Source organism: Erpetoichthys calabaricus, chromosome 1, assembly GCF_900747795.2.
Source record: "Erpetoichthys calabaricus chromosome 1, fErpCal1.3, whole genome shotgun sequence".
NCBI lineage: Eukaryota > Metazoa > Chordata > Cladistia > Polypteriformes > Polypteridae > Erpetoichthys > Erpetoichthys calabaricus.
Window position 1 is genome coordinate 63761772 of NC_041394.2, and position 143012 is coordinate 63904783.

The 143012-nt window shown below is 38.8% G+C and overlaps 2 protein-coding genes across 3 annotated transcripts; both read right to left on the bottom strand.

Moving 5' to 3' along the window:
* Positions 1-9629: 9629 nt before the first annotated feature.
* Positions 9630-52081, bottom strand: LOC114663141 (major histocompatibility complex class I-related gene protein-like). Its single transcript, XM_051918866.1, has 7 exons — positions 51972-52081; positions 49852-50109; positions 38401-38667; positions 27032-27292; positions 22924-23043; positions 9980-10003; positions 9630-9673 (listed from the first exon to the last, which is right to left on the bottom strand). Exons 1-7 carry the CDS (start codon positions 52033-52035, stop codon positions 9630-9632), a joined length of 1038 nt encoding a protein of 345 aa, XP_051774826.1. The 5' UTR covers positions 52036-52081.
* An 8835-nt stretch (positions 52082-60916) lies between these two features.
* Positions 60917-91631, bottom strand: si:ch73-95l15.5 (protein Daple). 2 transcript variants are annotated; one of them, XM_051919374.1, is made up of 11 exons: positions 91059-91631; positions 87740-88987; positions 87173-87289; positions 86947-87057; positions 84773-84889; positions 83892-84029; positions 71593-71772; positions 67072-67263; positions 66812-66991; positions 64526-64633; positions 60917-63668 (listed from the first exon to the last, which is right to left on the bottom strand). In XM_051919374.1, the coding sequence occupies exons 2-10, from the start codon at positions 88952-88954 to the stop codon at positions 64529-64531; spliced, it is 2355 nt and encodes a 784-aa protein (XP_051775334.1). In that variant the 5' UTR covers positions 88955-88987; positions 91059-91631; the 3' UTR covers positions 60917-63668; positions 64526-64528. The 2 variants fall into 2 exon arrangements, with proteins under 2 accessions (XP_051775334.1, XP_051775335.1); XM_051919375.1 differs by having other exon boundaries at positions 64517-64633.
* Between the last annotated feature and the right edge of the window lie 51381 nt (positions 91632-143012).

The following is a 143012-nucleotide window of genomic DNA, read 5'->3' on the forward strand; positions in this document are numbered from 1 at the left end:
TAGGGTAGAGCCAAGGATCAAATGGTGGAAGTTGAAAAAGGAAGACTGCAAGGTTGAGTTTAGGGAGGAGGTAAGACAGGTACTGGGTGGCAGTGAAGAGTTACCAGACAGCTGGGAAACTACAGCAGAAGTAGTAAGGGTGACAGCAAGAACTGTGCCTGGTGTGACATCTGGACAGAGGAAGGAGGAAAAGGAAATCTGGTGGTGGAATGGGGAAGTACAGGAGAATATACAGAGGAAGAGAATGGCGAAGAAGAAGTGGGATAGTCAGAGAGATGCAGAAAGTAGGCAAGAGTACAAGGAGATAAGGCGCAAGGTGAAGAGAGAAGTGGCGAAGACTAAAGAAAAGGTGTATGATGAGTTGCATGAGAGGTTGGACATCAAGGAGGGAGAAAAGGACCTTTACCGATTGGCTAGACAGAGGGACCGATTTGGGAAGGATTTGCAGCAGTTTAGGGTGATAAAGGATAAAGATGGAAACATACTCACAAGTGAGGAGGGTGTGGTGAGAAGATGGAAAGAGTACTTTGAGAGGCTGATGAATGAAGAGAATGAGGGGGAGAAAAGGTTGGATAATGTGGAGATGAAAGTGAATCAGTAAGTGCAATAGATTAGCAAGGAGGAAGTAAGGACAGCTATAAAGAGGATGAAGAATGGAAAGGCTGTTGGTCCAGATGACATACCTGTAGAAGCATGGAGATATTTAGGAGAGATGGCAGTGGAGTTTTTAACCAAATTGTTTAATGGAATCTTGGAAAGTGAGAGGATGCCTGAGGAGTGGAGAAGAAATGTACTGGTACTGATTTTTAAGAATAAGGAGGATGTGCAGGACTATAGTAACTACAGGGGAATAAAATTGATGAGCCACAGCATGAAGTTATGGGAAACAGTAGTGGAAGCTAGGTTAAGAAGGGAGGTAATGATTACCTAGCAGCAGTATGGTTTCATGCCAAGAAAGAGCACAACAGATGCAAAGTTTGCTCCGAGGGTGTTGATAGAGAAGTTTAGAGAAGGCCAGAAGGAGTTGCATTGCGTCTGTGAACCTGGAGAAAACATATGACAGGGTGCCTCGAGAGGGGCTGTGGTATTGTATGAGGAAGTCGGGAGTGGAAGAGAAGTATGTAAGAGTTGTACAGGGAAGTGTGACAGTGGTGAGGTCTGCAGTAGGAGTGATGGATGCATTCAACGTAGAGGTGGGATCACATCAGGGATCGGCTCTGAGCCCTTTCTTATTTGCAATGGTGATGGACATGTTGACAGATAAGATTAGACAGAGTACCCTTGGACTATGATGTTTGCTGATGACATCGTGATCTTTAGCTAGAGTAGGGAGTAGGTTGGAGACCCTGGAGAGGTGGAGATATGCTGTAGAGAGGAGGGGAATAAAGGTCAGTAGGAACAAGATAGAATAAATGTGTGTGAACAAAAGGAAGGTCAGTGGAATGGTAAGGATTCAGGGAGTAGAGTTGGCGAAGGTGGATGAGTTTAAATACTTCGGATCAACAGTACAGAGTAACAGGAGTTATGGAAGACAGGTGAAAAAGAGTGCAGGCAGGGTGGAATTGGTGGAGAAGAGTGTCAGGAGTAATTTGTGACAGACAGGTATCAGCAAGAGTGAAAGAGAAGATCTACAGGACAGTAGTGAGGTCAGCTTTGTTACATGGGCTGGAGACGATGGCACTGACCAGAAAGCAGGAGACAGAACTGGAGGTGGCAGAGCTAAAGATGTTAAGTTTGCATCGGGTGTGACAAGGATGGACAGGATTAGAAATGAGTACATTAGAGAGTCAGCTCAAGTTGGACGGTTGGGAGACAAAGTCAGAGAGGTGAGATTGCGTTGGTTTGGACATGTGCAGAGGAGAGATGCTGGGTATATTGAGAAAAGGATGTTAAAGATAGAACTGCCAGGCAAAAGGAAAACAGGAAGGTCTAAGAGAAGGTTTATGAATGTGGTGGGAGAGGACATGCAGGTGATAAGTGTGCCAGAGCAAGATGCAGAAGACAGAAAGATATGAAACAAGATGATCCGCTGTGGCAGCCCCTAACGGGTGCAGCCAAAAGAAGAAGAAGTAGAATTGTACTGTAAATGAAATGGCTGGGATATGATATAGAAAAGTGTGGAAAACAAGCCCTTGTTTTTTTAGTCTATTTACAAAATATCAGTATGTTTTTGGAAAGCAAGAAATTCTTGTTACATTTTTTTTCAATGTTTATTTGTGTTTATTCTAATATTATAGTATAATCATTCACACACACTGAATAAGTTGCTCTGAAATAAGAAATTAATTTATATGCTTCTTAAATGGTATTTTAAACTTTCTGAAGGCAACCATCGAACTTCATGGATCACAAGTTATATATAAATTTGGCAAAGCTTCCGAAGAAGGTGGGCATCATCTTCTATTGATTCTTCTATTGATGCCAAGTGCATAAACGTCTTCACAGGGCAGAGGATTCATGCTTTCCAAGAAGACAATATCTTTCAATTGTGGGGTGTGTAGTGTGTAACAAGTCAATCTGTATTATTTAAAGGAGATTAATATCGAATAAGGAGGAAAATGGGTGGCACGGTGGCACAGTGGGTAGTGCTGCTGCCTCGCAGTTGGGAGACCTGGGGACCTGGGTTCGCTTCCTGGGTCCTCCCTGCGTGGAGTTTGCATGTTCTCCCCGTGTCTGCGTGGGTTTCTTCCGGGCACTCCGGTTTCCTCCCACAGTCCAAAGACATGCAGGTTAGGTGGATTGGCGATTCTAAATTGGCCCTAGTGTGTGTTTGTGTGTGTCCTGCGGTGGGTTGGCACCCTGCCCTGGATTGGTTCTTGCCTTGTGCCCTATGTTGGCTGGGATTGGCTCCAGCAGACCCCCCATGACCCTGTTTTCAGATTCAGCAGGTTGGAAAATGGATGGATGGATAAGGAGGAAAATAACTGGATGGCACCGAGAGCCATCAAATCACATGTTCATCTGCAACAGAGGTCAATGTAATTTCCCCCATCCTAGCTTAGCTGAACACCTAAGACAAGTGGAAAACAGTTTGGGAGAATTTGTAGAAGACTGGAGCCTCTACCAAAAGTTTTGATGACAAATTAATGAATTTCTCCAGAGTTCAAGGTTGGGCAGAAGGTGTATCTGGCTAGGCAAGACATCTGCCTGAAGGTACCATCCCATAAAAAATAGCCTTGATTATATAGGTTCATACACTATTATAAAGCATCATATAAGTTAGCTTTATTGTATCATTTTAACATACATTCCACATTTCTTTTTTCTTGATTGAAGCCTATATATTCTAGATCAGTGGTTCCCAAAGTTGACTGGGCTCCGACCCACCTAACAAAAACTGCCAAATTCGGGACCCACCTCTTAGCCGTCTTAAAAAGGGGGCATAAAATATTGGTAATGCTCAGATTCCCTAGTAGCGAGTTGCGGAACTACTTAATGGTGTCTTATTTGTTCGGGCTGTTTATTTTGTTTAAAGTATTTTTTTCATTTGACATTAATTTGTTATCATCACAGACAACATATATTGTACTTTAGCTCACAAACAGTCACTATGGAAATTTAAGCGTCATCAATATGAATGAAGGACTTTTCAAATAAGAAAAAAAACAACTTTAAGTTACAATTTTTTATTACTTAAATACCTACAAGGACTGTTATTTCAATGAGAAGGGTGTATTTGTTTCCTATTTTTTGTCATTACAGCTTTAGCATCAACTTCAATTTTAGTTACTTTTAATCGCAGTGAGTTTGATACGTCCAATTTATTTCGGTATTTAGTTTTAATGCTGATCATAGCCGAAAATCCGGCCTCACATAGATATGAGGTACTGAAGGGGAGGAGGACTTTTATAGCTTCATTAAACAGGCAAGGATAGTTCCCAGAAACTGAGAGCCAGAATTTCGTTAACTGCTTGCGATTGAAACTATTTTTCAGTGACGTATCTTCTGATAAATCAATGAGTTCTTCACTTGCTTTTGTTGACATACTACTTGGTAGGCGGTCTTGAAATGGGTTACAAATCCAATCCAACGAGTCGAGCTTTTTCATCTCTTCCCCGAAATAGGCATCAAAGTTATTTTTTAACAATGATAAATGAATGGAAATTGCAGACAGTACGTTCGTCTTTGGCTGCACTTGGTTTTCTATAATAAAAGTTTCAAGAGTTTCAAAACAATCATACTTGCCATCCTCAATACAACTTTTCCACAACATAAGCTTTTTCATAAACGCTCGAATTCTATCGTGAACTGCAAAAATGTCTGATTCGTTTGAACCTTGCAAATACAAATTGAGTTTGTTTAATTTCGAAAAAATATCCGCCAAGTATGTGAGCTTGAGAATGAATTCCTTGTCCAGTAGAGATTCAATATATTCAGTTTTTCCTTCCAAGTAAATTGTAACTTCATTGCGTAATTCCACTAATCGTGTCAGTACTTTCCCCCTGGATAACCAACGTACCTCCGTATGCAGAAGAAGAGATGTATGAAGACTACCCATTTCTTCACACAGCTTTTGAAATAAACGTGCTTGTAAGGGTTTTGTTTTAATATAATTTACAATTTTCACAGCTGTATTTAGTACTGTTTTGAAATCATTAGGTAATGCTTTTGAAACCAGTGCTTCTCTGTGAAGGCTACAGTGTGTCCACAAAGCACAGGGGCTTTGTTTAAGAACTCTTGTAACGACACTGTTATTTTTCCCCGCACATAGCCCGTGCACCGTCAGTGCATATACCGAAACAGTTTTTCCACTGTAAACCTCTCTCTTTTATATAGGAATCAATTGCATTGAAAATTTCCTCAGCCGTTCCACGACTAATTGGCTTGCAGAACAAGATATCTTCATGCGCGTCGTTTTGCCATATATAACGCACAAAAACAAGTAGTTGAGATAGGCCTTGCACGTCAGTAGACTCATCTAGTTGTAGCGTATAATATTTACTACAAACTACCCTCCGGATTAATTCGTCCTCTGCCCATTCAGCCATTTCGTCGATTCGTCGTGCAACAGTATTATTGGATAGTGGTATGCGCTCGATTTCCTTTACTTCTTTTTCTCCAAACATCGCTCCAACAGCATCTTTAATCGATGGTAACACTAAATCTTCGCCAATGGTATGAGGCTTTCCTGCTCTGGCGATTCTTAAGCTAATGAGGTACGAGGCATATACAGCATTTTCATTAATATTAATGAAATGTGAAACATTTTTTGAAGATTTCATATCCAACAATTTTCTTTGAAAAAAATCTACTGGCTTATTCGTAAAATGGGAATGCTTCGTTTCTATATGACGCGTCAACTTACTTGGGCGCATACTTTTGTTCGCTAATATTTCGTAGCAAATCACGCATTGAGGACGCGGATCTATCGTATCATGATTCCAAGTGAATCCTAGTTTTAGATATTCAGGGTCATATTTCCTTACAACTTTCTGTTGTTTCGATTCACGCGGACTCGTTGAGGGAGCTTGGAAGTCAGCCTCAGTGCCACTTTTGTCATTTATAAGAACATCTTCTGTCTTTTCATCACAATCAACCGGCGGCGGCGACGTAGTTTTTGCTAACCACTTTTCCATTATTATATTCAAACGTTAATAATTGTTTTTAAAAAGATTATAAGGGCGTACGCTAACGAACACAACACAACGCGATAAAGAATGTCACAAAAACAAAAGACGTCTGGCTGTTAGCCCGATCGGTCGGAATATCGTCTCATGTTTCAGGGCCCACTCAATATTCGCTCGCGACCCACCAGTGGGTCGCGACCCATAGTTTGGGAAATGCTGTTCTAGATTATTAGCACATTGAAATATTACTCCTCCTCATTTAGAATCCATAGGGTATTGTAATATGAAACTGAAGAAAGTTTGAATTCCAGAAAGCATTGTTATCTGGTTCATTACTTGGTTTATTGGCATTGTTAGGGTTATAAGAGCAAAATGACCTTTGCATCAATTATGTTGTCACCATCCTAATAAGCCCAATGGGAGTGCTCAGAGCTCACACATAAGGAGGTCTCCGTTATGATCTGGAATGTTTCTAAGCATTATTTGTTTATTCTTAATATTTTGTAAGTTTATATTATTATTTGTTGTTTTGCTGTAATAGCGTTTTGTTTTGCTGTTTCATTGTTGTGGCCAATTTTTTTATCTACAACTATGCACATGGCCAGGTTTGCATGTGGGCAACTTCATCAGAAATATAAGATGGCAGTGCCCATAGTTCCATATCATAGCTTTTAGATTAATAATAAAACCCTTGAAGATTTGTGTGGATCAGTTAGTTATGGAAAGAAATTTTAGTTTTGGTTAGGACTCATTTATTCTCTTTCTAACTGTGACTTTGCTATGTACTGGTATTGTTGATTGGTTCTTTTTGACTTTCTTGTACGATCCCAACCTGTTTTTTTTCTATTCTACTTTTTGGTTAGCTATTTAAAAGTCCATCATCTCCTGGTCCCAAGCCATTGTTGTCCCTTTTAGGACAAAAAGATTTTTCACTTACAGTCACAATATCTGTGCTGGGCACAACAGAGCACTACATAAAAATAAGGTTTGTCAGGCTGCTAAAATGTATTTTGCTCTGATACATGTCATGCAATTTGATTTGTTTTGCATGGAAATGTGGAAGTTAATAATGCAGCATTCTTTCACTAGATGGTAGTAATGTCTATTTCTTATTGTCTGTATATTCAAGCAGTTTGTATTGCATAGAAGAAATGCCTGTCTTATATACTATTTTAAATATTTAGGGATATTAATTCTGTTTACAAACTAATCACCATCAACAGAGGAAATACTTTACATTTATGTATATTCAAAAAATGCAAACTATAGCATTAACAGGGTCCTGACAGCAGGGAATTGTGACAGTGTGACACTCAATAATGCTATTCTTGTCATTGCTTTGGCACACTCCTCTGTGCCTTTTTGATTTGACAGTCACTTTGCATCAGGAAGTGTAATTTGATGGAACAATAGAGATAATAATTTATAAAGGAAAAAACACACAATAAATTAAATTTAAATTTAGAAATACAAGTTTCCCACTGCTGGGCCTTCATCAAGTGTGATTTGAAGTAATACAAAATGACAAAAAAAGAGACAAAAAAAATCAGTGTGACGTATAAAAGCTGCTGACATTTAAATATCACAGGAAAAAATAAATAATTTTTCATTTCACCAGGGCAAAGAAATCAAGACTCTTGAGCAACTAAAAGGGCACTTAGCATTCACAGTGAATGGTTTCTGATTGAATTTAAATGTTTCAGAAAAAAACACTAAAATAACAGTTGTGTTAAAGTCTTAAATCACATTTGAGGTGGACTGCTGGGTTTAAAAAAGAGAGCACACCATTACTTTATTCTGTTCTATAAATAGACGACATTCAATGCAACCTGCAGTGATGAAATGTATGTACGTATAGTATGAAATAATTGGAGATTTCATCAAATTTCTCATTTCAAAGTCAATAAAGTAAAGAAAAACAGATTATATAGGAAAACAGCTTTTGATTTATTTGAAAAATGTAAAAGGAAACATAACATCCATATTATAATAGTAACTCCTCTTAGCCTAGGCAGTACTAAGAAATGGCATGTAGTGCCAGGTAAGAATGTTGACATGAAAAAAATGTTGATAGGTTCTTAAGCTAATTTAGTCCATTTTGCTAAAATCACTACTACATTGTACCACATTAAGAAGAAACACAGGTGAGATCCACTGAGAGCCAGGAAATAATGAAGAAGTTAAGGGAATCTCTTTGATCACAACCTCTCCTGTCATAATCAGGTCTGTGGTTACACTACATTGTTGGACTTGGGGCTATGATGATTCATAAGACTGTCAGTCAGTCATTATCCAACCCGCCATATCCTAACACAGGGTCACGGGGGTCTGCTGGAGACAATCCCAGCCAGCACAGGGCGCAAGACAGGAAACAAACCCCAGGCAGGGTGCCAGCCCACCGCAGGGCACATACACATACACACACACCCACACACCAAGCACACACTAGGGATAATTTAGGATCGCCAATGCACCTAACCTGCATGTCTTTGGACTGTCGGAGGAAACCCACGCAGACACGGGGAGAACATGCAAACTCCACGCAGGGAGGACCCAGGAAGCGAACCCAGGTCTCTTTACAGTGCCACCCTTCATAAGACTGACAAAGAGTAAATACACAATGTATCTTGGGATTCTACTCAATAACCTATTATTATGCCACTTTTGGAAACAATGACTGTGTTGTGGCAAGAAAATACTGTGACAAGAAACAAAGATTGTTTAAGCAAACGTCTGTGCTATCTTGTACCAAAACCAATGGTTGAAACCAAAAATCAAAGTCAAAGAATAAAACAAGGATTCTATGAAACCAGAGAATCAAACATATAAGTGCACATCAACTAACAAAGGTTTAGTATCCAGTGTCAGATACCAGGAAGTTCATGGAGCTGCCTTTTATAGCCTTGACCCATGATATTTGATGTATGACGTTATTGCTGTGTCCCCATTTAAGTTGGCACCACAGTAACATTGTTATCCAAAGTATGCAGATAAATTTTAATACAAAACAAACTTCTAATTGTTATTTAGGGAATGGAGTATAAGCAAGCCGGGACTGTTGCTTGTTACTTTGACTTAAGTTTGCTTGAATGCCGATTTTGGTTAATAGTTTAATTTCATTTTCTCTCTCTGATTCTGACCACTGTGTCTACTGACTTCTTTCCTGCATGTCTTTGTCTTTCATTCTAGCTCACAAAACATTCAAATGAGACCGCTGAAAAAGTAAATAAATATGACTTTATATATCTTTTGTGTTCATAAGACATGTACTTACACTATGCATGCAATTTCTCAAGTTGTTCTTGAGAAATGGCTGATAACACAAGTGTGGGTTCCCTGTTGGGGCAAGAGGAAGAAACACTAATAAAGCAGAGGTGACAGACCAGGAAGACAGGACTTCCATTACTGGCCTGAGTTTAGGAAGGTAGTCAATAGGTCACACCAACGTGATATTGGACAAGTTGTGGAAGAGTGCTCCACTAAAACTGGTCTATTTGGAGGAGCACCAGGAGGAGATGTGTTCATTCATTGTAAATGTAAGACAAATGGTGTGGTTCCCTAGGAGAAAACCTGTGGAATTACCATACAATATTAGAATATAGCAGTAATTTTACTCTTTACCCAGCTGACGAGATCCTGAAAATTATTCTCTGAGAAAGACGTAATCGATGGCTTGCTGGATGGAGGCCTGCGGAAATCCTCAAGGCTGGAGTATGACCATTTATAGGCTAATGAGGACTTAAAAGCACATGAACATCAGACTCTAGCCAAATACACCTTTAAGGAAAGAGAATATCCTCTTCAAAGCTGCCTTTGAGAGGAAATAAATGAAGTTGGTTAAATGAAGTTCCCTGATAAGAGAAATGTAGAAAGAGTGGAAAGATTGAATGTTACATAGTAGTATTTGAGCATCTATCTTGACTGGCCTCAGTCCTATGTGGTTTGGGGGACTGGCATTTTTTTATTCAATATCAGGTGGCAGTAGGTGCGATCCATACCATAATATATATTTTAAAATATCCTGTTTCAAATATAATTAATGATTCATTTTAAAACAATAACTTATTTCTTACCATTGGGGTCACTTTGCCCAGCATGACTGGTTTCTGTGAAAACAGTAAAAATTGAATCAGTTAACACTGTCATGTTTTGGTCTCTGATATTAGTTTTGTGCAGGATAGGAAAGCCACAAAAACCACCTGAAGCTCTCAAGCATAACTGGAGCTTGACTTTGTTGCGTAGCCACTGGTCTATTTTTTAGAGCTGCCAACCTGTTAGTTTACTTTTCAGAAACCAATCACATATCACAGCATTATGTTGACCTTGCAGCTGAAGCTTATTGTATAGCTGCTGGCTATTAATAGTCAAACTTTGCAGTTCCCAAGCAAGTTTTCAAAACAAACATTACTTACCAAAAGGATTCTTTGGGCCACTCCCTGTAAAGACACAAAAATATATGTCAAGATCTGAGTGAAGACAGCCTGGGGTGGACAGTAGCTTAAATGGGACATAGATGCATGGTAAGTTCTAACTCAAGCCAACAAATCTACACGTTTCCACATTAGAGTATCACTTGGCTTTCCTAACTGGGCTTACTTAGACTCTAATTAAAGGAGCAGGGCAACTTAAATAATATGAAGAATCATGGGCTGAACATCATTTACATTCTACAGTACTTTCTCTTTTCTACCCTCACTTCTGGGCTTTAATCCAATATGACCCATCTTTGGAACTGCTTGTAGCACCCTGTTTGAACATGCTGTTCAGTCAGCTGTCCCCTTCTTGGTTTAGGAAATCCATTCTGGATTTGATGAACAAGCTATTGGACTTTCTAGTTATGAAACACTATACTTGGCTTATGCCATAAATAAGTTTAGGCAACCGTAAATTGACCTGGTGTGAAGACATTTTAAAGAGTTTGTCCTCTGATGGACTAACAACCAACTCGTCTGGTGATAGTCCACACTTTGTTCTTGATGCTACTTGAATAGTCTGCAGCCACCAAAGCCCTGAAGTGTATGTATTGAAATGAGCTCAATTTAGTGCATTGTGCTTAATGTCATATTGTATAACGAATTGCATTTGTTGCTAATCCCACTGGTACAGAAACATTGAAAATTCAGTAGCAATACAGTAGGTTGTTCAAGAATGCATTATACATAAACTACTAAACAATTGAAATAAATATCAATAAAAGTACAACAGCATCAACTTATAATGTAAATATCAAGCACACAAATATTGTTATGGCTACCCAAGGTCTCTTACTTGCATTACATGTGCTATTTGTAATAGATTATATGAAGTACTGTAATGGTGTTAGCACTAGTCACCACCACCACCATCACCTTTTTCTTTTCTCTGTGGTGGCATTCTGCTGGTCAAAGTAGCTGGTCAAAGTATTCTGCAGGTGCCTTTGATTTAGGGGAGGATGTGGATGATCCAAACCAGTGAAAAGACATGCTACATTAAATCATTCTGGACAGTAAGTCACCGCAATAATCATAAACTGTATAACATTCATGTATTGCAAAATGCCTGTTTGCTGTGAAGTCTTTTGGCCTTAGAACCCCTAGAGGTTTATTTCATTTCCTTCCTAGCCAAATGGCCATAACATCAGACTTTAGCCATTTTAACTAGTAGAGACTTAAGACATGCATGTTGTTAATGCTTGATTCTATTAAGGATTCTCCCATTTTTAGTTTATTTTTGTATTGTTTGTTTATTCGTATTATCTATGTTTATTTATTTATAATTATAACTCTTCTACTTCTTGTAAAGTTCTTTGATCTACATACAGTGATCCCTCGCTATATCGCGCTTCGCCTTTCGCGGCTTCACTCCATCGCGGATTTTATATGTAAGCATATTTATATATATATATAGCGGATTTTTCGCTGCTTCGCGGGTTTCTGCGGACAATGGGTCTTTTAATTTCTGGTACATGCTTCCTCAGTTGGTTTGCCCAGTTGATTTCATACAAGGGACGCTATTGGCAGATGGCTGAGAAGCTACCCAACTTACTTTCTCTCTCTCTCTCTCTCTCTCTCTCTCTCTCTCTCTCTCTCTCTTGCGCTGACGTAGGGGGGTGTGAGCAGGGGGGCTGTGTGCAGCTGCTTCCTGAAGGATATGCTGCACGGTGCTTCGCATACTTAAAAGCTCAAAGGGCACGTATTGATTTTTGACTTTGTTTTTCTGTGGCTCTCTCTCTTTCTCTTCCTGCTCCTGACGGAGGGGGTGTGAGCTGCCGCCTTCAACAGCTTTGTACCGGCGGTGCTTCGCATACTTAAAAGCCAAAAAGCCCTATTGATTTTTTTTTGACTGCTTGCTTTGCACTCCTTTGAAAAGGAAGATATGTTTGCATTCTTTTAATTGTGAGACAGAACTGTCATCTCTGTCTTGTCATGGAGCACAGTTTAAACTTTTGAAAAAGAGACAAATGTTTGTTTGCAGTGTTTGAATAACGTTCCTGTCTCTCTACAACCTCCTGTGTTTCTGCGCAAATCTGTGACCCAAGCATGGCATTCTAAAAATAACCATATAAACATATGGTTTCTACTTCGCGGATTTTCCTATTTCGCGGGTGGCTCTGGAACGCAACCCCCGCGATGGAGGAGGGATTACTGTATTTATAAAAATGTGTTCAAAAATGTTGTAATCCAACCACCAAGTTGAGGAATTCATTTTATTCCAATGACAATTCCAAATTTTATAGAATTTTTACAGAGTAGTCATTGGAATAATATAGTGACCATTTCAGGAGGACTTGAACTAGAAGAATGTGACATATACAAAGGGTTCCAGACAATCTAAGTACTTGAGCAGCACAATGGTCAGTAACATCAAATCAGTAGTTCAAATGGATGAAGTGCAGACACAAATGGAAGGATTGTGAACATTAGTATTGTCTAAATACTGTATATTCAAACCCAGCCACAGGGGATGCATAAACCAGTGTGTTTTTTCATGCCGGTCCCAAGCCCAGATAAATGGGGAGGGTTACGTCAGGAAGGGCATCCGGTGTAAAATTTTGCCAAATCAATATGCAGACAACAATACAAATTTCCATACCAGATCGTTCAAGCCCCGGGTTAACAACGACTGCCACCAGTACTGTTAGCCAACAGGATGCTGGCGGAAATTGGGGAACTGTTGGCCGAAGAAGGAGAATAAGAGGGGGAAGAAGTATCCGGAGGCAGGAGGAGAGGAGGAAAGTAAAGAGAGTGGAACTGAGGGTAGGAACTTTGAATGTTGGCAGTATGACTGGTAAGGGGAGAGAGTTAGCAGATATGATGGAGAGAAGGAAGGTTGATATATTGTGCTTGCAAGAGACTAAATGGAAGGGTTAGTAAGGCCAGGTGGATTGGAGGTAGATTCAAATTGCTCTATCATGGTGTGGATGGGAGGAGAAATGGGGTAGGAGTTATCCTGAAGGAACAGTATGTCAAGAGTGTTTTGGAGGTGAAAAGAGTGTCAGACAGAGTAATGAATATGAAGCTGGAAATTGGAGGCGTGATGATGAATGCTTTTAGTGCATATGCACAGCAAGTTGGGTGTACAATGGGTGAGAAAGAAGATTTTTGGACAGAGTTGGATGAAGTGATGAACAGTGTACCCAAGGGACAGAAAGTGGTGATTGGAGCGGATTTCAATGGGCATGTTGGTGAAGGGAACAGTGGAGACGAGGAGGTGATGGGTAGGTGTGGTGTCAAGGAGAGGAATGAAGAAGGTCAGAGGATAGTGGATTTTGCCAAAAGGATGGGCATGGCTGTGGTGAATACATATTTTAAGAAGAGGGAGGAACATAGGGTTATGTACAAGAGTGGAGGAAGATGCACACAGGTAGATGACATCCTATGCAGAAGAGCTGATCTGAAGTAGATTGAAGACTGCAAATGTGGTGGCAGGGGAAAGTGTAGTTAAGCAGCATAGGATGGTGGTCTGTAGGATGACGTTGGAGATCAAGAAGAGGGAGAGAGTGAGGGCAGAGCCAAGAGAGAAGAGGTTGGATGATGTGGAGATAATGAATCAGGAAGTGCAACGGATTAGCAAGGAGGAAGTAAGGACAGCTATGAAGAGGATGAAAAATGGAAAGGCCGTTGGTCCAGATGACATACCTATGGAAGCATGGAGGTGTTTAGGAGAGATGGCAGTGGAGTTTTTAACCAGATTGTTTAATGGAATCTTGGAAAGTGAGAGGATGGCTGAGGAGTGGAGAAGAAGTGTACTGGTGCCGATATTTAAGAATAAGAGATGTGCAGGACTGCAGTAACTACAGGGGAATAAAATTGATGAGCCACAGCATGAAGTTATGGGAAAGAGTAGTGGAAGCTAGGTTAAGAATTGAGGTGATGATTAGTGAGCAGCAGTATGGTTTCATGCCAAGAAAGAGGACCACAGATGCAATGTTTGCTCTGAGGATGATGATGGAGAAGTTTAGAGAAGGCCAGAAGGAGTTGCATTACGTCTTTGTGGACCTGGAGACAGCATATGACAGGGTGCCTCGAGAGGAGCTGTGGTATTGTATGAGGAAGTCGGGAGTGGCAGAGAAGTACGTAAGAATTGTACAGGATATGTACGAGGGAAGTGTGACACTAGTGAGGTCTGTGGTAGGAGTGACGGAAGCATTCAAGTTGGAGGTGGAATTACATTAGGGATTAGCTCTGAGCCCTTTCTTATTTGCAATGGTGATGGACAGATTGACAGACGAGATTAGACAGGAGTCCCCGTGGACTATGATGTTTGCTGATGACATCGTGATCTGTAGCAATAGTAGGGAGCAGGCTGAGGAGAACCTGGAGAGATGGAGATATGCTCTAGAGAGGAGAGGAATGAAGGTCAGTAGGAACAAGACAGAATACATGTGTGTAAATGAGAGGGAGGTCAGTGGAATGGTGAGGATGCAGGGAGTAGAGTTGGTGAAGGTGGATGAGTTTAAATACTTGGGATCAACAGTACAGAGTAATGGGGATTGTGGAAGAGAGGTGAAAAAGAGTGCAGGCAGGGTGGAATGGGTGAAGAAGAGTGTCAGGAGTAATTTGTGACAGACGGGTATCAGCAAGAGTGAAAGGGAAGGTCTACAGGACGGTAGTGAGACCAGCTATGTTATATGGGTTAGAGATGGTGGCACTGACCAGAAAACAGGAGACAGAGCTGGAGGTGGCAGAGTTAAAGATGCTAAGATTTGCACTGGGTGTGATGAGGATGGATAGGATTAGAAATTAGTACATTGGAGGATCAGCTCAAGTTGGGCGGTTGGGAGACAAAGTCAGAGAGGCGAGATTGCGTTGGTTTGGACATGTGCAGAGGAGAGATGCTGGGTATATTGGGAGAAGGATGCTAAGGATAGAGCTGCCAGGGAAAAGGAAAAGAGGAAGGCCTAAGCGAAGGTTTATGGATGTGGTGAGAGAGGACATGCAGGTGATGGGTGTAACAGAACAAGATGCAGAGGATGGAAAGATATGGAAGAAGATGATCCACTGTGGCAACCCCTAACAGGAGCAGCCAAAAGAAGAAGAAGAAGAAGAAGATACTGTATATTCAATCTTTTAACAACTGGAGCACAAGTAGCATACAACGTGATTTGTGCTAGATATGAAATGGAAATAAAAGATATGTTGCTGCGTCTACATTTAAATAATATGTATGTAGTTGATACTGTACTGCTTTTACCACATTCATCATGGTGTGCTACCTTCAGATATCTGAGCAAAAGTCAAATTGCTTAGTGAATGTTACAGTCTATTATTGTTTGACTTGGCTGTTGTAGATGTGACAGTTAATGTACATTCAAATGTAGCTCTGACAATGAACATTTTTGTATATAGTGGCCACTGGTCTAGTTAGACTATTAAAATGTCATTGTGGAAAAAAAGATGGTACTTATTTGTCTTCTGTTGTGGATGTACGGAAGTGTTCAGTGAAGTGGAAAAGCTGCAAATGGAAAAGAAAAGTTCTGACTGGCATGTTCTCTGTAATGTATCCTTATCTCTGTTTATCCTGAATGCTGTAAATATACAGCTCAGTAGCGACATGTTGGTAGTGTGTTGTGTCTTTTTAAGCAGCTGATGTCAAAGACAATCATCTCAAGCTTGAGATACCTCCACTGAAAATGCTGCAGAAACCAAATAAACACCACTTAAGAATTGCATTCACAAAAGTTTTTAGATTGCTCCTGAGTAGTGAAAAATAATTTTTCACATTTAAAAAGTATGAAATATTTGGGGACTTTTCTGGATTTTGCTGTTCTTAAATAAAATGAGTAATAAGCAGTTAAATTATGGAAATTCTATTTTAATTACATTTACTCATTTTGCAATATTTGCAATATTCTAGATAAAAATTGGAATTAGACTATAAACAAATGACACAATCTTACCTTTAATTTCTTGTAAAGCCTTTCCTGCAAAAAGAGAAAATTTAATGTTTTCACTGAAAAAATGGTTTTCAGCAAATATTGTTGCTTCTCTTTATTGAATTGATAAATACATATATTTCAGGATGCAGGGGGCACAGGTCAAACATGGGCCACATTCACTGACATAATCATACTCAGTTGCACCGGGCCAACTTAGAATCACCAATCAATGTCTTTAGTTTTATTTAACTATTTTATTGAACTTTTTCCATTACCTTTGGGGGTCAGGGTGCAGGGTCAGCACCCCAGAGCAATTTTCAGGTTAATGGCCTTGCTCAAGGGCCCAATGGAGTAGGATCCCTTCTGGGAGTAACTTCCAGATACCAGCACAGATCCTTAGCCACAGAACCACTGCTCTGCCCTAAGAGCATAGAATGAAGACAAGGTCCTCCAGGATGCGAACCCGGGGCTCTCTAACACCAGGTGGCAGTGATAGTTTGGAAAGTAAATCACAGTGCTAAGGAATAAAGTTTTTATCTCCAAATGGAAGCAGTAATGACACATATATTCAACCATGGGGAAACCTATTTATTCTTGTAAGCAGAAGAAATGATTGCATATTTGACTATAAGTTATCACTGAGATATCCTTTAGTTGAGCAAAACTGATTTAATGATAGCAGAATTGCAAACTTACAATTTAACCAAATTACATTGTAAAGTATAAGGGAGCTTGTAATCTGGTCATTAACAATACTGTTCCAAAGTAATAGATAAAATAGAAGCAAGCCTCTCCTAATAAAGACATTTAAACTGCCATATAAAGCACCGATTTTATTATTTTTAAACAATAAGCATACATTTTCAAAGTGCATCTCTCAATGTGTTTGTTGCCTTAATAATTTGAACTTAATAATACAAAAGGAACTTTGAACAATAATTACTAAAATAAATGTAGCCATCTGTCTTTTAGACCCAGTCCTAAAAAAGAAAGTCAAACACTTTGTATCTGTTACAGACACTATTATGTTTAATAAATAAATATTTTCAGGCATTAATTTGAAATAATTAAAATTCCTGTTTCTGACAAAAAAGAAAAATAAAAAATGTATGACTTGGTATCTCATAATCGAAGTTTCCTGTTATAATCTTCATATTTCAGTATTTCCTTGTTTGCAATATGTGACACAGGGTCACGGGGGTCTGCTGGAGCCAATCCCAGCCAACACAGGGCACAAGGCAGGAAACAATCCTGGGCAGGGTGCCAACCCACCGCAGGACACACACAAACACACCCACACACCAAGCACACACTAGGGTCAATTTAGAATTGCCAATCCACCTAACCTGCATGTCTTTGGACTGTGGGAGGAAACCGGAGCGCCTGGAGGAAACCCACGCAGACATGGGGAGAACATGCAAACTCCACGCAGGGAGGACCCGGGAAGCGAACCCGGGTCCCCAGGTCTCCCAACTGCGAGGCAGCAGCGCTACCCACTGCGCCACCGTGCCGCCCACTGTTACTATCTTTTTGAATTTATTAATTTTAAATGATTGGTTTTGGATATCATTGCTGTGCCATTTTGTGTATTTTTTAGCAGTTGTTTTATGTTACTTTTTTGTGGTCAAGGCCAAGATGTTTTGGCAACTGGTATTATTCTTTCCCCCCCCCCCCCCAACACCTCTTTAATGACCACTCTTTTGTCTTTACCTTTTTTTGCTTCAACTTCCTTATCCTTCTTCAAAACCCTTTGAGATTTTTTTGTCCAGCATTTTTCATCATAATAATTATCACATAACTATGATTTATTGTATGCTTGATTTGCTTTGGAGGAAAGAACAGATTTGAAAAGGTCCCTGGCAATAATAATAATAATAATAAATACTCCTAAGAATAACCTGGGTTTGCTCCCTGGGTCCTCCCTGTGTGGAGTTTGCATGTTCTCCCCGTGTCTGCGTGAGTTTCCTCCGGGTGCTCCGGTTTCCTTCCACAGTCCAAAGACAGGCAGGTTAGGTGCATTGGCGATTCTAAATTGTCCCTAGTGTGTGTGTGTGTGTGTGTACCCTGCGGTGGGCTGGCGCCCTGTCCAGGGATTTGTTCCTGCCTTGCGCCCTGTGTTGGCTGGGATTGGCTCCAGCAGACCCCCGTGACCTTGTAGTTAGGATATAGCGGGTTGGAAAATGACTGACTGACAGACTCCTAAGAATATCTGATCAATTCTGTGTCTCTGACCACCATGTCATAAACCCAACACTTACCCTAATATTCACTAGAAATTGGAAGTAAGAGATCTTTATGAGAAATCATGCTCTACATTTTGATTTATTCTGCAGAAACAGGCTTCCGTACATCTTTATGGTGAATTCAGATTTAAACCTGTGCATAAAGTACTGCAGTGATGCAAAAGGCAGTGCACTGAATTGTTGGGAACAGGTGGGAGCAAGAGATACAAAAGCAAAAAGTGTTGTAATTAAACAGGCAGAGGTCAAAGCCAGAAAACGCAAAAATAACTGAACACTGAAGCCAAAGCATTAGCTAAAAATTAAAGTTGAAAAGGCCTGTCTAAGAAAGGAAGTTAGATATTGCCATGAAAGAGTTTCTTGTACTGATTAAAGTCTCGAATACAAGCAGTAGCACACTGACATCTTAAATTCCATCTGGGTGATCATTTAGCTATACCTTACCAAAATTCCAGCAAATTAGTAAATTAACTTGACAATAAGAATGTATATATCCTGAAAATGACCAATAGAGTGCTAAAAAGGCATACAAAATTTTAAAAGCAGTAACAAAACACAGAATTATTATTACACATAATAGTAATTACTGCGGTGGGTTGGCACCCTGCCTGGGATTGGTTCCCTGCCTTGTGCCCTGTGTTGGCTGGGATTGGCTCCAGCAGACCCCCATGACCCTGTGTTCGGATTCAGCGGGTTGGATAATGGATGGATAATAGTAATTAGAATATCTTCCAACTAAACCATTGGTTAAAGGTGGAGAAAATGCTAATATGTGCAGCAATACTAAAAATAAAAACTGTGAAGGAAGATTAGCTACCTTCCTCCTTCCCCTGGTACAAGACACAGGCTTTCCAAAAGCCAGTATAAGAGAGAGTTCACCTAGATGGCGTAATGAACAAACACAGGTGTGACTGACAAGATGTTTGCTCTCCTGAAGAATATTCTCATTTGCATCAGAATTAGTCACATATTAAAGGCAAACTTTACCAAAACAGAATTCTTAACAAACATGTCAATAAAATTAGTTTAATGCCTAGAACACAAATAAATGCATCTATTAAACACATTCCCTCTACTTCAGGGGGATTTGGTGGAATGGCAGAGCTTGTTCTAGCAACAATATCTGCCTTGAGAACACCTAATTAGACCTGCATTTTCCTTAGAGTAGGGCAATACAATTTCAAAAATCAGTAAAATCTTATGTCTTCATACATTTGGGAAGGGGGTGTTGAGGTTGCTGCAGCAACACCCTACAGGACGATACCTTAGACTTTTATTTTCAGTAATGTTGTTAAGGTCCTGGGTCCTCCCTGCATGGAATTTGCATGTTCTTCCTGTGTTCATGTGGGTGTCCTTCAGTCTAAAGCAGTTTCTCCCAAACTCGGTCCTGGGGAACGTCTGTGGCTGCAGGTTTTTGTTCCAACCGGATTCCTAATCAGTGACAACACCTGATAGCACTGATCTCATTTAATTAGCTTTTTTTTTTCTTTTATTCGACATTCAGAAAAGCATAGCAGCATGAATTTTACATTTATAAGACATTTAAAAATATTTCTGCTTTTGCTATAGATTTAAATGCTTAATTCTCTTTTGTTGATTTCATTATACTTTGCCCTTTCTCTGTGCAGTTTTTCCCCCTTCGTTGTATCTTAATAATGACAATTTAAAACGAGCAGAGCAGACACCCAGGCAAACAACACTAAATAATGAAAGGCTGCAAGTACTTTAGAGTCAGACCACACTAATGAGTAAATAATGGATTAATTAAACAATTAGAACACCTAGAAAAGTAGAATGAAAATCAAGATGAAAATATTGTTAATAAGAATAAAAAAATACATTATTCCTATATAACTGCTTGGTACATTTTAATATATATATATATATTTTTTTAGCAAACTTAGTTTTCTAATTTCTGTATTATTCCCTAAACACAGAATTTGGGAAATATCAGTTCACTTAATTAGCCCAGGGGTTCAATTAAAAACAGAAGCTGGTTGGAACAAAAACCTGCAGCCACAGGGGTTCCCCAGGACCGAGTTTGGGAAACACTGGTCTAAAGACATGCAGATTTGGTGGATTGTAGACACTAAATTGACCCTAGTGTGTGTGTGTGTGTGTGTGTGTGTGTGTGTGTGTGTGTGTGTGTGTGTGTGTGTGTGTGTGTGTGGTGTGTGTGTGTGTGTGTGTGTGTGTTTGTGAAGTGTGTGTGTGCTCATCCTGCAGTGGACTGGTACCCTGTCCAGGGGTTTGTTCCTGCCTATATGTGCTGGGTTTAGCCTCCAGCCCCCCTCAACCCTGATCAGGATGCAGCAGGTTTAGACAAAGTCATGGCATTAGTATTGTATGGTATGCTATGCTGTGGTATAGTATGGAATGGTAAGAATCTATTTTAAAATTGTTCAAATGTAAAATAGAACTCATGCCAATATACAGTGGGCTCAGAAAGTATTCAGATCTCTTCACATTCTGCACACTTTATGATGTTGAAGATTTCATTGTAAATGGATTTACCCTCAGTAATCCATAATGACAAAGTAAAACCATGTTTTCAAAAAGGTTTGCAAATTTCTTAAAAATCAAAATCATAAATCGCTCATTTATGTAAGTATCCAGAACATTAATTCAGTGCTCCGTAAAAGCCCCTTAGGCAGGGACAGAAGTCTTTCTGAATTCACTGTGTATTTGTTAAAACAGTGGCAGGAAAACTTGGCAGTTATTGCTTTAGATAATTTATTGAGAGAACTGCTAGGTTTGGAAAATAGCTGAATACATTAATTGAATTTCTCTTCTTCATGAAAAAAGTCTTCATGTTGTGGTTGTAATTTGCTGACATTCATTATTTAGAAATGTTATTACTACTTAATATTTCTGCAACTCTTGTTTTTCAGACATATTCCTTCAGTTTCAGCTTCTTGCTATTCCCTTAGCTCTAACAAGGGTGTGTAGTGAAGGTACAGTCATATGAAAAAGTTTGGGAACCCCTCTTAATTCTTTGGATTTTTGTTTATCATTGGCTGAGCTTTCAAAGTAGCAACTTCCTTTTAATATATGACATGCCTTATGGAAACAGTAGTATTTCAGCAGTGGCATTAAGTGTATTGGATTAACAGAAAATATGCATCATAACAAAATCAGACAGGTGCATAAATTTGTGCACCCCAACAGAGATATTACATCAATACTTAGTTGAGCCTCCTTTTGCAAATATAACAGCCTCTAGACGCCTCCTATAGCCTTTGATGAGTGTCTGAATTCTGGATGGAGGTATTGTTGACCATTCTTCCATACAAAATCTCACCAGTTGAGTAAAATTTGATGGCTGCCGAGCATGGACAGACTGCTTCAAATCATCACATAGATTTTCGATGATATTCAAGACAGGGGACTGTGACGGCCATTCCAGAACATTGTACTTCTCCCTCTGCATGAATGCCTTTGTAGATTTCGAACTGTGTTTTGGGTCATTGTCTTGTTGGAATATCCAACCCCTGCGTAACTTCAACTTTGTGACTGATGATTGAACATTATCCTGAAGAATTTGTTGATATTGGGTTGAATTCATCTGACTCTCAACTTTAACAAGGGCCCCAGTCCCTGAACTAGCCACACAGCCCCACTGCATGATGGTACCTCCACAAAATTTGACAGAAGGTAGCAGGTGTTTTTCTTGGAATGCAGTGTTCTTCTTCTGCCATGCAAAGCGCTTTTTGTTATGACCAAATAACTTAATTTTTGTCTCATCAGTCCAAAGCACTTTGTTCCAAAATGAATCTGGCTTGCCTAAATGAGCATTTGCATACAACAAGTTACTCTGTTTGTGGTGTGAGTTAAGAAAGGTCTTCTTTCTCATCACCCTGCGATACAGATGTTCTTTGTGCAAATTGCACTGAATTGTACAACGATGTACAGATACACCATCTGCAGCAAGATGTTCTTGCAGGTCTTTGGAGGTGATCTGTGGGTTGTCTGTAACCATTCTCACAATCATGCGCATATGCCGCTCCTGTATTTTTCTTGGTCTGCCAGACCTGGGTTTAACAGCAACTGTGCCTGTGGCCTTCCATTTCCTAATTACAGTTTAAACCTCAGATAGCTTTTTGTAGCCTTTCCCTAAACCATGATACTCAACAATCTTTGTTTTCAGATCTTTTGAGAGTTGCTTTGAGGATCCCATGCTGTCACTTTCAGAGAAGAGTCAAAGGGAAGCACAGCTTGCAATTGACCACCTTAAATACCTTTTCTCATGATTGGACACACCTGTCTATGAAGTTCAAGGCTTAATGAGCTAATCCATCCAATTTGGTGTTGCAAGTAATCAGTATTGAGCAGTTACATGCAATCAAATCAGCAAAGTTACAAGGGGACCCAAATTTTTGCACAGCCAGTTTTTCACATTTGATTTAATTTCATACAACTAAATACTGCTTCACTAAAAATCTTTGTTTGGAAAACACCCCAGTACTCAGATGTTCCTAGGAAATGAAAGACATACCACTGTTATCTTTTTTGTTGAAAGTAGAGTCAATTATTATGCAGGCTGAGAGGGGTTCCCAAACTTTTGCATATGCCTGTATTAGTCCTTATTGTATCAGTCCTGGATCTGAGATTTCTTTGTTACACACTGAATTTAATTGATCTTATTCTTATCATATTTTCACTCTCACACACTTCTCATCAACATGGAAATGACCAAGCTAAAATAATAACAGATACAAATTGTGTAAATTCATGTTTCCCCTCTCTCCCAGTGTCTTACCCTTCATCCTTTGCCTTAGATGTAATACAATTGCAACTCCTACTCCCAGCACCACCATCCCCACAACTGCTGCAGTCACCGCATCTGATTGGACGCTTTTTTCAGAGGAGATTCTTCGCTCTGTAATACAAGCATGCTGTAGTCAGAAACCTCATCTGTGCCATATCTTGTGTTCATTTAATAAAGCCAAAAACCTGTGCTACCTCAGATAAGACATGTGAGGAAAAAACATTTACCTTTTCTTAACCCCCTTCACACCTTTCAGAACTACAAATGACTGTTTTCTTAATTACAAGCTGCAAATCTGAATCACAAGTAGATGAGTAGTACTGGGATTTTGAAGTGGAGCAGAGGATTGGGCTTCAGTGCTATTTATTCCTTGATTACAAAAGATTGGATACATTAATAAAAAAAGGAAAGACATGAGAAAAACAAAAAAAAATTCACTAAAATATAATTTTTGCTTAAGGTGTTGCGCTGAGTTTTCTTTGCAGTTTTCACTATAATCCAGGATAAGTAGAGTTTAAAACAAACTGAAGACCACTACATAAAGAATGCTTGATGAAATGGAAACTGCAATAAAGTGAAACATAACTGACACCAGTAGTACCTCCTTTTAAATAAAAAAAACAAGAACTTTACCCGTAGATTCTCAGATCATGTATGGAGGTCTATTATATATATACAGTATATACAGGTATATAAAGAACACAGAGGTATTTTTGACCTCCTGGAAGTAATAGCAAAGGAGCGGATGAAAACAGAATCCACTAAACCTGATGGTGGATTTTAGGAGGACCAAGCCCCTCATGGACCCCGTGATCATCAGAGGTGACTGTATGCAGAGGGTGCAGACATATAAATACCTGGGAGTGCAGCTGGATGATAACTTGGACTGGACTGCCAATACTGGTGCTCTGTGCAAGAAAGGACAGAGCCGACTATACTTCCTTAGAAGGCTGGTGTCTTTCAAAATCTGCAATAAGATGCTGCAGATGTTCTATCAGACGGTTGTGGCGAGCACCCTCTTCTACGTGGTGGTGTGCTGGGGAGGCAGCATAAAGAAGAGGGACGCCTCACGCCTGGACAAACTGGTGAGGACGGCAGGCTCTATTGTAAGCACAGAGCTGGACAGTTTGACATCTGTGGCAGAGCGACGGGCACTGAGCAGGCTCCTGTCAATCATGGAGAATTCACTGCATCCACTGAACAGTATCATCTCCAGACAGAGGAGCAGCTTCAGCGGCAGACTGCTGTCAATGTCCTGCTCCACTGACAGACTGAGGAGATCGTTCATACCCACACTATGCAACTCTTCAATTCCACCCTGGGGGGTAAACGTTAACATTATACAAAGTTATTGTCTGTTATACCTGCATTTTTATCATTCTTTAATTTAATATTGTTTTTTATCAATATGCCGCTGCTGGAGTATGTGAATTTCATCCATCCATCCATTATCCAACCTGCTATATCCTAACTGCAGGGTCATGGGGGGTCTGCTGGAGCCAATCCCAGCTAACACAGGGCGCAAGGCAGGAAACAAACCCCGGGAGATTAATAAAGTATCTATCTATCTATCTATCTATCTATCTATCTATCTATCTATCTATCTATCTATCTATCTATCTATCTATCTATCTATCTATCTATCTATCTATCAAGGAAACTGGCCACCTCAGTTCAACATTGCACATGACATAAATCTTGTACAGCTTACACTGTCAAAATTGTTACCTCGATTAGACCCTACTTGCATCTTCAAGTGTGTGCATGCTTTGTCCATATGTTTTTGCGGTGCCAAAGCTTATTCTGTACTGGACTCATATTTTTGCCTACTTATTGAGTCCTGCTCTACAGCTTCTATTCCACTGTGTTATGTAATACTAGACAGAGCACCATTCATCTTTGAGCACTCAGGTGCAATGGCCTTCACTAACCTACAATAGTATTGTCTCATTGTGCTCAGTAGGTAGAATCCTATCATGTCTACTACATGAGAATGGGAAAGAGGTGAATTGCATTGCATACTTGTGAATGTGTTGTCATTTACTACACTGCTTGTTTTAAATCGAACAAAAACATTAGCAGGTAGACTTATCTTGCTTAACTGGAAGATCCCAACCCACCTTTTACAAGTTAGTGGGTAACTGATGTTCTGCAGTATACTTTTTGCAATTGGAAAAAATCAAATTCTCACTTAGAGGAGAAAGGGACATTTTCCCTTCTTTTTCATTTTTCCTAACTATTTTTGCCCATGATCCTCTCTTTCTCTTGAGTGGAGGTTGAATTCTGTTTTATTGCTTTCCTTTGTTTTTCTTTTAATTTTCTGTTCTCCTAGTTTTATAAAAATCATTTGTTGTATAAGTTTGACTAGATTGTATGCAATGTTGTTCTCTTCAAATAAATAATAATAATAATAATTAAACCTAATAAAAATATTAAAAGAAAAAATATTTGTATTTTCTCAATCAGCATAGCATAGAATAAAGGAAACTTTAGTATCCTTCTGTCTTGCCTAAGTGTTATCCATCAATGAAAAGGCAAATAAGCTTTTAGGAATCTGCGGAACAAGCAAGACAAATTAATATAACATGCAAATAATCTGTTTTTCCAAAGTTGTCAGGCTCTAAGTTCAGTTCAGTTCAGCTGAATTGAGTTCAATTTATTCTTGAATAGGGCACTTCATTCACAAGCCCATGATATTGTCTGTTTTTGGAACAATGATACAGTAGCATCATTTGGCCCTTCTCTTGCAACCAAAGCTTCTGGATCAGTTTGTATCTTTCCTTAATTTCTGAATTGGATTAAATGATTTACAGAAAGTTAAATTAAAACAAGCCACAAAATAGTAGGTACGAAAGTACTAAAAGACTTTATCATATATACATAAAAATATAGAAAGAGATAACTATTTACTGTTTAAAAACTAACATTCATTTCATAATATATATACAAATTAATAATGAATGAAAACTGAACATTGATCTATGACCAGCTGCCAAAGCATAACATCCATCTATTAACTTTCAAACATACCCAGTCCAGCTTAGGGTCTCCTGAGCCTACCTACCCTGGCAGCATCATCTACAAGGAAGAGAATGGCTCTAGACTGGATGCCAGTCTGCCATGGACAATGACAGAGAGAAAAACAAGTTTGTAATTCTGTAGCGATGCCATATGCCCTTAGCAAGCTGCTCATTCCCATCCTCCCATGATCCTCCTCACATTGTTTCATTCCATTTGAACTAGTGTGGTGCTGAGGTGTCACTCGTCACATGGCTGCACTTGGGTCCTAATCTGGGATCTTGAGGTGGTCTGTCATGTGGTGGGTGTGGAAACGTACTGTATCAGCGCATACTCCTAACCTCTCTCTCTCTCTCTTCCATGATCCTCTAATAATGTACTATTGCATAAGCACATTATGCCAAGTCAAATGGAAAATTCGGCACAGGGTTCAAACAAGTTTATAACACCACCTTCCTTACTATTGTGTTCCAGCTAATGTTTCTGACTGATTTACTTTTTAATATGAGCTATGGTGAAATACCATCACTCATCTTGGAGAAAATATTCTGTGGAGGGTTAAACCTGAATTTGAGAAGCAGCCTTACAGATGAAGCAAAGGAAACAAAGATGATTTGACTAACTATAGATTTACATAGGGTAAAGCCATGCAAATGGATCCCTCAGGAGACAAGAAACCACATGTTATATTTTCCCAAGGCTGAGGTAGCCACATGATATATTCATATGGAGCTCACTTAAACAGGCTACAGACTCAGTTTAATGTACTCTCAGACTAGACATACAGCTAATGGGCTTAGTTTTCCTATTGTAAATCAGCTCAGTGATGGTGGGCTCTTGTGATCATTTGACATATATCGTGTGTACAACAGGGAGGCCCTGACTATCTCTTCTAACACTCAGGACTACTAAACTAAACTAATAATCTATTAAGACAAATTAAGAATTAAGCATTAGTAATCAAATTATTGTATTGACTACAGTTATACTTCAAAGGGTCTATTTCTGGGGTATAATAAGAGTGGGGAAAAAAAAAATGGCCACCCTTTAACGAAAATAAGCTTCAATTTGAATTTCTTACCAAATTCCACAGTTGAGCGTTCAACTTCACAAGAGTAATTATTGTTATCCGCATGGTCAATCTCTAGAGTATCCCGAATTTGAAAGGTTCCATCACCATTTGGCAGGATTTTTGCAGACTGAGATTTATTCCATAGTAGTGCTCCATTCCTATACCAGCTGCTCTTTATGTTTTGGTGGTTAAAGCCAGTTGCTAGACAAGTCAGACGTACTCTCTGTCCATCTTCTGTTTTCCGTGAAAATACTTTAATTTCCGGGGTAACTTTTCAGAGAAGGAGGAAGAAAGAAGAACATTTTTAATATTCAATTGTTTTCATATTTATTTGTTTAGTGCTTCTTTGAGCTGTTATTATTCTCAAAACATATTAAATCGAAGGTGAGTCGTGTGGGGCAAACAAGATTTGAAATGTTATTATGCTGACAGTTTGAGTAGAAAGGTGGAACCAAAGGTAATAAATATATTAATTGTAAAATGCAATAAATATATGAAGAGTTTCAATTAAACATATGTATCTTTGATTTCTTATTTGCAAAATCACCATCTTTGGTTGTGTGTTTTTGTCAAGGTTAAAAAAGTTAGAAGACTCCCTTTAAAGACAACTCAGGTTCCAGCCCTGTATAAATAGACCCCATGATGTCCTATTCTAGCCTTGACTTTCATTTCCCTAATTATCACACAGAGATTAGTTTATCATTTTTTTCTTTCTTACTCTCACTAAAGGCTGTTCGTGGATAATCATTGTGGTGCTGACTGGGGATGTCTGGATTCCCATCTTGAATTGCTTTATTCACTGCATGACACTACTAGCACTTCTGCATATGCACATTGACATCACATGTGAATGTCAGGCACAGTGATATTTCACATTACAAGAAATGTGTTGACAGCATATAACTGGAGCAACACGAACGTCTTAGCCATTTTCTTACACTGAACTATGCACATATAATTGAGACACGTGACGTTATTTTTCATTCGAGTGCGAGATTTACAAAGGGAAGTACTAATTACAATAGCATGGATTTCACAATTGTCAAGGATTGCTTTGTAATTTCAATATGTGGAGGGCCGCAGTGCGTGCAGGTTTTCATTCCAGGTAATTTCTCCATTCACACTTATTAAGAGAGAGAGAGGAGACGTTAGGAGCACACGCTGATACTGCGCATTGCTGCATCCACCACAAGACAAACCAACTCAGGATCCCATATTAGGACCCAAGTGCAGCCATGCAATGGGTCAGAACCATACTAGTTCAGATGAAGTGAAACAGTGTGAGGTCTTTGCAGGTTGGAGGGCCTACATGCAGGGTTGGATGCAGATTAACATCATACCCACGATGGAGCAATTGTAGGTTAAGGGCCTTGCAAAGTAGAGTCACTTTTGGCATTTACGGGATTCGAACCAGCAACCTTCCGATTGCCAGTGCAAATCCTTAGCCTCAGAGCCACCACTCCGCCATCACACTTACTAAATTGACATTAATTGCTTAATTAATAGTTTATTCTTTTTCTTTAACAAGCAGCCAAACAGTAATGAAATGTAAAGCAAAGCCAACAGATGACCAGGCTAACTTAGATCCCATTTGCATCTGTGTTTCATGCAATATTTGTCTCAAAAAATATCTGAACAGATAATAGTAAATGTCTAAGAAAAATTGATCTACTCTGGTGTACTAAACATTTAGATGGTGAGCTGAGAAAAAAGAAGATGACTGGTGTGGCAGAATGAGCACACAAACAAACGGGTTTCATTAACTGGTAGACCTGGGTTTGCTTCCCGGGTCCTGCATGGAGTTTGCATGTTCTTCCCGTGTCTGTGTGGGTTTCCTCTGGGTGCTCTGGTTTCCTCCCACAGTCCAAGGACATGCAGGTTAGGTGCATTGGCAATCCTAAAAATTGTCCCTATTGTGTGCTTGGTGTGTTGGTGTGTGTGAGTGTACCCTGTGGTGGGCTGGCGCCCTGCCCAGGGATTTGTTCCTGCATTGCGCCCTGTGTAGGCTGGGATTGGCTCCAGCAGACCCCCGTGACCCTGTGTTAGGATATAGCAGGTTGGAGAATGACTGACATGACTGACTAAATAGGAGATTGGTTAGAGAGGAAATTGTGGTGCTCAAGTACTGTTTGAGACCCCTGAGTTAATAGGTCATCTGTTGGCTTTTCATTCATTTTTACATTATCTAGCTGCTGGTTATAGAAAAAAAATAAGCAAGTTATTAAAGCAAAAGAAGTATATTAAATAAGCATCAACAACTGGTGCAAAATATGAAAGGGATCTCTGTTTCACCTTCCAGCTGAGATACCAGAACGTTGAAGAGAACTTTACACTTAATTAACAAGGTTCATAAGATGGAGAAAGCTTACATTAAATAACTGCCACATTCACTTTCTCTGTTGTGTTGATAGACTTTTTATTCAACAAATAATCCAAACCTGCTTGTTCAATAAACCAAAATAATACAATTTATTCCTAACATAAGGATAATAGAAGATGAATATATGCAAGCATATTCAGGAGTTTCACATCCTTGTTCTAGGACTTTCAACATATCAACCAGAAAATGAAATTTTAAACGATAACCTGGTATACACAGTATCATACACAGCAAGGGTTATTAATTGCATAATGAAAAGTCATTTATTTTTTTAATCTACTGATTTTATATAACCACATTTAATATGGCGTAGTAAGGAGGCCAGTAATCTGAAAGTGGGCAGACTTTGATAAAACAGGGTGGGCCACACCATCCTTCCATGCACTGTGCTTAAGAAAATAAACTGTTTGTACTACATTGCTGAAAAATATTCATTCATTTTGATACAAGGAATTTTATTCAGTGTGGGTTATGTAGGCTGCTTTTCCTGTTATAAAAAATTGATGTGTGTGCTACCACTTTTTTCACCAAAAGTAGTGGGGCATCTCAAGTTGAGTGTGTGTGTTCATGCTGATTTTTTGATTGCTGCTTCTTTTGCTTTGATGTAGTGGAGAACTTGGATTCTTATGAAGTCCAATCTTTGATTATTAAAGGAGCTAGTTAAAAAATATCTTCTTGTCCACAATAATAATCTGCATAATCTAGGAGTAGACCTGTTCAGCTTGCCAGTGTTATATGAATAGAAGAGAAAACAATCCTGGGAAGAGGAAAGGATGTGTCTAGAAAACATAGCTGTACATGTAGTCTAACCAATCATATCAGAGAATATCTAAGTAAATTCAATGAGAGTACATTTCTGAAAGGCACAAAAAACAACAACAATAACATTTGATTTCTATATATGATTAATATGTACATGTGGATACTTTAGCTCAAAGATGTAGCTCAAAGTGTTTTACAAGATGTCACAGAAGTAGTTAAATTTTAGAAAAACAAATTAAAATTTGATAAAAAATAATGCATAAATAACATAGAAAAATACATAATGCACAGATATATAATTATGAGAAGCTGAATAGTTAAATATAGAATTGGTATAGAATCACATGAATATGATTTATTTTTAATTTTCATGCAACAACACTCAGTTTTATTTATTTCTCTTTCCTGTTTATGCTTTGACCAAAAACTTTCCTTAGTTCTGAGTGGGAAGGCCACCCTGTCACATATATGGTCTTGTGTCTGGTATTAATTATTCATTGTTACTACACTGTTTATTGAAACTGAAAGTGAAAGTAAAGTTTGACTTAACAGTAGCAATATCTGCTGATTGCACAATAAAGTTAGATAAGCTCACTGCCTGGCTATGTGCCATACACACATCAACATCTACTAACTCGAGAGACCTGAATACAAGCAAATCAGAACCGTAGCTTATAGGATCTCCATCTGAAATCAAAAACCTTGATTTCTTCTTTTCTTTTCTTCTATTTGATTATTATATACTAGCCAACCCGCGGCGTAGCATACGGCGCATAATTATGTATTGATGGGTGAACACATCCTGAAAGACACAGTTGTCCAAATGGGGTGGGTTTGAGGATATGACTGTAATTGAATGAAAAGATGGAACTCTGGAGAGAGCAACATACAATTGTCCGTGACTGAAAACTGTTTTTGGCAGATACAGGCATATCTTTTTGAAAGTTTGTCCCTGCGCCTTATTAATTGGCATTGCAAAGGCCAATCTAACAGGAAATTGTCTGTGTGTAAAAGTAAAAGGCAAATTTGAATCTGATGGGGTCAGGGAAATCCGGGGAATATGGACAGTTTGTGAGGTAGCAGCTGCGATTGTTTTACACTCCAGTACATTGCGGTGAATGCTGAGAACAGTCAGTCTAGTGCCTTTACAGAGATGTCTTGCTGGCATGAGGTTTCTGAGAAGCATGACGACTGAACCAATTTTAAGTTTGACTTTATGCGGAGGCATGCCAGTGGGAGTAATGGCTGCCCTGTGGGTCATGGGAATAACGCCGCCGGATCGCCAGTAAGCATCGTTTATGGTCGGAACTACGACGGTATGTGATTTTCTTAGAACCTCCGACTTTCGTTCTTGATTAATGAAAACATTCTTGGCAAATGCTTTCACTCTCACGCGAATTGTTGGCTCTGTAGTGCGTGTGCCATGGTCGGCTGCTTAGTGAATTGTTGGTGGGCGGGGCTCGGTCTTGCATGCGTCTTGCTTGCCATGGACTTAGTGAATTATATATATAGATTGATAGATAGCACACATGGAACAACACCTCCCAGAACAAGGGGTGGCTCATTATGGAGTGAGATGACTGAGAGTAGAAACACTCCTTGGAACACTAAAGTGCTTCTCTGTTTAGCCCAAAACAAGGGGTGAGAGTCATTGTCCAGGACAGTCAGCAGCTTCTGGAGTGTTATCTGTTCTACCACTTCCTCCAGTGAGTCCAGCCTTAACCCCAAGATTGAATTACCCTTTTTGATCAGTTTAGTCTGTTTGCATCATCTGCAGCAATGCCATTTCCACAGCAAATTACAACATAGAAAAATACAGTGGCCTCTACAGACTGGTAGAAAACATGTAAGAATGGCTTGCATACACCAAACAACCTCAGCCTCCTCAGGAAATTGAGTCAACTGTGACCCTTCCTGAAAACAGCCTTTATTTTGGTACTCTGCTCAAGTCTGTTATTCAGATGCATGCAGAGTTATTTGTATGTCCTCATCACTTCCACATCTTCACTATCAATAAGAACAAGGGCCATAGTGGGTTTGACCCATGGGAAGTCTTTGCAAATTACTCTTGTCTTACTGATGTTGAGCTGCTGGTGCTGAAGTTTGCATCATTCAACAAAGTCCTCCACAAATGACCTGTAAAACCTCAAAAAAGACTTTGTTGGACAGTTATCTTATCAAAAGATATTGACTATACATTGTTCTTCTCTCCTGTTAAGTGAATCTTGGGCTGGAGGGCTCTATTAATTTTTTACATTTAGGATGGCCTACTTAAAGGTTTTCCAATGCTGTATCTGTCCTGATGTCTGTATAAACACAGGGAATTCCAGTTTCTGTATTACATCTTGCCTGAAGAAGAGGCCTGACCTGTCTTGAAAGCTTGTGTATTGTAATTGTTTTAGCTAGCCAATAAAAGGTGTCCATTTGCTTAACTTCTCATTGCACAAATGACCCATATTGCAAAGTCTTTAACTGATGCTCTTTGTTTGCATCACTTAATTATTCTATAGCATTTGTTGATTTAATTCTTGCCTAATAAATGTGCTATTTGAATTTTAAATGGCAGCCTGTTTAAAAATTGTGCCAGAGACTAGCTATGTATTGCATATTTCTTCTCAAATGTATGTAATTTTTTGTGTATTTTTTTTGTTAATGTAGTCAGCTGTCATCATTATTATTTATGATCAACAACACCTTTCAGATGTGAATTTAAGTATTCAGATTTTAATTTTTATCCCATTAAATATGGAGCTGCTGCCATCAGTTATGTTGTATAATAAAATGTGAAAGCCTCCAAAAGGAGTGAAAACTTTTTATAAGCCCTGAATCTGCAGCAAACACAACTGGCATGACTAAACTAAAGAATAACTGGACAAAACAACTGAAGTTGGTGCAACACATTTCAGTTATTTTTAAGTAGGTTCAAAAATGCCTCCACTTCTTTAATGTCTGAAGAAAATATTTTTTTCCTATTTGCTGTGAGTAAATTCTACAGGTGCATAGTAGAGTCCATCCTAACTGGCATAACGCTGGTGCACGAATGTTGCTGCCACTCCTCCCTGTTAACAGTACTTTTTTGTTAAACTTTGTGTTAAATTTGTACTTCTAGCATTTCTTTCGCCTTTCTAATTGTATATATATTTCATGGATGCATCTGATTTGAACTGCACTGACTTGAGTTTATTTTCATAGACTTTATGGACTATTCCTTGACTGGGTTCTCAGCCTGTGGGACAACTGAACTTTTCTGTGGTTCATGGGACGAATCTTCTGAACACTTCTTTACACCGTAGCGATCTAGGAGCCGGGGGATGGTCTGTCTTCTTGATTATAATGGATATACTGGATTGCTCTCGATTGTTTCTATACATGGCTAATAACTGAGAAATTATCTGATTTTACAGCCATCTGGCTTGCGGCTCTGGGGTGATCATGCCTGTAATACCCAACATTATTTGTAAGTGGCTGTACAGTGGAACCTCTGAATTCTGAAATTTCCATGTGCATCTTGTAATATCTCCTACTGTGCTTCTTCTCTTGCTTACCATTGTTGCTCATCTGCACCTCCCAAAACGCCCGTCTCACCTCCTCCGTGTGTTGTGTTACTTCTCTGCTACTATCAGATAAGTATTGGTATTGTTCAGTACAATGCTAAAATACTCTCTTGCCAAACTCCTTTATATTAAACAGTTTGTCCAGAGCAAATGGTCAGACTGGAATGTCCTAAAAGACACAGGCATTGTGCAGCACCCAGAATATTTACATCGCGAGTCAGGTTGCCGCCACCGCCAGGCTGGGAATAAACAGTTCAATGGTGGCATTTGTTCAGGAATACGCTGTCCTATTCATGGCTTTGGAAATATTATTGTCAGTGTGAATTAAAATAAATTCTGATCATGGATGAGTCTACAATGAACCCTCATCAGCTAATACTGCTTCGTTTAACTAAAGATCTCTTAATGGCAAAGTGGTGGTGCTGTCAGAATTCATTACAGACTTCAAGTTTGACATGCATTGCCTAACAGAAACCTGGCAAAACAAAAATGACTTTACATCTCTCACAGAAGCAACACCATCCGTATTCGTTGACTTTGCAACTCAAGACAAGAAGGAGGAGTTGCAGTAATAGTTAGAACTGAACTAATCATCAAAAGAATCCCAATTGACAGCCCATTGTCTTTTGAGTGTTTGACTCTTAAGATAATAACTAAATCAGGTCCTGTCTTACTCACAGTTCTCTATTGGCCCCAAAAATACAGTGTGTCTTTTTTATATGATCTGACTGAATGATTAACCCACTTAAGTTCCTATTCGCGGAGAGTCATTCTTCTTGGCGATTTCAACATCTGTATTGACATTATACAATGTAAACTGAAAAATTAATTTCTATTCTTACTGGACAGTTTTGACTTGATGCAACATGTTAATTTTCCTAATCACTCTGGTGGTCATATACTGGGCTTGACCTGTACATCTAGCTGATTTGTCCACAACACTTAATTGCAGTGATTTGGGACTATGCTGATCATAAAGCAGTACTTTCACTGTCTCATTACCTCTCCCTCCTCTTACCTGTAAACGTCAAATTTCTTTCAGAAACTTAAAAAAGTCTGTCCTTCTATCCTTGCAAGTTCCATTTCTGATCTTTTTCTGTCTTCACCTATCTCATCAACACTAGATAGTCTTGATGATCATTATAATACAGCCATTCTTTCAGCACTAGATAAAACAGTTCCTGAGGTTTCCTTTAAGCACTTAGCTCACTGGTATAATTCAGAGTTATGGTCTATGAAAGCAGCTGGTCAGTACCTTGAGAGAATGTTAGATAAAACTGGCCTCACCGTGCACATCCAGGCTTTCTCTGACCATCAAAGGGCTTACAGGGAAGCACTAACTGCAACCAAAAACACACATTATGCCAGAATAATAGAAAGTGGCTATGATAACCCAAGGGTGTTGTTCTCTGTAGTTAATAAACTACCTCGACCTGCATCTAGCCCAATTACCTTCTCTACTGAAGTCTATGAAAAATTCCTCCACTTTCCTCGCAATAAAATTAAAGATCTGGACTCCATCCCCACCACACTTCTTAAATTCTGCCTTCATGCAATAATCCCGACTGTTATAACAATAATAAATACATCCCTTGACACCGTCTTTGTGCTGCTCACTTTTAAAATCACTTCTGTAACCCCACTTTTAAAAAAGTCTGGTCTTGATGCTGACAATCTTAACAATTTTCAGTCTATTTCTCACTTACCGTTTCTGTCAAATGTTCTTGAGCATGTTATATCCTCCCAGCTCACCAACTACTTAACTTTTAATAATTTGACGGAACCCTTTCAGTCTCATTTCAGGGCACAGCACAGCTGTGAAACTGCTCTGCTACGGGTAACCAATGATTTGCTTGTGGCAGCAGACTCTGGACAAACCAGCATATTAATTATGTTAGATCTTAGAACAGTAATCTATTTGTTGTTCCCCGAAGAAGGTCCATTTGTAATACAGTAATCCCTCACCTATTGCGGGGGTTACGTTCCAGAGCCCCCCGCGATAGGTGAAAATCCGTGAAGTAGCGACCTATATTTATTTTATTATTTATACATATTTTAAGGCTTTATAAACCCTTCCCACACTCTTATAAACCTTTCTCACTCTCTTGTTAACCTTTCCCATGCTCTTATAAACACTTCCTATGCTCTTAAACACTTTCTGCATTCTTAAACACTGCAGACCAACACTACACACTGCACGCAGCGATCAGACGTCAATGTGTCTGCACTCGCTTTGTGAAGGGGGGCAGATGAACTCTGAGCAGAGCAGAAATGGACTTTGTGCTGCTTCTGCCAAAATGCCTGCTTGTCGCTCTGCGCATTCAGAAGGAGGAGGAGGAGTGTGTGTGTGTGGGGGTGTGAGGGCTGAATGCACCTTCGCTCAAACCCCCTCCCCGGAGGCGCAGTAGCTCTTGCCACTTCGCATTGTCAAGGGGGTGGGGAGCTGAATGAACGCTAAGGAGAAGTGGACTTTGTGCTGGCTTTGTGCTGCTTGTCGCTCTGCGTGTCAATAATTTAAAAGCCTGAACATCACCAATTTTCCTGTCTCACTGTCTTGTCTTGCGTGAAGTTAAAATGTTTTATAATAGTGAGATGTTACTCATATCCTTAGCCCGACATCCACATATCATATGTGTTAACAAAGTGTGTTTTATAAGTTTACATGTGTTTAAAGCATGTGGGATGGGTATTTTAAGGCTTAAACTATAAAAATGTTTATTTATATGGTCTTTCCATATCGCGGATTTTCTCCTGTTGCTGATGGGTCTGGAACATAACTTCCGTGACAGGCGGGCAATCACTTGTATTTAAAAACCCGCAAAGTCGTGAATCTGCGAAAAGTGAACCACGAAGTAGCGAGGGATTACTGTATTCTGATATTTCCTTTTTTCTGTTTTTACTAACCTATTAAATTTAAACCCCTGGCAGTTTACTGCTTACCTTTTCACCATTTTCATTTCAAGTAAATGTGAATGGTTTAAATGTGAAAAAAAACTGGAAAAACTGAGGCATTTTAAAACCTCTGACTGGTAGTGTATCTATATCTACGATATTATATAACACTACCGTGTGTGTGTGATGTATCCAGTGCCTCAGAGCAATCTATTTGGTCAGTTTGGCTTTGGTGATGCAATCGAAAGAGGAAGTGCAAGAGACTGTATATGAAGGACATTGAGAGAGTCACCTTCTAAGGTGGGAAGTATGAAACCAGACAGGCAACAAGGAAGACCCTTGAGAGAGGGAGCACTGGTGAAGAGAGGAAAGTCACTGAAGGTACACTTAGGGCAAGAGATAGCAAATTTAAAAATATTAACTCTAACCATAACCCTAACCCTAATTATTTTATTATCTATCTTTGACTGGTGGCAAGGCATATATATATATATATATATATATATATATATATATATATATATATATATATATATATATTGTAGCAGATGTAGCGTTTGTATACCTCTCGAACCCTCAGGTACCACTCTTGAGACCAGGTGAAAGTATAACTACTATTTATTTTATAATTATACTGTGCACCAAGCACTACACACACCACACTCATATACTTAATAAACTCTACGATAACCAATACAATCCTCCACTCCCAGACACTTCGCCCTCCTACCTTCCAGCTCAGCGCAGTGTTCTGGGCTTTCCTTAGTCCTTTTATAGCTCCTGACCCGGAAGTGGTTCTAAGCACAACCCACAAGTCCATTTCCTTCCGGGTCAGGGCAAACAGTCCTCTTCTTCATCCCGGGAGCACGTCGCTTCCTCCAGTCACGTGACTGACACGCACTCCCGGGTTATAGGGCATGCAAGAGCCCACTAGCCCCCTTACAGCGACTCCTGGCGGCCCCCAAGGTATCCAGCAGGGCTGTGTCACAACACTACAAAATCCATGAGGCCCTGCTGGAACTCGGGGCACGAATATGCTGTCCGGAGGGCTCCTCCTAGCGGCCTGGGGGTGGCGACCGGAGTCCATAGCCGGTCGTCCATCACAATATATATATATATATATATATATATATATATATATATATATATATATATATATATATATATATATATATATATACTGTATATACAAGGGGCAAAGTATGTTTCATATATGTACAGTGTATATAGAATATGTTTCAAATGTTTTGTGTATGTGTATGTTTCTTTTTATTGTATTTTGTCAATTGTTCTGAGAAGACATACAAAACATCCATCCATCCATGTTCCAACACAATGAGTCTGAACACAGTGTCACTGGGGTCTGCTGGAGCCAATCCCAGCCAACACAGGGCACAAGGCAGGAACCAATCCCAGGCAGGGTGCCAGCCCACCGCGGGACACACACAAACCCACCCACACACCAGGGCCAATTTAGAATCGCCAATCCACCTAACTTGCATGTCTTTGGACTGTGGGAGGAAACCGGAGCACCCGGAGGAAACCCATGCAGACACGGGGAGAACATGCCACCGTGCCGCCCCATACAAAACAAGCTGTGGCTAAAAACTTAAACTTATTTTTTTCGGAAAGGGGTAATAATTTTGGCCTTCTTAATTGAATAACATGGTTACCCTTTTGACAATTTGTTCATTTGCACTTTGCTTTTTTACTATTTACCCACCACCCCTCTCATCCCTAAGCTTTTCCATATCAATCCATCTTCATCTATTATATTTTCTTCAACTCACCTTCCTGGATTTTCTTATTTTCCACATGTTTTTTTAGTATCTCCACACATTTAGAATCCAAGAAATCTTTGTAATCTTTATTACTCATTCTGTCTTTGTCCCATTCACTTTTTAGGAAGTACGCCTCTGGGATTGCTGGAAACCACTGTAGACGATCCTTACTAAAGCCTATGAGGTCTTCCCCATTGTAGCCATAAAGCAAAAACCCTTGCTTCAGTACACCATTCTCCACATCACAGCCAAGTGACCTCTGGAGTACATGTATGCCTGTGAATGGAAAAAGAAACAACTTCAACTTCACACTTCACAAGAATGGGCTCAATCAGTATGTTACAACTGTTTTCCGACCTTACAAATCTGAAAAAGATTTGCAAAGACTGCAACATTATGCATGTCAAATATATGTGAAAAAACAGAGGCAGCATGGTGGTGCAGTGGTTAGTGCAGCTGCCTCTGGATTTAAATTCTTGCTTAGTCATGGTCTATGTGGCTTTAATACATTCTCCTTGTATCTGCACGTTTTTCTCCTGGTATTTCAGCTTTCTCCCACACCCAAAGACATGTGGGTTAAGGAGACTTGAAACTCTTAATGCCAGTCATTGCGGCCTGTAATCTTGGTCACTTCTTTCTTGTTCCTATTATTTCTAAAAATCAGCTATTGACCTTGAATTTGAATACGTGGATTCAAAATATGATTGCATGTAAAACAGCAGTTCATTCAGGGTCTTTTTAGTTAGGCATTTCCAACTTTGTCCTCTGGCATGTGTTTACATTAGCACTAAAGTCTTTAACTTCATTCAGTTGAATTCTGGCTTTGTGTTGAATACAGTTTACTTCTAATTTGACCAGGGGCCATAATGACCTCATCTTCTGAAAGTTAACATTTTAACATGTGGTTCTCACCTAAGGACCATTTCTTGTCTACCTATGTTATTCATTGGAAGGCTGCAGCATCAGATGCATGGCAGGACCCCGCCATTGTCACATGGTGCACTTCCATCCATCCATCCATTATCCATTATTCACTATATCCTATATCCTAACTACAGGGTCACGGGGGTCTGCTGGAGCCAATCCCAGCGAACACCGCAGGGTGTGCACACACACACACACACACCAAGCACACACTAGGGACAATTTAGGATCGCCAATGCACCTAACCTGCATGTCTTTGGACTGTGGGAGGAAACCGGAGTACCCGGAGGAAACCCACGCAGACACAGGGAGAACATTCTAACTGCGAGGCAGCAGCGCTACCCACTGCACCACCGTGCTGCCCACATGGTGTACTTAGGAACAATTAATAATACTGGAAAAATTAAATATCATTAATTATTACAAGACTCGTATATTTGATGTTTGTAAGAAAACTGATTCAAGAAACCCCTTAGAGAAACAGGGAGAACATGCAAACTTCATAAGGAATAAGTGCAACAAATTGAACTCAGGTCCTTGAATGTAAATGAATTTGTCAACAGTGCCAGTAACTCCATTGCACATTTATTTTTAAGGTAAGCTGCTCCATCATATGGCAATGCAGTGTCTCACAATGCAGTGAGATAGCACTCAAGTTACCACTAGGAAATGTGTGTAGAAGGACACTAGGGTGTCAGTCTGTTATTCATTGCCAAGCAGTATTCATTCTTCAAGGATCATTAAACAAAGAAATGTATTTTATTGCAGTAAACCCAAGGTTAATTCCACAAGGCTGAACTTGGATATTATCTTTGGGCCTTTATGAATAGCAGCAGACAACTTTAGAACTGTCTGGAACTGTGCATGGTAACTGTAAAAGTGCTAGTACATATTAAAAAGCCAAAGTAAAGTAAAGTAAATAATGTATTAACATTGATTCCCTTAATGCGAGGAGTATGAAAAGTAAAATAAGAGAGCTTTATATGTAGCGGTAAATAGCTCTGATATAACAGGAATAACTAAAACCTGTCATAATAATCATTATTTAGGAATTATTAACCAAAGACATGCAAAATTGAAAAGGTGTGGAAGTTGCCGCGAATGTAAAACAGAAGTCTTCTTCAATTAGATGGTGAGCCACTGCTTAGCAAGCATGTTTGCATTTGACCAGAAAGCATTTGGGATGAAATGTATTATGGAATCCTAATTCAGACAATAGTGCCAGTTTACATATTCTTAATAATATTAGAAAGGTAAGTTTAGAGGGAGATACTACAGTTATGTTGTTCTTTAATTATCTAAATATTAACTGTTTTTCAATTAGCAAAGCACAGCAGAAGGCTTTCAGTGACTATTTTAACACATTTGTTAAGGCACCAATAAAGGGGGATGCCTGTCTAGATTTAGTATTGTGTAATAATCAGTTAGGATTCATGGAATAGATGTGATTAAACCTCTAGGGTTGAGTGACCAAAATATTGTACATTTCACAGTGGAAGAGTGCATATTCAAAAACTAAATTAGTTACATCTACTTTTAGTTGGGGAAATTTTGAGCAGATGAGATAAAACCTAAATAAGATAAACTGAGATAAGGTTTTAAGTGTGGAGACAGTTGAGGAGATGTGGGACAAATTTAAAATTGTTGTAAATATAATGCAGGACAAGTTTAACCCAAAGTGTTGAAGCAATGATAAATTAAAGAGTTAAAAAATAATTACATATGATAAAACAGTTGTATGAGACATACTGTATAAGACTAATAATACCAGTGCTAACCACTGGGTATATTGAGAGCATTAGAGCAACAGTTTAAAAAGATGTTAAGAAAGCTAAAAAAAAAAGCAGTTGTAGAGAAATATTGCATTAAACGTGAAATGTGACCCAAAGTTTTTGTAGTAATGACAAAGGAGTAAGTGAGGAGTACTAGAAATGGTAAAAGTGACCTAGACCAGACAGTCAAACAGAGTTAATAACCTCCCAAAATTAACCGGGACTACTAAGGAGGTACTTAGTGATTCAGAAATTGTAAAGGGGTAAATATTTCTTAGATTAAATAGGCTGAAATCTAACTAATCATTTGGAACAGGTAACAGGTAACATGTATCTTTGAATGCCTAAGGAAGTTAGCAAATACATATGTAAACCATTGACGCATATTTTTCAAAAATCTCTGCACACTAAGGAAATTTCAAAAGACTGGAGGCTAGCAAATGTTAGTCCATTATCTAAAAAAGGTGATTGGACCAATCCAAATAACTATAGGCTAGTAAACTTAACCTGCATCACTGAAAAATTAATGGAAGAAATTATTGAGCAATTCTTAATGAGCAGTACATATAGAAACAGCAGTACTAGGAAACAGACAACATGGCTCGAGATTGGGAAGTTCATGTTTCACTAATATGCTGGAATTCTACGAGAAGGCAACAACAGATTGCAATAATAAAGATATACACAATATTATTGGTTTTGAATTCCAGAAATCTTTTGACACTGTACTACATGAGAGCTTGATAATCAATCTAAAAGAAATGAGAATTCATGGTGTGGTATGTAGGTGGAGGCAAGACTGGCTCAAACACAGGAAGCAAAGGATTATGGTGAGGGGAATTTTTTTCAGAATTAGGTGATGTTACAGGTGGTTTCCCTCAGGGATCAGTGATGTTCTTTTTAATATATAATGTATATACTAGCTGTGTAAGGGGCGGCACGGTGGCGCAGTGGGTAGCGTTGCTGCCTCGCAGTTGGGTGACCTGGGGACCCGGGCTCGCTTCCCGGGTCCTCCCTGCGTGGAGTTTGCATGTTCTCCCCGTGTCTGCGTGGGTTTTCTTCGGGCGCTCCGGTTTCCTCCCACAGTCCAAAGACATACAGGTTAGGTGGATTGGCGTTTCTACATTGGCCCTAGTGTGTGCTTGGTGTGTGGGTGTGTTTGTGTGTGTCCTGTGGTGGGTTGGCACCCTGCCCAGGATTGTTTCCTGCCTTGTGCCCTGTGTTGGCTGGGATTGGCTCCAGCAGACCCCCGTGACCCTGTGTTCGGATTCAGCGGGTTGGAAAATGGATGGATGGATAGCTGTGTAAGCCCGTGCTGTAAAAAGCCCAGGCTCCTAGAAACTATTGAAATCATCAGAAACAAAATTGAAAGGCACAGTCGCCATGCTCGCCTCCCTTGTTTATCATCGGTTAAGCAAGTTTCTCTATCCTCGGAGGTTTCGTTTTGCCGATGTGCTCACCTCGTTTGTGTGTTAGCGGCTAAGTGAGTTTGCCTTTCGTTGCCAGTTTCGCTTTCTTTCAGATTCATGCCTTATACTTCTTTCTTCTTCCGACTCGTTAACTTGGGCCCGCCTTGTCGGCTCTTTGAGCTTCATGCTGTAGCCTCACACTTCTGGGCCACCTTGCTCTTCCGGACCAGACAAACAGCCACACAGTTCCATGCGTAGATGTTTATATATAAGATGATGTATACAAGAATATTAATTGGTTGCTTAAGTCTGAAAATGATACCAAATCAGGTGGAAGGGCAGATGTAGAATTGGCTAATGCAGAAAATGAATGTTCTCTTCATTCCTTTGTACTAATCCTTGTCTAAGGAGTTAAGCAGAAGTAAGCTTTAAAAACATGCTTTGCTGAGTAAACAGAAAAAATATTTGTCAGAAGGACTCAAGGTCTAAGCTTCCACACTGAGACTGCCTTATCACCTTTTCCCTTTGTTTACATCTGAACGCCATAACAATGAGCCAAGGAATCAAGTTGCACAAGGAGCATTGAAGGGGCTCAAGGATTGTGTATAATAAAGTGTTGACTGTTGCATTTTCATAATGAATATTAAATCACGCATTCTAGGGGTATAAAAACCTGCCCCACCCAATAAACAGGGTTCAGAAGAGCCGTGACGCTGTCATGTAATATTGATTGCCTGCTTTTCTGAAACCTGCTCACTGTGACGATGTTTAAAATAAAGCTGCTATATGACCACACCTGCTGTCTTGTCTAAGTGATCGTCCACACTAAACTGGTACAGAAGGGCCTGGACAGCATACAGGCTGAGATAGATTTGTGCGTGATGAAATTTAATGCAAGAAAATGTAAAGTAGAAATGTTAGATTTGAATACAGAGTAGGACTTCGGAAACTTGAAAGTACCCCTTATGAAAAGTACCCCATATTATAAAAAAGACATAGCAGCACTAGAGAAAGTCCAGAGAAGGGTCATTAGGCTGATTCTGGGATTGAGAGGTGTGAGCTAAGAGGGGAGATTAAAGGCATTGAACCTGTTTAGTTTAAGCAAATGAAAGTTAAGAGGTGACATGATCAGTGTTAAAATTATGAAAGGCATTAGTACAATGGATCCTAAGTTGTTACTTTAAAATAAATTATTCAACAAGAACATGGGGGAAAGGTTTTGAAACTTGTTAAGGACAAATTTTAACCCAAATGTCAGAATTTTTTTATTCACCCAAAGAACCATAGACACATGGAATAAATTACACAGTAATGTGGTTCTGAATAGAACTTTAGGGACTTTCAGATCTCAACTTGATGTTATTTTAGACAATCTAGGTGAATCGGTTAGAAAAGCTTGTTGGGCTAAATGTCCTGTTCTTGTTACAATTGTTCTAATCTTCTACAGAAGATATTATGATAAGTCTGGCCTGCACAACACATAAGGACAAAGACTATTTTCCCTTCAGCATGTGCCCCACCTCTAACAGGGGCTCTAAAAAACAGAAGTGAGCATTTTTATGGATTGATGATTTATTGACATGTAAACACAGTTAATTGAAGAAGATTCATATGACTAACACACTTTTACATTTGGCTAGCCCCTGATTTTCAGAGCCAACTTTTTCCCATGCTGCAGCTGATCTGTTATTCATACTGAAGCTAGTGCATTCCTATGTGGAGTACTAAGGAGTTACTAGGAGTATAGCCATCACTCACACATACTTATGTGGATAGGATATGTATGTGAGTGTACGTCTTTGTGTGTGTGTGAAGTTTAGGGTGTGAAAGTAGAGTAATCCAATAAAGGTGAATTCCACTCATTTCATGGTAATAGAAAGACACTATAAAATATGATATGAAAGACACTATATAATAAAAATATATGATAAGCAGGACAAGATAGATAGATAGATAGATAGATAGATAGATAGATAGATAGATAGATAGATAGATAGATAGATAGATAGGCACTGTATAATAGATAAAAAGTATGAAAGGCACTATGTCTAGATGGCATTTTATTGATTTATGATTGTAAACTCACTTGGTCCAGCAATACAGATCTTTAATGCATATTGCAAAACAGTAAAGAAAAAGGTGCAAACGAATACCTAACAGCAAGCAAAGAAATACACAATATAATAATAATAATAAAATAGTTTTGACAAATTTCATTTCTCTGCCAGGTATCTACTGTATTATAACTGTCAGTCAGGCATCTTCCATCCCGCTATCCTAACACAGGGTCACGGGGGTCTGCTGGAGCCAATCCCAGCCAACACAGGGTGCAAGGAAGGAACAAATTTCAGGCAGGGCGCCAGCCCACCGCAGGGCACACAAACACCCACACACCAAGCACACACTAGGGACAATTTAGGATCGCCAATGCACCTAACCTGCATGTCTTTGGGCTGTGGGAGGACACCGGAGTACCCGGAAAAAACCCACGCAGACACGAGGATAACATGCAAACTCCATGCAGGGAAGACCCAGGAAGTGAACCCAGGTCTACTTACTGCGAGGCAGCGGCACTACCACTACGCCACCATGCGGCCCGTATTATGATGTGTCTATGATAAAAATAGGCATTAAGGGAGAAGGTATTGTAGCTGCTGGTGAGTAAAGCAGGATCAAGCATGAGCCAAACACGTGCCAAAAGAAATCTCAGTCCAAAAAAGCTAATTTTTAAAAGGTTTAGTGAAAGTTCAAAGCAAACAGAATAGAGAAAGATTGTTACACATGAAGAATAAAAGGCAAAAAAAAAGAATAATGTTTCTTCTTATTAAGTTTCTACAATTAAGGTTGAGTTATTACTTTATGCTTTACTTCACATTCAGTACGTTCTAAATGTACGGCTCTGCACATACCACTGAGCACGTTAAGGCACATTTGAAACCGTGTGCCCTCCATGCCTTACTTATGGCAAGGATGGTCACTAACTAACGCTAATCTGCGATCATAGGAACAAGAAATAGTTAGAATATACTATGCACTAATTTATAGGCAAACATTTAACAAAAATAAGAAAATACTTCTGTCAATTTAACATGACCTAAATAACTGGCAAATGGCTCTTACAGGTATTATATGGCCTAAATGCTCTGGGCAAAGATGTAGCACCTCCTAACAAATCATGGTAGAATGAGGCATTTGGAGGCTCAGCTAATCTTTTCATCCAAACATCTCTGATTGCTCTCATCTTCCTTCTCATTTTGGCTGTTCTCATTTTCCATGGTTCAGACATTCATTAAGCTTTTTAGCCTCTATTGAGTGCTCAGTGTTAGGGATCAAGCATTAGCCCTAATGACCTCAAGCTGCCTGTCCTCGGACAGCTCAGTTATTTTGAAGCTGAGTGCCCCAAAGAGTCAAGCCAGGTAAAGTGGAGTTTTGTCTCTACTGTAATAAACCACCAACTGTTGTGGATTTACTATGGTTACCTGCTAGCTGATGGCAGTAACCTCGGTGAACAACTTCTCTTTTCACATTTTATTTGCATGGTACAAGTGCCAGAAGCATTTTGCTGTCAATCCATTATGCAGGTATCCCCTCAGGCAGAGACACTAACATAGCAAATCTCAAAAGCAAATAAAAATAATTTCAATATATACATATTTTTTATTTATGTTTGGCTAAGGACAGACATGAATAAGTTCTGCCTTTGAACTTTCTTGAAGTTTGTGAATAAGATAGGAGTAGGAGTTACTGAAATTAGCAGTTGTTACAAAACTCTTCAGTACATTTTTTTGAGTATAAATATCTTGAATGATTGACAATGAATGACCGAGCCAATCCTCCATAAACCACAGACAACATTCTCCTTCAATGGAAAGAAGGGTTGAGTTGCATCTTATATGAGATTTAAGGAATCCAATTGAAGGATCATCAGGGGGTGAAGATCGTATCCCAGCAGCATCAGGTTTAAAGCAGGAAACACCATGGAGAAGTCGGCACTGCATTGCTGGACACAATCACACAGACAACCTGGAGCAGTCATTCAACCAAACCTGCACATATTTGTTATGTTACTGGAAACTAAAGCACCTGGAGACAGGACACGCAGGGTTAGCTTACCAAATTACCTCATTACTAAAGCCTATCATGCAGTGTGATGGGGATTTCCACTATAAGAAGTATATGTGAGGGATTTTGGGTGTTCCGATGGCATCAGTGGCACACGCCCTGCCCTTTGCTGCTGTTTACTTTCAAGGCTGTTCTGTTAACTGTGTCTTAACGCCCTCAGGCTTGCCTTTCACCTTGTAAGCTCATTGGCTAAACTGCTTTACACTTGTGTACTTTGTATTTCATTATGTCGTTTCCCCACTACTTTACTCCAATGGATTTTACTCCATTTTAAATATGCAGTGCCAATGAATATCATAAATCAGTGTTATTATATTATAGTTGGGTATAATGATATTTATAAATGATACAGTATGCCATACTGCTGTCTCTGTGGGTGTAGGTGTTTCCAACCTAATGTCCTCTGAAAAGTCAATACATCTTGTTGAGTTGATTTAACAAGAAGGCAGAAACCTGGACAGTGTGTACTGATCAGAGTTGTCTTAATACATGATGTGCTCATCCCCTGTGGGCATCATCTCTTATGACTGTGAGTGTAGAATCTATAGATATGGAGATGGAATTTATGATGTGGTGGTGCAGTGCTTAGTAGCCTGCCTCATATATCCACCAGCCTGAGTTTGAATCCCAAAATGAGAACTGTTGAGAGTATTCTTTCCATGTCTGCCTGGGTTTTCCTTCCTTTCACAAACGAAAAATACCATTTGGATTAGAAACCTGTCCCACAGGGCATGGCCATAGGTAGGTGCATTGTCCACCTAATTCAAAAGCAGTAAAAATAAAGCTTTAGTTTACTTTGGAATATAACTGTCCTCCCTACTTATTCAGATAACACCTAGTAACACCACTGCCATGCAAACCAGTGTCAACAGGACAGGCTCCAGCACCATGACCTTGAACTGGAATAAGCAAATGGTTGAATGGATGGCATTGATGTTATAGATGACTAACTGACTAAAAGACAATGAACTTTCAAATCTACATATCTCTAAATCCTGCTTCTGTGTCACTTAGGTAGAAAATTGTCAATTAATTAGATAAACGGATCCACAGAAGACAAGACAGAAATGCATTCAAGATATTACAGTTCACCAGTGGACTCCGAGTCCGGAGACATTCATGTGCCCAAAGGGTTTCAAGCCTCTTGACTGCATTAGTTATTCACTTGATGGTTTAGTCCTGCTCTTGATTGCACTGTCACAATTTTGAACATGGAAGGAAGGATTAATCTGAGAAAATTTGGATGTGTGTAGTTGATAACGGATTAGTGCTGCTCATTTTTTTTCTTGTATCCTCCTTCTCTTTCTAAGGCCTACCGCACACTACCGGTCTTAACAAGACTTCCATTTGGAGAGATTTAACCACTGCTGTGGCTGAGTCTCGCTGACTCTGTGGGGTCAAATTAAACAACTAGGAACAACAGGGGAAGACAGATTATTGAACACACACTCAAGGAAAATGACCTCAAGTGTATTGTGGGATAACAGAGTAGAGAGGTAGAGAGAAGCAACGATGGGTTCACAATTATCAAAATAATCAAGAAAATTGATGTTCAAAATTGAAAACTTGTGTGCCTTAAAGAGAGTGACAGCAACAAGTTTTTTTCTTTCTTTAGAGGGAATGTGATTGCAGTATGGAAGCATGACACCACAGTAGTTATCACTGAGTGTTGGGATCGAATCCCGGCTCCAGGCACAGTTCATGTGCAATATGCATATTTCTCACACTTCTATGGAGGTTCTCCTCCTACATAATGGAGCCCTGCATGTTAGGATCATTGGTAGCCTGTGATAGTCTTCCACTAGGGTTGGTTCCTTCCTTGGTGTAGATGCTGTCAGTGTGTGATCCAGACTCCATGACCTCAAATGGGCTTTGAATGGATATTTCTATAAATGTGTACAGAACTCTTGTAAATATAAATGAGCTAGAAACAAATAAATTAAACTGAACCTAAACCAAAAGTTAGAAGAACCTGAGCAAACATTGTTTGGATGGATTAATATGGTCCATATGGTTGATCTGGTATTTTAGAGTTTCTGTTGTTCTTGAAATAACATTGAAGTTATTGTTCCAGGACTGTCATTAACCTTTGACTAATCAAATGTAAAATTAGCCTCTAATGCCATAAAAGAGGGACTTAGAGCTTGAAGACACAAGATTTCACATTTTTAATGAATAAAAAAATGAATTTCCTTAGGATTTTAATTGATGAGAAATTTTGTTTTTATCCAAGCTGAAAGGATTTTGCACTGCACTAATTTTTGTGAATGAAAATCAAGGACCCTATATATAACATATATATGTTGTAGATGGGGAGGCACGGTGGCGCAGTGGGTAGCGCTCCTGTCTCGCAGTTAGGAGACCCAGGTTTGCTTCCCGGGTCCTCCCTGCGTGGAGTTTGCATGTTCTCCCCGTGTCTGCATGGGTTTCCTCAGGGTGCTCCGCTTTACTCCCACAGTCCAAAGACATGCAGGTTAGGTGGATTGGCGATTCTAAATTGTCCCTGGTATGTGCTTGGTGTGTGTGTGTGTGTGCACGCCCTGCGGTGGGCTGGCACCCTGCCCGGGGTTTGTTTCCTGCCTTGCACCCTGTGTTGGCTGGGATTGGCTCCAGCAGACCCCCGTGATCCTGTAGTTAGGATCACACCACAGTTTTCAAGTTTTCAATCGGCCTGGAAGTACTTTGGGCTTTCCGTTGTCGTAGTCCATTAGTACTTCCTGGCTAGGTGAGAATTTATTTTCCCTCCAACTTCCCACAGCATCCCCTGGCGGTACCCACGGTACCCTGCAGGGCTGTGCTGCCAAACTCCAAGTCCCATAGTGCCCTGCGGGCATCTGGGCCACCGCTGAAGTCCAGGGAAGCTACCATCTATCGTCTTGGGGGAAGCAGTGTCGGCAAGTCACTGCCTTCCCCCATCCTTTTATTTCAGGGGCATCCCGGCCGGGTTGAGCTGCTGGCCGTCCATCACACTATATATATATATATATATATATATATATATATATATATATATATATATATATATATATATATATATATATATATATACATTGCAAACAGGTGATTTCAGTGTTTATTTTGTCACACACTTCCTGGATGTACAATGTCAGAAGCGGACTTTAAAGCTAATTGTTGAACCTGAAAGATTTTCCAGGAATACAGCTTTCATTTTTGTTCCTCCACAGTAAGCTTCAACTTCACAGTTTTCTTAATTAATAAAATTAATTCCTTACCTGATGAGCGGTTGCTCCTCATCACCAACGCTTGTAATTTGGATTTAAATAGATTCTCCACACTTAAGCAAACTCCCGAAGAGTGGGCATTAAACTGGTACATTTTCTGTTTCACCCTGGTCTGCTTATGGGATATCTGTCGGCTCTTACTATCATAATAACTGATCTGCTGGCCATCGAGAATCACAGCAGACATGAACTCGGGAAGATCTTCAGATGAAGAGATTGCGGTGAAGATGAACTCCAGAGTGTGGGAGTCTGTGACAACAACAAGAAAGAGTTCATAGTTTGATAGAGAAATACACCAGTGAGGATCTTGGACTACTTTAAGGTTACACTTACTGTATTCCATCATTAATTATTAGTTAAAATATTTGAAAGACACTAAATACCAAACAAATAATTACTATCTGCAGTATTTCAACTAAAGAAGCTGATTTATTATTACTCAAGAAAGCAGAAAAATGATTTTTTCTTCACTCATAACACATCATTCACTCCTCTTCTGATCCATGCATTCATTTCAATTCCAAAGCCGCTTCATTGTCTTCTGACACAAGTCACTCTCTTCCAAAAACCTGGTGTGGCGGTTCTCCTGAATTGTAATAAAAACATTCGGTCCTGCTAATTGACCCTCTCACTATTCAATGAAAATAGCCTGCTGTGTGTTTGATATCCTTGATATGTTTCAGGTTAATTAATTTTAGATAGATAGATAGATAGATAGATAGATAGATAGATAGATAGATAGATAGATAGATAGATAGATAGATAGATAGATAGATAGATAGATAGATAGATAGATAGATAGATAGATAGATAGATGCATTATACCAGAATCAGAATCAAAATCAGAATCACTTTGTTGCTAGCATGTGAAACATAAGAGAATTGACGTTGGTTAGATGCAAAAACACTGGATACAAGACATAACCATCTCAAGACAGTACAATTTCAACCCACCATTAACCTGACAGTGTGCAAACCACTGTACAAACACAATTTCTTTAGCCAAACAGTTAGAAACGTCAATAGTTAACTAAATAAACAGAAAAAATATACAATATAATATAGATATTTAACAGTACAAGTTGAGCAAGTATGAACGAATAGGCAAAGCACAATTCCCAGTTATACGTTGCAAAAACAGGAGTAACCATATGCAAGTTTATTTGGGATCTGAATACTTTGAGGAAAGAAGCTGCGGAGATGGAGTGTACTTCGGGTTGCAATAGACCTGCACCTCCTCTGTGATGGCAATTTAATGAGCAGATGGCCGCTGGCGTGGGTGGAGGCAGCTGCAATCTTTCCTACTTTCTTTTTCGCGTTGGCGATGAACAGATCTTTTAATGGTGGGAGATAATTGCCAATGCCTTTCACAGCCGAAGAAACCATCTGCAGCAATCGAGTCTTAGAAAGAGAGCCCCAGTACCGTTATTTGACACACTTCTGTTCAATAATTCGTTGGTTAAATGTCTTCAACGTTAGTGTGTCAGAGGGAGGATGTGCAGCATTGTTCATAATGGCACTCAATTCTGGTTTAATCCTCTCTTTTGCTACAACCTCCAGTGGCTCTAAGCATTAGATTTTGCCTCTACAGCATGTTTGCCCTGTTATTTGCATCATACAATCCGAGCGATGTTTACTGCACGCGAACAAACAGACGGCGGCGCGGTGGGTTTCATTGATCCAGCGTTCTGAGTCTGAATGATCTCCTTGAAGGGCACATCTGCTGTATATGGTAACAATCGAGTCGATTAGCGGTCACCTTTTTTGCAGCTCTCATTCACTGGGAAAAAACGGACTGGAGGCTGCACTGTACATACTGTACACGGTTCAAAGCGCATCGATGATTTCTGATAATGTCAAACCACAAGCTGAGAACACATTTCGCATTTCCCATATCAAACTGCATTGCAGTGCTTTCGAGTTAAACTTGTTGTATCATCCACGCTGTTCTAAACAATAATTTAAGACAACAAGAGAAGTTGAACACTTCAATAATTACCAATGATTTGAAACTCGAACACAAGTACTACTCATCCTTCCAAAAATCATGCAACCTTTTTTTTTTTTTTTTTTGTTTAATGTTTATGAACCTGCCAAGAAAACTTGCTTACCTGAGTCGGTCCGCTCAATCTCCGTGAAGCTCCAGAGGAGGACGAGCCAGTGTCCTGGCAGCATGCTGACGAGATGCAACCGGGCGCTCCGAGTGACGAGCTGGCGGCGCGTTGGCGCCCTTTTAACTGTATGCTCGATGACGCCTCTTCTCTCCCTTCTTATGCATACTTCAGATTTCTACTTATGCATTTTTCAGCTTCGTTTCATTTCATAACAGCACAGTAACGAACTCGATCTACTTTTGCAAAGCGCGGTCGCATTCTTCAGTTTTTAAATAAATGCAAAGAGCAATTAGCAATGCGCTGTGTAAGAGATACCAGTGCAATACCTTAAATTAACCTTATATTTTACAATGAATACAACTGGTGAGCAAAAAGGGTGTAAACTGATAGATACATGTATGTATAGGCCGACATTTAAAACAAGTTCAAAAGTTCATTCTCTGCTTTTTGCACCAAAGTATAGAATTCTACAGTCCAAAGATATGCAGATTAGGAGAACTGTAGATGCTAAATGTGTCTGCTTGTTCACCCTTTTATATAATGGCACATATTCAGGGATTGTTCTTGTTTTCTCCCTGATGCTTGCTGAGTTAAGCCCCATCTTCTCAGAAATCCTGCTCTGGATTAAGATGTTTGGAAGATGGATGGATGTGTGCACAATTCTGTGCTGAAGATATGGTACTGTAGTGCACAGAATTCATGAGGAGCTATAGGTCAGATGCTACCACATACAGTAAAAATGATATATCAAGGCTCTGTACTTTAGGATAATGTTATATTATGTAATATAAACATATCTTGGTGTGACATAGCATGTAACACAGACAGACACAGTGTCTGAAATCCACTATCTCAAAGCTTAACTATGCTGTAGGCAGAAAAAACTTTTTAAACACACACACACACACACATATACAGGTATATATATATATATATATATATATATATATATATATATATATATATATATATATATATATACTGCTCAAAAAATTAAAGGAACACTTTTTAATCAGAGTATTGCATCAAGTCATTGAAGGTTCTGGACTATTGATCTGGTCAGTTAAGTAGCAGAGGGGGTTGTTAATCAGTTTCAGCTGCTTTGGTGTTAATGAAATTAACAACAGGTGCACTAGAGGGGCAACAATGAGATGACCCCCAAAACAGGAATGGTTTAACAGGTGGAGGCCACTGACATTTTTCCCTCCTTATCTGTTTTTTCACTAGTTTTGCATTTGGCTAGGGTCAGTGTTACTACTGGTAGCATGAGGTCATACCTGGACGCTACAGAGGTTACACAGGTAGTCCAACTTCTCCAGGATGGCACATCAATAGGTGCCATTGCCAGAAGGTTTGCTGTGTCTCCCAGCACAGTCTCAAGAGCATGGAGGAGATTCCAGGAGACAGGCAGCTACTCTAGGAGAGCTGGATAAGGCCATAGAAGGTCCTTAACCCATCAGCAGGACTGGTACCTGCTCCTTTGGGCAAGGAGGAACAGGATGAGCACTGCCAGAGACGTACAAATTGACCTCTAGCAGGCCACTGCTTTGAATGTCTCTGATCAAACAATCAGAAACAGACTTCATGAGGGTGGCCTGAGGGCCCAACGTCCTCTAGTGGGCCCTGTGCTCACTGCCTGGCACCGTGGAGCTTGATTGGCATTTGCCATAGAATGCCAGAACAGGCAGGTCCACCTCTGGCGTCCTGTTCTTTTCACAGATGAGAGCAGGTTCACCTTGAGCACATGTGACAGATGTGAAAGGGTCTGGAGAAGCCATGGAGAACGTTATGCTGCCTGTAACATCGTTCAGCATGACCGGTTTGGTGGTGGGTCAGTGATGGTCTGGGGAGGCATATCCATGGAGGGACACACAGACCTCTACAGACTAGACAATGGCACCTTGACTGCCATTAGGTATTGGGATGAAATCTTTGGACCCATTGTCAGAGCCTATGGTGGTGCAGTGGGTCCTGGGTTCCCCCTGGTGCACAACAATGCCCAGCCTCATGTGGTGAGAGTATGCAGGCAATTCCTGGAAGATGAAGGATTTGATACCATTCACTGGCCCCCAACTCACCTGACCTAAATCCAATAGAACACATCTGGGACATTATGTTTTGGTCCATCTGACACCGCCAGGTTGCATCTGAGTCTGTCCAGGATCTCAGTGATGCACTGTTCCAGATCTGGGAAGATATCCCCCAGAAGACCATCCATCGTCTCATTAGGAGCATGCCTCCACATTGTCAAGCATGCATACAAGCACGTGGGGGCCATACAAACTACCGAGTACGATTTGGAGTTGCTGCAATGATATTTCGGCAAAATGGACTAGCCTGCCGCATCATTTTTTCACTTTGATTTTCAGTGTGTCTTTGAATTCAGCCCTCTGTAAATTGATAATTTTCATTTCCATCAAATGATGTGGCTTCCTTTCGTTACTAACACATTACCCAGTCCATATAAGTACTGATATCCAGCAGAATTTTTTCCCATTGGGATCTTATGTGTTTTCAAAGTGTTCCTTTAACTTTTTGAGCAGTTTGTATAAGTTGCAATTATGAGAAATATTTGCCCTAATCAAATCATAAATATGAAATTTACCGTATACTGATGAGCCAAAGCATTCCAACCATTCCCATATGAAGCAAATGATGTTGACTATCATGTAACAATAGTGCATATCAAGGTCTGAGATATCTTGGAAGTTAAGCTGATATCAGGGACTTGTAGTTGACATACTGGAAAATATGGGCAAGTGTGAAGACCTGACTTTGATAAGGGTAATATTGCTAAGGACAGAAAACTGGGTGAGAACATTTCTGAAATGGCAAGGCTCATGGGGTGCTCAGTCAGCTGTGGTGAATACCTACCATGATTAGCTGGTCAATCACACCATCACATCTACCCTTACTTATGAACAAGTGTCAGAGGTACTTAAACCCCTCTTCCTGAGTAAGAGAAGAAGCCATTTTTTTCTGGGAGAGGCCCATAACTCAGATTTAGAGATGCTCATCCAGAATAACATTACATTCAGCTTCTCTCATTTGTAGTATGAGGCGATGATTACAGTCTGATAATGTCAAGATGACAACACCATCTATAAAGAACACAGATGGAACCCTTAGGTTCTGGGTACTCTCACAGCCTCGGGTGTGCCTTGATATTCAGTGAAAATTAGGAACAGCAGAAGACACCAAACGGAGCCTTGGTAGAGTCCAATAGGCAATACTGAACAAACTTGGGGTATGCAAACACAGCTGTCACTCCACAGGAGGTGCATGATGACTGGGAACCGTGGCCCTAGAACGCCATACTCTTGAAGCTTCTTTCACTACATACAATGGGGTGACAGTCATATGCCTCTTGAAAGTCTTCAGAACACACGTAAACAGAATCAGTAAATTCCAAAGAACCCCAGATAACTGTGCAAGGACAAAAAATGAATCCAATGTTTCACTGCCAGGACAGAATCTGCACTTCTTCTCGTGAATGTGAGGTTTTACTGCTTGTCAATAGCACAGGATTTCCAAGGGCGGCAGAGGAGTACATTCCTCCAGTAACTTGAACAAACCCTTTTTAAAATAGGAGACCAGTCTGCCATGTCTGGTACATTGTTTGCTTTCTCCAAAGAACAATGTTGAGGTATGTTAACCAAAACACTAGCTCAGTGTCCAATATTTCTGGTTGGATCTGCCTCACTACTGCAGAGCTTTTTAATAAATGCAGCAAACTCAATCAACGCTCCTGAAACTGTCTTCTGTTTAAACAAAAGAGCTTCTTCCAGCTTTTAACAACATCCCAGCTTAGATCAATGTTTCACTACCGGTATTGAGAACAGCTGGGAAAGGTCCCACTAAATGTTTCTGACTCATCAAATGGACAGTCAGAACCTCTTGCAACCTGTAGAAAAGTAACTTTTCATGGCTTCTCCAAACTGTACCCATACACGAGCCTCCATTTGGGGCACTGTTATTGCTGCTGCCTTTTTGGCTTTCTGGTACCTCCAAGTAACATCTAGAGACTCATCCTGGAATTCCTTGGAAGGCCCCTTTCTACAACTTTCTAGCTTTCTCTTCTATTGGTGTCCACCTAGTACTAGTAGGCACCAAGTATTTTTTTTGGCAACATCTCCTTGCATCTACCTCCATCATTGAGATATTAAACAGAGATATCACCTACAGTCATGGCCGAAATTATCGGCACCCCTGGAATTTTCCCAGAAAATGCACCAATTCTCCCAGAAAATTGTTGCAATTACAAATGTTTTTGTATACACGTTTATTTCCTTTATGTGCATCGGAACAACACAAAGAAAAAGAGAAAAAAAGCCAAATCTGACATCATGTCACACCAAACTCAAAAACCGGGATGGACAAAATTATTGGCACCCTTTCAAAATTGTGGGTAATTTGTTTTATTTCAAGCATATGATGCTCGTTTGAACTCACCTGTGGCCAGAAACAGGTGCTGGCAATATAGCAATCACACCTGAAGCCACTTAAAATGGAGAAAAGTTGACTCAACCTTTCTGTTGTGTGTCTGAGTGTGCCACACTAAGCATGGAGAACAGAAAGAAGAGCAGAGAATTGTCTGAGGACTTGAGAACAAAAATTGTGGAAAAATATCAACAATCTCAAGGCTACAATTCCATGTCCAGAGATCTTCATGTTCCTTTGTCCACTGTGCGCAACATAATCAAGAAGTTCACAACACATGGCACAGTAGCTAATCTCCCTGGACGTGGACGGAAGAGAAAGATTGATAAAAGACTGCAACGAAGGATAGTCCAAATGGTGGATAAACAACCCCAATCAACTTCAAAACATATTCAAGTTGTTCTGCAGACTCAGGGTGCAACAGTGTCAGCTCGAACTTTCCGTCGACATCTGAATGAAATGAAATGCTATGGCAGGAGAGCCAGGAGGACCCCACTGCTGACACAGAAACATAAAAAAGCCAGACTAGAGTTTGCCAAAATGTACTTGAGGAAGCCAAAATCCTTCTGGGTCTTGTGGACAGATGAGACCAAGGTAGAGCTTTTTGGTAAAGCTCATCATTCAACTGTTTACAGAAAACGGAATGAGGCCTACGAAGAAAAGAACACAATACCTACAGTCAAACATGGTGGAGGTTCTAAGATGTTTTGGAGATGTTTTTCTGCCTCTGGCACTGGATGTCTTGACTGTGTGCAAGGCATCATGAAATCTGAAGACTACCAAAAGATATTGGGGCGCAATGTAAGGCCCAGTGTCAGAAAGCTGGGTCTGCGTCAGAGGTCATGGGTGTTCCAGCAGGACAATGACCCCAAACATACCTCTAAAAGCACCCAGAAATGGTTGAAGACAAAGCGCTGGAGAGTTCTAAAGTGGCCAGCAATGAGTCCGGATCTAAATCCGATTGAACACTTATGGAGAGATCTCAAAATTGCTGTTGGGAGAAGGTTCCCTTCAAATCTGAGAGACCTTGAGCAGTTTGCAAAGGAAGAGTGGTCGGAAATTCCAGTTGAGACGTGTAACAAGCTTGTTGATGGTTATAGGAAGCGCTTGATTTCAGTTATTTTTTCCAAAGGGCGTGCAACCAAATATTGAGGGTGCCGATAAATTTGTCCAGCCCGGTTTTTGAGTTGTGTGTGAAATGAAGTCAGATTTGGCTATTTTTCTGTGTTTTTATGTGTTGTTCCAATGCACATAAAGGAAATAAACGTGTATACCAAGACATTTGTAATTGCAACAATTTTCTGGGAGAAATGGTGCATCTTCTGGGAAAATTCCAAGAGTGCTGATAATTTCGGCCATGACTGTACGTGCTCCTAGTATACGTTCTCTGTCAGTTTGGATCTTCCTGGTTTTACCATTATACACTCCATCTGCCTAAGCCAGGTCACCACCAAGTACTGGTCAGTCAAATGCTGTGCCCATCTTTTTACCCAAGTGTGAAAACATATAGGCACAGATAAGATGACACGACTACAAATATTTTTCAACGTCTGTAACAAGTAAGCCCAGTTTAATTCAGCCTTGCTATTTCACATCATTTACTGTATATCAAACTAAGCTGTCAGTTTACAGATCCTAGAGAAACTAAATACAAAACTAATTTTCATCTTTGGCAGAAACCAGCTGGAAAATATTATTTTAGTCAGTTTTAGATACTAATTAAATTGACTACACTTTAAGGAATCAATGCCTAAAGTAATTTTTCCAATCTGAAAGAGATATAATAGAATGTGCAGAAATAGCCAGAAGTACAATGTAATATTTGAACTTAAACCTAAATTGTTTGAATGTAAAGCAGTTTCGACTTTACTGTGTCAAGAGTTGTGGAGGTCACTGCATACTGTATAAAAAGTTGTATGGCTTTGTACTTGGTGCAGGTGGCTTTGCATCTCTATGGCGCTCACTGTATTTGCAATGGTGTATGGCTTCCATACTTGGTGTGTGGGGCTTGTTCCATCTCTGAAGATCACTTGCAAAGCTATCAATGTGGAACACAGGGTTCAAAGCTTTTTGAATGCTGCTTTTCCTGCTTTTTATGTGAAACCTGCACTAAAATTGATAGCTTAGTTTGCCTGATGGCATTAACGGACCATTAATATTTTCTTTATAGTTCTTTCTTGTAATGGAGAAACACCTGAAATCAGGTCATCAACTTAATTGTGGTTCTTAGTGTCAGTGGAAAAGTTGAAAAAGTGTCTAGTGACCAAACTATACTATGAAAGTTGAGCAGCCAAATTGTGATCTAGTTAGCAAATCAAGCATTAGTCAGCTTTACAATGATTTATTAACAACATTAGAATCATTATTAGCTTTTTGTTTCCAAATTAACTCAACATTTCAACAGCACACAGTGTTATGTCCAATACCCACAGCCTTAAAATATTAAAACAAACACAGAAATCAATAAACAAAACTGAATAAGGAAACAACCGAGTTGTTCAGTGGGTTCCTCATTGACACCTCTTTGAATGCAAATCTTGATTTTCAGAAAGAATTTAATAAAGACACACATGACAGGTTGGACATCAAACTAAAAGAAAGTGGTTCAAGGTGTACAGTAGCGTGTAGGTGGGTGAAGAAATGGGTAAAGCAATGGAAGCAGAGACTGAAGGGGCATGGAATCTTATCTGAATTAGGTGATGTTAAGAGAGGTGTCCCTCAGGGTCAGTGCAAGGGCCGCTGCTGTTTTTATTATAATAAGTTGGGTAGCTGGTTATGTTTGCAGATAATACCAAGCTAGGTGGATAGGCATATAATCTGTTGCATCATTACATAGGGACTTTTGATGAACATAGCTGCCAATTTTTTTCAAACTTGCATATACTCCTACACGATTACCATAACGCTGAACAGAAGACGGCACACACAGTACATGCGACAACATATTCATGCTTGCGGTCTTCAAATGTATAATCGGAGTGTGCAGAAAGGATTTTCTCTTTCAACAGGTTGTTTATTATTAACATGCACAATGCGCTCTGTGCACATGCAACATCCATGATTAATGAGGGTCTTTTTAGGAGATTTTACGGCTGTACAGTTTCTTGCAACCACAAGTTTACTGTCTTTCAGACCAGGTTAACAAGAGCAACTTTGCTCCTTGCATTTAAAAAAAAAAAAATCACCACCCCATCTTTAAGTGCTGCCTGCATGAGGCATTGGATTGGTTTAGAACTGTGACACTCTGTGAGCCATCAAATTGTTCACACCGACTTTTAAGAATAATTCACCCTTGGCTGTCTCCAGATGTATACATGTCTGGCTTCAGTGAGATTGATGGTGTAGAGAAACAAAAGGATAGGAGACAGAACACAGGCCTGAAGGGACCCTGTGCTCAGTTTTAGGGGCCCTGACTGATATTTACCCATACTCACTGTCTGACGTCTGTCCCTTGGAAAGTCAGAGATCCAGAGAAACAAGTGGCAAAGGCTACAGTTGATAGATACTGAAAGTTTGCTATGGAGAAGCTCTGGTACAATTGTGTTAAATGCAGAACTGAAATCCTCAAATAAGACCCTGGCATAAGTAGATGAGGTGTCTAAATGCTGCAAAATGTAGTGAAGATCCATATTTACTGCATCCTCAACTGAGCTGTAGATACGATCAGCACACTGAAGTGAGCCGAGCAGAGATTTTGTAACATATTTCAGATGATGTTGGCACATCTAATTCTCCAAAAGCAATACCAGCGGCCGTCAACAACTTTTAATTTATTCAAAAGCACTTAAACCTGTCTTCATAAGATTCAATTTTTCATTGCTGTAGGTATAGTTTCCTCAATGCCTCATTAATACAAGGCATTATTTTCCAATATGTTGTATTATAATATATTATGGTACTGCACAGTTGGAAACTATAATTTTTATTCTACTAACTTATTTAAGGGTTACCATTCCTATGGCATTAAGGCTACATTACTTTACTTCTTTTACTTTTTAACTCCTCATTAATTTCAGACAAAAATCTTAAAAATCTCACCGCAAGTTAGGTAAAGAAAAATATATTTTTTGTTCTTTTTGAACAACACTTAAAACAAAAAAACGCCTCTTCCAAGTCATACTTCAATCACCTCGAATGCAATGGCATTTATTTCATTTCCTATCTCATCTCCAATTCTGCCGCATTGTCTCTAAGGCTGTTTCTCTGCACAGTTGTACATAGTACATTTATATTTTTTAAACTTAAAGTCACTTTAGCTTTTAATTACAGCATAGAATTCAAAGTTATTGCATTTACTATTAACTTTGAAATGTAGTCTTGCTTGCTTTGTAAAGCATTTCATGGTAGCGTATTGTATAAAATAAAGTAAAAAAGTTTGATTTGCCCCAAATGTCTGCCAAACTTATTTTCATTGATTTTAAGAAATGTATGCAAATAATTAAATCCTATACTAGCAACAGAAATAAATTACAAAAACTTTCATCTTAAATCACATACCATAACAACATTGGAAAAGGATGATTTATTTCAGTAAAAGCTACCACACACGCAAATTTATTTTACAAGAAACCAATCCAAAATGTTTTTAGGTAATAACTAATAGTGTCCTCAAATAACAGAATGCTACAACACTGTTAACCTTTTAGACATATCTTTCTTTGTTCTTTGGATGGGTTCAAGTATGGGTATGTGACTTATTTTGAATAAGATGTAGTATGGCATACATTAAGTTACATTTAATGTAATCGTGTTAGTGCATATACACACACACAATGCAGAATACATAATATTTTGAAAAATAGTAATTTGGCATAAACAGCATGTACTTATTTTTTGTACACATTGGGCTTCTTGACTCGAGCACAGTGTTAGTAATGCTCTGGCACTCAGATAAGTTTTGTTACATCTCAATCCAGTGCCTTAAGGATGAGACAGAATGGGAGGTTTATAGCATTAATGTCTGGCCAAAAGATTTTCAAGAATTGGAGTCAAAAGGACGGTCAACCTGGTAATAAGTAGAAGTAGCTAAAAAAGTGGCAACTTAGTTAACTCAAGTTATAAATAAATGAAAATATTTTGTAGCAGTACAATACACAGAGCGACATTTTATTAAATTAAAACATTTTACAAGCAGCTAATGATTTGTAAAATAAAATAAAAGTTATAAGTGGCTGGCATACAGGCACTGTAGTTATTGTGGACTAAAAACTAAAAGGCTGTGACTAAATACCAATATAATAGTGTCCATGTGGAGTTGGTATGTTCTCTGTGTTGGGTTTTGATTTTCTTCCTGCGTCTCAAAGACAGAAGGTTATCTGGTGCCTGTAAGGAATGCCTGTTTGAGTCAGTATGGTTGTGTTCCATGGTCCTGTGAAGAACTGCTTTCTAGCGGAGAATCAGGTCCTAACTTTTATCCAATCTTCCTGGGATAGAAACCACAAAAGCCTGAATTGGATTAAATATGTTTGATTGTTTTCCCAATGGACAGAAGACATTGTGATGTACACATTTGAATATCTGACAAAAGCCTTTTCAATGACAATTCCCTGTCCATGGGGATTAAAGATATAACTTATTACTTGTCAGTGGCAAGCAAAATGTGGTGAACCAGCATTTAATCAGTAACTATTAACATAACAGCATGTTTGTCAGCAATAAAAATGACTCTAAAAGTTAAACAACGCCAAAATATTTTTCATACCCAATATGCGGAAAAGGCCCTAAGAAAACTATAACTCTGTGCTGTATAATGCAAACCTAATGTTGGACAGTAAATTAATAAATGGCATAAAACCTATATGGTCAAAAGGAGATGACAATTTGGAATTAAAAACAAAATTGAGTAATGGATTAAATAAATTCAACAGTTTGAAACACCTGTTACACTAACTGTAAACAAGTTGCTAAAACACAGATTGCTTACAAATCTTCAAACAGAATATTTACTTAAATGTTAAAAATCAAAGATTTAAAATATATACAGTACATAAAAATAATCTTTACCAACACAATAAATCCATACTGATTTGTTATTCTACTTTTTGAGGTGAAGACTTGGAACTATATTTATAGACTAAATAAATAACATCTTTATATTTAAAATGATTTTCACTATAGAATCATTTTCCATCTTTCTTTTAGGAAGGAAGGCAAAACAATGTGAGGTAGAATTAAGATTAAAAAAGTACAAGCATCCATTGTGCAACAATTTATTCCCAAAGAACCCCATATAAGTCATTAAACAAAATCTTCTTTGATAACATGTACCTCAAATCGCTGTGTTTCTGGAGTAAAACCTTTTAAATGATATAAAAAAATTAAATCAAAACTATCTGGTCCTTAAAATCATCAGTACAGGAATAAGTTTCACTTGCCAGGTAACTGTATGAAAGCAAAGAAAATAAAAAGTATACTTGTGGGTTTGGTCCTTAAAGCATTAGGAATACAGAGTCTGAAAAAGATCAGACATTAGGATGTAAACTTTGTTTTGAAATGTCAACCAACCTACATTTCAGATTATTATTTTTTTACTACTATAAATGACTGTGACTGCACACATAAGATTTCAGCTACTGCATGCCCATCTGCTCTTTAAATTATTTCTGTGGACAGTGTACATGTACAATAGTACTATATAATTATCTTCCACAAAGTTTCCTGCACTTGAATGAGTTGTTGAGTCCCTTTACTATTCTATGGTGGGTATAACAAATTACTACCAGTAACCCATCATATATACAGAAGCAGCTTTGAAATACCTGCAGTGATTTTTGGGTGTAATTGGCTCATGAAAAGTTACATTTAAAAGGCCCCATATGTTATACATTTCTTGCTTGTTATTAACTTAATATAGTTAAGTTTACACTTCAGTATTTATTTGCACTGGTTTACAGATATGAGCTTTGAGGCACTAGTTAAATTAAATCAAAGACACCTTAAAGCAAAGCGTGTTTAAAAAAATAATTTGTGAATCACTGGCAGTGTAAACCACTACATTGATTAAAAAAAAGTTGCACATTAAAATTAAAATGGCAGTGCAATCTCTCCCAATAATATGTGAAAATCCCAAATATAAATTAAAACATATATCCAAAACCCTGAAAACAGTTCTTTTGACACTTCTGGGTCACAAAGCATATATGTTGCTGTTGCTCCACTTATGTAGTGAATCAAATACAGTCTGCAGCGTCCCTGAAGCCAATATGGTCCAAGAGCTTTTAAAGAGAATGATTTCCAATTTCTAAAGTTGAGTTGCTATAAAAGAAAAATATCATATTGTACATTTACACATTAATACATCCAAATAAGCAAGATAATCAATTCACAATACTATATAACTGAAATGTTACAAGTAGTACTGCACAAAATCAAGCTGAAGATTATTTTTCTAAATTCAAAACTATCCTTATTTTTAAAGTGTTTATTTTTATTTCAATTAACAATAGCAATTTATAAGCTTAAAAAATATACATCAACATTTTAAAAAATTATTTAAAGTATCTAAAATGACATTGTTAAAAGTATCGCCAACCTTTACTTGCTTAAGACTACCTATTCCAATAGCCGCATATGTCAAATGTGATTCTATATAATTAATTCAACTTTTGCTCCAATGTTAAGAGTATTAGCGCAAAAAAAGCATCTTTATGTGAAAAAACTGAAAAAGGAGGTTTGACTGTAGTTGGGTCAAGTAAACTCTGTGTACATTTTCTTTGTTATCTTTTACAAATTAAATAAACACTTATTATGATACAAATCGGTAAGATATCAGAGTTTGTACAATTATTCAAAACAATTTCAGATCTGGAAAAGAATGGGCAAGTGACACTATATATCCTGAATTAGTCAAATGTTGCTAATGCTCCAGAACTGTGTATTTGTTTTCTTCTCTCATACATTTCTTATTTACCTAATGTGATAATGTTAGAGCAATTGATTTGCTCACCTCCTACCCTAAGTAAATCACACAGATTTTAGAAAATGTAAATGCACAAGGAGGCAAACTGTTTCTAATCTATATAATACATTTCATGGAAACTTTTGTGAACAAGGAAAAATATTTCTGAATTACAGTTATGTTAATTTTTTGCCAGTTACTACACATATTTCACCTTTTATAAACTTTGTTTCACTCCTGTCTTGAAGTCACTGTGCTCTTTGATGTGCTCCTGCAGCATTAAAAGTAAATGGTCTTTTTCTTCCGAGTCAAGCAATATCTGCTGCTCAAATAAAAGATGCAAAAGGAAGAAATATTAGATATTTCATATCAAAAGTTTTCCATGATATGAAATGTGCACAGCAAATGTAACATTCACATAAGTAACTTCTAAACAGTAGAAAACAGTAAAGCAGGTACCGCTCTCATAAACAGACACACACACCAGCCAGACATATATTGAGTACTGTAAATTCAGATTTACACAGATGTTTAGACAAACTGTAAAGAAGCTGAAAGTATGAGGATTTAATAATACAGACTGATTGACAGATACTACTTTATTTCTCCCAAGGGGAGATTAACTTTTATAGAAGCACAGGATATACAGAAATATTATAAAAAAAAACAGTAGCATCCTGCCTCAAGCACCCACTAGGTGTATTGTCATAGGTATGAATGAGCCCCAGCAGCATTTCCTGATGCACTTCTATTACATAATTTGTTGACTAAAGTACTTAATGCTAGTGTGTCACAGAAAGCAAACGCAGCATTTTTTATAACGGCCATCAGTTTATCTTTATACGCATATAAATATATATTTGTTTTGCATTAATGCAACTATAAAAATAATTAGCATTAAGACAGCAATTTTTGAAATATGAATTTAATGCGTTAGTAATAGCAGTTCCTTTTTGCACCATGTCACACAACCAATTCAATTGTTTTTTGCCCTTACAGACTTGTAAATCTCTTTTCTGTGCTTGTAATATTTTATATAATTTTATTCCCTATATAAATCAGAACAGGAAAAAAAAAATCGAACAGATTAAAGGTTTAGTTAAGATCATGACTAGAAAAAGTAGATGAGACAGAGAAAAAAATATAAATAAGAAAAAAAAAATACTTCAGAACCTACACAATCCTCCAAAGAAAGGAAAAAAAAAATGATATATTGTATACAGTATATGGTGATAAGTCTTCTGATTGTCTGATCTGAAGGCTGAGTTACTGAATAAATTAAAGGAAAAGGGAATACAGAGAGGGAAGAGTACCTAATAAACCCCCAATGACATAACTGGAGATATTCCAAGCTGAAAAACTTCTTTAACAGGGTATGAAAAATATCACAGGCACAGACTTATTCTAAAGTGTACAGTAAGACATTAACTACTACCTTGTGTAAACAGCGTTTTTATAATTACATTTTTATAATTACTAACATATCATAGATAAAAATAAAAACAAGTTACTGAATAACTTTTTTTTCTTTCTTTTTTTGACTCTTCTTTAATATTTATAATCAATCCATCTAGCTTTAAAGCAATATAATGCAATATTCTCATCAATTCAAGATTTTCTTTTTAATTACAACGTACATGCAAGTATTTATGGAGGACTTGCAACACTTTTTCCAACCGCTTGTGGAAAAAAGTGAAGCAAGAGTAAACAGAAGTTGTGCACATGTAAAAATACAGAATGCAAAACAAGTGATTCCACATCGTGTCAGGCTTACAGTTTTACAAAAAATAACATTATCAAAAGAATGGTGAATTTGAGAAACAAATGAATCATCTCAGCTATTTCAAACTTAGATATCCAGCTGCAAGTTCTCTGACACAAGGCTGGAAAGTAATTTGAACAGATGTAGAACCTCTACTAACAAGCACTATTACATTTTTAAGGATCATGCATGCATGCTATACCTAGTTATTACTGTTGTTAACTGTTAAGGGTAACTGATGATGAATTATTGGATATCTAAAATGAATTATAAGAATTTGGTTCCAGAGTCAAAACTAGTTTTTTCTCTTCCCGTTATTGTCTGCTTTAGAGATGGGGATCCCTTCAGGTATTGTGAACAAATGTTAGGATGGTTTCAAGAAGCTATGGTGATTGCATTCTCCTATTTGTATTTAATTCTGCATTCTCTTATTTTTATTTAATTATTTTTGAAAAGTGAATTTTACAAATGAAAATATTTTACTAAATCAAGGGTTGTAATATACCAAGAAAGTTACATCCATGAATATCTAATTATACTTTGATTTCTCAGTCACCCTTTTGGTCTTAAAACCAGAGGGTAACTACAAAATCAAAACAGAAAATAGTGATAATAAAAAAGTGATATTAATTTTATTACATTAATGCTTACTTTTTTTAGTATATAAAGAAAAAAGGTCAAAGTCAACAGTGAAACACAAATATGACTTTCTTTATGTATTGCACAAGCTTGGCATACCTGAAAAATCTGGTATGTCTGCCTCAAAGCAAAGTTTAACTTCCTCTTTTCACTTTCCCACATATTAGTTTTCTTCTCATGTTTCTGTATTTCTTTTTCATACTTTCTCAGCTTCTTATGAGCTTCACGAAATTCCTGAGTAATACCAGAAAGTGCTTCAGCATGTCGTGCAGACTGATCCTGTACAAATGAGAAGAATTAAGAACTCAGCATGAAAACAGCAGGCTGATGCGATACATTAGGCGGAAACAAATGTGTACCTGTAATATTTTTTCTCTGTTTTCTAAAGCAGTTAGCAGCTGCTTAACTTGCTTCCAGTGAGCATCCTCTTGCTCCTTCTGCTCTTCTAGTATCTGATGCAGAATGGCTTCTTTTTCCTCAAGCTGACTAGCCAACAGGGCAGATGTTTCACTACCGCTAACTCTTTGGCTAATTACAGAGTCAGACAAGGCCTACGGAGCATGAAATCAAAAATAACCAATTAGAATTTATTATTAAATATGTAACATGCAAGTAAAGCAAATTTTGACAAAAGCATAAACATAACTAAAAATAAAAAAGTTTCCTTAAAGCATGTTTATTTAGTGAATCTTGCACCAATTAATTTTGTCTCGTATCTGGTTTGTCTGCCTGCTTGCACCAATTCTTTCAAGGCAACTGAACCCAATTAGTAGACTATAAAAAATCCTCTCTGTCAATTTTTGGCTTTGGCTCCTGTACTCATTAGACATTACCTGTTTATGAGGGTACTGAGACTATACACTACACTGACAAACACTGTAATTCCAAGTGTATAAAACATCGGGTGTACAGAGCCATTTGTATATTGATTCATCCACTTGCTTACCTAATTCACAGTGTCAAGAAGTCAGAACCTATTCCACTTGGCATGCATACATAAAGAACCCTCTTGGCTTCTTCTAATCTGCAGTGGCATTTGTCCTAAGATGCAATACATCTTCTACAACATACAAAATCAAATAAGAACTACATGATGTAAGTACAAGTATCTGTCCCAACACAATAATTACTGAGAGAACTCCAAAACACTGCACTTTTCATACAACAACTAAACATATCTGTGCTTACGTAATGGCACATACAATAGATAAAAAGGGAATGTTACAAATGCCATTTATCCACTAATCACAGGAACCAGAATGATGCTGATGGTCTAGCTTCAGATGATTTTTCCATTACAAGCAAGAACACCAAATGAGGGATAACCCACAGATGATTTGTATCTAAGTTAAATGATACCAAACCAACATAGACACAGAGAGAAAACTAATTATATATATTATATGCAGCTTTACAGACAAAAGTTTTCAAATCACATTCAGAATTTAATTATTTGCTTTATTGGACTGTTCAAAAAAAAACATACATTTTGGTTATTTGCTAGTTTTTGACTAACAGATAATTTAGGAAAACAGTCCTCTTTAAGCTGCAATAGTCAAAGTTGTGCAAACACAAAACGCTGCGCTCACAATTGGAAACCTTGATTGAAGGTTCTTTTTACAAATTAAGTACAGCATCTCTTTTCTTGTTCTTTCATACACAGAAACTGAATAATTCAACTCGTAAAATCATTTAAGTAAGTAAATTTCTATTTTCCTTTTCTTTCTTGTCCAAAAGAAAGTTTTTCTAATTCACATATTTAATGGCAGCTTTGTATATGAATCATAAATTTAGATTTAGGTTGAAGTTATCAAGAAAAACACTTAAAAGTTTTTTTTTTACAAATTTTAAAAGCTTGCCATCAGGTGCTCTGCTAAAATATCCTTACATTTTCATAATTTGATTGAACAAACGTGACCCAGTGAGAATGACGCATAAAATAACCCCCTGTTTATTCCTTTTCTTTAAATTAGATTTTATTGCTTAATTTTGGGACATAAATGTTTCCAAAAAGCTCTGTAACTGACAATGTATTATGATAATTATAGAAAGTTTTATTTTTCTGTATTCTGCAAAGAAAGGCTAGGAATCAATGCCAGTAACTGAAAGGTTGCCGGTTCAAATCCTGTAAACACCAGAAGTGACTCTACTCTGTTGGGCCCTTGAGCAAGGCTCTTAACCTGCAATTACTTCATCCTGGGATATGACATTAATCTGCTTCCAGCCCTGCAAGCAGGTCCTCCATCTTACAGGGAAAACATGTGGGATGTTAGCAGGATTGCCATTCCAGCCACCGTAAAAAAAAAAAATAAATAAATCCTCACACTGTTCCAGCATGGTGCTTAGGTGTCACCCGCTGCACTTGGGTTCCAATCCAGGTAGTTTGTTATGTGGTGGGTGCGGTAATGCACTATCTAGCGCATGCTTCCAACCTCTTGCAAAGATATGTAATCTTTGAGGAATGCTGAGTAATGCAATAGACTAATCATTAGCAAAGGTGAGACTTCATTTACAGCAACTGCAATTAACCATTTACCATCTTCAACTGTTCCTGGCCTGTTTTGGTAATCGGTTTAACCTTCGCTGGTATGAACTGGGATTAAAAAATGTTCAACAGTGTGCATCATATCTCCCTTGGGTCACCTCCTCATGATTTGCACAGGAAAATGATCTTGATACTAAAGGAATTGTTAAATAATCCACAAGATAAACCGTTATCATGGTGTCAGAAGGCTTTAGCACTCATAGTTAGTAGTCTCTGCTGTATATTTTGGGTAGTTTAACCTTATGAAATCAAAGCAGATCATCTCAGATTTTTCATCCTTAATAAGAAAATAACTTTTAATGTCTTAACTTATTTGTTGTGGAAACATCTCTTGTTATTGATTATATTGATAGACTCCATAAGCCTAGCACATGGAAGTTATGCAGTTTTTTTGGTACTAGTTCAGGTTCAATCAGAGTGGAAGGGGGTCTGCAATACCCATCCCTGTTTTTGACAATTCAAAATTTTCATTTTTTTTTTATTTATTTACATTTTTTTTTGTTTAAGCCATTCTTCTTTGGTTTTACACCACAATATTTAGATATTTGGAGGTCCATATTTTGCTTCTTGCCTGCTCACAGGCCCTGTGGGAAGCACACCCATAGCATGATGCTGTCACCACCATGTTTGACATTGGGTACTGTGTTTTTTGGACAGTGAGCTATTTTGGCTTGTGCAGCATAGTTAAGTCTGCACTGTAAAACCATGAAACCTTCACTGAAGTTCTATAAAAATAGTTAATTTAACTTAGACCATCCCAGAATTGGCAGGTGAAGGTAAATGACCTTTATACATGATTTGAAATTTGACTATCTACATATGCAGTTAAGGCCGGGTTTATACTTCACATGATGTGACACATGCTGCAGCGGACACTCCTGCTACTCAAGCGTTTTACTGTTTATACTTGCATGCGTACTTTACGTAAATCTGGAAGAATCCACCAGGTGGCAGTGCAAGATAGTATCACAGTGAGAACAGGTTCGGCTTCGCTGTGTTGTGAATTGCCTGGAACACCCATTAAATTTTGATGACACCTTACCGCAATATCTCTGAAAAGGATGTTTAATGATTGAATCCATCAATCCAGGGATGTGCCCATTCTAACTAGCATTGGGCACGAGGCAGAAACAATCCCTGGACAGGGCATCACCTCATCACAAGGTGAATACAAGCAATCACATACACTAGCGTCATTTTAGTGTCACCAAATCTGCATATCTTTGGAAGGAAACAGGAGCACACTGTGGAAACCCAGCAGGAAAACATGTAAACTCCATGGAGGGAATACCAGCGACGTGACTCCCTGCGAGACAGCAGTGCTACGGCTCCACCACTGTGTCACCCCCATGTGTGTAACTATTAACAGTATTCATTATTTAAATGAAATTAACGATTTATCAGTAAAATGTAACATTCATGATGAAATGCATTAAAGTATGTAAGTGATATCAAGTATAAATCTAAAGATTCTAAATTTGTAGAGAGTTGGAATATCATACATTTAATGTGTTTTGTGTGGTGATCTATTGTTGCTTGCCTCTGCTGTCAGGTCAGGAGGAAGTCCAAGAAGCTCGTAGAGATTAAAATCTGGGATGATGTTTACGATGGTCTGCTTTAATGATAAAGTAAACTACGAGGTTAAAGTGGACATTTTGAGATTAAAGCTGAAGTTTCCACTTTAATCACAATGTCCTTTTCACCATGTCCTTAATTTTTTTTCTCTGTGGCTCAAATACAGTGCTGTACATTATGTTGCTGATCTGAAGTTGAAAGAAAAAAAAAAAAAAAAAAAGACGGCACAAAAGATGGCATGTGAGACTTTTAAAATGTATCGTGCCATTACGATCGGGAATATGCAACACTTAAATATAAAAGCACCACAAATGCATCTGTATGTCGGCATTTTGCTTCAGCACATCGAACCATTCATCAAACATCGAAGCGCGTACATCAATCCCGTAGGATCAGCATAGAGGCTTTCTGTCACATGTAGACAGTAAACAGAGACTCTGACGTCACATTCCAACTTTTATCACACTGTGCGTAGCAGCCACGATGCGTGCGCGTTCTAGGCGTGAAGTATAAACAAGCCCTAAGACACTGATTTTCTTTATTTTTTGTTGCTTGTTTTTTTGTAAAAATTCCACACGTTTTTGGTTACAAGATCCAATCAATAGTGAAAAAATGTCTGAGCCTGAAACCTTTAAATATCTAATCAAGGTAACTAGGTATTAAAATTACGTTGCCTTTTAATTAACAGTAAATGGACAGATTTAATGATGATCTATCTTGATTATGGAGTTTTTTTTTTTTTCAATATTTCAGCTCTTACTTGCACATTCCTATAACTGCTTTCCAAAGCAAGCTGTTGCGAACAAAGCAACTGGTCTTTTTCTTTCAGTATGCCTGTGATCACACTATCTCTGTGCATCCAGCTCTCCCGTTCTCTTCGCAGAATGTTGAGCTGTTCATTCAGAGCATTATCCTTCAGCAACAAATCTGAGTGTAAGGCCTGGACAAGAGAGAAGAAAACATAACATTGACAATACACCAAGCATGAAGGAGAAGTTTCTGTTCTAATAAAATTTAAGACATTGAAATTAACTGTTTTCCTATTTTGAAACATGCTTTTTAATAAATGGAGCACACTTTATTCTAAAAGATATGTAATCGAGCTTAATGCTTTTTTAGTACACTGCAATAAAGCTGTAAACATTCAAGACTTCCTCTTTCAAGCAAGCTTGGCAAAAGTTTTGTCTGGACCTGTAAGGCACCCCTATTCGAATAGATGACGACCTACAGTAAATCAGCAGATTTTCACCACAAAAGACTATCAGTGATCGGTAAATTGGCCTATCACACAAAAACTACAGTATTTTTTCAGCATCTGCTTTCTAAGCTTTACAGAAACTTAGTTATAGTGTTCCTTAGAACAAGGTATTACAGTAGATGAGCTAGACAATATGAAATTGCTGCTTAGTAAACAATAGGCTTGTTAGTTTAACAGCTAAATTTGTCCATTTTACTTGTAAACTTCTTAAGCATGTTAGCTTTTTGTTTTCTTGATAAATACCTTATGCATATTCTTGAAATTTGGTAGATTAGTGTTTTTTTTTTTTTTTTTAAAGGTTTGCACTGTACAGTATTTATTATTTGTTTATTTTTCATTTCTTTGATTTAGTAAGAAACAATTACTGCATAATTAAAATCCATCCATCCATCCATCTATCCATTTTCCAACCCGCTGAATCCGAACACAGGGTCACGGGGGTCTGCTGGAGCCAATCCCAGCCAACACAGGGCACAAGGCAGGAACCAATCCTGGGCAGGGTGCCAATCCACCGCAGCATAATTAAAATGGTAATCCATATTTATAATTACAACTGGTATATTGTATAAAAAACCTGTATTAATACAGCAAATGTATATTTGAACTGGGGATGATACAATTCATGAAATGTGGTAATGTTTAAATACAATTCAGATCTTGGTTAAATTAGAGCAACTGAAAATGTTCAGGTTTAATTTTCAGCATACATTTGCATATTCTGCTGAACACTGAAAGGTCACGTGGACTGCACTGTGTAGATAGATAGATAACTTTATTAATCCCAAGGGGAAATTCACATACTCCAGCAGCAGCATACTGATGCAAAAAACAATATTAAAGAGTAATAAAAATGCAGGTAAAACCAGACAATAACTTTGAATGGCAGGGATGCTGTCTCACTCATTTCACATTTTTATGCATACAGACATTTCCCAAAGCAATGCTTATCAACATAGAGAAAGAACATATAGTAAACAAATGTGAGATTGGCTTATTTAATATGGGAACAAAAACATATCTCATTAAAAGTAATAAACAGCAGCAAAAATGCAAGCTACTCACTTAATAAATAACCCTAACCTACTCTATACGCACACCCAACCTCACAAAAAAAGCCAGAAGGCGTGATCCCTGTAGCTAATCCAGTAGGAACAATGAATATAAAATTACTTTGGTTTTACAGGCATTGTTTTAACAAGTCTCTATTCTTTTATGAATACAGTGGAACCTTGGTTCACGACCATAATTCCCCCCCCATAGGATTGTATGTAAATACAATTAATCCGTTCCAGACCATACAAACTGTATGTAAATATATATTTTTTTAAGTTTTTAAGCACAAATATAGTTAATTAAACCATAGAATGCACAGCGTAATAGTAAACTAAATGTAAAAACGTTGAATAACACTGAGAAAACCTTGAACAACAGAGAAAACTAACATTGCAAGAGTTCACGCTAATAGCCTTACAACTCGATCACTGTAAACACTCTTTTTAAATGAGTTTTAAGCACAGGGAAACAAAACGAACATTTGAAAAAAGAGAAAAGTAACATTGCAACAATTCACGCTACGAACCGAAAAATGAACATTTGAAAAATCCGAAATACAAAAACTAACCATAAACCACCAAGAAAACTAACTTTGCATGAGTCGAGTTCTGGCATGAAGTGAGGAGGAACTGGGTGGAGAACAATCCGGTCTCGTCGCAGTTGAAGACTTGTTGCGGGATGTAGCCTTCGTCCTCCACTAATTTTGTGAAATTTTTCAAGAATTCTTTCGCAGCTTCAACATCGGAACTAGCAGCCTCTCCATGCCTTACCACACTATGAATGCCACTTCTCTTGCGAAACTTTTCAAACCATCCTCTACTGGCTTTAAATTCCTCACTTTTGCCACTTGTAGAAGGATAGTTTTGCAGCAAATCGCCATGAATCTTCCTGGCTTTCTCACATAACATCGCCTCGCTTATGCTATCCCTTGCAAGTTGCTTCTCGTTCAGCCACACTAGCAACAGCTTTTCCACCTCTTCCAGCACTTCAGGGCCTCTGCCTGGTTAACGCTGTAACTCCATTTGCAACATCAGCTGCTTTAATAGATTCTTTCTGCTTTAAAATAGTTGAAATCGTAGATTTTGACTTCTTATACTCGGCGGCAAGATCAGTGACACGAATGCCACGCTCATACTTTTCAATAATTTCTTTCTTTACTTTGATTTCAATTTTCTGCAAAACTTTTTTCTCACCACTCTTCACTTGCTTAGAAGCCATGGTTAACTGCAAAAGCACATGAAATACTGTAGAGCACAAAGAGTTCACAGGTAAAGCACGCATGTCTGACTGAGAAAAATGAACAGGGAGATGCTGAACACGTGCTTAAATACAGTAATCGGCATGTACGAACCGGAAGGGAAATGAAATAGAGCACAAAGAGTTCACAGCGAAAGCACGCACACACGTGCAAGCACGCACGTCTGACCGAGAACAATGCAACACGTGCGGAAATCATCGGCGTGCACAAACCGAAAGGGAAACTGGCTTGTTCGTATACCGAGTGTGTAGTCGTGAACCAAGGCAAAAGTTTGGCAAACTTTTTGGTCGTAAACCGATTTGTACGTGTACCGAGACGTTCGTGAACTGAGGTTCCACTGTACTAGGGTGAACAATATACCGCTCTGTACACCACAGGTTTTTGGCAAAACCATAAAACAAACACACAAATACTGGCATTGACAACTGTTTCATGAGATAGTAAGCTTTGCTTATTGTATTGTGTCCTGAATCACAGAAAGGTTTGACACTTCTGTTCTTGGTTGCTTGCTCAAACTGCTCACTCCATAATCTTAATAAAGTACACTCTCTCTCTACTTTACTGACTGCCTGTGTTATAAATACAGAAAGTGTTCCCGCATTTGTAAGTTCTTATCATGCATATCATTGGAGCATGAGAAATGAGTACCAGTGTGGAAAAGGTCCGCAACCAATTTTACTTCAGTCTGTCAGAGCTCAAGTTGGGGAGCATGCACTGGTACAGTACGTTGCCGCACCCACTACACAACGAAACAACTCAGGATCTCAGTTTGCAACCCCCCAGGCAGACACGCAGTCCAGTCCCACCCTCTGGAAAAGACCCTATATCTGCCGCAGCCAGGTGTTATGTGGGTGACCCCTTGGTCTGGTGCAGCCACTCGGGTCCCCAACAATGAGTCTCTTACGAGCTGGATCACCCTCGGGGAAATGCGCCACATGGCCGTAGTGCCGTAACTGACGCTCCCTCACAATGCAGGTAAAGTATCTCATTCAGGACCCTATGAGCAACTGCTCATTCGACACAAAGTCAAACCAACAGTACCCAAGGATTTTCCGGAGAAAGAGAGTACCAAATGAGTCCAGTCTTCGTCTCAGGTTACTGGATAGTGTCTATGTCTAGCAACCATATAGCAAGACAAGGAAGCACCAGGACTCTAAAGACTTGGACCTTCGTCCTTTTGCATAGATATCGGGAGCGCCACACAGCCCTTTTCAGAGACCTAATTACCTCCCCATGCTCTCCCAATCCGTCTACTGACTTCATAAGAGGAGTCACCAGAGACATGAATGTCACTGCCAAGGAAAGTAAACCTCTCAATAAGGTCAACACTCTCTCCACAAAGACACACTGCTGATAGCTGTGCCCAAGAGGTCATTAAAGGCCTGGATCTTGGTTTTTATCCAAGATACTCGCAATCCCAGACACTCAGACTCCTCGCTCAGTCTCTCGAGTGCCCCGATCAGAGCCTCCATTGACTCTGCGAAGATCACAGCATAGTCAGCAAAGTCAAGATCCATGAACCTTTCTTCACCAACAGATGCCCCACAGTCGCTGGACCACATGACCTTGCCCAACACCCAGTCCATGCAAGCACTGAACAGAGTAGGAGCAAGAACACACCCCTGACGAACCCCAGAATCAACTGGGAAAAACACAGAGGTCCTGCATCCACTCTGCACAGCACTCACTGTACCAGTGTACAGGCCGGCCATGATATCCAGCAACCTCGAGGGGATCTCGCGAATCCTCAGGATGTCCCACAGGGCAGCTCGAACAACTGAGTCGAACGCTTTGCGAAAATCGACAAAGGCTGCAAAGAAACTCTGCCGATATTCACGTTTGCGCTTCATGAGAACCCTCAGTGCCAAGATGCGGTCGATGGTAGACTTCTTAGGCGTAAAACCAGGCTGTTCTGGTTGTTGGTAGGTGAGCAAGTGATCACAGATCCTATTGAGGACGACCCTAGCAAGGACTTTACCTGGCACCGACAGCAGTGTTATCCCCCTGTAGTTCCTGCAATCCAAGCAATCACCCTTCCCTTTCCAGATAGGGACGACAAGTCCCGTTTTCCAGTCAGTTGGGATGATGCCAGTCTCCCAAATGGAAGCAAAGATTGCTTGCAAAGCCAGGTGGACAGCCTTACCACCAGCCTGGAGAAGTTCACCCCAGATACCACAGATACCTGCAGCCTTCCTTCCCCCCCCCCCCCCCCCCCCCCCACCCCCACCCCCACCCCCCACCCCCTCAGCTGGTTCACCACCTGTGCAATCTCAGTGAGATTGGGTGGTTCACGGCTAATTGGAGGATCAGCCTCAAGAACCGTGAACCCAGAGATATCCAACGTCCTAGCCGGAGGATTAGCTTTGAACAACTGCTCAAAGTAGCCAGCCCAGCGGGTCAACAACTGCAGTGTCATCCGTAAGGACCATCAGCTGCCCTGACTGCGACTCTCTGAGGAACAGATTCAGATGTGCGTAATGCTTCGATTCCTCTGTAAGCAGGACGTGGGTCACTAGACCACAGATGGTGTGTCACTTGCTCACAGATTCCTCTAACAAACGCCTCTTTATCTGCCCTCAGAGCCCTCGCAGCCATCCCTCTCAGCTTCTGGTACAGACCAGAGTTGCCACTGAGCCGTGCGCTGCGACTCCTTTCAATGATATCCAGGGTGCCCTGCGAAATTAAACACCTCCTTCTGGGAACACCGGAAACACCAACACAACCCTCAGCAACCTTCAGGGTCTTGTCACGGAAGGTCTCCCACATCACATTATGATCGGCAGTCGTACCCAAATCTGCAAGTTCCTCACACAAACTGCGCCCAAACTCATTAGAAACAGCCTGGTCTTGGAGTCTGGCCAAGTCTAGGCTAATTTTCCTAGTAGGTGGTAACCTACTGGACCTAAGCTGGATCCTAAGAGTAGCAACAATATTGATTGTAGCCTTTTTCCTTGTTCTCCTGTTATCACTTAACACAGTACTATATTATCAAGAATGGAACCATAGTAAATGAAAACAAAATAAGAAAAAAAATCACATTAAAATGACATTTTTATGCACACAATTTGTCAGTCAACATTAAAAAGCACAGTGGTAGCGCTGCTGCCTCGCAGTAAGGAGACCTGGGTTTGCTTCCTGGGTCCTCCCTGCATGGAGTTTGCATGTTCTCACCATGTCTGCGTGGGTTCAATCCGGGTGCTCCGGTTTCCTCCCACAGTCCAAAGACATGCAGGTTAGGTGCATTGGTGATCCTATATTGTCCCTAGTGTGCGCTGGGTGTGTGTGCCCTGCCCGGGATTTGTTCCTGCCCTGCGCTCTGTGTTGGCTGGGATTGGCTCCAGCAGACCTCCCGTGATCCTGTATTAGGATATAGCGGGTTGGATGATGACTGACTGTAGACTTCATTCATAAATGGCTCACCTGGGCACATTTTTGTTCAAAAATACCAACAGATTGATGTGATCTGAAAGCAATACGGTTTACAACTTGCTCACCACCAGACCCACAGCAGAGAAGGCTCTCTTGGATAGTACTGATGTTGATGCCATGCAAAGTTATTTTCTACGCCAGTTTTGAGTGTTGGGTACTCATTCTTGTGTGTCTTTCACTATAGGAGGGGATATATATTTAACCATTTCAGAGGCAGCAGGAGTGTCATGCAACGAAGAAATGACTTTGTAATCTTTCACTAAATTAGTCTTTGGAGCAGTGGAGCAAGTCTTTTCAGCAAGTGTTACAGAATGTTTCTCTATACTGGATAGCATCATTTTTGTAAGACTCATGGCAGCACAACTAATGTCAATAGATAAAAAACACAATTACTCATGCCTAGGACCCAAGACTGCAGAAACAAAGGTGGGATGTGGTCTTGACTTCAGGCTGGAATCTCTCCTGAAGAGACATGCATACTACATTTACAAATATGTTTACTGTGGCACAGTATCTATCCATTGGTGGTAGGTGCAGATTTGTCAGCTCACAAACCACTGAGTATACTGTAGTTTCTGGTACCACCAAAATTCACACTGTCGATGAGATGGTGATTTAATTATTTTTTGGGTGGAGATTCCAGGGATGCACCCAGCCTTGGCCCGAACCGTACACACTCACAAGCAGAGACACAAAACCAATGAATGAATAAATAATATATTAAATGAAACCCAATACACAACAACAGCAATCAGACAAACCTCCTTTTTCCCCTATGGCAATACAGTTGTAACATAACAATGAACCAAACAATAAACACTCACAACAACGTCCTTATACAGTCCAATATAACAGAAGCGGATGAAATGGTGTGGTGTGAAGATGACAATTCTGAGAACAGCTTCTGTAGTAAATGAGTGAAACAGTCCTACCAGTAGTCCTGAGCACCAAGTGGTGAGATTTGCAGGAGTGCTCCATTTGAAGATGCATGACGAATAATCTACCACTATACACATGACAGGCAGGCACGAGACAGTCCACTCATCCTAACGGGAAACGATCCAGGGCACAATTGACTTTTCAGACGACACATTGGACAAGACATACAAAAACACCAATCTCCATTTGCTCCGCCAGGCCCCCCTTTTCAACCTTCCCGCTGGCCTCTTTCTTCCCCAGCAGCCCCTGCTTCCATTTCAGTCATTCTATGTGGGTAATCCCCCTCGGGCTGCTGGGAAATTGAGTACTTCCCATGGTAACTACAATACAATTGACAACGACACTGCATCTTCACCCCAATTAACTGTGGTAGTAATACTAATCAATTTCAATACTGGATTAATATCTTCCAGTATTCTCCAATAATCAATAATCCAAGTTCCACATTACATATGTTGCCTGTCTTTGTCACATTGACAGCACAACAATAACTGCCCACATTCTCAGCTAAACATGAAAACGTGACAAAGTTCCAACACATCTTGCAACACTGAATTAGTGAATATTTCAGCAATGACATTTGTTCTTGCTTATCATGCAGACACTGGGATGAGTGCACGCTATGATGAAAGTGTGTTGAAAGCCTGCTGCATTCTCCAATAATATACTCAAGATAAGGAACAGGTTTGAACCCAATGCCGACTACAAGTTGTAATGTATGTGCAAAGCAACACATTTTTGATCGGCTATTACAATGTTGACATCACTAACATGTACACAGGTACTTAAGCTGGACCCCTGTATCAAATCAGACAAAACTACAGCAAGTATTTCCCAGAGATTGTACGCAATACAGCATTCTCCTACCTGCTTTGTTACCAACACCAGCCATAGTCTAGTTCTTATTTATATAGTGGCTAGTCACCGTCATGAAGGAGCAAGTGTTCATTGAAGTCCAGCAGTGACTTGTTATTGCCACATGTTAAGCATTAAAGCATTGTTCTTTTATGACAGTGCAAAGTTCTTCATACAGTTTCTTCAGTCATGCAGTTATTATTTGCCTGCTTGGCAAAACATATTCAGGTTCAAGACATGAGCGCAGAGGTTTGAAACCAGCATCCTCCACAAGAGATTTTGGATGTCTATTACAATCAAGTTTACTATTAATTTTGTGATTGCCTTGCATCGAGCACTGTCGTACCTTTGACACATAAAGCTCTCAAGCATTCCTTGTTATGAGCTGGAGAATCCCTTATCTGGCTTTGCTAGCTCGTGATGTTTGAATTTTAAATAATTAAGCATGAATCCTGTGCTAACAATGTTGGGCAATTCAGCTTCACAGAGTTTACACTGCACCTTTTCTTAATCTACATTTTCAAAACACGCCATACGATATTTCGGATTTGCCACAATAGTTATGCCAGTGGATGTCTTACTTGCTTTTGGGTCAATAACTTTTTCACATGCTTGGATGGGAGGTACATGGTGGTAGGGGTTGTAACTGTTGTGGAATATGGCCGGCCAGTCAGCCCGGCCAATACCCCCTGGCCACCAGGTGGAGCTCTCCTTGCAGCATGGAGGTGCCCCGAATACCAGCAGGGAATCATGGACAGTGGAGTTTTCCTTTACAGCCCTGCTGGATATCTTGGTGGCCAACAGAGAACGCTGCAGGGAGGCCCAGAGACTCTTACGTGCCCCATAACCCGGAAGTACGTCTTAGTCACAGCGACAGGAGGAATGACGTACTTCTGGGATGAAGAAGAGGACTTTTGATCTGACCCGGAAGTGATAGGAGGTCATGTGGACTGAAGGATCGGAAACACTTCCGAGTCAGGAAATATAAAAGGACTGTGGGAGATCCCAGTCGTTGAACTGAGCTGGGTGGAAGGGTGGAAACGCGTCTGGGAGAGTGGAGGATTGATTATTGATATAGTATTGAGTACTGTGGAGAGGAGGGTGCTTATACACACACTGCGATAATCAGTGTGACCCAAAAGTAAAAGAATTCATGAACCTCCTGGACTCTTTTGATTTGAAACAGCTTGTTAATCAGCCTACACATAATGCAGGTCACACGTTAGACTTAGTAATTACCAAAGGACTAAAAGTTGATGTAAAGCAGATCATTTATATTGGCCTATCAGACCATTTTCTTTTACTATTTAATATAGAAATATTGATAGAAAACATTCATGAGAAGCATATTGTTAAAAAATGCTCCTTTGATTCATCAGCAGCTTTAAAATTTACAAACATTCCAAGCAACCAGGTCTGATTATAGTGCCAAATACAATAGCAAGGATAATGTAAATAGTAAGGTGAAAAAATGTAATACTAAAGGTGAGAGCTGCTGCTGACATAGTTGTACCTGAAAAGAAAAAAAATCTTCTAGCATTGTTATACCATGGAAGACCCAAAGAATGTCTGATTTAAAGGGAACATGCCTTAGAGCTGAGCATAAATGGAGAAAAACTAAACTAATTATCCATTATGAGTTATTGAAGGTTAAAATAACAGAATACAATAACACAGTTCATCTTGAGAGGTGCTGCTATTTCTCTAAGATATAAATAACAATGCTAGTAACCTCAGAGTCTTATTCTCTACGATTGATCGTCTGCTAAACCCAGGTAACTCAAAAGGAATGCCTCCAAAATACATCCAGTGAAACTTGTGAGGCTATTGCTGTATTTTTCAATCAAAAAATGAATGATATTAGAAATAATATAGTATATCTCCCCAACACTGTGGATCCTCTTAAGCCCCAGTACTCCATTATAAACAAATTAAATTATTTCACCAGGATAGATTTACCTGATTTACATAAAATAATTTCTCAACTGAGACCCTCCACCTGCGTTCTTTGAAAAAACGTGTTGGTATTGGGTCAAGAAGTATCGGGTGTGCTAATTGATAGTATTCTTGACATAGTAAACTCGTCATTAGATACGGGGGTCTTCCCAGACTGTCTTAAGACTGCTGTAGTTAAACCCCTACTCAAGAAAAATAATCTTGACCCCTCTGCTTTTGATAATTTTAGACCCATTTCTAACCTGCCTTTCTTAAGTAAAATTCGAGAGAAGGCAGTCATTATGCAGCTAAATGACCACCTCAATATAATGCTATTCTTGATAAATTTCAGTCGGGTTTTAGAACAAATCACAGTACAGAAACTGCACTCATTAAAGTACCAAATGACTTGCGGGTAAATGCAGACAGAGGCCATTTATCTGTTCTCATCCTCTTAGATCCGAGTGCCGCATTTGACACCATTGATCACAATATTCTTAGAAATCGCCTTAGTCAGTGGGTGGGCCTCTCTGGCATTGTCTTAAATTGGTTTGAATCCTACCTGGCAGGTAGAAAATTCTTTGTTAGTTGTGGTAATTACAACTCAAAGACACATGATATTCTATATGGTGTTCCACAAGGCTCTATCCTGGGTCCGCTGCTTTTTTCGATCTACATGCTTCCGTTAGGTCAGATTATCTCGGGGCATAACGTGAGTTACCACAGCTATGCTGATGACACGCAGCTGTATTTATCAATAGCACCTGATGACCCAGGCTCTGTTGTTTCACTAACACAATGTCTTACTTGTGTTTCTAATGGATGAATAGTAATTTTCTCAAGCTAAATAAAGAGAAAACAGAAATTTTAGTGATTGGCAATAATGGATATAATGAGGTTATTAGAAATAAACTTGACGCATTAGGATTAAAAGTCAAAATGGAGGTAAAGAATTTAGGGGTAACTGTTGACTGTAACCTGAATTTTAAATTGCATATTAATCAGATCACTAGGACAACATTTTTTTACTTAAGAAACATAGCAAAAGTTAGACCTCTTATATCATTGAAAGATGCTGAGAAATTAGTTTACGCTTTAGTTTTCAGTCGACTAGATTACTGTAACACACTCCTCTCAGGACTACCCAAAAAAGACATAAATCGTTTGCAACTAGTGCAGAATGCAGTTGCTAGAATCCTAACTAGGAAAAGAAAATCCAAGCACATTTCTCCAGTTTTGATGTCACTACACTGGTTACCTGTGTCATTCAGAATTGACTTTAAAATAGTGCTTATGGTTTACAAAGTCTTAAATAATCTCGCTCCATCTTATATATCGGTAATGTCTGACACCTTGTATTCCAAATTCAGTTCCTGGACGAAGACACTGATGTCATTATCTGGCCTGAACGTTCCCCAGACCTATATCCAACTGAGAACTTCTGGGAAATTATGTATCAGTGCATTTGATACCACCAAGTAGCGCCACAGACTGTCCAGGACCTCGCTGATGCACGGATCCAGGTCTAGGAGGAGATCCCTCAAGACACCATCCACCATCTTATAAGGAGCATGCCCAGACGCTGTCTGATGGGCATACAGGCAAGTGGGGGGCCACACACACTACGAGTTGCCGTGATTAATCTCACGCAAGTTGGATCAGCCTGTGATTTCAATTTTTGACTTTATCGCTGCAATGTTGAATCCAGCCCTCAGTGGGTTGCCAATTTTGGTTTCCATTGACCATTGTTATATCATTTTGTTCTCAATGAATTATACAGTATTACTCAGTACTTTTCTAAATGAATATTTTGCTCCTTGAGATCCATTGTATGATTTAAACGTTACCTTAAATTTTTTGAGCAGTGTATTATCTAGCTAAATAAATCATCGACTTCACAAAACCAACAATTATATCTGCCTTTCAAAGTCAACTTTGTCTGCAATTCACTAGAACAGCATTAAATGCATCCAACTTAACTAGAGAGGAAAAAAAAAAGTTATTCATAATAAACCATTCAACCAATGCCACCTCTGTAATTTTTACTTCTAAGACAGAGTATGTGGTAGGTGCGGAGTATACACCTACACAATTATTTGTTACATCTCATGCTCATAAACTTAAAAATTATTTGGAATTTTGCACCACTTCACTAAGAATGGGTTTGCATTACCAGCCATTAAGATGTCCCTTCAAGGAGATTGACAGTCTACAACAGACCTATGGAAAACATTACATAACACCACAATTTCATAGAAGATGAAAATTATAAAAGCTGATTCATAAAATCAACCTTAAAACTCTGAAAAACACTATTAGCAAAGGAACTTACTTCAAACAGCTCTTGATTTTTCTGTAGAACAAGTGTCAAATTGGAAAGGTCTTTATCCTTTTCTGTTGAAGAGGCATGCAAATCATTTAACTGTTTTTTTAGTTCTTTTATCTCAGCAACATTTTCTTCTTCAGATTGCTAGACAATGCAAAATACTGTTACTATTTATAACATACTATAGTCTGTTAACATCTGCAAGAAATTATAAGAAAATAAAAGATGAGCAACAGTTAGTGTAAATAACTATAAAACGTTTACGTTATTTTAATAATGAGTATGGTGGTCAGAATGAATTTCACAAGTTGAATATAACTTGAATGCATAAAAAAATTTTAGAAGCAAAAAAGACAAATATATATTTGTTTTACCTTGCACTAAATTTTCAAACTAGCACAAGGTTATAATTTTTAATAGTACAGTATTTCTAGAAACAGCCTAGTTAGTTTTTTGGTTGGGCAGTTGCTGGTGTCAATGAAACGGACTATCCTTCTGTCCAATGATAATCATGTGACGTGTGTACAAAATTTTTAACCAACATTTGAATATATCTGAATAAATATATATTTTCACATGAAGCAACTGGACCTCAATTATTTATTTTTATATGCAATAAAATTATTTCAATACTATACTTGAAGTATGAGTGATTACATTAAGCAGTAAACAGATGTCAGAATAGGACATTGAGAATATTCCATTGACAATATCTCTAGTGAGCACTATCTTAACTCACTAGTAAAATCATGACTTGAGTAACTTTCTTATTTAGCTGTAACCAGAATATTGGAGAAATTAAACAATAAAATAAACCATGTTTATTTACAGTTCCGAAAATCAAAGCTCATGTAAACCTTTTAAGTATATGGACTTAAATGTCCTACCTTAATTGCTTGATCCTGCTGTTTTAGCCTTTCTTGAAGCCCAGTAATTATGGACTCATCTGTATCTGGGCACATGCAAGTGCCAGCATTTAATTTCCCAATAAGTGTGATACACTCCTGGAAGGAAAAGCAACTCTTAACAACAATTTGTCTTCCTCTAATTTATTGGATGCCACCTACAAGCAGTCCAGTAAAAAATTACTTAAGAAGCATAGCTTCAGTACTGCAAAACACTGAGGTAAAAACACAGGTGGTGTGCCGATTTCCTAATGCAAAATATGTTAGACTTTTTGATGTTTTTTCAAATCCAGTAATACTTTGGCCAAAGTCAAATTCATTATTTCTTTAGGCAACCATTTCTTTTGTATTTGCATTTCAGTGCATTCCAAACATTGTAAATATTCTAGTTTGTATTTTGAAGTGTTAAGAATATACAGTATATAAAAAATTGCTAATTATTTTTCAGAGGTTATATTTCTGTAAAGCTACAATGAAAACAGATAACTAACTAAATGACAGTTTATTTTCTCCATAACAATGTTCTGAAGGGAGTGGCTCACCACACTGCACAGGTGTGCAATGCAAAAATAACAACCAGTATAAAATATACAGAATATTTCAAAGGCTTGGTGGCAGTGTAAATAGAAACCAAACAGCCTATTGGCCCTAGCTTAAAATGAATGTCAGGGAGATCCAGGCAATCCAGATGCACAGCTTTTTTGTTATACCCTGGTAAGGAAACGGGGGGAAAAAACATCCAGGAAAGTATAAAATAAAAAGCACCAGAGCGTGACAGGTTGAAGTGTTAGCAGAAGCTTCAGACAATAAGTTTTACCTCCAATCTGTTAAACAGAGCTGAAACAACAACTATGAGAAGCTTCTTCACCAAAAAAATTAAAACTTTTCCATCACAGGCTTTAAGGCAGTAATATGCTATACTCTTTAAAAGTAAATATTGCTTTGGATATATTAATGCATTTAAAATTATATTGCATTTGCAGAGCTCTGTAATATCAAAAACTTCATGGTAAGGTAAAAAAATATGAAGGGCTTTGTTTTTTAACTAGAGAACTTAGTTTTTCCATACAGAGAAGTGGAATGTGCAGATGAAAAGGATTCCATATTATGAGATTAAGCAAGTCATGATAAATTAGTCCACACTCTAAATCCAAGTTTCTGGACTTTAGAAAACACCTAATGTATTAACAGGGAAATGGAAGGTTACCTGCAACACAGACTAACATTTGCACGTTACACTTATATCTCACGATTCCTTCTGTGTATACCCATATTGATTTTGTCTACTCTATACACATCATTAAGTTGGTAACCGCTAACCTAGGTTAATTAAGTGGTTTCAAAGTAGAAAGGGTCACAACCCAGGTTGGAATGGTAATGTTTATTTTTAACTTGTGAATATTGTGTTTAAAACATGTACATTTGTAAGAACACTGTACATTTTTAAGAACATATAGCAAAAGATAAGGACATAAAATATACCTCAATTTAGAGTCTGATGGCAAAATATAAAAAGGTTTCAGAAGGCTAAATGAGAAATCTGGAATCATAAAATCTCAGGAATCTAGCAGGGCAATTTGGAGCAAACAATAATTACATGTGAATTGGAGTTTTGTAATGTGTAGATCTCAAGAGAAAAGGGGCCTACAATTAAGACATTTCTGATTTACTGTATATGCATCTCTCACATTACTCTCAAAAGCCCAATATCTGCATTTAGCTTTGAAACAAGGCAGCTTATCAAAAGCTTATTTTATAATTTTAAAAATTAGTATCAGTGGCTATCCCTCTTAAATAAGCTGAAAGCTAGAGCTGATAACTTTGAATTTTGAAAATTAAGAAATATGTATGAAACTTTATAAAATGCAGGTCATTTTACAAGTTATAATTGAACACAAGTAACATAATTGCAATCAATGGTGTGCAACTTTAGTACTTGTATTCCCAGTAAAACCTTTTTTTCCCCTCTGAAAGGCACTTAAATATAACGGGCAACTTTCAGAATTCCTGGTGTACAAGGCAAGGCAGTCTTTGAGACATCCATTACCTTGCATAACGTAGCACAAACCAACCACTGATTAAGGAGGGCAATTTATTTCAGCTCCAAAACATATTAAACATGCACAAACATAAAAATACCAAACAGCACTTTGTACCTGTAACAGTTTTTCTTTTCTGTGAAGTCTGTCTCCTAGAATTTCTATGAGTTGACTCTGAGTCTCAGGCATACTTAATTCTTCAGTCACAACAATATTAGGTAAAACAATCTAAAACAGAAAGCAAGAGAGCTAACATTGATTGCAGTAGGGAAAACAAGGATGTGCTAACAAAGCAGATTATATAGATTCAAGTCCATGGAGCAAAAGGCTGCATTGCACTCACCTGCTCAGTTTCTTCACTGTGCTTTTGATCCAGTGACCGGATTTTAGCATGAGCATGCTCTAACTGTCCTATGAGCTGTCTGACAGAAACTTGTAACAGCTGCCTCTCTGCAGGCCTCTGCAGAGGAAAAAACAGAATAAGAGCTACCATATGAAACAGTGACAAATCAGATGATCATACCTGTAAGCATTATAAGAAAAATAAAGACATAGCTATTGGCGCACACCTTCAATTTATTAAAAAAAAAAAAAAAAAAAAAGCCTTAAGTGAGAAAAATGCATTCCTACTATTTGAAAAGTCTAGAGTCTGACTGCGGGGGTATGAAGCAGAAAATCTGTTTAACAAAAAAACAAAAAAAAAAAAAGTTATACTCGGCGTCTTCAAAGAAGACATGTTACTTCACAAAAACCGGTTTCCATTTCTCTATATTAAACTAAAGTACTTCTGAAATACTATTGACATAACAGACATATTAAAGATACAGAACAGCATCCAATGTAAAACTATGTAAATTTAATAAATATATATGGAAATAAAAGCATATTAAATATGTAGGTCTCAACTTACTGCAGAGTTGAAGGGCAAAAACTCATGGTGTTCAATAAATACATCTCCCTTTTCCACCTTGCTTTCATCGAACTCCAACTCAAAATTCAGAGCCCGGTTTACAGTCTGCTCTTGACATTTTTCTGTGTCCATTGCTTCAGACAAACTCCTGGATTTTGGGGTTCTCCGTTTCAGTTCTCCAGTGTTAGACCTTACAGGAATTCGACAATGTGGGGGTGAAGACACTGGTCTGTACTCAATTTCTTTAACTTTACTCAGAACTTCAGTCAAGAAAGGAGATGTCACCCCAGGACTCAAAGGCCACTCAAAAGAATCCAGAATATTAGTTGAATCCAAAGAAATAACAGAATTTGTGCGGGATGCATCCTCTAAACTTTCACAGTTCAGTGACTGACGGGAGTCCCCAACAGAGCTTCTGCTTTCTCTTCCTGCTTTACTGCTCCCTGTCACGGATGGGTTTAGCCAATCAAGTGGCATACTGCGGGACTTGTCACGTGACAGAGGCAATGGAGAAGGCAGGGAAGAATTTTGAACTTTATGAGATAAGCGTCTAGGAATACCACAAACAGATTCATAATCAGAGTCTGAAACTCGTAAGGCATTGCATCCTTCACAGCTCTTGCCATTTCTGCAAGACTTGCCAGTTTTCCGATAATGCGGACAAACATCCCACTTTTCAGACCACCACTCAAAGTCAGATAGAGCCATATTGCATCTTAGCATCTCCTGGTAAGAATCTTGGGCCTCATTACTTATACTATCAACACTGCCGGTACTGCTACTCTTCTTTAGCTGATGTCGGCGATTGTATAGTCCAGCCATCCAATGGCTCAAGTTCTCTTTCTCTGAAGCAAGACGCTGCAGGTTTTCCAGAGACAATGCCCTTATACGGGCAATCACTGTATCGAACTTGAAGATGCGCTCCAACACTGAAACACATTTGGAGCACAAGAACTCACCACGGCCATCTTTTCTTTGTATTTCTCTGCCCAACACATGGGTCAAAATAGCAAGCAGATCAATTTTCTGAACTGGAAAGACAGACATGGATTGGGAAGAAACAGATTCCAAGGAAGGAGAGCTGCTCCAGGTCCCATCTGCAGAGATCAAACTAGATCTGGAACCAAGGGAATGCTGCTGCTTTCCAAAAATCCAGCGTCTTTGGTTGCCCTTTAGAGCTGAACCACACACTCTGCAGAAATTGTTCATATTCATGATGAAAACAAAAGTATAGGACTCTACCGTTTTCTAATGAGGGAAGGAAGAAGTTGTAGAAAAAGCATTAGATGACAATTTGGGGTTTTATGAAAGCATCTATGCAAAGTTTATATGCAATGTGTCAAGCTCAACACTGTCAAATATTCTACAAATGGAATAAGGCAAGGTAAGGATGAGTTTGCTATGACCACACCTTCAGATCAGCTAGATGACGACATGACCTGCATATTTTTTAAATTAAATCCCTATGTCCTCCTCCCAACTAAATACCAGAGAACTGCACATACCTGTTTGCAGATTTTTCAAATATAAAAAAATTAACTACTTTTGAGCTCCAGGGCAACATGTCTGTCAGTGAATATAAGTTGACATGAAAGCAACCAGGTTGGGGAAAAAACTTAATTCCAAAGAGTGTAATAAAAAGCAATATGTAAGGAAAACACTGCAATCAAACTATCTCAATGCTGTTGTCGCTGCTTCGGTTTGTGAAAGTCCCAAGAGTCTAAAATTAGATTTTTTTTTCTCTGAAAGCTTGGCTTAATTAGTTAGAGTGTAAGCATTCCAGTACGAAACAGACTGATCCCATTAAAAACTAGTGCTACAGTCAGACCTGCTGGTGGCCTAATCTACACAGTGTCAAAGGGCAAAAAAGTCTGATCTGCTCTACATGGCTTAGGAGAGTGTGTGTAAGGATCGGTTTAATTTTGAAATCAAAAAATGAGAGCCTGTGAAATTGTGGTTACTGTGGCCCACCTGTAATATATCCTAGAAGACATCTGTGCTGTTCTCACATGCGCTTTGTTTTTAAAGCTACTCTACACAAATCACTCATTTGGTTTTACAGCTTCCACTCCCAGGATCTTTACAAGCAAGGTCTCTAAATGCAGTTCAGCCACACCATTGATTTCCAGATCCACATCCTTTACACCAATAGTAACATTTATTTATATAGTGCCTTCCCCATTCTGAAACGCTTTACAGAAATCCATAAAGAACAAGAGGATGTAAACAACACTGGATACAGAATAGTATCCCCATAAACCCTAAATACAGAAAATTACAACATATACAAAGCATTGAAATTGAATATGAGACAATAAACCAGAATTAAATACAAACATACATATACCACAAGATAACTCTGAATAAATAACAGAATTTGTGGTACAAACACAAACCTTCCTTGGCATCTGGTAACTGAGAGAAGGGTCAGAAAGTCAGGGAAAGTTAACAAACAACTGAACAAATAAGTTTTATATCTGATCTAATTGATTAAGGAGGTTTGTTCCAAAGTCTGGGAGCAATAGAGCTGAAGGTTCTGTCACCCACAGAGCCCAGCCAATGCATTCACTGAGCTCTAAATTTTCCCCCTTTTTACAGTATCTGACGCTGCCTGGCATAAGCTGATGTGAGAATGTTATGGTGTCGAGTTATTACTGCACACTCGTCACTATTATGTCATTTTAAAACGTGTATTTGCTCGTACGGCTAATGTTTGCGATAACATTGATGCCGCAAATTAAAAGACATCGCAGAGTTTAAAAAAAAAAAGGGTGCAAACTACAGTGTAATTCAAGGCAAAATGTCAGACAAGCCATTTTGGAGACTCGTCTTTCTGGTAACAAAAACTATATACAGTACTTTAGCGCAAGTCTCTACTCTGGAAATCAGAATGTTCGAGGAGCAGTCAAGCCAGGTCATAACTCCAATCAAGCTGACTCACGCCGGCTCTGGCCCAGTCTGGCACAGTTTAGCGAGCGGCTATTGTAATCAACAAACAAGCGACACATTCACTGCCTCTGCTGAGGTGGCACTGGAACTCCCTACAGCTCTCCTAAATAACAACTCTCGCACCACATAAACAAGACACATCATGCCATCTGTGGGGACGATCCTCTTCAGTCCCACAACGTTAACAGGTAAACAAGTATAGCTAAAGTTGCAACATAACACTGCAAAACAACGAACATGGGAAGGAATTTTCACAAACACACATCAGCTCCAGGAATGCTTGCTAGCACTACCGCCATAGCCGGCTGCCCACATCTGCTTTTGAAACAGACAGGTAACACGCAGCACACGCGCGGTTTCCGCTCCTTACCTTGTTCGCCAAGCCTTCTCCTCTGGTCAGTTTGGAAGTTTTGAAGACAGTTTACTGGTGTTTAGTAAAATAATAACTCGACTTAAAAACGAAGAGATACGCCGGCATAGCTCTCGTGCTCGAATAAAGTCGTTTTCGAGGTCAAAACAACCGATGATATGCTGCCCTTAAAGTATGTAAACTTTATCCGGACGGCTTTTTCACTTTGGACTAACGTCCATGGTGTAATGCTGTACACGAGGGTCACTGGCAACTCCCCCTGGAGCAGGTGCGGGCCGGTAGGAGATAAAGTATGCACGCGGAGCTTCCAACCTTCCCCCCAAAACATGTACACATTAGTCGGATGTAACAACTAATAAAACGAATTAGTTAAAAGCCCCACCGGAAGCACCTTTCGTCCACTAGTCTTGGATTCTGATATTGGTGGACTGGAGCGTAAAGAATAAGAAGAAGAGAACACGCACGCGTGCGCGCGCACTCACTGCCAAACTCCCAGTCAAGTTCCAAATCAATCAGGAAATCCTGCACACGTCACTCAGCACATCTCTACCTGCGAGTGACTTGAAGCCACGCCTCTCTGAGGGAGGCCTATTGGGGTGAGCAGCTGAGTGGGGGAGTGCTGGGGCGCGGTGACCATCTGTCAGGGCCGGCCCTAACAATTGCGGGGCCCTATGCGAAACGGATTGCGCGGGGCCCAGTCGGGGTAGGGATAAGGATAATAAGTGAAAATTAAGATTTTGTATTAGAAAATAAATTCGTCTTTGCATTTTATTCATTCTTTACTAAGTACAAAATCACGATCAAATTAACTTTAGTTTACGAGCCTTGTGTGTAGCGAAGTCATACAGTATATCATCAAAATTTTGTTTCCTACATAGATCACGCTCAATAGCAAGAATTGCCAAATTGTTCAATCTATCTTCGTGAATTGTTGACCTCAAGTAATTATTGATTAGTTTGAGGCGCGAGAAGCTTCTTTTACCAGATGCCACAGTTAAAAAAATGAAAAATGAACAAAATAAAGTATTTACTGATTTATTACGTCGTTATTGCATTTGAATACGTGATTTGATTATGTCACGTTTGCATTTGATTACGAGTAAATAAAATTAAAAAAAATACCTTAAATCTACCAATTTAGGGGAACTTGAGGTAAGATGAACCACTTTTTAAAATTCCTTGTCAAATCCACATTTTTTGCTTTTTACCAGTAATTTTCAGTCAAATTCTTGTTAATGATCTGCATATGCATGTGCTTGTCGCTTAGGGATGAATCGGTACGTTTTGAGCAAGTGTGTGTGAAAAAATTTTTTTTTATCTTACCCCTACTACGGGTAAGATGAAACAATCATTTGGGTAGACGAATCACATTATTTTATTTTGTAAAACTATCTTAAACATTTGAAATGAGAGACTATTCATAAAACAAATTGTATAAAGATACAAGTTGACGTGCCGATGATTCTATGGCTGACTGTTAACATAGGGTGGGTTATCAATGTACAGGATCTTCGAATTTTATACAACGCTTGTTTCTGAGGAACAAGCTTTACTCACCGGTGAAAAAATCTTCGTCTGGCAGAAAAGAGAAAATTTAAACCACTGCCGGTAAATTTCAAACTATTCATCCAAAAAATCGATAACATCATCTCCATAAATAGCCCCTCCTATTTGATTGGTTTCACTGAGCTGAGCCATCATAAGGTTAAGAACGGTGTCTGTTTCATCTTACCCCAAGTTCCCCTAAATGACGAGTTTAGAGATAAAGCACCCGAGCAGCTACAATTTTTTTTCAATTTTATTTACTTGTCGTAATCACTTGAAACAACGACGTAATAGATAAAAAACACTGTAAAAACATAAAAACAGAATAAACACGCTGACCTATACATGATTATAAGTTATAATGGTTTAATGTAATAATTTACACCTAGAATTAGCGCTGGGCCTATGAAAGTGCGGGGCCCACTGCGGCCGCATAGGTTGCAGTGGCCTAAGACCGGCCCTGCCATCTGTCAACTCTTTCTACTCTGTTAATAGGTCAGTTTAAAGTTAAACGTAAAAACTGGCTTTGATACATTGCTGTTATGTTAGTTTGGTAACTTCAGCATTAAGAATATAAACTGTCTTAACAACATTATAAAAACTACCAGTAAAATGATTGATTTGCAGCAGACCTTTGCCTCTAAGCTGTATTACAAACCAGTTAGAAAGGAGGCCAGCACAGTTTTGCCAGACAATTGCCATCCGCTTTTTACTATTGGCATCAGGCTGCAGATTTCGTTTCCCAAAGTTATAAAGCAACAGTTTAAAATAACTAATTTATTCCTAGAACCGTGAGTAGATGTAACCAGCAATGAGGTCTGGGTAATCACTGCTATCTTCTTCAGTGGGGTTGGTCCATGACAAATCACCTCAGATTTTTTTTTGATACTTTAATAACTTTCTTTTTAATTTTACTTATTATTTTGTATCAAATTACACTATATTATTATTTTTTCTAAACACCTTCTCTTACTGTAGACACCCAAAATGTATAAGCAATGTGAACTAAACTCACTACTGGGGCCACTTTGGGATTAGGGGCCCTGAAGCTAAAACTTTATTAGTTTCATAGTTGATCTGCCCGTGACAGCAATACAGACTAAGGGATAGAGGTAAACATAATGGAATAGAATGAACTGAGACTTATTCTTTCACTGATGGAAGTCCTGTTTTTCAGAATGCGATAGAAAGAGAAAAATAGAATACAGCACTTTTGAGTGCATAAAGATAAATAGTAACTTTTATTGTTTTTTGTTGGTAGAAATTTATTCAAACCTACTGTATAATGAGGCAGTACTGATTTTAAGTGTTGATGGCAATGCAGAGTAGAAATTATTAGCAGTTATGCAGCAGCTTTGAATGAATCAACTTGAAATCACCATTACAACAAATTTCTACTCTTGTTTATGTCCAATAAGTTTTGCTTCAGATATCATACAGCACCCCAAACCTTACATATCCCCTTGCACAACTGTGGGCTCACCCTGCTGTAGATGCTTTTTTAAATTCTTCTTTGTACTAATCTTGAATATGTGTACTTAAGATAATACTAGTTTTCAGTTGTTGTGTCTTGGCTTGCTTTATCTGTAACAGTGCCTTATGTTTTGTAGTTTCCTACTGCAAACAGGATAGAAAAGTTTACTTAACCTGACCTAATGAAATAATAATAATAATAATTCTTTACAGTTATGTAGTGCTTTTCTCACTGCTGTAAGAACTCTACATGCAGGGAGGACCCAGGAAGTGAACCCACAATCTCCTTACTGCAAAGCAGCAGTGCTACTGCATGGATGTTTTGTAAAGATTTGTACAGTAGTCTAATTGAATACTCTAAACTGGAGAGACTGGTGCATATTCTGCAACTGTATCCTTCTGCTCATTTCTTTCTGCCTGAGTTAAGCAGGCTTGATAAACGACATGTGTAGCACTATGTGCAAACATAGTGAAAAATTTGAAAATTAATAATAAAAAAGCAGAGTGGAGCTGATGCTTATCCCAGTAGCATCAGACCCAAGAAAGAGACTAACATTGGTAAGGAACATACAGGCACACATCCACATTCACTTACACCAGACTAATTTGGAGATGCCAATCAACTTTTGTCATGTAGGTGAAAACTGGATTACCTGGAGAAAAGTCAGACATTAAAAGAAATGCCACACAGACAGTGATCAGGCTGGGCTGTGAAGCTGGTCTCTTGGGGCCGTGAGACAGCAGTGATGGCCACTACACCACCATGCAACATGTACACTTATTTGATTGGTATAAATCAGCGGTTCTCAAACTGTAGGGCGCGTCCCCCTAGAAGTAACAAAAAAGGGGGCGCGAAGATGTGAAGAAAAGAAAACAAGAATCGAAAATATGAAAAATACATCTATTGAAACCAAAACAAATTAACTTAAACTACATTCTGATACTAGAAAAATAAATATAGAGTTAGATAAATGTCGACAAAAGTTAAGTAGGTATAATAAAATATGCATCTATGATATATCATTAATTAAAAAAGAACAAATTGGTATTAGTGGGCTCCTTTCAAAAAAACATTAAGAGGGCACGATTAAAACTGTTATGAAAACTCGGGTCGCAAATACTTAAAGGTTGAGAAACGCTGGGTATAAATAACCCTCCAAAAGAGTGTGGTGATTTAGCAGACTTACAGTGGAATGAGATATACAGCATGTGTGTCATTTCATAAAATTTAGCTTCCTCTGTACACCTGTAGATTCTGGTCTGCCCTGAGGAGGTAACAATGTATCATGTACGTAACAATACCCAGAAAATGTTGACTTTTTTATCTGGCTAAAACGATTCACCTTTGGAATGTTGCCTAACTTGTGAAGTCAGCTCCATTAAAATAAAAGTCTTTAATATAATGACGCCACCCTGTTCAGAACAAACAGTTATTGGTGTGGATGGATAATTGGATACACCTCATTAAATGGTCTGATCTCTAATTCCAGTTTTCTATTATTGATTTTCACATTTCTCTGTCTTGTCCAAGGGTGGTTCTCACTTTACACTTAAAGCTACAAGGATAGGCAATGACATGCCACAACCCTGAATGAGGCCAGCTTTACGGCATGGTGAGGATTGGGGGCACCAAACTTAATTTTGTTTTCAAATTTTTTATCCATTGTGGAGACTGCGTGCCGACCATGTTCCATCGCCCAGCCAGCCCTGGAAGTCATGGAATGGTAGGCTTGTTGCTAACACTGGGAAAGAGAGAGAAAAGCGTCACAATCAGAATCTCTGGGTACATCTTTTTCTTCAGGCTCCTGAGAGCTGTGCACCAGTATTAACTGAAGCAGCATCACTTGGGACAGCACTGCCTCCATAGCTTGGAAGAGGACAGCTTGGAGCTCATTTAATGTGCAATAATCAAGTTTGTATGGAAACAATAAGTTAGTTATGTTACTATTGTACTGTTATGTATTTAATGATACATATATGGTTGAACAGTCAGCACATTAATAAAGAAATAAAAAATAGAGAGATGTCAATTTGAAAATAAAACATTTCAAACAGCTTTGCCATTCTGTTAAGCTACATGTTTTTGAGATTATCATTACTTAACCCAAACCAAATCCTAATTATGACACTTTCAAGTACTTTTTCAATTGGCAATTAATAATTTAGAAAATAAAACTTTTTTTTAATTAAACATTAAAATTACATCTTGCCTGAAGAAGGGGCCTGAGTTGCCTCAAAAGCTTACATATTGTAATCTTTTTAGTAAGCCAATAAAAGGTGTCATTTTGCTTAACTTTTTAGAAAATTAAAATAAATACAGTAAAGCATGAATCAACCAAAAATCATTGGGACTGGGTTGGTTCAGAATTTCAGGTTATTGAATATAGATCTTATAGATGGAGATATCCAATACTAAAATAAATGATGTAGTTTTTGTAATCCATCATATATATTTTAAAATACAGCCTGTGATTTAATATTAGGAGCATGTTAGATTATTAATTAAGTTATTTGTAGAATAAAAATGCATTTAGGTGTAAATAGACAATTTGTAATAGTAGTTTTACTTGGAAAGTATCTATGTTTTTTTGATTAGAAAATTGATGCCCCGTCTACTTAAGAGTGGCCCTTGTACCAACACAAAGACTGTCCCTGGATAAGTGGGTGAGAAAATGAGTTAATGGATGGTAAACTGTCAAGGTCAGAATTTAGATATCTTTGCAGTCAAGGACACTGTATAAATGATCCCTATGTATATTTGTTCATATTCTATTAACTACATTATGATGGTAACTGAAGAACATATTTTTTTTAAAGAGAAACAGGATTCAGTTTCTGGGATATTTCAATTATTGTTGTCCTTGGAGCATGTGCGGTTTCTTCCTATTGGACTGTGCCCAATACTTCTTGTTTTGAGAAAAAAAGAGTAACTGTAGTTTGTTTCAGAACTTTTGCGTAGCAAAAAATAATGACACCTTCTAAAAAATGTTCTTCAGTTTTATAAATCAGACACTATATTACGTAAATATGATGCCAGCAGGTAGCAACATGAAGGTGTCACGTGTGTTGTATCACAGAAATGTGACATGTTGAGAATTACAAAATGGTATTTATCATATTGAAAAATGTCAGTAAATAATAATAATAATAAAATCATGACACGGATTAGCAGCAAGATTATATTGATGATGAAGACAGATTCCATAGTGAATGCTCTGTGTTTGGGTGATAGCACACGTAGTTGGTTTTATTGAATAAAAGGTCTTGATCTTTCTTTTTTAGCACATTGGAACAATTTGGATGAGTACAGACCATTCAGCCCAACAAAGCTTGCTAGTCCCATCTACCTGATTCTTCCAACATAACATTAAGTCCAGTTTTGAAGGTTCCTTAAGTTATACTGTCTACCACACTACTTGGTAACTTATTCCAGGTGTCTATTTATGGTCCTCTGTATGAAGAAAAACTTCCTAATGTTTCTGCAAAATTTACCTTTACAAGGTTTTCAACTGTGTCTCTGTGTTCTTGATGAACTCATTATAAAGTTAAAGTTTCAATCTATTATACTAATTCCCTTCATAATTTTAAACACTTCAATCATATCATCTCTTAATCTCCTTTTGCTTAAACTAAAAATTCTCAGCTTTTTAAAATTTTCCTCGAAACTCATCCCCTGTAACCCTAAAATTAGACTAGTCACTCTTCTCTGGACTTTTTCTAGTGCTTTTATGGCTTTCTTAGACCACTGAAACACCACACAGCTGGATGACTTTGTCAAGATCTTGTCTATTCTAATCATTTCTGTCTCGCCCATTACCTTCCTCTTGTGGGTGATAAACCCATGCAATTGCTCTGCTGGGGTAGTTTGCAATGAACTGAACTGAGTTTCACAGGCCATTTAGCCAACAAGCATTCACTACTGAATACCATACCTATGCCAGGTTCCATTCACTGGTGAGCTTTGATATCTTTTTCTACAGCAAAGCTTTGTTTACTTTTCATGTGAATCATCATGACAGGAATCTCTTAAGATCACAGTGCTTTAATGGGCCTTGGAGGGCACAAGTCCCTTCACTAGGAGCAGATAATAATGTAATGAATTAAAAAAATTATGTGCACATTCCAAAGGTAACTTATAATATCAGGATTTTGAAGAAAGGCTGCAAAAGCTAATGGAAATAATCTAAATAAAAGAAAACAGAATTTGAACGATGGGTTGTTGTCAAATGTATTATAAGCAGATTAATTACAGTTTCACTTACAGGAATCCATCTAAAGACTGTATATTGCATGAAGAATCACTTAAAGTAAAATTGATGCTTACTAGACAAGTAATGCTATCCTCAAAGTTGCAATATAAGTTAATTCAAACAAATTGTTAGAGAATAGTCTCGACATGCTCATTTAGATTGAGTTAAGCATGTTAAGAATGGATGAATGGGGAAAAATAGCTTCAAAACATAGGTATTCACAAAAGAGACAGAAGGAGGAACGAAGTCTCTAAAATAAAAGTTTCCAGACTTATATCAAGCTATTCACTGCCAGAGTAGAATTTGCACCTTATTTTTTTATTCTCGTGTAGGATTTTCATTTACTAGAAAAAAAGCTGATTATTAAACCTACATAGTGAATCCGGAAAATGAATCAGCATAAATCTGAGATGTTCTAATTCAAGTTGATGATTTTCCTTTACACAGTTTTACAAGCTGGACTGCAATGTATATGTTCTTTCTTCTCTTTCTGCCCTATCCATTTAGTCTACCACGTTTTTCTGTTTCCTGCTTGGTCTACTGGGTCCTTCTGTTTCCTCATTACACTATCAAACAACAAAGCAATATCTGAAAAATAAGCCTTGACAAATATATGTAGAACAGACAAAAAACAGACAGGAACAAAATCTGCCATCATATATTGTCATTGCAATTTAAATGGTTTAATAACTGAAGGCTGCAGCCTCCCATAAATCAGGTTCTGAAAAGGGTAGAACCAATAAAGTCCACACTTTGGTTGGTTTGTTGGCTTTGTGATTTCCATATGTATTTATTTAATTATGAGTCAATAGCAAATCTTGTTGTTCTTGATTTTCCAGTATTGTAAGATGCATTTTTTGCAGAGGCCAAACATATCACAGTGAGTTTATGGTTCTACAATATGGCAAATTTCCTTAAATCATCAAGTGGAAGGAATAAATGAATACCATTGCCAAGGGCCTGGGGTAAAGTGGAGACAATCAGAGTAGAAAGATGTTTGTAGGAGGCCATGCCAAAAATAATGAATATATGAGTTATATTCTGGAGAGTGTCAGTAGACAGAACCATAAAAAGCTGTTCTTGTTTGCTAATGACCATGCACTTTTTCATCATGTGCTTGCAGTTTTGTAGGAACACCAGTTATTTCATGATGTCCTAAGGCTGTTTGAGCTTGGTAACCTTTATATCAGAGCACTCTCATAGGCGGTCTTTGATTCTTGAGTATCTCATGTTACCACTTGGTTTTCACTAAAGTAGTGTTTTATGTTCTTGCCTTCATACTTCTTGTTTTTCATCTCTATCTTTTGCCCAGACATTTTGCCTTTTCATAGTTAAATCATTGCTTAGACTTGACATTCACTTACTGTTGTTCACTTAATTTTCACTTTATATTGTTCATACATTGCTTCCTTCAACCATGCCTCTATGCTGTCTTGTCTGTCTCATGCCATTGAATTAATCTTTCAAGAAAATTTCCACCTGCTTTTTGTCTTTAGTTGAATGATACACGATACAATATATAATTTTACCTGTGACGTTACTCCAAAATTGTTTGAAAATGTTTTACCTCATGTTTACATGGGGAAAGTAGATTGCAAAATTTCTGATATAACGGGCTTCAGGGGTGACCCAGGTTGACTAAAAGCAAACAAAACATTTCTAATATTATTAAAAATTTGTCACTTTCTGAAAAATGCTCTCATGCTAGATATAGACAAGCATGTTCAAACAGCATTGAGATTTTGAATTGAAGACTCACCTCTCCCTTTATTCATTGGCCTCCAGCCCTGTCCAGTAACAGCTCATTCATTGGTTAAAATGACACTTCATGTAATGTCAACATTACAGAACATGGTCTGAAAAGCGGGGCACACTATTAAAGAATTTCCAATTTTTATTCAAGGAGAAAAGTCTTAAAAGAAATTGTGCATAAATAATCAACATGATTCATAATAATAATGATGACGACTGCCAAGCAGCAAGAGGAGCAACTTCAAAAATCAATAAATGGGTTACTTAAAGCTTTAAGCCCCAATGCAGAGCTGAAATGTTCAGGCTACACATGAGCACACATCAGCAAAAAACACTGCATGGTCAAAGGGCCTGCCAGAGCAACCCAGAAACAGGCTAGCAGCACCAAGCATACATAACATTTTTTTCTAGATTAGAAATTTTATTGAGCATATCATGGAACATTGGGAACGTTCCATTATGACAACTACTATAAACATTTAACAATCCATTTCTCAAGGGGTAATAATTTACTTAGTTCAGAAACAATACACAAAACATAAAATGTACACAAATATAGGGCAAACATTTTATAAGTGTGGACAATATGCTCAGTGCATATTTAATGTATACTGTGAAACCTGTCCCAGTTTGTTTCTCATAATGTTAGGATGAAAACACGACACTGCTATTGTGAGCTGCATCAGGAGTGGGCAGGAGGAGGAGTATAGGAACCTAATCAAGGACTTTGTTAAATGGTGCGACTCAAACCACCTACAACTGAACACCAGCAAAACCAAGGAGCTGGTGGTGGATTTTAGGAGGACCAGGCCCCTCATGGACCCCGTGATCATCAGAGGTGACTGTGTGCAGAGGGTGCAGACCTATAAATACCTGGGAGTGTAGCTGGATGATAAATTGGACTGGACTGCCGAAACTGATGCTCTGTGTAAGAAAGGACAGAGCCAACTATTCTTCCTTAGAAGGCTGGCGTCCTTCAACATCTGCAATAAGATGCTGCAGATGTTCTATCAGACGGTTGTGGCAAGCGCCCTCTTCTACGTGGTGGTGTGCTGGGGAAGCAGCATAAAGAAGAGGAACGCCTCACGCCTGGACAAACTGGTAATGAAGGCAGGCTCTATTGTAGGCACGGAGCTACACAGTTTGACATCTGTGACAGAGCAACGGGCACTGACCAGGCTCTTGTCAATCATGGAGAATCTACTGCATCCACTGAACAGTATCATCATCTCCAGACAGAAGAGCAGTTTCAGCGACAGAGTGCTGTCACTGCCCTGCTCCACTGACAGACTGAGGAGATTGTCAAACCCCCCACTGCACCCCCCTCACACTATGCAACTCTTCAATTCCACCCAGGGGGGTAAACGTTATTATTATACAAAGTTATTGTCTGTCTGTTATACCTGCATTGTTATCATTCTTTAATTTAATATTGTTCTTTATCAGTATGCCGCTGCTGGAGGGGGCGGCACGGTGGCGCAGTGGGTAGCGCTGCTGCCTCGCAGTTGGGAGACCTGGGGACCCGGGTTCGCTTCCCGGGCCCTCCCTGTGTGGAGTTTGCATGTTCTCCCCGTGTCTGTGTGGGTTTCCTCCGGGCGCTCCGGTTTCTTCCAACAGTCCAAAGACATGCTGGTTAGGTGGATTGGCGATTCTAAATTGGCCCTAGTGTGTGCTTGGTGTGTGTTTGTGTGTGTCCTGCGGTGGGTTGGCACCCTGCCCGGGATTGGCTCCTGCCTTGTGCCCTGTGCTGGCTGGGATTGGCTCCAGCAGACCCCCGTGACCCTGTGTTTGGATTCAGCGGGTTGGAAAATGGATGGATGGATGGATGCTGCTGGAGTATGTGAATTTCCACTTGGGATTAATAAAGTCATCCCCAAGGTACTCTCCTGGCACACCATAGCATAATGTTGAGGGATAGCACATGAATGAAGACATGCTATGAACAAGAAGGTTTTAGTTTTAGCATTTCTTTCTAACAAGACATGTTTCATCTAAAAATGAAGGAACAAATAATCTTCAGCAAGGGTCTTCAGAGAAGTGCATAAAAATCGAAACTAGATGGTCTGGAGGAAAGTCCTATTTAAGATATATAGGACTGACTAACTCAACAAAAATCGCCAAAAATACATAACATGTGTATTAGCAATATTTATATCAGATGTTTATTTCTAAATGCAAGGAAAATTAGCAACAAAATACATGAAGTACAAGAAACAGTATTGGCCTGGAAGTATGATGTTATAGGAATCACTTAATCATGGCTAAATAAGTGTGAGAAGAAATATACTATAAGTGGCTAAACATCCATCAGAAAAAACACACAGGACCAAGGTTGGGAAATACTGGTCTAGAGCTAAAACGGCTGGAAGGAAAAATACCAAACTCGAAACTGAAGCCCGTTATGAGATGACAATGTGCTAATCTATTTTTGAGCCAAATCGTGTGAGAGGAAGAGGTATTCTAGAAGAACCCTCAAATGAATTTTTCATTATATCTCGAAAATTATAAATTCTCATCACTTGCTATCATAATGGCTTATTTTATGATCAGAAAGATCAGCATCAGAGTGGTAAAGAATTACTAAAATATTATAGAATAGTTTGGGTAATTTGGTTCCTAGGGCACAAAGCCTACTGATGCTCACATCCAAATTTTTGTAATTGATATTAATGATAATATTCTATTGTTATAAGCTTGCCTAAGTGATGTCAGTGTTTTTTTGGAATTATTTATCATATCTGTTATTTGTAAAGTTAGTCAGTTTTAGCAATATGTTAAGGATGTCACCTCCACCACCATTTTTGTTGGAAATTTTTCATAGGCACTGCCATTTTTTATTTCTTTTCAATGGTCAGAGTTTGTCATTGCCTATTGCAGGTCACATGATGTATAAACTCTTCTCCTCCACATCCAGTCATCCTTTGAATTAAAAAATAAAAAGAATGAACTGTTCTGCTCTGATAGGGTCAGAGAGTTGAACCTTTGTAGTCTTAAGAAGTGATGAGCGAAATAATTTGTGAAACTGAATTCCTCATGAAACTTAATGTTTTGCTTCACAAAAAAATTGTGACACAAAAAGCTTTTCATTTTCTGCAAAATTGATCCCATTGACACAACAAGAAAGGTATTTGTTTCCTGTCTGAAAGCATTTTCATGCATAAATTATTGTCATTACTAAATTATTTACATTTAGTATTTAAACAAAGATTTATATTAAAAAGAAAATCACCAGACTCTTTTCCTGTCACGTGTAGACATTTTCTTAAGCCATCAGATGTGTGTCGTGTTTGTACTGGTAAGAGGACACCAAGTTTGACATTTAAAATTACAATCTTGGTGATCTGAATCCTAAAGATGCATCAGACACAGAAGTGAAACTCATAGCTCTGTGGTGTATGAAGTGTGTGAGCCCTCATCTGCAGGAGTCAAGACAAATGAAAGGGTGGTTGGTAGGTAATGGTTGGGGTCAAGAGGACTTCCATGTAATGAATGGTTCTGCTGTTTTTTGGCGTGTCTTCATGTAGAAAATATGCAGGATGTCACATTCTTAAAAACCACACTGCACCTCCACAGTAACATGAACAAAGGGCATACATAGAATTAATTTTACTAGTGTGCAAGCAGTTATCTGTATTAGGCAACTGAGGAAAAACAATACAATAAAATATAGAAGTATGAAGTCTTTAGGGAGGAATATCCCTTGTTTTCTAGACCAAAAAATCTTTAAAAACCCTCCAATAACTTTTTTTGGTGAGTTTCGCATTTTGCAATTGCAAAATGGGCAGCTAAACAAAGTTTAGTGTCAGTTTTGTGAAACTGAAAGCATGTTGAAACATGGCTGATTTGCTCATCATTAGTCTTAAACACAAAACACTGCATGGGGACGTAATCCATGTCTTCACAACTCTAAAAGGCAATGATAAGGTTGATAGAGCAGAAGTTTTTTTAAAAAATGTAATCATATACGTATGGAACACCCATGGAAATTAAGGAAAAGTGCATTTAAGACTGAAGCCAGGCAACACTTCTTCACGCGGTATGTTGTCGGAATCTGAAACAAACTACTGAGTCATACAGTTGAAGAGAATTCAGTCTAATTGTGATTATTCCTAAACCAGAATGAACCATACATTTTTATATTGAATTAATCTGGAAATATGGACTGGCCAGGACCATCTAATATTATAATGTGTCACACAAGTGCCCATAGGAGACAGTTTACAGACTTGACTAAATGTGTTTATCTGTCTGACAACTGCGGTAGGTTGGCACCCTGCCCAGGATTGGTTCCTGCCTTGTGCCCTGTGTTGGCTAGGATTGGCTCCAGCAGACCCCCGTGACCCTATGTTCGGATTCAGCGGGTTGGAAAATGGATGGATGGATGGATCTATCTGACAAGGGGTTGGTGCTGTACTCTAAGTCTTTCTCTTCTGCAGACCATCAGAAGAACCCGTCTCCTAAAAAACATCACTTCCGCTTTTTGGTCCCTCATAACTGGCCTCCTAAAGATGTCACTTCTTCCAGTCCCTCCTCTTCCTCTCAGTCAGCTACAGTATATAATGGCCATTGTACCTCATTTCTGTTTTGGACTCATTTGGACTTCACTTTTGGACTCTGTTGGTTATTCTGTATCAAATTACCAGAAATCTTCCAGTGTACAGGGTAACTACCCCAAACCTTTTTGTGTGTTCCTCTATTTTATTTTACAAATGTTAAACTTTTAATTTTCTTGCTTGTGAGTAAACAGTACAGTACTATTGTTTCAAAAAACTGCATTTTCTGTGAACAGTTGTTAACATGAAGCTAAATTTTGTTGTATTTTTTTAAATCAGCATGTGACTGATCCATCAGTGTGTTGGACAAATTCTCCTACAGTCTAACAAAGCAATTGTATCAGCTGAGTTGTGGTTTCTAAGACGCATTATAAAAGTTAGCTGATTAAGTGACACTATAAATGAGAAGGTTCTGTTATGATCTGGCTAAAGACAAAGCTTACTGCTGACACTTACAGAGTGACAGATGAAGTTTTTCAGTCACATAATGAACAAAGAAGACATGGATATGGAAAATCAGAGGAACAAGAGTTTGAAGGAGATAAAGACTAACTTTTCTGAAGAAAAGGTATTATGTAGCCCATCAAAAGTAATGATCACACATTATATTATAAGAAAAGGCCATACATAACATACATATGGTAACAACTGATTAGTTATCATGTCTAAAATGACTATCAAAGAATCCCAAGTAATTCAATAAAGTTCATATAAAAAATTACATTTATTTCAAAATGGAAATTAACAACAATTTAGTCATATCATAGCATTGGCAAATTCTGATCTGAGGACACTAATACCCTAACTAGTTTAACACGAGTATACTGCCTTAAATTGATCACATTGTAGGGGAACAGGTAGAAATGGCATCGGACAAAGAAAAAACAAGGAATAGACCTGGCAGGCTATGTATTTCTAAACAGGTACCCATATTGTTAAATCGACAGATATTCCAAGTGGCAGCATGGGTAGGTGCCCACCAAGGAACATTGTAAGGGGCGTTCCTGGACAGAGGTAGATCTACAATGAAACTAATGAAGCTTAAGTTTCAGGGAGTTCCAGAAGCAACTTTAGTCTACATTGCTTAAAAGTTTTGTGTGTCTACTATATGAAAAGGGTTTTTTAAAAAATAATAGCATTAATAATATATCATAATCCATCCATCCATCCATTTTCCAACCCGCTGAATCCGAACACAGGGTCACGGGGGTCTGCTGGAGCCAATCCCAGCCAACACAGGGCACAAGGCAGGAAACAATCCTGGGCAGGGTGCCAACCCACCGCAGATATATCATAATTCAATGCAAAATAATAGTTACAACAAAAATTAAAAGATTATTAAAGTATCCATGTAAGATAACCATAAATGAAAAAACATTAAAATAAGGATGTGTCATTCTATATATATTTAATATAGAATAATTAAAAATAACACTAACATTAAAAGTAACACTATTAACATTTATGTCAGAAATTAACCTTTTTTATTAAAATTGTTTATCTTAGACTAGCCATAATCAAAATAATGAAAGCATCCTTCGTTGCAATATTTCAGTAACTTTTTTGTCTGCACAAAAAATCTTAAAATATACTAAAAATATGATAATATTACAATAAATAATGACAGATTTACCAATGTGCAATTAAAATACAGTAAAAATTAAAAGGTAATAAAAATAACTTCTTTGGCAAATGCAAACAGTAAATGACGTGTTATAATAAAAAAGGAGAGCCATTGAAAGGCAATCACAGTGCTAATGTGAATCATGCTAGCATTGTGATTGTCTTTTCAACGTTATAGCACTTGTGACAATGATCCAGACAAGAATTTTTTTTCAATAAAGTGTTCATAAGGGTATAAAGTTTTAAATACCCTTACTCAAACATAAATGTGAAATAGCATCACATTAGCCTAAGCCTGTGGGTTTTAGTAGCAGTGGTTACCCAGACCACATTGCTGGTTGCAAAGGGGCCTCCATAACAGTTCAAGCTTCAGGGCCCCTATATGTAGGCCTGCCACTGCTTCTGGAAGTGATTACTCCAAGGATGCCAAAGTCATAGTATGGTTATGAAGGACTGGTAAAATGCCAGGTGAATTAGAACTGAATGTTTCTACTTAGAGAGAAAGCACTGAGCAACTGATAGGTGTACAATTTATTTTTATCAATTATGATATGTGGAGGCAGAGAGTATTCCAGATCTCAGAAGTAATCCCAATGCAACAGAGTGTATACAGTATGCTGCTCCTTACCAGTATTCCCTTAACCTTGGAGTCAGGACAACAACAACAACATTTATTTATATAGCACATTTTCATACAAATGATGTAGCTCAAAGTGCTTTACAAGATGAAGAAAGAAATGTTTTAAAAAAATAAAAACATAAATATGAAAATAAGAATAGGCAATACTAAATAACAAAGACTAAAGTAAAGTCAGATGGCTGGAAGGGAACATAAAAAAAAACCTCCAAGAGTGCTGTAAAAAAAAAAAAATCTGCAGGGGTTCCAAGGCCATGAGACTGCCCAACTCCCACTGGGCATTGCACCTAACATGGAGGTGAGATAAAGGATGAGTTGTCAAGAAGGAAATGTGATCGGGGAGAGAACTGGAATGATTGTAAAATGAGTGGACGATGTTTTAGGATTTGGGCACTGCATTTATGAAATGGGCATAAGAATGAGCACCTCACCTAGTCGTTAGAGGCCAGACCCTGCTTAGACAAGCCAAACAGGACAGTCAAGGTTTGTTGTCTGTTTATTTATGTTCTCTCAGTAATCATCCCTCCTATTATGATTTGTATACTAAAGCCACTATTTTTACAAAAACTCAGGACTTTGGTGCTCTTTTTTTTGCAATAAAAAGTAACATCTTCATTACAATACATACAGACCAAAATGTTTTTCCTGTAAGAAATTAAAGTTGAAATTGCAGCACTTGCCTGTTACATGTAAACTGGATTCAACTTTTCAAGAGAGTAGCTGTGAAGTGAACAAGGCAGAATAGGCACAGCCCTGGGGCAAAGCGGCAGAGTCAAAGCTAAAAAAAAGGCCTTGCGTGAGCAAATGCAGCACATCATTAATCCTCACTCCTCTGGCAACGTTTGTATTTGCAGTAATGTTTACTTTACCCATAATTCTGTGTTTTGTTTTTTTTTTACTCTTACAAAAAGCTAATCTGCAGATGACAAGAAATTTACTGTATGTCTAATAAACACCTCTACAGAATATTAACAAAGTCAAATAAACAGAAAATACCCCCCACCTCATATACTGTAACACATTGCTAAATCAAGTGTGCAGTTCATGAAACAACAATACAGGACTCAATGAAAGTAAGGAATCCTTCTTTCCTATATTATTCCTGTTTCCTATATTAGGTCCTTATAACCAGTTTTATGTAGCTATTGTAGAATAATTTAAGTTTCCTATTTTCTTGCTGCCACTAATTTGTAAACCTGTTATTCAAGGGAAAAAATAATGTCATGGAGATACTTGCTTCTGTGTTAGTGTAATTGCATTCAGCCCAGTGGACGTCTGCATATTCATAACCACGCCAAGGACCTGCGGGCAAAAACCCAAAGCAGCTCTTGTGTTGAACAAGCACGGCACTGTGTGGAAAACATTTAGCTATTTAAACATTGCCAGACGGAGTATTTATATAATATCAGTCTGCCAAAAAGGCAGTTTTGAATGCTGAGTGAAAGTAGGCTAGCATAGAAAAACACAAAATATTCAAAAGTGCTGATCAGCCTGCCTTTAAATGTAGATTATCATTAAAGTATCTCTAACACCTTGCATTGTGAATGAATCAATTATATTCCAGTAAGGAATGCTTGCCATGGGAATGACTGAAACTGAAGACATGGGATGTTGTGTTGGTTCCATATTTTATGAAATAAGGAGTGACTCATCACCACAAACATAACAGTGCTTCTTAAGACGATAGCAGTGGGACTGGGCAGTTGTTAATAGTCGTAGACTCATTGGTTCCAGTAGATGCATGTTCCATTCCTGTCCATGTGGGTTTTCTGAGTGATCTGCTATTTCTTTTCACATCTAAAGGATGCACATGTAAGGTTTACTGGCAACTGTAACATGCTCTGATGCAAGTTTGTGTATCGTCTCTCAGACTGACATTCTGTCTGGGGTTGACATCTGCCTCCTACCCTGATGTGGGGAAGATGCAGTGGACAACTACCATATAAACTCATTGATAAGTTCTCCCGTGGATAAGTCGGGACTTGATTTTACAGTTTAATTTCTGGTATTTTGTATTGTCTGTCGTATAAGTTCACTGCGGAAAACACATGCTATTGGTACAAGGGATTATGATATAATAACGCCCACCTGAGAGAGTAACCACGGAGCACACTGCCTTTTATTTCTATGTGAGTGCAGCAATGCGCTGTATCAGCATGTGCTCCTAACCTCTCTCTCTGTCTCTCTATTCTGCCTATGTGACCACATGGTAATACCTGAACAATTCTGAAACAACATTTGCACTGATTTGTGTTTTTTGTATCTCACATCCTCATGCACCTTTACCGTGAGAGCAGGCCTTATCTACAATAGAGCGTTCGATCAGAAGAAAATATGAAGCTGGTTTTAAATTAAACGTCATTGAAGTAGTGAAAGAAATTGGTAACTGTGTTGCTGCAACAAAATTCAATGCATCTGAGAAACTGATATGAGATTGGAGGAGGCCAGAAGATGTTAAAAAAAAAAAAAAGAAATTAAGTGTCTGGGCCTGATTTTATGATCGATTTTTCGGGTTTCAAGACCTGACTTGTATGTGAGTTTATATGATACATGAGACTAAAAGATTTCCCTCTTTTTCCTATATTCTAACTCATGTTTCTGTGTTGGCCTTCTGTATGGAAAGAGGAATGAATGAACTAGTGGCACAGTAGTTAACATAACTCCAGAGTCTTGAGTTCAATCCCACACCTTATCACATTCTATGTGGATTTTGCAAGTTTTTCTCTCATATCCCAAAAGTAAGTGTGCATGAGTGTGTTTTATATTGCATGTTCATCCTATCCAGAGTTGATCCATACCTATTATCTAGAATTGAAGATAAGACCAAAACATTCTGCAGGTTCAGGTAAAAATTAAGCAGAATTCTCTTTCATGCTAAATAAAACAGCAGTAACTCAGCAATGGTGGCGTGCTTGTATTCAGTTATTTACTGTATATATACTGTAACATCCATCCATCCATTATCCAACCCACTATATCCTAACTACAGGGTCACGGGGGTCTGCTGGAGCCAATCCCAGCCAACACAGGGCGCAAGGCAGGAAACAAACCCCGGGCGTACACACACCCACACACCAAGCACACACTAGGGCCAATTTAGGATCGCCAATGCACCTAACCTGCATGTCTTTGGACTGTGGGAGGAAACTGGAGTACCCAGAGGAAACCCACAGGGAGAACATGCAAACTCCACGCAGGGTGGACCCAGGAAGTGAAACTGGGTATCCTAACTGCGAGGCAGCAGCACTACCCACTGCACCACCGTGCTGCCTTACTGTAACATTTAAAAAATGTACAATTACTTTTGAATATATTAATATAGTAAGTCATGTCGTGTTAACACGCATTGCCCCCAGTCAACCCTTGTTGAAGTATAAACTAGTAGTGCCTACAAATTCACAGGCTTCACTGACTCTTCAAGCATTTCTGTTTTCAGTTTTCAGTTAATTCAAAATGCTACTTCCAGAATCATTACAAGAACTATAAAGTATGAATGCATAACTCCAGGTCTTAAGTCGTTACACTAGCTCCTATTTATATTTACAGCTGATTTCAAAATCCTTACATATAAAGCCTTAAATAACCAAGGCCCTGTTGACCTAACTGTATGTATCATTATTTACATATGAGAGTGTGCATTATGTCCTCAAGATGCTGGCGTACTAGAGACTGCAAGGATTTACAATATCATAGTGGAAGGTTTTGGCTACATGGCCCCAAAGCTGTGAAATAGTCTGCCTGGTTTTAAATCCAGGTTGAAGATTCACTACCTTAGTCTAGCATACTCTAATTTGAGCTTCTGTTTAGCTTTGCATATTGTATATCTGTTTGTTAATCAGCTGTATAGAAATATAAGTAATACAATAATTACAAACTGTTACTAACCCTCCTCTGTTTCTCTTCTCCTCATCCTGCTGTGGCAGTTGGTGCCACTGTTCTAATTTCAAGCTGTTTTCTTATCCTTGGAAAAGACCTGAGAGGCTGGAAACAATGTTTGGAAATATTATGTCACAGGATTAGTTGGCTCAGCATAGACTGCACCATGGAGGGTGGGCAACCTGTTGGCTGAGGTCCTCAGGACTGTGACTACAGCTGTTTTGTCTTTGATGTTTTGTTGTAAACTGACTGTGCCTCCTCACCAACCCCAACAACCAAAGGTTTATTTTGCCAAGAGATTGCTGCTGACTGATGTTTTTGTTTTCCACTTCTTTGTTGTCAACTTGACAAATCTCAATGATAATGTTAATGAGCTGGTATTGTTGGATTCTATGTATTTAGACTAATTGTATGTATTATGTAATTAATAATTTAAATATTTTGTGATTTCATTTACCTCTGAATTTGTTACAGTACTCTGAGCCTCTGCTCAGTGAAGAATTCTGTACAAAAATAAAGTGGAAAAAGAAATTCTACTGAAGGGTTGTTTGAGTTTTGCTTTTGAGATTTCTGATGGTGTTTCCTGCAGCTACAGAGCTTAAAAAAGAAACTGCATGCCAACAGATGCTGTTGGGGTCCAGATATCAGTGTTAACAACTCATTATATCCAAAAGTAGGAAAGAACCCTCCGGCATAAACAGAACAGGGGCCAACAGTGAAATGATAAATAGGCTGCACATTATTTAACCAAAAATAACAGTAATGATTAATCCAATATAACAGTAGTGTGCCTCCAAGATATCTGTGAAAGCTGGAATAAATGGCAAGAAAGTGAAAAATTATCATACATAATGTTTTAATTTAAGAAGCACAACAACAGATAGACATAGAATACAGAACAAAGGAAATCATAATCAATAAAAATCAACAAACCCCACCTCACAGGCCACTGAGTACAGACTTTACCCCTCTTTCACCCACCTGAAATAAAAAAATGAATAATTTCCTTTCAAGTTCCATATCTTTATCTCCAGAAAACCTGACCTCCACAACAGTGAGCCTCTGCCCTATATGTGCTGACACAAATCAGAAGGTCTAGCATTGTAAATTTCACAGCAATCTCATTGAGGATGTATAAAGTCTCAGGGCCACTAAGCCACAGTGCCCTCTACTGGCTTCTGAAGCTATTTAATTGTTCAGCCTTGAATTCTTGTGAAAGGTACAGCCACTCAGGTACAGGGATGCACACAGAGGAGTGGCTACAATGGCCCAAGTCCCTCCTTCTTCCCCCTCATTGGCCCATGTGCCCTTTTCACTTGCTAGGACCTCACTGATCTCTTCCAAGCACAAGTGTGTTCCTTTTTTATTATAAGAAAAAAGAAAAAGTAGTGACAGACAATGACGTAGCTAGAGTTCTTGTCTTTGAATTTGCTGATCTCCAATAACAAAATAAAACATAATACATATCATACGAAAAATGAAAATGATTAAAAAGTTAGCTGCATTTTAATTATTAATTACGATTGAGGTATTTCAGTAATGTCCCTTCGTTCTTTTTTAATACTTCTTCCCTCGCCTTTTTCTTTTTTCACTCTCTTTTCTTTACTTAATCTTGAGCACCATGATGTTCCTACATTAATGGATTAAAGGCCAGAACTCCACATGACTTCATCATCAAGTTCTTCCATGTGAACTCTGAATATAATGAGGACTGACTGAGGTCATTTATGTTAGGTAGAATGCCTAGAGGGGGCTGGGTGGTCTCGTGGCCTCTGAACCCCTGCAGATTTTTTTTTTTTTTTTTGTATTTTTTCTGTCATCCCTGGCCATCGGACCTTACTTTTATTCTATGTTAATTAGTATTCCCTAATTTTATTTTCTTATTTATTTTGTCTTTTTTCTCTTTCTTCATCATGTAAAGCACTTTGAGCTACATCATTTGTATGAAAATGTGCTATAGAAGTAAATGTTGTTGTTGAGGTTGAGAGAATATTGAAATATTAATAATGAGATTGAAATGTTCGTCCCTTTAGGTGGGAATAAGTTGACTGAGAGAGTCTTCTAAGTTGGCAAACTGGTAAAGATTTACATTTATTTGTAACATTTTTAAAATATTAAAAATGGTGTCATTTTGAAATAGACAGCACACATCAGTTACACATAGCTCTATCAAACAAAATTGTCAAAAAAGTCTACAAAGTCTAGTATTAAAGTTTATTTAAAAAGTGTCACCCCCTAAAAAAAATGCCACCCCAGCAACGCCAATGGTGACAAGCAATATGCCATGTTAAAACTAGCTAGGTTACTGTTTACTATTAAACAAAATTAAACATAGTTTACAATAATTATTATTACTAATTAAACAAAAAGTAAATAATAAATAAGTAATTTTCTGATGACCTCATATGACTTCCTGCCCTACAACACGCCCTTCCTGTTTCCCCACTATAAAGTCATTCAGTTCACTCATTCAGCCCGGCCCAGAATTGACCAACATCAGTCATTTAAGACAACTCGACCTTCAATATGTGGGGTGGCTTCTCAAAACTTTCTCTTGTGTTTGTGCTTCATTTGCACACTACAACTAACAAAAATGTTTCTACATGTTAAATAAGACTGAAACCAATTTAAAACACTGCTAAAGAGACCCACTCATTGTCTAGGGTGATTTATAAGAATAACAACCATTTTTATTTCTATAGCGCATTTTCATGCAAAAGATGTAGCTCAAAGTGTTTAATAAAATGTTAAAGAAATAGTTACATGCAAAGAAAACATACACAAAATTCTGAATTTCCCCTTGGGATTTGTGAATTTCCCCTTGGGATTAATAAAGTATCTATCTATCTATCTATCTATCTATCTATCTATCTATCTATCTATCTATCTATCTATCTATCTATCTATCTATCTATCTATCTATCTATCTATCTATCTATCTATCTATCTATCTATCTATCTATCTATCTATCTATCTATCTATCTATCTATCTATCTATCAAAAAGAATAGTATGATCTGTGATGCTGAATGCTGTGCTCAGGTCTAGAGGAATAAGAACAGATGTTAGGTCTGTGTCTTCAATAACCCAGAGTTCAACCAGTTGAAGCTTCTGTACTACGATTTGTTATAAAACCTGACTGAAGCTTTTCAGGATTAGAATGTTTGTTTAAGTAAACATTTAAATGCTGATAAGCTGCTTTTCTAAAATATTACTTTAAAAGGTCAGGTTAGAAATAGGTCTCTAAAGTTGTCAGACACAGGGGAGTCTAGATTAAGGGGTTGAACTACTCCAGTCTTTAGAGAATCTGGAACGACCCTGTATCTAATGATGAGTTAACTATGTAAAAGACACCATCAATTAGCACATCAGAGACTTCTTTAAAAAAGCCAGTTTGGACTGTGTCAAGGACAAAAGTGAAGGGTTTTAGTTGAGAAATCATTCCACAGAGTTCAGGTTGTCGCATTTGGGCTTTTGAGCTATTCAAAAAGATAGGCGGGAGAGTACTGGGCAAAGAGATGTTTATTCTGGCACTTGAAGGAACAGTATTGGAGCTTTATTCAAGCATACTGGAAACCTAACAGCTCCTTGGTAGCCTTGCTGAAGTTGTGGTTCCTTTAGATTGAAAGAACTTGAAGGCATCTTCCAGTGGGACGTTCAGTCCTGAACAAGAATGCGTGATCACCTTTGTGGAATTCATGAAGTTTACACTTCCTATCATATGATTGTTCATGCGCCTCTTGCTCGAGCTGCAAATATTTTTTCACAATCAAGGACGATTTTGAAATCTCCCGCAAGGAAATGACAGAATCCACAAATTTGAATTTCTGATCATCATCCTGACCGACTAATCATTCCTACCATAGAATATCCAACAGTCCTTATGGCTGCCTGCCGATTCAAACAGGCTTAACCCAGTAGAAACTTGAGGCGACACCCTCATAGCATACATTTGAAATTGCAACACAGTGTCGCAGGATGGTGGGTTGTCATGAGCAAAACACCTAATCATTATTGTGCCACTGAAGAGTCCCAAATCACGTAAGTCCCGAACATTGATAAAATTACCCACTAGAGAGGGAAATGCCATCAAAAGCCCTGGTTAGTAACACAGAGGACCATGTAGAATCTTTATAGATAAAAGATTTACTAATACAAAAATACTCTATAATAACAAGAAGGTCTGTGGAGCACAAAAGGCAAAAGGAATTACCTGAAAAGCTGCTGGGAGTGGGCTCCCCTGTCAGGGAGAGGTTGCGTCTGATCCAGAAATGCTTTCAGGAGGCAGTCTTGTTACACTGGAAGTAGTCTTGAGTCCATGTTGAAAAGAAGTTGCTCCATCTTCCAGGGAGAGTCTGAATCAGGCAGTACAGCCGGGCGAAGCTCACCTAGGAGGAGTGTAGGAGAAAGAGTTGTATTTTTTGAATTGTGAATTGTTCAAAAAACAATCCTGTAAAAGGTACTTTGTAAAATAAATATACTTTATTTAAACCCAGAGCTGTTTTGGTGTGGTTGTGTCTGAGGTTTGGGGTTCACATTCACCCCCTACAGGCCACAATGGGAATTTTTTGTTCTTTTGTCTTGTTAAGGTGTGTTATGTTATTAAAACAAAGTATATGGGTAAAAAAGTAGGCAATAATTTATTACAAATCCTGTCCAGTAAATCCTTTCTAGTCAGTAAGCAGCAGGGCCTCAGTATTTTTCAGCATGCAATTGAATCTGGATCTACTGAAGAGTCTCACAGTGTCCCACGACATTTAATTAACTGTAATCACACCACACTCTAGGGATCACACCGACCAGGCCAAGAGAGTAAGGGCCTTCACTACTATTGTAGCAAGTTACCGGAGATAATAAATTAACCATTCTATAAAGGTTTTCTCCTTTTGTTACAAAATTCAAGCCCTTGTGCTCTTCCCGTACTCCTTGGTCAACCACTCCTTAACAGCAGTAACCCAAAGACAAATTAAGCAGATCACTGGTAGGGTGTCTCTTCCATTGTTACAGCAGAATTTTAGGTCATATAATATATAAAGTCGTACTTCCAGAGTGTTTACTTCCAAGGGTCCACAGACCTTTTCTGATGAAAGTGAAAAAATTGGACATTTTATTTTTGTCTTCATCATTAAACTGCAATGCATTCATAGGGGCATGCAAACAGTTCTAAAGGTCTCTTAGGTCTGTCTGAAACACAGATAGCAGGCAGTGTCTTTAGCTGGCAGATATCTAGAGCCAATAAAATAATTTCAAAAAGCCATTAAGTTAAATAGCATGTCACAACAATGCACAGTCCATGATTAATCATAGCTCACCTATTGGAATCTGGCGAGTCTTGGGGGAAACCTAGATGCTGTCTTTTTAGATGCTGTCGCGTAGCTTTTGTGCTGTGATGGTGTGATAATTTAGTGTTGGCTGACAAATCCATTTCCTTTGCAAGTGAAATTCTCCAAAATCACAGTGACACTTTCTGATGTTTTCTGCCGGGACTCTTACCTGTACTTTGTCTGCCTTATACCATTTCTCAGTTACTTGAGGAGATAAATTTTAATTTTTTAATCGAGCTGAGTAACATGATTACTTGTGATGCTAATGGTATACATAGAAATCATTGTGAGTAAATTCCCTTTTTTCACACACTGTCATCTGCTACTCACTCAGTTACAGCCAGACTTTTTGCTTATGTAATCTTTTTGTTGTTGTTTAAATATATTTTGTCATAAAATATTACTAATTCTGTTTTTGGTTTTGTTTTGTCATTGAATTTTTGAAATTTTAATTTTCTTTTCTATTGTATTTCTATACTGCGGTGGGTTGGCACCCTGCACAGGGTTTGGTTCCTGCCTTGTGCCCTGTGTTGGCTGGGATTGGCTCCAGCAAACCCCCGTGACCCTGTAGTTAGGATATAGCGGGTTGGAAAATGGATGGATGGATGGATGGATGTATTTCTATATAGCGTTGTGTATGATCTGCCCTGCCTCCTGTATGTGAACCCTAAGGAGGCAGGGCCACCTATTCATGCAGCTGGTGTTCAGCAGTACTTTACCCAAAGCGTTTGAGTGTTCATTAGTTTCGGCATAGTTAGTGATTATGGTTTGGATTTGATTCTCATTCTATTTTTGTATGTGTTTAGATTCCCTGGCTTTTGACCTCTGCATTCTGTGTAAAGTATTGTCTAATGTTTTCTGATTTGGAGTTGATTACTAATTTTCCTTTTTGTCTTGCCATTGTTATTTATGATCCTGTGGAATCATCCTCAATAAATCTTGCTTTGTTTTGTTTTGAAGCAGAGATTTTATGGTTTTCCTCTTCTGCATTTTTGAGACTTTATGGTATTAAAGGCTTAGCTTCTTTTAGGCCCTGTGCAGGCTGAAAAGCCCGCCTTTTGAGTTTGACGCTAGGCAGCCTGGGGGTGAGACCTATCTGGTGGGCCTGGACTAAAATTGAGAGTTGTTTGTAAGCGTGCTCCCATTTTTGGTGGATACCACAACACTAGTAAGGAGTAAACTATCCTCAACTACCTCATTCACTACCACTGTGGCTATAGTGGCATCCTTAAGCCCCTTTCTTCTCCATTGGGGGTACTATGATAACCCCAACCCCCCTTAATTAATCCAATTTTAACTGTTTCATTGTCATTTAATTATACACAGTTTATAGCTACCCTTTAGTGAACATTCTATTCAGTGAATGTAAAACAATTTGCAGTAAGAAATTTAAAACATCATGCACTTCAAATACAATGCTATGAAAAATATCAAATGTTAATATTAAATTTAAACTCCATGAAAATAAAGGGTGTGATCAACAAGGGGGCTTCAGAGCCCCAAACCCCAAACATGAATGCACAGGCAAGTCTTGTGTTTAAAACAAAGGTTTTTATTTTAAAGAAATATCTCCATACTGCAATTACAAGCACTCTTTTTCTTTCTTCTTTTCACTGCTGCTACTCCCAGGCGAGTGTTGCCTGTTTTCTGTTCAGGCTCTGACTCACCTGGACAAGGTAGTGTGGTTCTTTTTATTGAAGACCCTGGAATACTCGGATGCCAGGGTGAAGATGTCATTGGAAATACTTCCAGGTCATACAGTCCCATAAAGTAGGGAGAGCCTGCAGCACCCCCTGGTGGCATCCATGGACCCCAACAGAGCTACCCTACTGAACTGCAATTCCCAGCATTGCCTGCGGGTATCCAAATGGGTACCAAAGCCCAGGTGCTGCCATCTAGTGGGTTGGGGGGACATTTAGCCTCATACCTGAGCCTACCCCAATCTCTCCATTGGCCCCCTGGCTGGTTAAGGATCTGGAGGCCAATCCTGTCAGGGATGCCTGCCCATAAATGTTGTACATTACAAAGTTAAATAAACTAAAGGGGTATAGTGGCCACCAAAAAAACACAGTATTTGATTAGAGTTAGAATCACAGGCTGGCATGTTTTCTTATGTGGAGTCTGAGTGTTCTCTCTATGTTACGTCTTTTTTTTAGAGTCCCTTTACTCCATTAGTCTAATGACACTGTATTAGGTGCCTCTAAGCTGGCATCACACTAAAGACACATGTCATGCAGTGTAGTCAGGACAGGATACGCATATAATATTCTTAGTGTAGCAGAAAAGTGACATTGAATAAGACTGGAGCAGGGCATTGTGTGACACCAATATAAAAAGCAGGGTAATAAACAGCAATCAGTCAGTTATAAGAAATTTGTTTGTTTCACACTTTTTCTCGATGTAGGAATGAATTTTAAAGTGTGCCAGATGTACTTCAAATAAAATTAAACTGGATGGCAGTGCAGCTTTAAATAAATCCAGGAAACTAGAAGTTGTAAAGGGCAGACATGCAAATAAAAAGTGGCAAAACAGGCCTCACAGACTACAGCAATCCACCGTGCAAATGCAACAAATGAGTAAAAGGCAGCGGATGATGACTGGGTACAGATAATGAAGGTGGTGTTAAGAAAGAAACGCCTTAACCGAAGAGGAAACTATGCATTGAAATGTGGTGTCACTCTTTAACTCCTCCCTGGCTGTGGAGTCATCAAAAATGGTCAATAAAAAGGAAAAAACATAGCAAGTTGGTATCATTGGAATGTCATTTACAGGGCAACAATGTGTACAGAATTTACAGTAAATAGGAAAGGAAATGAAAACAAAATGTGGCACAAGGCAAAGAGTGCATGGACAGTTAAGCCCCCTATTAAAAGCATTTGGAATTGCAGCATTTTTACAACAGAATTGTGTGACAATATTTTGAAATAATGACTGAAATGAATAATTGTGATACTTCACAAAGATATTGCCTGCTTGCACTGTACCTTTGTGTTGTAGTGGCATCTAGTCAGGGGGAGATTCAGCATGAGAGCAGCATGTAATCAGGAACTGAACTAACAGTATACAGTATCTACTCTCTCTATATAAAATCCTAAACCTAAAAGTGAAACGATTTTGTGCAACGATTTTATGTGACTTTTTTTCACACTTTAAATTGGGCTTATGTTAAAACCTACATATATATGTTTGGTATCATTCTTTTCAGAATTGATTGAACTTTAATGTGACGTTGTTAGATTTTCAGATTCTTATTCCGCTTTTAAATTATAAACTAAAATATCAAAAAAGTTGTGGCTTTTATTTTTGATCTAGTAAATTTTCTTTCACAGGAACAAGCTATTAAAAAAAAGTATCTATTCATAACACCAATGTTTGTATTTTATCTATAAGAATGTCAGTTAAAACAAATGGATTGTTTATTTAGTCTCTTATAAATACTCATCGAGCATAGTGGACCTCAGTTTAACAGAAATACTCCAATAGGTAAGAGAGTATTCTGATTTCATGATTTTTACTATTTACAGAATTTCATGATTTTGACTCTAGTAAATAATTTTTCTTTTGTACATTTACAGATTTTACTAATATTCTGGTCGCAACTGGGGGTTGGGCGCTGAAGGCGCCAGGGGGCTTGGCCCCCCTAGTCTTCTTCTATAATACGTTACGGTGGCTGCTTGTTTGTCTGTCCAGGATTTTAAATCACCTGTAGCTTGCAAACCATTTGACGTATTGACCTGAAATTTGGTGCACATATACTACGTGACCTCTACTGTCCGCTTTCGGGGTGATGATTTTTATCACTCTTTTTATTTTCATTTCATTTTATTGTAGAATCAACTCTCGGCAGAGTGCAGCAGAACGGCTGTGCGGCGCATGCGTACGGGCGCCATTCTCATTACCCCCCACCTTCGCCATCACTTCCCCTACCTCTTCAATATCTTAAAGCATTCTTGAGGCAGATAGAAGACTTAAGTGCCAGTTTAAGTGAAAAATTAAGGAAAATTTACAAAGTAATTGCAACACAAACACTGACTTAATCAGTTTTAACGCAGGCCGCTAGGGTGGAGACAAGAAGACCTTCTCAGGAAGCAGCAAGTGCATCAACCTCTGAGCAAACGAATGCTAAACGTACAGAGAAAGAGGATGAAAACTATAAGTCAAGTGTATTCACTGCACATTATCGTGCAGTCTGCCGTTACTGGCACATATATAATATGCTACCATGGCTCTCCGCTTGTCTGTCCAGGATTTTAAATCAACTGTAGCTCGCAAACCATTTGACGTATTGACCTGAAATTTGTTACACATATACTACATGATCTCTACTGTCCGCTGGGTGATTAATGACCTCCAAGGTTATTCTTCTTTTAATTTTTGTTTTACTTTATTGTAGAATCAACTCTTGTCAGTGGCCAGCAGGGTGACCATGTGGCGCATGCGTACGAGCGCCGTTCTCATTCCCTCCCACCTTCACCGTCACCTCCTCTACCTCTTCATATCTTAAATCATTCTTGAAGCAGATTGAAGACTTAAGTGCCAGCTTAAGTGAAAAATTAAGGAAAACAACACAAACAATGACTTAATCAGTTTTAACGTGAAAAGATGCCGACGAAAGAAGGGAAGAAGCAGGCCACTAGAGTGGAGAAAAGAAGAGCTGCTCAGGAAGCAGCAAACACATCAACCTCTGAGCAAACGAATACTAAACGTACAGAGAAAGAGTCTGAAAACTAGGAATGCTCAAGTCAATTATATTCACTGCACGTTACTGTGCAGTGTGCTGTTACTGGTATACATATATTTAGTTTTTATGAGGTTATTTGGTACGGACATCTTAACATTGGTGATGTAGCACAGAAGTAGTGTTCCTGTCTTACAGCACCAGGGGCTCATATTTGACTGCTAGCCTAGTCTTGGTCAAAAAGTCCCTGCTCTCTCATTGCATATGTGGATTGATTGGTATGAGCAACGGTGCCTAACTGGACTACCTAAGAAAGACATCAATCAGTTGCAGTTAGTTCAGACTGCAGCAGCAAGAAAGTTAGTCAGAAAAAGAAAACATGAGCACAACTCACCAGTTTTAGCATCGTTACATTGGTTAACTTTGTCTTTTATAACTGACTTTAAGAAACAATTAATCCACCATCTATCCAATAAAAGGAAAAGCGTCTGTGTTTGTCTGTGTGTCCATCTAGTTGCTATGTCTCTGTCATTCTACTAGATGGTGTACCACAAACATTGACACTGCTTTTATAAATCCCATAGAAAGTGGCATATAAGAGAGAGACATATGCATTACACAGTACACTGTGAACGTTAATCCTGAGGTCTGTGTTGATTATTTACATTTCAACCTGTCTTAGATGGGTAGCACAGTTTTTGGTCCATAATGCTTTAAATAATCTTGCTCCTTCCTATACTTTGGAGTGTTTCATAGCCTTAGATCTTCTAATTGTAATGTGCTAATGATTTCAAAAAGTGGTGAGGAGGCCTTTTGCTGTTATTCACCAGAAATATGGAATACATTACCAACAGAGACACATGCTAGCCTGATACTGTGGCACCTTTTTAAAAAAACACTCCTAAAAGTCAATTTTTTGATTTGACTTTTTCATAGGTGCATTTTAGCTCTACTCCTAATAGACTATGTACACAGAATTATGATATACTTCATAGATTTGGAATCATTGTTAATCTCTACTTTTCTCTGCTTTCTTTTTCATTTTTACTGCAGTGCTATGTGATGTTAGAATGAAAGTGGATACTTCAGCTGTCGACGAGGACTCTAGGAGGAAATTTAAAAAACAATAAGGAACAACTTAAGTACATTCATATTAGGTAGAATGCCCAGTGGAGACCTTGGAGCTCTTTTGGCCTTGAAACCTTGCAGATTTTGTTTTCTTCTCTAGCATTGGACATTTTGTTTTTCTTATCTGTCCATCCTGGCGATCTGGCCATAGCATTGGACTCATCGTTTGAGACTTGAAATGTGAATCTGTATGCAGGGACTCTAATTTTGTACTAAATATGTATCTACATTATGTAGCATGTATGGATATATTTTTATATATTACTTTTGGTATGTTATTTGTTTATTCTTATTCTTATACTATATATTTTAAATTTGTTTTACTTTTTCTGCTACTATTTCTTTGACATCTTGTAAAGCACTATGTGCTACATACTGTGTATGAAAATGTGCTATAGAAATAAGTGTAGTTGTTGTTATTTATCAGGGTAGGCAACTCTGACCCTGGAGAGCCGCAGTGCCTGAAGGTTTTTATTCCAACCCAGTTGCTCAATTAGAAGCCAATCCTTATCAATAAAAGATCTTATGTCATTTCATGGCTTGTTATTATTTTAACTCTGCCACGTCAGTTCATTCTTAAGTTATAGATTGTTTTTCCTTTCTTATGATACATGTATCATTCAAGTGATTCGGAGCCTAAAACATTTTTAGTTCTTTACTTTCTCTTCAATATTCTTAATTAAACCAAATTAAGATTAAGATTAAAATTAAGATTAGACAGGAGTCCCCGTGGACTATGATGTTTGCTGATGACATTGTGATCTGTAGTGAGTATAGGGAGCAGGTTGAGGAGACCCTGGAGAGGTGGAGATATGCTCTAGAGAGGAGAGGAATGAAGGTCAGTAGGAACAAGACAGAATACCTGTGTGTAAATGAAAGGGAGGTCAGTGGAATGGTGAGGATGCAGGGAGTAGAGTTGGTGAAGGTGGATGAGTTTAAATACTTGGGATCAACAGTACAGAATAATGGGGATTGTGGAAGAGAGGTGAAAAAGAGGCAAGATGGAATGGGTGGAGACGAGTGTCAGGAGTAATTTGTGACAGATGGGTGTCAGCAAGAGTGAAAGGGAAGGTCTACAGGACGGTAGTGAGACCAGTTATGTTATATGGATTGGAGACGGTGGCACTGACCAGAAAGCAGGAGACAGAGCTGGAGGTAGCAGAGTTAAAGAGGCTAAGATTTGCACTGGGGGTGACGAGGATGGATAGGATTAGAAATGAGTACATTAGTGGGTCAGCTCAAGTTGGACAGTTGGGAGACAAAGTCAGAAAGGAGAGATTGCGTTGGTTTGGACATGTGCAGAGGAGAGATGCTGGGTATATTGGGAAAAGGATGGTAAAGATAGAGCTGCCAGGCAAGAGGAAGGCCTAAGAGAAGGTTTATGGATGTGGTGAGAGAGGACATGTAGGTGATGGGTGTAACAGAGCAAGATGTAGAGGACATAAAGATATGGAAGAAGATGATCCGCTGTGGCAACCCCAAACAGGAGCAGCCGAAAGAAGACTTAATTAAACCAAAGAGTGAATGATGAATACACATGGGTGGAGACAATCTACAGTAGATGTTGAACTGCTGGTTCCTTTGTCATTGGCATCTTATTGCTAATAAGGAGCAGTTAAAACAATGAATACAGCTGTTTAAGACTAAAATGAGCAATTAAGAGTTTCAAAATCTTAATAATCTTGCCTGAAGAAGGGGCCTGAGTTGCCTCGAAAGCTTGCATATTGTAATCTTTTTAGTTAGCCAATAAAAGGTGTCATTTTGCTTGGCTTTTCTCTAAAATCTTAATAAGCGAGACAACTAAAATGAAGCAGAACAAGGTCACTTGAGCAATAAGTGCTTCATCAGCTATGAATGATTTGTCATCAAGCAGTTGGGTTGGAGCAACAACATGAAGCCATAGCGGCCCTCCAGGATCGATGCTGGTCAGCCCCGATTTAAAGGGTCTGAGTCTTAAATTGCAAATAAATTAAATGAAGTTAATTAGTGGCAAAAACTAGTCATTAACTAAGAAAATGGTAAGAATGAATACCTGTAGTTACAGTGGCGAGTTGGCCACCCTGTTATATATAATATAAACATATTAAATAATGGCTGTATACATTCTGGTAGATTTCAGAAGGAGGTCCTGTTCTTTTATAAAACAGTCGGAATGGCAAACCAAACTTTTTCTTTACTTATTTTCCTATTGCTTGTACTTCTGGGTAACTGACACAAGAGGGCGCTATTGTACAACTGGTAAACCTGGAGAGCCCGGCCCTGCTGTTAACACTTCTCATTGTCACTAATTAAAGATATTGGGGGCACTGGATAACTGCCAGCAGTTTTTAATAAAGTAAGCCAAATTTACCAATAAGAGAGCTACATTAGTTTATTAGTTTCCAAGAAGCTGCAGGTTCATGAAGAGGACTACATGTTATAGAAAAGGTGAGAATTTAACTTGCTCAATTAATTATGAGTTTTGCCTCTGCAAAAGCATGAAATTCATTAAATAATTTGTTAAGGCTCCTACTTTATTTATGTTACCTTTCTCTGTTGTAGGAGGTGAGTCTCCAGCCTTTAGACCTCTATCAAGGTAACTGAGGCACACTTGTTTTAAGAAACAGACTAGTACAATTTACTGATATTCACATGGATTATACAAATATGATAAATGCATAAACCATATATATTGACATATAAGACAGGATGCAAAACAGACAAGCATAAACTCAGAAAAGGCTGGCTGTTTACTAGTTCTAATTTATTGTGGCGCAGATAAATAGTTTTATAATAACAAGTCTTTAAGGATGGTGTCCAATATTGCATTGAGTTGTTGCTGTTGTTGCTCCAGTTCTAATGGAGGATTTCTCTTGTGTTTGATTACATTCTTTCTCGTTGTGAAATGGTCCTTTGTTTGTGGAGTTTCGTGCTTTTTTTGCAGTGTTATCTGCAACTTCATATGAAAAAAGCATGACTCTTTATGGCACAAGAGTTTAGATACTGAAATTCCCTTCTTGAAGTAACGGCCACTTCTCAGTCTTCAGACTGGGCTTAGTGACTGGCACAGACCTTACCTTGGCAGAGTGAAAAAGAGATTTAAGCTCCCCAAAGAGACAGGGGCACATCAGCTTTTAGATCTTAGAGAGGAGTGGATTTCAGAGGGTACAAAAGGTTATTTCAGAGAGAGTGCCCGAGGCTTTTCCCCCTCAAGAGAGATGAATGCAATTAGTTTCTGAAGCAAGGTATAACCTCACATGATTGGATTAACGTCACTTCCAGTTACAAAATCAGCGCTTGCTCATTGGTGCATTATTTTGCACACCAGTAATGGCGCACTGCACGATAACCTGCAGTGAATACACTTGATTTGAGCATTCCTAGTTTTCATCCTCTTTCTCTGTATGTTTACCATTCGTTTTCTCAGAGGTTGATGTATTTGCTTCTTCCTGAGCAGCTCTTCTTTTCACCACCTTAGTGGCCCACTTCTTCTCTTTTTTCGTCGGCATCTTTTCGCATTAACACTGATTAAGTGAGTGTTTGTGTTGCAATTACTTAGTATGTTTTCTTTAATTTTTCACTTAAGCTGGCACTGAAGTCTTCAATCTGGCTCAAGAATGATTTAAGATGTGAAGAGGTAGGGGAAGTGACGGCAAAGGTGGTAGGGAATGAGAATGGTGCCCATACACATGCGCCGCTCAGCCGCCCTGTTGGCCGCTACCGACAGCTGACAGCTGATCAGTGCAGGATTTACGTATAAGCTACACAAGCTATAGCTTAGGGCCCCCGCCTTCTTGGGGGCCCCCAAAACAAATTGTCCGAGTGAGCAATTGTCATATATACTTAAATATACTACAGCATTATTTGTCCCAATCAGGCCCGGCCTTAGGCATAGGCGAAGTAGGCGACCGCCTAGGGCCCCGGCGTCCGGGGGGCCCCGGATCGACTCTTTGGTGTAATTTTCACGCATTTCACAGAGCTTCCAGGGGGCCCCTGGACCCCCCTTTCGCCTAGGGCCCCATAATACCTAAGACCGGGCCTGCAGCTGATGATAAAAAAAAAAAAAAAAGGAATAACCTTGAAGGTCAATCATCACCCTGAAAGTGGATAGAAGATGTCATGTAGTATATGTGTACCAAATTTCAGGACAATAGGTCAAACGGTTTGTGAGCTACAGGTGATTTAAAATCCTGGACAAACAAACGAACAGCCACGGTAGAGTATTATATATAAAAATCATAGTTGTCACTTGTTGAATTATAGCTCTTTGAACAGACTTGGGTGTCCAGTTGGTACCTTTTTGTCTGAAAGGAGTCTTGGCAAAGATGTCAGTTTAACTCTAATTTCCATCTTTCTTATCAGAGGGAGTATGGGGCTGAGATTGATACGGACTACAGTTCAGCCATTCAGGAATGTAAGTGAGGGATTGGTGAAGCTGGATGTCTGCATCCCTGTTGTCTTAACACACCTTATTTGGTAAAAAGCCCAGCATAATGGCCAATGCCCATTTTGGCTTACACTGTGCATCTTTATGATATAAAAAAATTATTTTTATTTAATTATTAAAAAAATGTCCTCAAGTGTCAGCATGGTAAAAATGAAAGATAAGTACACAATGTGCAGCATATTCTACACAGCGGCCTCCATGGCCGGGCATTGTCTGTGTAGATTTTCTCTCTAAGACATACATATTAGGTAAAATGTCACCTGTAAATTGGTTCAAAATAAATGTGTCGGTGAGTGTACCATGTGAGAGACTTTCTAATTCTATCAGGAGAGCTTTTGAGACCCCAGATTGAACAAATTAAGTACGGGTAATGAAAGTGCAACATTCAAGACATTACTCTGTAAACATTTCACCAATCTATTGTTTTTTTTTTTTTTCAAGAATTACTGGTCTGTGTAGTAAAATCAAATAACTTCTGGATTTTGGGTATTTATACTGAGAGCAGTAAGTGTTTCCAGATTCATTCATTTTAATAATTAACTTGTATAGAGCATATTGTAGTTTGTGTTATAGTTATGCTAATATTACTAATAAAAACTTGTTAACATTTCTGTGCTTTGCATACCAATTGATCTGCGTCTTTTAGTTTCTTTGCTGCAGTCTTCTTTGACTTGCTAATTACTTCACCACTCACAGCTTTGCTCTATACTTAAGAGTTTCCCAATGTTGTCACAAAGTGTCAGCACTCATGTGCAGCCCCCCACCCCCCTAATGTGAAGGCTGACTTGTGTAAAGACTGTGATTCTAAATACACAAGTCCACAGAACAAGGACGGTGATCCAGGCTATGGACACTCTTATTTTAACAAGTATACGGTTTCTCTTCTCTCTTGTTGTCAGCTTGTGTTTTCAGTACATTGCTATAATTAACACTAGCTGTCTTTCTCATTCCCTTGCAGGAGAGGGTGTAATGCAACAAATCTTCATCTACTTTGATAACCATCCATTCAGATACTCCTTTCTTCTTTGGCCTGTGGAACTGTCAGTCAGCAATGACAAAGCAGATTTTATTGCAGCATTTGCCACCCAAAGTTTATTCCAAGTTGTGGCCCTGACGGAGACATGGATCCATCTAGCCCTTTTCTCCGGATTCCACTTCTCTCATACCTATCATTCCACTGGAATTGGGTGGAGGTACATGTACGAGGTGAGACACAAAAATAACCGGACTGGGCTCAGGGCTTTCCTGGAAAAGTGCCTGGAGGTCGGCCGGACGTGAATCATAGAACTAAATTCCTTCCTACACGCCCACTCAAACCGCCGACCAGCTAGGTGTATCCTGTAAATAGCCCAGTCAGTATTTGCACAATAATCGCTACACGAGTTGCCGCGATAATGTCGGGTAAAAAAAACAAATAGCAAATCAACATCAAATTTCTCACGAATTTTCTCTTTTTCCATAAAGCAGTTTTTGACTAAAACATTCCTATCCTCGATCATATTGCCTATTCACCCAATTTAGCTCCCTGTGATTTTTACTTGTTCCTGAAAATCAAAAGTGACCTGAAGGAAACACATTTTTCTTCAGTGGATGAAGTGAAGACAAAAACGCCTGTTGAAGAGCCTCATGCAAGAAGTCTTCCAGCACTGTTTCAACCTACTGAATATACATATGAAGCAGTATAAAGATCAGGAGGGGGAGTATATAGAAGATGACAATGTTTAGAATGCTGTAATTCATCATAAATATTTCTTTTTTACATATCCGGTTATTTTTGTGTCTCACCTCGTTTACGAGTTGGAAATTCCTACTGCTTGGTACTGTATGCATCTACACTACTTTTGAGTACCATGCAATCAGTGCCTCCTACCCAATTCCCTTTGACATTGTTGTTCTTGATCGTCCTCCTTGTCTGCTAAAGAACTTCCTCAACAAGTTGATAATAGCAATCCACCTCTAATCCTTGGGGACCTGAACATATACTTGGACAGTCCTTCTTCTACAGACTACCTTTCTCTTCTTTCCTCTTTTAACCTGACACATCTCCACACCCCACCATCTCACAAAGCCGGTTAACTTCTGGATCTCGTTCTCCCACTGAACTGCACACCTACAAACACTACTGTCACTCTCCTAAATACATATGACCACTTTTTCTTTCAGGTCTCCCTGCAGCATCCCTCTCTTTCCTCTCCAGGATTGGCAACAAATCTGATACTCATAGCTTGTTCTCTGCCTTCACCTCTTCCTCAGCCCTTCACCATCTCCACCCTCAACCTCTTTGACTGTTGATGACTTTGCAGCCTTTTTTTCAAGAATTGGTGGCTGTCATCACCCCCTCTGGCCTATCTGGTATACTTAAGAGTTTCCCAATGTTGTCACAAAGTGTCAGCACTGATGTGCAGCCCCCCACCCTCCTCATGTGAAGGCTAACTTGTATAAAGACTGTGATTCTAAATACAAAAGTCCACAGAGCAAGGACGGTGATCCAGGCTGTGGTTACTTGTATTTAATCAAGTACACTGTTTCTTTTCCCTCTTGTTGTCAGCTTGTGTGTTCCCTGCAGCATCCCTCTCTTTCCTCTCCAGGATTAGCAACAAATCAGATACTCATAGCTTGCTCTCTGACTTCATCTCTTCCACAAACCTCCACCCTCAACCTCTTTGACTGTTGATGACTTTGCAGCCTTTTTTCAAGAATGGGTGCTTGTCGTCACCCCCTCTGGCCTGTCTGATCCCCCTGCACACACCACACCATTCCCCTCATTCATCTCTCCACCACTGACATTTCCAGCCTCCTTTCTAGTTGACCTATCCACTAGACACCAACCCCTCACATTTCCTCCAGGATATCTCTCCCTTACTCCAGTAAGTAATTACAGACCAGTCTTTCTTTTCTCATTTCTATCTAAAACATTAGGATGGGTGGTCTCTAACAAGGTCTCTTCCTTTCTTTTACAGAACCTAAGCAATCTTAAACAGGCTTCAAGGAGGGCCAATCCACTGAGAGGACAACCTACTATTGTCAACACTTTAAAGAAGCCAACCACCCGATCCTACATGCCAACCTCTCTGACATCACTGGGACTTCCCTAAGGTTGTTTGAACCTTACCTCTTTGGGAGATCCTATTGTGTATCCTGGCTTTGAGAGAAGTCAAGGGTGCACTAGGCAAGCATGGTAGGGGGGCAGTACCCCAAGGATTGGTTCTGGGCCCTCTCCACTTTTCCCTATACATCTCCTCACTGGGCCCTATCATCCAGTCCAATGGTTTCTCTTATCAATGCTATGCTGATGATGCACAGCTGTACCTGTAGTTCTCCAAGGCAAAGCCTGAAGTAAGTATGGAAGCCTACAGGCACAAGTTTTGATCCACAAGATGGGAAAAAGGTACAGTCTCCCAGAGAGCTTTTGGCACAGTTGAATAACTTTTGTATAAAAAGGTTACAACCAGAGAGGCACACTCTAAACCAGGGAACTGACTTTAGAACAACTTTTGCAGATGTTTCACTGCAGACCCAGGACTTGTGTGGAAGAGTGTCAGCAGAAGTCTGCCTAAGAAAAAGTCTCCTTCAGTTAGGTAGGAAAAGATAATTTGGGTGAGAATTGTAGGCAGGCAGTACAAAGTACTCTTAGATACTGGGAGCACACAGTCTTTAGAGAAGAAGGATTGCCTTTGTTCTTGGGTGGTTGTGTTTGTACCGAGCATAAAGCTGATGTAGGTCACCTATCCTCAGGTCAGGGTAAGCCTAGAGGTAAAAGGACAGAGGAGTGAATTACCTATGGGGGGTCAGTGTTGTGCAAGTTCATACCTCACAAGAACTAGCTCAAAGTTAACTTCACACAGATTAAATGAATAAATTCACATTCATAATTCACCCTTTCAATTTTGAACTATTCAGTTCATTTTGTATTTTTTAAGGAGTGAGAATAAATGATCCATGAGTTTACTTTTTTTCAGTTTTTCATGCATTATATTAGGCTATTATAGTGTTCTTGAATAAAATACAATAATTATGAAGACTTTATTATTTAAATACACTTTTTTGAGTTATACCCAGCAACAAACATGTATAACCATATATGCTAATATCCTCCCGGTCAAAAAAGAAATTAAATAGATGCAAGTATACATATAAATTACCGCTCTACTTCCAACCGTGTGACACAAATGCTGACTGTGGAACCAGCGTTTAGGTGAACTAACCTATTACGCTGCTGGTCAAAATTTGCATCACATATTGCATGTCCAACAGAGAAAATATAAAGTGGCCTCACAAAGTGCAACGTTTTCCTAAAAACGAAAGCAGAACTTCACCGAGTGCTCGTGTCAACGGGGGTGCAGCTTAAGCACAAGCAGGCAGACACAGACAGTGCCTATTTGATTTTATGTTATTTTTTCTGAATACAAATAAATGGCAAAAATTTTGTACATAATAAATATTTGAAAAAATCCACTATTTGTACTTATTCAAATTTTGCTCCACCCATACATTACAGGATAAGGCAAAACGTTTAATATGGACCTACACCAGATCCAGAATGTCACATAAAATTGAACTAGCTCACGTTCAAGTTCTTCACTTGCAAATACGTTATGTTAAGTTCACCGTTCTTAGAAAAACAAGCTTGTTCAATGAACAAGCTGTTTCGAACTAGTTGATGCACAACACTGTGGGGGTAATTAACAGGATGCCATATCCAGTTTTGTTGGGGCTGGACATGCCAGGCATGGAAGAGCTGATGCAAGTAATACCAGCAACCTGAGGTGAGGAAGCAGTGAAAAGGGCAAATGGCCCAATGGGTTGTGGTGCATCTCTATGCCAGGAATGAGAAGGCAGTGGTGCATACCATAAGTCCCGTGGATAGAACAGGGTGGAGAACCTGTGGGACTCACCCAAGGACAAGGGTGAATCGATACCACTATCTGGCCTTTTAGGTAGTGCCAATGACTTGCCATGTGGCATGACTGCCACTCAATAATGATGACTCAAGGCTTCACTTGTGCTTTGACAAGGCTGTTTGGGAATTTCAGGGTAAACAAGGAGATCATTTTATGACTAGCAATCACTTATTATACCACTGGGATGAGTTTGGGGAGATATTAATGCAGCTGAGCTGCTAACACCAGAGGGCTACTGCAGCCAACTGTTGGGTTGGGTCATTCAGGGCAAATTCAGACAATGGCTAGGAGTTCCAAAATACCTTTATTTCCTGGAGTGGTTAAGAATTATGGCAGAGTTCATCAAAGGGAGTGCAGAGTGCCAAAAGGATGGGCCAGTGAAGAAAGGGGATAAGATGTCAGCAGGCTCCTTTACAATAGTGGAGAACCATTTGCTATTGTGGGCAGTTAGATGAAGGTGATAAACTTGAATAAAAACAAGCAAAATTTGCCTTTTCAATAATTTATTCCACAAAAATATCAACAAATGTAACAATAACTAATATGATTTATTTATATAGCAGCTTATCATAAACTCAGTAATCAAAATTATATAATGTAAGCATAAAAATGTTGAAATAATAAGGAAAAGGTTTACAAGATAGAATATATAGCATAATACTTTTTATTGTTGTAAAAGATGAACTGTAAAGATTGTCATTTTTGGAAAAATAATATTGAGCAAAGGATGTGTTTGGAGGTTGGAATTAAATAAGAATAAATTGGTACATTTATGGAGATGCTGCTGAAGGATGTTCCAGAATGTAGCAACGGCTACACTGAATAATATTGCTCCCACCATAGATGGACCAGTACTGGAGTGTTAGGTTGACTGGAGGTGGAATGAAGAGATACAGTATTCCAAAAATTAAAGATTTCATCCCACAATAGCAAGCAAATATTTGTAATAAAAATACTTCCTGCGCCAAGTCTTTGTTTCTTTCTTGTCTTCTTTTTGTACCTTTACACACTTCCCTATCACCACCTAGTGGCGTAAGTGCAGAACACAACATATTCTCCCCTTATGTACAGCACTGATGTTGTCATGAACAGTGAAATACACAAACATACATAGTTATGTTCCATAATCCTTTAAGCCAATGAGGGCTTTATCTCACATAAACTGGATGAATGTGAGAAACCTCAGGAGTAAGTGTAAATGTAGACTAAAGTGGTGTAGCATCCCTTGTCACAGAGGCATTTGACTTGGATAATTTGGAAGAATGAAATTTTTTTTCATTTGCCATCAGGTAAATACTTAGACTAATTTCTTTTAGAATTTTAAATCCCGGATGTGCTTTTGGGGCATGCATTGAATTCCGAATACACACATTGTTTCCTTTTTGAATGTGAGGGATCCGCATGCCAGGTCTAGCATTCTTTCATTTTCTCTTGGAGGGAGGAAAGTCTCATACCAAGAGCATTATCATCAGCCTTGCATGAAACATTGATGCTTGTTTACGTTTTTCTGCCATGAAGCAATTCGAAAAGAGAAACTATTGTAATAGCATGTGGTATTGCAGGATATATTGTATACTGCTCAAAAAAATTAAAGGAACACTTTTTAATCAGAGTATAGCATCAAGTCAATGAAACGTCTGGGATATTGATCTGGGGCCTCATGTATAACACCGTGCGTAGAACTCACACTATAACATGGCGTGAGCACAAAAGCGGAAATGTTCGTACAACAAAAAAATCCAGATGCATAAATCAGTGCGAACGCCAACTTCCATGTTCTTCTGCTCCATAAATCCCGGTCAGCATGAAAAGTAATGCACGTGCAAATCAATATAAATAGACCTTAAGCTCAGCCTTCTGTGAAAAGACAATAGCAAAAGCAATCGGGAAAATAGAAGAATTTCAGCGAATACCAAGTGGAGGCAAGGAAAAACGTACTATTTGTTTGTTTAAACAGTAGTATAAACAACAAAAGGAAGTTGATCGAGTGACATAGCGTGTCGGAGAAACTTGAAAGCTCAAGTTCACAAAGTCGCACAGTGTCTGAAATAAAAAAGAAATTGTCAGATATCAAAGTCGCCATGAAAAGGTGAGTCGTAGCCCACCGTCTGAGTGTCATATGAAAGCTTATTAGGGTACAGAGAAAAAAAAGGCACACAGTGGGAAAAAAGCACGAAATGTGAACTTTAATCTCGAAATTTCCACTTTAATCACGTAGTTTATTTTGTCATTAAAGTAGACCATCATAAACTTCATCTTAAAATCGTTTAATTTAATAGTTTCTCAAATCCCATCATAACTAAAGTAGCATGTTAAATACTTTGTTTTGTATTTGATCTTCTATGTGCTTCTTAAATGGGCTTTCTCTTCCTCTGACAGGACTCAGAATCCATTACATTCATAATATTGCAGCTCTCTGAATAATTAAAATACTGAGAAGTATATGTAATATAATTTTCATGATGATAGGAGTTAAAGAATGTTATTAAACTTGGGAACACGGTGGCGCAGTGATTGTTCATGTCTCACGCAAGATGCTTGCTGCACCATGCGCAACCTTCAATGAAATACTTTTTTGTAGCAGTACTGTCTCTTTCAAACGTACTAACCTCCAATTCCTGTCCTTACTTTTCTTTCTCCAAATACCCAATCGCCACACAGTCTGTAATAGACGTTAAGCCATCTGTAAGCTTAGAACGCCGATTCTTCAAAACTTTTAAGGAACATTGAAATATCTTCATAGTACGTGTTTAATTATTCTATCCATCTATCCTTCCAGTGTTGCGCCAGCCCCAGCAAGAATACAGCGCGAGGCAGGAACAATCCGTGAACGGAGCGCCAGCTCCTCGCTAGCGCTGTGGCACCGTGTCCTCACATGTTTAATTATTAACAATATAGATTATTTAAATGATTATATCTGTATAATATAATAAACATATTTTGCTGCATTTCATCTTAAAAATGATATCATCATCATATGTAAATACGTGCTTTATAAAGTGGCTCAGGTTGTGCAATATTATAACTGTAGTGCAAGTTTACAGTACAGTTGTTTTATTTTTAACTAGCAAAATACCCGCGCTTCGCAGCGGAGAAGTAGTGTGTTAAAGAGGTTATGAAAAAAAAAGGAAACATTTTAAAAATAACGTAACATGATTGTCAATGTAATTGTGTTGTCATTGTTATGAGTGTTGCTGTGTTTTATATATATAAAATACACACACACACATATAAACATATATATACATATACATATATATATACATATCTACATATATATATATATATATATATATATACATATACACATCCACATATCAACATATATATATACACATATATACACACACACACGGTTTATGGGTGATGATTGTTTTACTCTTTTTATGTTTATTTTATTTTATTGTAGAACTAGCAAAATACCCACGCTTCGCAGCGGAGAAGTAGTGTGTTAAAGAGGTTATGAAAAAGTAAAGGAAACATTTTAAAAATAACGTAACATGATTGTCAATGTAATTGTGTTGTCATTGTTATGAGTGTTGCTGTCATATATATATACATATACACATATACACACACATATACACACATATACAGATATATTATATATACATATACACATATATTTTTTATATATATATTTTTTATATATATATATATATATATATATATATATATACAGATACATACATACATACATACATATACACACATAGATGCACTTACAATAACATAGAAATCAATATAAACAACATTAACATCATTATCATATGAGAATATGAAGTAATATATAAGAAGCACATTTCATATAAATATAAATTATTAAACAGTAAAATCTTCTTCTATAATTTGCTACCGTGGCTTTTCGTTGGTCTGTCCAGGATTTTAAATCACCTGTAGCTTGCAAACCGTTTCACCTATTGACTTGAAATCTGGTACACATATAATACGTCACGTCTGCTATCTGCTTTATGGGTGATGATTGTATTACTCTTTTTATGTTTATTTTATTTTAGAATCAACTCCTATCTGCGCACACCAGGGCGGCCGTGGGCAGATGCGTATGGTGTATTCACTCCATGTTATCGTGCATTGCGCTGTCACTGGTATTTTGATAAAAGAATTTGAACAATATATAAGAAGCGTATAAATTATTAAACAGTAAAACATTAACATTTAAGAAGTAAAGTTACATTGAGTACTACTGCAGTGCCTTCGGGTATACCTCATTTTTTCTTTGCCCATTACATGCTTAAATGTATACATTTTTTGGTGTACCTACCCGAGAACACGCGACATATAACCGACCGTGGGAGAAGCATGGATTTTAAACACGCGTTGAGTTCATCTGCTGGTCTCCCTCGTGGAATAACTGGTAATGTTTGACTAAAATGTACAGCGAGTAAAACGACATTACCTCCTTTTTTTTTTTTACGATCTCTGAGATCTTGCTTTTTTCGGTTCAAGGCTTCATAAGCTCTTTTATGTGCCATGGTGTACTTAATAAGTACTAATTATCCCAAACCATCATCTTTGAATGTTGCAAGACTTTCGCCTTGTATGTAGATCGGGGTAATTACATTCATTGCATTCCTAGTCTGAATCACAATCTGATTGTATGGGTGGTTACCTGGCACTGTAGGGTTGCCACCCGTCCTTTAAAATACGGAATCGTGCCGCGTTTGAGAATGAAATTGCGCGTCCCGTTTTGAATCAATACTGGACGGGATTTATCCCGTATTTTTTTTATCATTTTTTTTTTAAAGCAGCGTGTCATGCAAATCATCCCACACGCATTTTATGAAGATGCCTCCTTTCCTACTTTTGATTGGGTAATACTTGATGTCATCGTTAGTTTGATTGGTCTTTTTAACTGTCCAGTGAGGAGGGCGTGTCTTTTAAGTAGAGTCTGCAAAGTGTTGGCACTGAGATGTGGCGTCAGCGCCATAGTTGAAGCCCCTAACGTTGCGGTCAGCAAGTCGGCTAACATCCGCCATGTGCCGTCTTTCAGTTGCGAGAAGCAGATCATAGAATGGTTGAAACTGTTGCCCTTAACGTTGCGCCACGGCGTGTGGTTCGTTTATACCTCGTGTCTTCTCATTAAACTTTTATCTCGCGAATATGTTATTGCAATCCGCAGCGGGAGCGTTTCTATAAACTTAATTTAAACTTACGTTTTACACCGTGCTTTGTTTCCCTTATGAACATGCTTGTATGCTTCACTCGCTCCGTTCTCAATTGTTTAATTAATTTTTTGCTCTTCGCTGTTTCCGGCTGTTCCTCCATTTCCCCCTACTTCGTTCTTTTATCTCGCGAATATGTTATTGCAATCCTTAACGGGAGCGTTTCAATAAACTGATTGAAAATAGTTTTGCATTTACCTTTTTAGTAAAAGGCGAGCTTTTAAGCCTGAGAAATCACCCCGTAAATGCACACGTTTAATTGCACATGTGTTAATATGTATGGTTACACAGTATTAAATGACAGTGAACAACGTCAGTTACCTTTGTTCCCGCGTTTGATAAAAGGTGAGCTTTTAAGCCTGAGAAATCACCCCGTAAATGCACACGTTTAATTGCACATGTGTTAATATGTATGCTTACACAGTATTAAAAGACAGTCAAAAATTAACGTTATTTACCTTCGTTCCCGCGTGTGACTCGTGCTGTAAATCTCTTCCTTGTTTTTAGTTCACGTGATTACGTAGGAGGCGTGATGACGCGATACGTGACTCCGCCTCCTCCATTACAGTGTATGGCCAAAAAATATGTTCCAGTTATGACCATTACGCTTTGAATTTCGAAATGAAACCTGCCTAACTTTTGTAAGTAAGCTGTAAGGAATGAGCCTGCCAAATTTCAGCCTTCCATCTACACGGGAAGTTGGAGAATTAGTGATGAGTCAGTCAGTCAGTCAGTCAGTGAGTGAGTCAGTCAGTGAGGGCTTTGCCTTTTATTATTATAGATAAATTTGCAAAAATGTCAAGTAAACTTTTTTCACATTGTCATTATGGGGTGTTGTGTGCAGAATTCTGAGGAAAAAAATTTATCCATTTTGGAATAAGGCTGTAACATAACAAAATGTGGAAAAAGTGATGCGCTGTGAATACTTTCCAGATGCACTGTATAAGCACAAACAGTTCTACAAGGAGCACCTAATGGACTGATTGAGTGTGTTTATAGTTCTTGGGATGAAACTGTTTCTGAATAGCGAGGTCCGTACAGGAAAGGCTTTGAAGCATTTGCCGTGTGAGAGTAGTAAAATAGACAGCATGGCTGAGGCAGCGTGTGCTTGATGCTGTATACCGATAATTCTCTGCTGTAGATCTGTGATTCCCGACTCAGATATAGTGATATACATACTTCGAGTGGTGCAGTGAGAGTAATATGGAAAAAGATGATCCGCTGTGGCAACCCCTAATGGGAGCAGCTGAAAGAAGAAAAAGAAGGTGCAGTGAGAGTAACAACACTAAAGCAGCTATGGTATTTGGAATACTTTGGCTATTCCCTGGACCATTATATTGTTACTGGTTAATTACAATCAGATGCCTTAAACCAATAAACAATATGCAGTTAATTTCAGTGTATATAATAAAGCAGTGTCAGGGATGTGGATCTAAAAAAGAAAGGGGAACAACACAGGAACAGTAGCACTGCTTTGATGCTGGGTGCTGCCAGTTTGCAAAACCAAGCGGAGAACTTGTGTATGCCAGGGTTGGAGCTACCGTGAATATGTGCGTGGCTTTACGCCAAGTTTAGGTTTTATACATTGCAATTTGAGCATGGAAATATTCGTACACAACATTTTTGTGTGTACGCACTGTTTATACATGGGGCCACTGGTCAGTTAAGTAGCAGAGGGGGTTGTTAATCAGTTTCAGCTGCTTTGGTGTTAACAAAATTAACAACAGGTACACTAGAGGGGCAACAATGAGATGACCCCCAAAACAAGAATGGTTTAACAGATGGAGGCCACTGACATTTTCCCCTCCTCATCTTTTCTGTATTTTCACTAGTTTAGCATTTGGCTATGGTCAGTGTCACCACTGGTATCATGAGGCAATACCTGGACCCTATAGAGGTTACACAGGTAGTCCAACTTCTCCAGGATGGCACATCAATACGTACCATTGCCAGAAGGTTTGCTGTGTCTTCCAGCACAGTCTCAAGGGCATGGAGGAGATTCCAAGAGACAGGCAGCTACACTAGGAGAGCTGGACAGGGCCATAGAAGGTCCTTAACCCATCAGTAGGACTGGCATCTGCTTCTCTGGGCAAGGAGGAACAGGATGAGCACTACCAGAGCCGTAAAAAATTACCTCCAGCAGGCCACTGGTGTGAATGTCTCTTACCAATCAGAAACAGACTCATGAGAGTGGCTTAAGGTTCACCCTAAGCACATGTGACAGACATGAAAGGGTCTGGAGAAGCCATTGAGAACATTATGCTGCCTGTAACATCGTTCAGCATGACCGGTTTGGTGGTGGGTCAGTGATGGTCTGGGGGGTCATATGCATGGAGGGACACACAGACCTCTACAGGCTAGACAATGGCACCTTGACTGCCATTAGGTAACAGGGCAAAATCCTTGGACCCATTGTCAGAACCTATGCTGGTGCAGTGGTTCTTGTGTTCCTCCTGGTGCATGATAATACCCGGCCTCATGTGGTATGCAGGCAGTTCCTGGAGGATGAAGGAATTGATACCATTGACTGGTCCCCATGCTCACCTGACTTAAATCCAATAGAACACCTCTGGACATTATGTTTCAGTCCATCTGATGCTGCCAGGTTGCACCTCAGACTGTCCAGGAGCTCAGTGATGCCCTGGTCCAGATCTGGGAAGAGATCCCCTAGGACACCATCCATCGTCTCATTAGGAGCATGCCCCAACGTTGTCAGACATGCATACAAGCAGTGAAGCAATGAAAGTTTGGCAAAATGGACTAGCCTGCCACATCATTTTTTCACTTTGATTTTCAGGGTGTCTTTGAATTCAGTCCTCTGTAGGTTGATAATTTTCATTTCCATCAAACGATGAAGCATCCTTTCATTCCTAACACATTACCCAGTCCATATCAATATAGATTTCCAGCATGATTTTTTTCCCATTGACATCTGATGTGTTTTCAAAGTGTTCCTTTAATTTTATGAGCAGTTTATTTGAAGGAATTCTGAAACAGCATTTTACAGGGTCTCATTTGTAAAATAGCAGATTGAGAACATGATGAAATCTTTCAATGGCACCGTTTGCAGCAAGATAGTATCATGAAGAAAATATGTGTTGTGTATTTCTTGCTTTCAGCAATGCTTTATAGTCTGCACATGTGAGTTGACCGCCACTATCTGACACAATGGCATGTGGATTTCCCAGTCTGCTAAAGACTGAAGTGTGGAAGTCTAGAATCTTTTGAGTAGAGATGGAAGCAGTGAAGGCAACTTCTGGTCAGCTGCTCTGGTTTGGGCATAATGACAATTCCAGACAGCTGTTTCCACACTTGATGATCAGTGTGGAGATTAAACTTACAACCGTACAAGTAAGTCCTTCATTTTTCAACAGACCCACACATCTATTGCCAACTGTTCCCAGGATGTGAATGGAAATGGCACAGGTTATAAAGACACGGTAGAAGGATTGGCTGTCCTGTCAGAAGATTGGCACAGTCAATCATTTATGGCAACCTGTAGAGCTCACTCCAGCACTGTCTGGTTCTCATAATGCTTTGCTGACCTTCATGAGCGAGTGCAACCAAGGTAAAGTGCAGAGAGACAGGACCAGTGAGGTGGCTGCCTTGGAACACAAACTCATCTTGTACACAGAGATCATCTCATAATCAGAAATGCAGACATATAACTGTGTCAACTGAATTAAGAGAAGGCGGCCAACCACGGGTAATCTGACTTTGCAGAGCAGACAACTCACACTGCAAGATGCAGAGGCAGAGCCAAACTCACCTGGTGACAGCGCAGTTTAAGCAGGAGACAACATCTCCACAAACTCAGGTTCAGTGTCAGAAATGTCTCCAGAAGCAGGCAAAATCAAGCAAGAGAGGCAGGATTCTGAAATTTAGGATGATAAGCAACAGTAGAGTTAAAACACAGCAGTCGTACTACCCAGCATGCAATCCGCATACCTGCACAATTAGAACGTTTTGAATAGGAGAGACGAGACAGGCTTTTAAGAACAGCACAGTGGCCAACACTTGATGATCAGTGTGGAGATTAAATTTACAACCCTACAAGTAAGTCCTCCATTTTTCAACAGCCCATAGACATTCATGGGTCTCTTTTTTTCCCAGCTGTGGAATATTTAGTAAAAGTCCTACATGAGAAGGCAACATCACATTTAGGCTGGTCAGGGTGGACTTGAGCAAAGTCAGCTCCAAGCCAATAAATCATCAGACGCATCAGTAGAAAACTTCAGTAGGTAAGTCAGTATCAAATTAAACCAGAGATGGACTCTCAGTCGGCAACTGTTTCACTGTAATGTTAAAACTGTGCCGAGTTTCTTCAGACCAAGAGAACTGTATATCGTGTAGGGGTTCTACAATGGCGGCAATATTTGGAATAAATCTGGAGTGGTGGCTTTGTGGCTAAGGATCTGAGCTGGCATCTGGAAGGTTGCCTTTTCAAATCCCATTACTGCCTGAAGGGATCCTACTCCATTAGGTCCTTGTGCAAGACCCTTAACTCTGAAAATTGCTCCAGGATGCTGTAAAATGGCTGACCCTGCACTCTGACCACCCAAACGTCATGCAAAAAAAAGATAATTTCCCCTGGTGGATTAATAAAGTAAATCAAAAAAATGATAGCAGGTAGCAAACCCAGGACATGAATGCCAAAGTTGGAGGTGGAGCACGCAGAAGAGCTGTAAGATGCTCCAGATCAGGGTTATCCTTCCCTTGTGCTATATCAGTACAGTATCACTTAGAAAACACGGACAGGCCTGATAAAAATGACATTTTGAATCATTCAGTTGTAATCTTCATGTGGCATAATGCCTCAGCGGCACCAGAGTAGAGGAGGTCAAGAGAAACTTAACTATTTATAGCCAGGATATTCTTTTGTAAATAGTCAAATGGTGTGCTTACCTTTGTTTTTCTTTTTTTTATTTTGGTACAGCACATACGTGAGCGCATGAGACACACTAGAAATGTCACTGGCATCTGAGGGTGGCAGTAAAAAGCGACACCGACTGCTCGTCCAGGAAGAAAGCATTTCGGGGTGGCCAACCTTAACACAAAGTACCAGGTTTTACGACAGTCACCTTGGCAAGATAGCCGCCATGAAACCAAAACATGTTAAGGAGAAAAGCCGGTTTATGTGCTGGAGTAAGAGTGCAGGAGTGCGCACACTTGTGTGAAAGTAACAACCTTTACAAGAGTTCTGGGGATCCCAACATGATGTAGACGCAGCAAGCATGCTACGTGAAACATCACAAATGATACCGTAGAGTGTCACTTGCGATTGGCCGCTAAAGAGCCTATGGCCGTATAAAATCGGGGAATGAACGTTACAGAATTGTCCGTCTTCAGGCCGAATCATTATTGTAGCGTTTAGATGGCGGCAATACTTATAAAGAGAAAACGTACAGGGAGAAACTTGCCTACAGAGTGGAGGGTGACAACCAAGACAGAGAGAGTGAAAGAAGCTGGGGAGTTTGCACTGGCAAATCTACAAAGAACCTCGTAAATATTATCATTTTTGGGTTTACACATTTGAAAGAAGTCTCTTCTTGGAGAGGATTATTGAAGAAACCTTTTTGTTTTTGCAATTGTTTTCAATCCTACAGACTTCTGAAGTGCAAAACGTGTAAATAGTTATAGTTTTACCACATCGAGCATTTATTCATTTATTTTCACCTGAGAGGGTGTGGACACTAGCTGTGTGTGTGGATTTTCCACGACACCCAATTTTTAAAAAAACTTAAGCTTTGCATTTGAAAATTTCCCTTTGTAATAAAGAACATTATTTTTGTATTTTTAAGGGTCGATATTACCTTTATCTCACATACCTCTGATTTCAACCTGGATATGAATATACCAGGACCACCATTACCAAAGGTGTGCCAAGGGTACAAAGGCACAGGGCTCCACACCACATCTTTTATTGACTGCTTGCCTGCCTCTTGAGAAGTCGTCTTAGATAAAGGAGCATTGGAATCATCGGGTAGAGGAATCCTGTCATCAGAATGGCCAGCCCAGCACTGACTCAGCTGTACAATGGCCAATAGGGGGAGACAGCTTGTTGGCTGTGGCCTCCAGAACTCCGAACAAATCTGTATCCTCACATGTGATAGTTTTGTATTTAGTGAGTGATACTGTATAACCTGTTCTTGCATTTTGCACTGTAGTTTATACTATTGTATTGTATTCTTGAAGTGGCAAAGATAGATTGGCCCTGTGTGAAGAAGAAAACTTGTATTGTTTAGTATGTTGACATGACATTTTACATTTAAGATGTTTCACTTAAAGGTTTTCCAATGCTGTACCTGTCCTGGTGTCTATATAAACACAGGAACTCCAGTTTCTGTATTACATCTTGCATGAAGAAGGGGCCCGAGTTGCCTCTAAAGCTTGCATATTGTAATCTTTTTAGTGAGCCAATAACAGGTTTCATTTTACTTGACTTCTTACTAAATGGCTTTATCCAAAGTCAAGTAAGTTTCTGAAAGTAATTATTCACGTATGCAACGACTAAGCACATTTTCTACCAGTTGATCTCATAACATTTCACCCAGTTTAGTGTCAAACTCACATTTCATTGCCAAGTCTCAGAGAGTGAAAACATA

What these genes read in the sequence shown, in the direction of transcription:
- si:ch73-95l15.5 (XM_051919374.1), bottom strand. Translation starts at nt 88,954, where the DNA reads ATGAATATGAACAATTTCTGCAGAGTGTGTGGTTCAGCTCTAAAGGGC. An exon ending in GAAAAGAAAAACTGTTACAG is followed by an intron (nt 84,890 to 86,946) that starts GTACAAAGTGCT and finishes TTTTCCTTCCAG; the next exon opens with GAGTGTATCACACTTATTGG. An exon ending in AGACATACCAGATTTTTCAG is followed by an intron (nt 64,634 to 66,811) that starts GTATGCCAAGCT and finishes TTATTTGAGCAG; the next exon opens with CAGATATTGCTTGACTCGGA.
- LOC114663141 (XM_051918866.1), bottom strand. Translation starts at nt 52,035, where the DNA reads ATGCTGCCAGGACACTGGCTCGTCCTCCTCTGGAGCTTCACGGAGATT. An exon ending in AAATAAGAAAATCCAGGAAG is followed by an intron (nt 27,293 to 38,400) that starts GTGAGTTGAAGA and finishes TTCTCTGAAAAG; the next exon opens with TTACCCCGGAAATTAAAGTA. An exon ending in ACGCTCAACTGTGGAATTTG is followed by an intron (nt 23,044 to 27,031) that starts GTAAGAAATTCA and finishes CTTGTATTACAG; the next exon opens with AGCGAAGAATCTCCTCTGAA.